The 130,502-nt window shown below is 40.3% G+C and overlaps 1 protein-coding gene across 1 annotated transcript; it reads right to left on the bottom strand.

Moving 5' to 3' along the window:
• Positions 1 to 22,370: 22,370 nt before the first annotated feature.
• LOC122546471 (potassium channel subfamily K member 3) lies at positions 22,371 to 117,109 on the bottom strand. The gene is made up of 2 exons (XM_043685176.2): positions 116,776 to 117,109; positions 22,371 to 30,963 (listed from the first exon to the last, which is right to left on the bottom strand). Exons 1-2 carry the CDS (start codon positions 117,056 to 117,058, stop codon positions 30,119 to 30,121), a joined length of 1,128 nt encoding a protein of 375 aa, XP_043541111.1. The 5' UTR covers positions 117,059 to 117,109; the 3' UTR covers positions 22,371 to 30,118.
• Between the last annotated feature and the right edge of the window lie 13,393 nt (positions 117,110 to 130,502).

Below are 130,502 nucleotides of genomic sequence, written 5' to 3' on the forward strand. Positions count from 1 at the left end.
CCAACTTTCCTCATTCCTGAAGAAGGGCTAATGCCCGAAACGTCGATTCTCCTGTTCCCTAGATGCTGCCTGACCTGCTGCGCTTTTCCAGCAACACATTTTCAGCTCTGATCTCCAGCATCTGCAGACCTCACTTTCTCCACTATCATTAAAAGGCCATTTGCACACAGATACAGTCACTGTCAGTCCTAGGCTGTTCTGAATGCTTCCTGATATTTGCCCTGGACATGGCAAAGGAAAAAATGGCTTTTCATTCAGGACCCTGGATGTCCTAACGGATAAAGTGATACAGATGTGGGATAAAGTGATACAGAGTACTGACCCCAGTACTGGTATAAAACCAGACCATGCCAGCCTGATTGAGGTTGCCATTCAGGTTAGTGTAGTCTTAATCATCTAGAGGAATGCAGTTTAATTTGCTCACGGCTGGTGGTATGACAGGAAGCTGCAATATTAATGAGCTGAGATGTGCAGTCATTAAGGTCATTAACAAGCAATAATCCCACTTGAAAGGGAACTTGCCTCTGCATAGTGACAATCTTGGTTTGAGGCCCAGAATCTAGCTAAGATATCCAGCGAGCTTTTGCCAATGTTGAGGTAGGCCTCACTTGATTTCTGTGCAATTCTGTCACATAGCTCACCATCGGCCACATCATTCAGACCCTGTCAAGATTCTACTCCTTGTGTGCAATTAATTTGCAGAGATTGGTGAAAATAACAAACTGCTAATGTATAAGAACAGCTGTGTGCATAGTTGCTAAGTTTGGTAACTCATAAATCAAATGAAAATGTGTTTTTTGTATGATAAGATGTATGTTTCAGATAGAATGCAATACTGTACTCATGTGTCTCCTGACTTGTACCAGGTGACTATTACTATGTAGCACAAAGTTAAAAATCACACAACACCAGATTATAGTCCAACAGGTTTAATTGGAAGCATACTAGCTTTCGGAGCGACGCTCCTTCATCGGGTGATAGTGGAGGGCTCGATCACCTGATGAAGGAACGTCACTCCGAAAGCTAGTATGCTTCCAATTAAACCTGTTGGACTATAATCTGGTGTTGTGTGATTTTTAACTTTGTACACCCCAATCCAACACCGGCATCTCCAAATTATGTAGCACAAACACCAGGTATCCTTTTTGCAACCAATTGAAAAAAAGACACAGTACAAACCAGACCTTTGTACTTTGAGTTTGTGACATTTATGGTGCCCATGTAATATTGCTAGTTAGGATTTCCAGGATATTGATCTGAATTATATTGCAACAGTAACAAAAACTGTAATTATGTAGGTATTTTCAAGTAAGAAGTAATTCTATGATATAACATTTAAATTGCGGATCATTTGTACTTTTTAATATCTCTGCATTTCCCTGGCCTTTCATTCATTTTGTTGTCTTCTAATCTTAGTGAAATGCTTGTCTACATATCAGGCCTCAGTTCTGATAAATTTTACACATTCAAATTGTCATAACCTGTCTTCTTTCTTAAAGGTGCTGACTGATTTGCTGTGCAAATCCCACATTTCATATTTTAGTTTCAGGATTACAGTAGTTATATCTTATTCCTTTCCATTTTGCATTCCTCTAAGTTGATGTTGAAACTTTTATATGTCAATAAAATTATAATGCAACTCCCACTGAAGAGGGAATATGTGACAGCTGAGGAATGTTATTATAACTGCTACATGACTGAGAACCGCAACTGATCTATTTCATACTCAATGTGTTGGTTCTGTATAAATCAAAAATAGACAGTGTGTCATATTTTGGGTGCATTGGTGATATAGTTCATTTTTGTCTCATGATGTGACTTGCTGTCCTTTCTTCCCTTGTAAAGATTGCAACACTATTTTCCATTCTTTTGCTATGAAATCGTCCTTCCCTCTCTTCTAGTTTCTCCTCTCAGTATGAAATTACTTTCTAATGACATGCATTTTCACTCCTTTGCTCCCACTTGACTCTGGAGGTTAACATATTGGATGTACCCTGCTCCATTTTGGCGCTATGCTTTCAATTCAAACATTTACAATTTTACTCCACATTTTTGCACTTCTACAAGAATTCTCATCCTCAATCTATGCCATATTCACTGAAAGAGGAAGCATCAGGTGAACTAAGCAGAGATGGCTGGGCAGGTGATGTGCTGTTGCTGTATGATGTGGGAGCTGGCTGATCCCATTGTGAATGGCAGTGACCACATCTGCAGCAAGTGTTGGTTGCTGGAAGAACTCCGGATCAGAATTGATGATCTGGAATCTGAGCTTCAAACACTGTGGCACATCTGGGAGGGGGAGAGTTACCTGGACATTTTGTTTCAGGAGGCAGTCACACCTGGGAGATTAAATAATTCACATTCAGTTAGTGATCAGGGACATCAGAATGTGACTGTAAGTGAGGCAGGTAGGGGGAACCTGAGTTCAGGAGTGCAGGAGCCTCAACCTTGTCCAACAGGTATGAGATTCTTGCTCCCTGTACGGATGAGGAAAAGGGCTCTGGACAGGATGAGCCAGCTGACCACGGCACCATGGTGCAGAAGGCCATTCAAGAGGGGGGAGCAAAAAGACAAGTAGTTGTTATAGGGGATTCTATCATTAGGGGGACAGATAGTATCCTTTGCAAGCCAGATCGGGAGTCTTGCATGGTGTGTTGCCTACCCGGTGCCAGGGTGCGGGACATCTCTGACCGGCTTGAAATGATATTGGAGCGGGAGGGGAGGATCCAGTTGTTGTGGTCCACGTTGGGACTAACAGCATAGGCAAAGCTAGGTTGGAGGACCTGTTTGGGGATTATCAAGCATTATGAAGGAAATTGAAGTACAGGTCCTCATGGGTCATAATCTCCGGATTACTGCCCGAGCCACGTGCCAATTGGCATAGGGATAAGAAAATTAGGGAAGTAAACACGTGGCTAAGGGATTGGTGTGGGAAAGAGGGATTCCACTTCATGGGGCATTGGCATCAGTTTTGGAACCGGGGGGATCTGTACCGTTGGGACGGTCTCCACCTGAACCGATCAGGTACCAATGTTCTAGCGAAGAGGATAAATAGGGTGGTCAATAGGACTTTAAACTTCTGAGTTGGGGGGAAGGGAAAGTGAAAGCGACAGGGAGTATGGAGTTAAATGGAAAGATAACCAACAGGATAGCATATGTGCAGGCGGATTTAAACTTGAGACAGACTGGGAATGCAGCAAAAAGGAAGGATAACTTAGGACATCTTATGACTTCCAATATCTCTAATGATAAGAAAGTTAGCATTAAGGCACTTTACCTGAATGCTCGTAGCATTCGTAACAAAGCAGATGAACTAATGGCACAGATCATCGTGAATGATTATGGTGTGGTAGGCATCACAGAGACGTGGTTACAGGGGGGTCAGGACTGGCAGTTAAACATCCAAGGATTTTCAACTTATCGAAAAGACAGGGAGGTGGGCAGAGGGGGTGGGGTTGCCTTGTTAATTAAGAACAAAATTAAGTCTATGGCACTGAATGACATAGCGTCGGATGATGTGGAGTCTGTGTGGGTGGAATTGAGGAATCACAAAGGCAAAAAAACCATAATGGGAGTTATGTACAGACCTCCTAACAGTGGTCAGCACCAGGGGCGCAACATGTACCGGGAAATAGAGAAGGCATGTCAGAAAGGCAAGGTCACAGTGATCATGGGAGACTTCAATATGCAGGTGGACTGGGTAAATAATGTTGCCAGTGGATCCAAAGAAAGGGAATTCATGGAATGCTTACAGGATGGCTTTTTGGAACAGCTTGTCATGGAGCCCACAAGGGAGTAGGTTATTCTGGACCTAGTGCTATGTAATGAACCAGACTTTATAAAAAATCTTAAAGTAAGGGAACACTTAGGAAGCAGCGATCATAATATGGTAGAGTTCAGTCTGCAGTTTGAAAGAGAGAAGGCAAAATCGGATGTAATGGTGTTACAGTTAAATAAAGGTAATTACAACGACATGAGAGAGGAACTGACGAAAATAGACTGGAAGCAGAGCCCAGCAGGGAAGACAGTAGAGCAAAAATGGCAGGAGTTTGTGGGTATAATTGAGGACACTGTACAGAGGTTCATCCCCAAGAAAAGAAAGATTATCCGGGGAGGGATTAGACAGCCATGGCTGACAAAGGAAGTCAGGAAATGTATTAAAGAAAAAGAGAGATCCTATAAAGTGGCCAAAAGCAGTGGGAAATCAGAAGACTGGGAAGGCTACAAAAACAAACAGAGGATAACAAAGAGAGAAATAAGGAAGGAGAGGATCAAATATGAAGGTAGGCTAGCCAGTAATATTAAAAATGACAGTAAAAGTTTATTTCAATACATAAGAAACAAACGACAGGCAAAAGTAGACATTGGGCCACTTCAAACTGATGCTGGAAGCCCAGTGATGGGAGATAAGGAAATAGCAGGAGAACTTAATACGTACTTTGCATCAGTCTTCACAGTGGAAGACGTGAGTAATATCCCAACAATTAAAGGGAGTCAGGGGACTGAGTTGAGTATGGTTGCCATTACAAAAGAGAAAGTGCTAGAAAAGCTAAAAGGTCTTAAAATTGATAAATCTCCTGGCCCCGATGGGCTACATCCTAGAGTTCTGAGGGAGGTGGCTGAGGAAATAGTGGAGGCGTTGGTTGAGATCTTTCAAAAGTCACTGGAGTCAGGGAAAGTCCCGGATGATTGGAAGATCGCTGTTGTAACCCCCTTGTTCAAGAAAAGATCAAGACAAAAGATGGAAAATTATAGGCCAATTAGCCTAACCTCGGTTGTTGGTAAAATTCTAGAATCCATCATTAAAGATGAGGTTTCTAAATTCTTGGAAGAGCAGAGTCGGATTAGAACAAGTCAACATGGATTTAGTAAGGGGAGGTCGTGCCTGACAAACGTGTTGGAATTCTTTGAAGAGGTGACAAGTAGGTTAGACCAGGGAAACCCAGTGGATGACGTCTATCTAGACTTCCAAAAGGCCTTTGATAAGGTGCCACACGGGAGGTTGCTGAGCAGGGTGAGGGCCCATGGTGTTCGAGGTAAGCTACTGGCATGGATTGAGGATTGGCTGTCTGACAGAAGGCAGAGAGTTGGGATAAAAGGTTCTTTTTCGGAATGGCAGCCGGTGACAAGCGGTGTCCCGCATGGTTCAGTGTTGGGGCCGCAACTGTTCACGTTATATATTAATAATCTGGATGAAGGGACTGGGGGCATTCTAGCGAAGTTTGCTGATGATACGAAGTTAGGTGGACAGGCAGATAGTACTGAGGAAGTGGGGAGGCTGCAGAAAGATCTAGACAGTTTTGGAGAGTGGTCCAGGAAATGGCTGATGGAATTCAATGTGAGCAAAGACGAGGTCTTGCACTTTGGAAAAAACAATACAAGCATGGACTACTTTCTAAACGGTGAGAAAATTCGTAAAGCCAAAGTACAAAGGGATCTGGGAGTGCTAGTCGAGGATTCTCTAAAGGTAAACATGCAGGTTGAGTCCGTGATTAAGAAAGCGAATGCAATGTTGTCATTTATCTCAAGAGGGTTGGAATATAAAAGCACCGTTGTGCTACTGAGACTTTATAAAGCTCTGGTTAGGCCCCATTTGGAGTACTGTGTCCAGTTTTGGTCCCCACACCTCAGGAAGGACATACTGGCACTGGAGCATGGATGATTCACACGGATGATCCCTGGAATGGTAGGTCTAACATACGAGGAACGGCTGAGGATCCTGGGATTGTATTCATTGAGTTTAGAAGATTAAGGGGATATCTAATAGAAACTTACAAGATAATACATGGTTTGGAGAGGGTGGACGCTAGGAAATTGTTTCCATTAGGCGAGGAGACTAGGACCCGTGGACACAGCCTTAGAATTAGAGGGGGTAAATTCAGAACAGAAATGCGGAGACAGAGAGTGGTAGGCCTGTGGAATTCATTGCCGCAGAGTGCAGTGGAGGCCGGGACGCTAAATGTCTTCAAGGCAGAGATTGATAAATTTTTGATGTCACAAGGAATTAAGGCCTACGGGGAGAATGCGGGTAAGTGGAGTTGAAATGCCCATCAGACATGATTGAATGGCGGAGTGGACTCGATGGGCCGAATGGCCTTACTTCCACTCCTATGTCTTATGGTCTTATGGAATGTAGTGCACTAAGGTGCTATCTCTCGGATGCTAGTTCTGCCCTGAATGCGAATTATCAGTATGTATGTTGAGAGGGCATTGGTAAGTCTACCAGCATTTTAGAATTTCTGTTGCAGCAAAATTGAATTTACCCTGGAAAGGCTGTGAAAACTAAAACAAATGTAGCAATATAAATGTCAGGAAGTCAAAATAAAAGTTAACATCATTTGTTAAAATAAGTCCATCAAATTAACACATTAACATGGGTCTTTTGAACAAGTTAATAAACTTGATTTTTTTAAAGTGCAACCATAAATCTTGCAACCCACCATTATATAAAACAACTAAAATGTAGATTCAAGATCAAAAAGACTACGAGCAGAAGTAGACCATTCAGCCCATTGAGTGTGCTCCACCATTCAATAAGATCGTGGCTGATTTGATAATCCTTAACTCCACTTTCCTGCCTTTTCCCCATAACCCTTGATTATGTTACTGATTAAAACTCTGACTATCTCATTCTTGAGTGTACTTCATGAGCACTTGCAACAATTCTCTGCAATAAAGAATTCCACAGGTTCAGTACCCTCCGAGAGAAACTGCACAATATGCAAGCTCTAGTCTGGCGAGTGCTATGTATAGTTTTAGCAAACTTCTCTACTACTGTTTCCATTCCCTTTGAAACAAACATTCCATTTGTTTTTCCAATTGCCTGCTGAATTTGAATGCTAGATTTTTGTGATTCATGGTCGTGGTTTGCCAAATCCCTCTGAAAAATAGCTTTTCGCCGTCTTTTTTTAATTTATATAATATTCAGCTCCTCTATTCATCCTGCTAAACTGCATAATGTCACATTTCCTCACATTATATTCCATCTGCCCAGATTTTGCCTACTCACTTAACCTGTCTACATCCCTCTGCAGACTCTTTGTATCATCCTCACTACTTGTCTTCCCACCTATTTTTGTATGATCCACTAACTTGCCATATTATTCCCAGAAATATGTATAGCAATTCTGATGCTTTCAGATGCACCCACCAGATTGCTTCTATTATGAGAATGCCCATTATCCTCAGTTTTCTGCTGTCAATTAATACAATACTGTGTACTCTTTCCCAGGTTACTCCAAAGTTACATTGATCCTCAGTCATGTGCTTCCAAACAACGTAAGGAAAGAAGAAAGTTATAAAACAGGTACTGTTACTCAAAATGAATATGCTGACAGAAAACATCACAACTCATAGCAAATCTTAAGGTGAATTTAAAGATAGAAATCTCACTGTTAGTTACCTAGCTTAAGTAAAGCTCATCACCATTTACCCTACTCACAAAGGTGAAAACTGCCTCCTTTATATCCGCACCTTAACAACTCCATCAGTGCAGGGCCAAGAATGACCACTAAAGCCATTCAATGTATTCAGTCCAAAGAATCCTTTCCTTATCACCAGAAAGCAGATGTAAGAGTCTTGAACATCAAACTTTCATGAAAGACAATAGCTTACAGGCCCTGAAAATAACTTTGCATAGAACCAAGTACATTTAAAGCTGTATTTTAGCAGCTCTTCTATTAAGATAAAAACTAAGCTTTAAAAATCCAAATAAGGTGTACAGACCCTAAACTCATTTTTAAAAGTTACTGCCTCAGGCTTATGCACCATCAGCAATGAAAAGAACTATTGAATACAACTAGCTTCAAGTCTCAAAACAGATGAAAATACTCACTTAACAATACTGGGTTTCTCAAAAGTCTTTGACAAAGTTCCTCAAAGAGAGTTCTCCTCCAACTTTATAGAATGCTTGAGACATTATTAAGGAGATTTACTTATCAGAAGAGGACAAACAGTATGGTATGAATCATCCACTCCGAGAGATGTTCTCTCTGAATTGCCACAAAAGACTTTATTGCGGCCTTTTTTCAAAAAACAACCTTCTTCACAAAAAAGAATATGCTGTGACTACTTTCAAATTACAATATCGTTCATGCATCAGGGAAAAACTCAAGGGACATAGTGATGTAGTGGTAATATCATTGGGACTGGTAATCCACAGACACAAGTTAATGCTCTGAATAAATAGGTTCAAATCTCACCAACGTAGCTGGTGAAAATTGAAGATAATTAATATTTAAAAGTAATGGAATTGCAATTTAGACTCAGTAATGGTGACCAAGAAACTATGAAGGATTGTTGCAAATTCAATCTGGAACAATAATATCCTTTAGGGAAGGAAATCTGTCGTTCCCCACTTAATTTAAGCTACTTATGACTCTAGACTCTAGGTTGACTGTTAACAGCCCTCTCAAATCACTTAGCAATCCATTCAGTTCAAGGGTAGTTAAGGATGGACAAGAAATGTTGGCTTTGTGATGCCAACATTCCGTGAAAGAATGCCCACTCTCAGATCATCTTCTGGAATTTCAGAAATGGCAAGACAAAAGAAGATAGTCTTTAATGTCAAAAATTGGTGTGTCATGTGCAATACAAATAAAAAAGATCCACCAAAAGATAAACTTTAAGTTTTATAATTAAATTCCAGGACAAGTAAATACATAACCTGGTCATTCATCTTAAAACAGTCTTCAGTGGCGATTCCACATTCAGCAGATTTCTTCCAAAACAAATTGGGTTCTCAGATTTCTATGTGTAATGGGAATCAGTATGGCAAAGGAGGGAGAAAATAGACTGACCATGTCCAAATAATTATGGACTGGATTCGTGAAAATTGATTGATACAAGCTATCTCCTGTCTTCTGTCAATAACATTACATGGTCAGGCCACCCACATGAATTACAGAGATGATTTGATTAGATTAAATTAGATTCTCTACAGTGTGGAAACAGGCTATTTGGCCCAACAAGTCCATACCGACCCTCCAAAGGGTAATCCTCCCAGACCCATTTCCCTCTGATTAATGCACCTAATACTATGGGTAATTTAGCGTGGCCACTTCCCCTAACCTGTACATCTTTGGATTGTGGGAGAAAACCAGAACATCCAGAGGAAACGCACGCAGACATGGGCCAAACATGCAAACTCCACACAGACAGTCACCTGAGGTTGGAATTGAACCCAGATCCCTAGTTCTGTGAGGCAGCGATGTTAACCACTGAGCCACCATGCCACCCATTTGTTTACAAGACAGAGTATCACCAATTTTTCCAAGTATAATCCCAAAACTTCATGATGAGCACCGTGGCTACAGTAAGGAGGCAGATCCCAAATCTACCCTAGCTGGAGCAGCAATCAAACTCCATGCTGAATCAAGCCTGAAAAAGAGTGTTTGAAGATCAAGATCTCAAACAAAAGATCAAGGTGATGATTTACTGGGCAGTAGTGATCTCTGTGCTTCAGAGGTTCAGACAACCTACAAAAGGTATCTCATAGCACCTGAGAAGTACTAACAGTGATGTTTTTTTCAAGATTGCCCAAATCCGTGACAAGAATGGTGATCCAAGAGCAGCACTCTCTCCCAAGCCAGCCTGCAATTGTGAGGCAAGCTTTGAAATTAATTTCTCATGCCATGATCTGAAACTTAATTTGCTAATCAGATCAGGTGTCTTTTCCCCAACAACTTCCAATACTTTCTTTCTCATTTTCTTTCTTTGAAAACAGCTCAGGTAGCCCTTTTTAGACAACAATAACTCATTGGATACATCCTACTACCACACAGTCCAATTTAAGTTACAAGGAGCAAGTTTAAGTCAATGTCCAGTATTCTCCTCAAAAATGGAAAATTGGGTGAAGGTCTCTGGAATATTAAGAGGGTGCATCAACAAAAATTCCTCAAATGTTGAATGCAGTTCCTCTCACACCTTTGTCTGAAAAGGGACCAAAAACAGCCAAGGGTAAAACAAAGAAGAGAGATTAATTTAACTAAATAAAATTTTGCTAAAGGTAGTCTCATTCTGAACTAGTTGACAACTCTAAAAGATTTTATTCCAATTTTACTCTGATTTAGCTTTGGTGAGCATAATGAATAAAACTATTTTGAAGCATATTTGCTGCAGCAAGGACAGTCAATGGGTCAGAATTTCAGTGAGATTTTCCAAAACAATGGAGAAGCAATTGGTTTAAGTCCTATTTCATCTGGAGTTCTGATGATCTCTTGCAAGAAATTTGGGAGAAATCCTAATGGAAAGTTCAGGTGAATTGTACACAGGAATTAGAAGAAGAAACTGCAAATGCTGGGAAACTGAAAATGTACAGCATGACATGAAAATAGCCTGATAACGCAGCCATTAGTTACATAATGCTTCTGAAGGTTGAATGATTAGAGCTATTTAAACAAGGTAGAGAAAAATAAACAAGCATACAGGAGCATGAACGATATTGCTATGTAACATTAGCCATAAAGTGCAAGTGGCGATGTACCTTCATGCAACTGTTCAAAAAAAGGCACTAAGGTGGAAAGAGATTACCCATACTAATAAATTAGTTGTTTCTCAAAGGGTACAAATGATTTTAAAAAAGCACTTCACTGATCAATTAATAACATAAACCTATTGTGCTGGGAAAGCTCTATCCCTAAAAGGGATTCATTCTCGAGAATAATAAAAATAGGAAATGCGAGAAATACTCAGCAGGGATGGGAGCATCTGCAGAGAGAATTAGGTCCAGTGGGCCTTTCCTGCTGGCTGTCAACACGGTAAGAAAACACGTCAGAAATGTTGACAACTAGAAAAATGTTGACATTAAAACAGAAAGATTTCAGGCAAAAAAAAGTATGCAGTCAAGTAGTGAGCAAATATTTTGACCAAGTCAAGCAAGGTAATAAGATACAGGGGCAGAGCACATTCATAAAACTTTTATTTTTCGGAAAAGTAATGCACTTTGCCAATAAGAATTCAGCCAAAATAAATTTATTTCCCAAGTCTATATTTTTCAGTAAAATGCCTAAAATAAACTCATCAGCTGCTTATCTGTAGCTATGATGTTCATGACTATTATTATTGATTGATTGATTTATTGTTGTCACATATACTGTCAGTGAAAAGTGTTGTTTTGTGTGCTTATACAGGCAGACCATACAATGCAAAGTGCATCAGGGCAGCAGAACAGAGATCAGTGTATAGTGTTACAGTCGCAGAGAAGGTGCAGAGAGCGAGAGATCAGAATTAACATTTGAGAGGTCAGTTCAAGAGTCTGATAACAGCAGGGAAGAAGCTGTTCTGAATCTATTCGTACATGTATTCAAACATCATTATCTTTTACCCGACGAAAGAAAGTAGAACAGAGTATAGCTGGGAATAGATATTATTATTATTATTTTTATTTAGAAACTTAGGTTTTAAAGTGGAAGAGCCCTATATAATTTGAAGTTCCATTTGTGTTTCCATATTGAGTATGTTAAGAAGGGAAGACGTTGTTGTAGTTTCATTTTTGATTTATGCTGTGTGCCGTGCCAGGGTGGCTGGATTTTAGTGAAACCTGAATTATCTTGAGGATTTACAACCTTCATGTTGGTCTTGTGTGTAGTTCAGTATATTGAAAAAACAAATATGTTACACATTTAAAACAAAAACTGCTGTTTCCTCTGACAGTTTAGTATTATCAAAATATATACCATTCAGAAGGTCAGGTAATATGTTCCTGTTCAGTCAGAGATGAAGACCAGTACTAGTTTATCAGCCACCAAAGCAGTCAGGGTTAGCAAAAAAGTACTGAGTTACTTGAAAGAAAATCCAGCAATTCAGTAAATCAGTGTCAATTGATATTAGACAGTGAAGGCAGACATGCTAAGCTTGTACAAAGATTGCAGGAAGCTGAGTGTAAAGACAACCCACTTGTTAGCTCTGAACGTGTTTAGAAATCAGTAAGAATAAATCACTAGAAATAATTACAGCTGTGCCAACCAAACAAGTAACTTTAAAATGGAAACAAGTAGGTACCTCATTGAGGTTTGAACACCTGAAAGGTTGTTATTGATTGTAAAAGGGTTGACTCTTTAGTTTATATTATAGTAAGACTGTTTCAAACAATTCTTGCATAGTGTAATATAGTTAGTGTTTTGTCTTGTTATATGCAATAAAAGCTTGTGTTCTTCTGTTGAAAGTGTATTGTTGACAGTCTCTTGTGAATATGTTCAATAATTGGCCATCTCAGTAAACAAATAGCAGAAACAAATCTTTTAGTCTATCAAGCCAGGTTTCACTTTGGGTTCTGACTTGTCCAGCAATACCATCAACTGGGATCATAATATATAACCTTGCCACACCGCCACCTCATTAATTATTGAAGTACCAAACAGCTTATATAAATAAATGAACCAATTACTGAGGAGACTCCTGAGGAACCAGAATGACCTCACCAAACTCTTGACCATTTTTAATTATGTAGTCCCAGAAAATTGCTTATCGTCCCTCATGAGCTTATCACTTATCAATTTGAGAAAGCAACAAGTATCTTATTTATTTTTTCTGGATGAAGGAGTCAATCTATCTATTAGTAGTCAATATACATCTCCCATTATCTGGGCTCACATGGTCTGTGCAGTAGGATGGCCAAGAGACCAGAGAAAGTTGTTTTACCACAACTTCATCATACTTTAAATGCTTGCTGTTATCATCAGGATGCTATTGGACTGCGCCAACCTTGTTGCTTCCATCTTGTTAGGAGGAGAAAGATTGGAACTAGAAGTGCTTAGAACATTCTGGAGTTTTAAGAAGCAAGGGGCGCGAGAATTAATCGCGACATCAAAGGCAAGTCATGAGTTTATTGGCCGGCGCGTATTTTTGTCTAGGGATTAAGGTGAAAAAACTAGGAAAGAGAAAATATTAAAAATATTGGGTGAAGTTAGACCATAAGATACAGGAACAGAATTGGAAATTCGGCCTATCAAGTCTGCTCCACCATCCAATCATGGCTGATAGATTTTTCAACCCTCTCGTCCAACCTCTCCCTAGAACCTTTGGTCCCTTTAGTAATCAGTAAAACTTTGCTTCCCTATATTTAGATGATGTTAAGTGAGGGGAGGTGAGTAGTTGGTGAATCTAACCTTTTATTTTTAGATTTATTACTACTGACAGAGTGTATCAATACAAGGATTTGTAAAATTCATTCATGCTATCTAGCCATCACTCGTTTGGCCACCATTTATTGCCTCCCTCACGTTGCCTTTGAGAAGCCAGTGGTGAGCTGCATCTTGAACTGCTGCAATCCATGTACTGCAGATAGCCCCCTCTACAATATCGTTAGGAAGAGAATTGCAGGATTCTGATCCTGCGACAGTGAAGGAATGGATGTATATTTCCAAGTCAGATCCTGAGTGACTTAGAGGAGAATTCGCAGGTAGTGTTGCTCCTGACAATCTGCTTTCCTTGATGTTTTAGTGGCAGTGATGGTGTATCCGGAAGATGCTGTCTAAGATGCCTTGGTGAATGTTTTCAGTGCATCTTGTATATGGTACACACTGCGGCTACTGAGTGGCGGTGGTGAAGGCAGTGAATGCTTGGAGATATTGAGCCAATCAAGTGGACTGCTTTTCCTGGATGGCATCAAGTCTCTTGAATGTTTTGGAGGTGCACTCATGCAAGGAAGTAGAGAATATTTCCATCACACTCTTGAACTGTGCCTTGAACGTGGTGGACAGGCTTTGGGGAGTTAGGAGATGAATGGCCCACTGCAGGATTCCTCGCCTCTGACTTGATCTTTTAGCCACAGCATTGATATGGCGAATCCAGTTGAGTTTCTAGTCAATGGTAACCCAGGATATTTAAAATGGAGGATTCAATGATAGTTACACTAGTGAATGTCAAGGGGAAATGGTTAGATTCTCTCCTGTTGGAGTTGATTATTGCCTTGAACTTATGTGGTGTTACTTGCCCACTTGTTAGCCCTATTCGCAGCAAAATTATATATATTTGTAAGGTTTCTTGATAGTTTTAAGGTTTATGAATATTTGTAAGATTTATTAGCACAGTTTAAGCTTCTTAATAGTATGTTTTATTAATGTTGGAAGGTTTTATTGACTTAGTAAGGTTTATTTGCAGTAACAATATTTCTTATCCAATAAAGGAATAGTAGGGCTGCTCTGACATCCAAGCTGACCATTCTGTGCTATGTGGGAACTTCATGATATTTCCCTTGTCCTGGATAACAATTAGTGCAGTTAGTATTATCAGTTGCAGCTGATTGAGGTCAAAGTTTCAGAACAACAGCTGGTGTTACTGTAGTGCATGGATTGTATTGTGCAAACCTTGTCTTTTTATTTTAGTGCCTTTCAAAGCTATGGTCTGCCAGGAGAAATTATTTTTTAGAAAGCATGAATTCACCAGGAGAGTTGCATAATTTCACAGCAAGTATTGCGATACCTACTATGAACTGTTTCTCGTGACAGTGGGTTCCTGCAATGTACAGATAATCAGGAGCCAAGGAGCTGTTTACACCCCAGTCCAACACCGGCCTCTCCAAATCATGTTTACAAATGAAGCGATTTGGTTCTCAACTAACTGAGCAGACGCATACACAGAGAGGGATAGATACAGAAGGATGTGCAGTTGTTCTCCACTAAAATGTTGCCTGTTCTCTGCAATAAATAAAACTCAGTTTAAACTTGAAGAAAACCAGTTACCTTTCCTGCAGCAATTGCTGTGATTTCTGACTTTTGAAAAGATAAATCAGAGACATTTCCAAGTGAATCAATCACTCATGCCTCTTTAAAACCAGTGGACGCTTACAGAGAAAGACAATTGACCATCAATTGACTGACCAGCTGAAGACAAGAAAGTTTCTGAGAAGTGAAAATACAAGGAATGTGAGAAGATCTTACATAAAAGGCGGTCTCAAAGCGTTCTATAAATATATAAAGACAAAATGTTTGGTAAATGGATGAATTGTGCCATTATGGACTAAAATAGGGTTTTATTGACAGAATCAAAGGCATAACTGAGGTATTAAATTAACACTTTGTGTTATATCTCACAGATTGCCACTGCTGGTCATAGTTAGCACCTTATCTAATATGGGGATGGGTAAATATTGTTCTGAGGTAGATCGTTGCCACCCATTGTCCTTTCTATTTGCTTTGTTTCAGGCCTTTTAGTGATTAGTGGTAGAGGATATAAAACTATAAGTGGTGTCAAGAAAAGATACTGTTCTTAGATAACAACGTCTATTGCAAGATAGCAATAATTAGAACTATATTTGGTCAGGCATATTTACTAGGACCTTAGGGACCTATTACACATATATCTTCTTTCTCCAAAGGCAAGAGTAGGACTCACATATCTACCCACAGATGATGTTTGATATCAGTGAAATAGGTGGAGCTAATGTAACCTGAATATTAATCCCTTTAGAAACATACCTTTTTACAACACTTTACATGCGTCTTCACCAAGCAGATTTTTTTTTTGTTTTTTTTCATTTATTTGTGGGACACGAACATTGCTGGCTGGGCCAGCACTTATTTGGCCAATGCTAACTGGCCTTGAGAAGATGGTGGTGAGCTGCCCTCTTGAACTGCTGCAGTCCTTGAGGTGTAAGTGCAACCACAATGCTGTTAGGAAAGGTGTTACATGATATATTTTACTCAGAAAGGGTTAAAGAATGGTAATATAGTTCCAAGTCAGAAACATGTGAAGGTTGATGGGGATGTGGTGATGGTTCTGTTCCCATACATCCACTGCCATTATCCTTCTAGATGGTAAAGGTTGCAGATTGGAAGATGCTGTTGGAGGAGCCTGACTGAGTTACTCGAGTGCATCTTGTAGATGGTACAGACTGCTGACACTGCCCTTCAGTGGTGAAGGGAACAATGTTAAGGGTGATGCCAATTAAGCAGGCTTCTATGTCCTGGATAATCAGTCCTTACCTTTCCAAATATCTTTCGATTGTGGGAGGAAACCAGAGCACCTGGGAAAAACCCACGCAGACACAGGGACAATGTACAAACTCCACACAGACAGTCACCCAAGGCTGGAACTGAACCTGGATCCCTGGTGCCGTGAGGTAGCAGTGCTAACCACAGAGTCACTGTGCCACCCTTATTCTTTATTTCAGGAGAAGGCAGCCCATAGCAGGGCAGAAAGAGCCTGTACAAATGGAAGGTCCCTGACACTGGACTCCACACCCCGTATGGAGAGCAAATCCTGACCTTTTTCAGGGACCACTCCAGCAGGGATGCCAAAACATCCATGTCCCACGAATCAAGTAAAAAAGTCAGAGTGAGAACCTGACGACTCCAGTTTGCTGCTTACTCCTCTGGCCCTCCAACATCTTGAAATATGTTCCAGGGAAGTGGCTGTGTATCCAGTAGGAACTCGAGCTCCCTGTCAGCAAAGTGGGATTCTAATTTACCTCTGTCTTGTGTCCAGGGCAAATAAAACAAACCGTAGAGTACAAATGCCAGTGTTCAATCAGATGCATTTCTAGGCTGTTAGGATGGTACAAGGAGCTCCCAGCAGTAGCTAGCACTGTCATCTATGGACTGTGGCAGAATATGATGAGGAGTTGCCATAGGGATGGGGTGCATGAGTAATGAGGTGAGTTTGGGAAGATTGTATGAGAAAACTTGCAAGGGCTTGTAGAGAGAAACCCCCCATGAAACCTGCCAAGAAATGACACTTACTCAACTTCTGGTAAGATTCAGCCTGATATATTACAAAACAAAACAGCAGAAAGAGTGGAAAGGTCCGGTTATAGATAGTGATGGATAAACAATAACTCAAAGGATGGCAACCAAATTGTTAGGGCACATTCCTCAAAGTTAATTGGCATTGATTACGCCTCCAAAATCTGAAAAAAAATCATAGAAAATATCATGTACTTCACATACACATAGGTTGCTCAATTATAACAGATGAAAGATTGAATGAATTGGAACAAAGTAATAAAAAGACATAGGACAAGGTTATTTTTTCCAGAGGGCAACAATCAAAATGTGACACCAAAGAAACATATATGCACAAAGCCAACAATGTACTGAGGAGTGCCAACATTACCATTGCCAAGCAAAACAATTGGAGAGCTGGAAAGAATTTTGTATACATACCGAGGTACCAGAAAGGAACAATCAGACTTATCATCCAGATGTATATTAGCAAAATAAGTACTCAATGATGGGAGATATAAGGCTAAAGCTCAGGGTTTAAGAAAATAAATGTGATCAAGGTTTTCTGACTGCTGAAAAAGCCATCTTGAAGGTTTTCTTATTTATTTTAGCAACATACTCCTGGGAATGTAAGTCAACCAATACAAAAGATGTATGAAAGTTTCAAAGTGAAGTGTAGGCAGTCCCCATGTTATGGATGGATTCCGATCTTGAGTACATTCCTAAGTCAAATGAGGACATTGTATAATATAATATAAAATAGCCATTCATAAGTATGAGAAAACATTTGTATGTTGGATCTTTAAAATGAATATGATTAAGGGATCTCCTCTGTCAGTTCAAGAGTTTGTAAGTCAGATATTTGTAAATTGGGGACTGCCTGTATTTCTGGAAGTGCCTAAGGAAGCAAATGGTATAGAAAACAAGCTATGGAAATGGAAAAAAAATGTGATTATGAGTTGAATCATACAGTGATAGTGTTGTATTTCTGAGTTAGGTCAATCTTGCTGAAAGTATATTGCACTTAGCTTAAAACTGGCCCAGCAGTGTTTCACTAGTATACAGAGAGAAAATGCCATGCAACTTCATGAGGCACATTGACGACTTTTCTGCAGTATTTGAGCAACATGTGATAGATGAAATAAAATACTTTAAAATTGGCAATTAATCTTCAGGGGCTTTAAAATATATTTCTATCCATTCAGGCTATGTGAAATTTGCTGGCTTGGCCGGCATCTATTGCCCATTCCGAATTATTCTTAAGATGGTGGTGAGCTGCCTTCTCATACTCTTGCAGTCCATTTGGTATAGGTATCCCATAATATCATTAAGAAGAGAGAGTTCCAGGATTTTCACCCATGACACTGAAGGAAAAATGAAATATTTCTAAGTCAAGATGTTTCGTGACTTGGAGAGGAGCTTTCAGATGGTGGTGTTCCATGTATCTGATGCTCTTGTGTTTCTAGATGACTGTGGTCTTGAGTTTAGAAGATGCTGTTAAGAAACCTTGACGAATTTCTATAGGATTAAATGTAGAGTCATAGAGTTATACAGCACAGAAACAGATCCTTTGGTCCAACTTGTCTGTGCCAACCAGACATCCCAATCGGACCTCGGCCTATTGCCAGAATTTGGCCCATATTCCTCTAAACCCTTCCTATTTGTGTGACCCATCCAGATGCCTTTTAAATTTTGAAATTATATCCACCTGCACCTCTTCTTTGTCTAGCTTTTTCCATCCACACCTCCTCCATGGAGAAAAGTTGCCCCTCAGGTCATTTTTAAATCTTTCCCCTCTCACTTTAAACTTATGTCCTCTATTTTGGATTCCACCACCCTAAGAAAAAGACCTTGGCTATTCAGGCTATCCATGCTCCTCATGATTTTATAAACCTCTATAAGGTAAAGCCTTAGCCTTCGACACTCCAGGGAAAAGAGCCCCAGCCTATTCAGCATCTCCCCATAATTCAAACCCTCCCGTCCCAACAACATCCTTGTAAATCTTTTCTGCACCCTCTCTTGTTTAACATCATTCTTCTGATAGAGGGGCAACTAGAATTGTAAACAGTATTCCAAAAGGGGTCTCACCAATGTCCTGTACAACCATAACATGACGTCCCAATTCCTATAGTCAATGTTCTGACCAAACATCTTCTTCACCACCCTGTCTCTCTGTGACTCCACTTTCAAGGAACTTTGCACCTGCACCTCTAGGTGTCTTTGTTCGACAACACTTCCTCGGGTCCTACCATTAATTCTATAAGTCCTGCCCTGGCGTGCCTTACCAAAATGTAACATTGTGCATTTATCTTAATTAAACTCCATCTGCCAATCCTTGACTCATTGGCCCATCTGATTAAGGTCCTGTTGTACTCTGAGATAATCTTCACTATCAAGCAGAACAAGTTGGGAATGATTTTGGATCAACAATCTTACTTAGAACAGGTCAATCACATCACAATAAATAGGAACAGTTGCTTACAGAGAGAAGGTCCTGCAACCAATATAGAAAGAAAACAGGAATAAAACAGTTTGATTGGTATTGACACAGATTTGACCCAATACCTTTTATTTTCTATTTCAACTGAATATTATGCTATAGTGGAGGAATTCTGACAGCAAATAAAATATTAAAGAAGTATAAATTTAGGGAAAAGTGCAGCAAGCCTCCAGCCTTGGGTGATCCAGAAGATATTAAGTCAGTCATTTTAGTGATGACTTACATCTAAGTCTTCCAGATGGATATTCTGTTATAACAGGGATTATTATATTCTTTATAGACAAGAATAGAATTATATAGTAAAGAAGAAGCCTTTCAGCCCATCAGGTTTGTACCACCAAAAATATACTGCTACCTATACCAGTCCCATTTGCCCACGGTAGGCACATTGTCATTGTCATAACATTCAAGACTATGTTGGAATAAATGTGGTCCATTGACCTGGGAAGCCAAGTAAATAAAACAGGTAATTAAAAGTACCTTAGCTGCTGAAGCACCGGCACATGTGGAGGCAATAGATATGGGGCTGTCAAATTTTGACACAATGGATAATCTGGGAAAAAATCTCCATTGAATGTTATGTTGATAATCTTTCTCTTTGATGCAGCTTTCGTTCAATAAAGCCTATCACAGAGAAAAGGATGAGAATTGACCTTGCTCATGCAAAGCACATGTTGAAAAGAAATTACATTTCTATAGTAAAATAAGTTGGTCAAGTTACCAATTGTCAGGTTGTTTTATAAAGAGAAATGCATGCCCTAAAAAAAATTAGATGTCCTCAAATAAAGTGTATTGTGTTATGGTGAGAATGTGTAACATTTTATTGAAAGGATATGACTGAGCATTTCTTTCTTCAATCTACATGTAGAAAATGTATTTTAAAGAATAATTGTATTACGATGTGCATCGAGTCATTCAAAAGAGAATTCAATTGTTATGAAAAGGAAGAATATGCAACATTACAAATGGAGATGATGAGGAAAATGCATTTGGTGAGTTGTTCATTGTTAAAACCAATACAGATACAATGGCACAAAAATTTCCTTCTGTGCTGTAACAATTTGTGAAGAGCATTAAATGTAAAAGCCTTTATAATCTGCTATTATCTTCTCATCACTTATCATTAAGCTAAATAATCAATTCTTTATAATTAAATGTGCAGATTTTTCCTGTTTTTTTTGTTCTTTCATTAGACGTGGATTTCACTGAGAAGTCTGACATTTAATGCCATATTCCAATTGCTGTTGAGCTGATCAGCTGACTAGGTTGCTTAGGAGGGTGGTTCAGAGACAACAACTTAACTATGTGTCTGGAGTCACATGCAGGCCAGGCAATAGGCCAGGCCTTCCCTGCCTGGTAAATGGGAGGGTTTGTGGCAGCAGGTAGTTGGCAGCTGCAATATGTAAAACAAAATTATATGATATGAAGGGTATTCAACTGGCATTGTGGCAATCTCATTACAATCAGAGAAACCAAAGAAGAAAGGGAATGGAAAAGCAATTTTCTGCACTGTAGGACCTTTTGCACTTTTAAACCAAATAAAGTTATTTGCTGTTATCTTCTTTTTGTACATTGCAAACATCAATCAAATATGGTGCATAAAACCACCATAAAAGCATTATTGGCAAATATTTATCATTCTTTACAAACACATGATGTGCTGATGTAAATTATATTGAATGCACCATGATATCTGTTGCATGGCATGGCAATGTGAAGGAAATGATCCATAGTTTCTCTTGCCGAAGCAGAATTCATGTTTTCTATTAAAGCTAGTGCCTCTTTTAACAAAGTAAGAGTATTTTAATATGTAAGCCTGATTTTTAAGGAGTATTGTTCTGTAGCGTTCTCTTTGTTCTCAGTTTGCACCTCACTTCAAATATTTATTTCAGTCACCTCCAGCAGGATGTCAGCACCAAACACACCTTTCTCTCCTCACTACTGTCAACAACCTGCAGAGACCTTTCCCTCCAGAAACCTCCACTCCTCCATTACTCCTAACAATTCCTCACTCCCCAGTGCAAAATTCCCATGGAATTGCCGAGGTGTATCACATGTCCATTCACCTCCACTTTCCTCAATGTTCAAGGATCCAAACACACTTTCTATGTGAAGCAGAATTTTGCTTGTATTTTCTTCAATTTTGTCTACTGCACTCGCCGCTCTCAAGTGGTCTCCTTCACAGTGGCGAGGCTAGGCGCAGATTGGGTAACTGCTTTGTGGATCTCCCAGTTGATTGCCATTTCAACAAACCACCTTGCTCTTATGCTAACATTCTGCCCCGGGCCTGCTACGCTACTGCAACAAAGCCATAATGCAAACTCATTTTTCACTTAGGCACTTTATAGCTTCTAGGTATTGTACTGAATTCCACAACTTCAGAAACAGAGTGCACGTTATCTGTTCTCCATTTTTCTTATATTCTTCCTGCTCACACCAAGCCCCATCACCCTCACCCCCACCACCCAACAGTCTTGTCTGGATGCATTAATAATCATTTTCCAGCATTTTGGGGAAGTCCAGAACTAGGTGTCACATTCTAAGACTAAGAGGTAAGCCATTCAAGATTGAAATGAGGAAGAATTTCTTCATTCGGAGAGTTCTGAACTTGTGGAATTCTCTACCATAGAAAGTGTTAGGGCTAGTTCATTAGATATATTCCAGAGGGAACTAGACATGGCTGGTGTGGCGAAAGGGATCAAGGGTGTGGAGAAAAAGCAGGAATGGGATACTGAGATTGCACGATCAGCTGTGATCATATTGAATAGTGGTGCATGATCAAAGTGCCAAATGGCCTACCCCTGCACCTATTTTCTTGTTTCCATGTCTTGTTCACTTTGCTCTCACGTCCCTTTCACACCTTGATTTTCATCTATTTTACATCTCCTTTTTGTCTACACTGCCATTAACAACACTTTTGACTTTTGCATCGAATCTCTGAACCATCTGTTCTTTTCATCCGTCTGCCTCTGTCAAAAGTATAAAAGAAACTATTTTACAGTCCTTTTCGGTTCTGAAGAAGAAACATACTGGACTTGAAACATTAACTCTATTTTTCTCTCCACACATTCTGTCAGCCCTGCTGTATTTCTTCAGCATTCTCTGTGGCTGTTGTTGCCCAGTTATTGTTTAGATGCGTCCAAGTTTCTGTGATGTAGAATTAATAATAGGAGAAATTCAATTCATGAAAGGAGTCATTTGAAAACTGTTGAGCAAATTATTTTTATTAAACTAAGAATTTTATTTACAACAATGTATAGCACAAACCATCTTGGATATATTCAGAAACAGCACACACAAGGTTAGACACTCTAGCATGATCTGCAATGTTATGTACAACATAAAGGGAGACAATACTAAACATGTTTAATTTTCCCAGTACATCATCGAAATATGCTTCATAATAACAAATACTGTCAGAAAACAGATTGCCATTATTAGAAGGTATGAGCACTGGATTGCAAAAGCTCAGTAAACAACAACGAACATGAGCACTGTACACTTCTATACAACCAGAACATATTACAGCACAAAAGATGATCAGTCATCTCATTCATTTATGCTAACACTTTTCTGGGGTATCCCAACATTAAGCCCACTGATGTCTTCCATGCCCACAGCCCTGAGCCTTGCTGTACTTCAAGAAGTGTTGTCATATATGTCATTAATTATTTTACCACTTGCTGTTCATTATTGCTATTGTAATTTAGATGACCCCACACCCAGTTAGAAAGAGAAATACACTTGCATTCAAAATGACAGGTGTGGTTTATTGTGCCTCATTACACACGTTTTCAATCAATCATGCTTTAGGGCATTTTTCGAAACAGTACACAAGTTTAAAAGACCTTTCATGCAAAATTCATGCAAACTGTTCACCAACTGTAGCTCCTTTAGCATGAATTAATGCTTTAAATATGCAGAAGCAACTCACAGTGATGCACTGATAATTTGACATTTGTGAGTTCCTATATTTATATTCAACTATTCAGTAACGAGTTCACTGTACAAGATGATGTATAACTCAATTTGAATATACATTACAAGACATGCTGCTAATCAGCATGCTCTTTTAATAGTTGTGAGGTACCTTGACATTAATCAAAGGTGAGCCAATATTTGACTACAGAGGTACAAGAGAAAGTGGTGAAATGGTCACAAGGCTACCTGTTACACATGACTGTTCTGGCATTCACTTTAAGGGGGCGACAGTGAGGAGCTTCAGTCACTGGCAGCGCAAATCGTAAATTTAGGTCATGAAAATAATCTCATGGATGATGTGGACCCAGATTTGTGCTGTCAGTACTAAGGATTCTGCATTGGCAACTCTTAAATAAATCTCTGAAAATACAAATGTTACTTTATCTGCACATGCTGTTAACTTTAAGGACTTCAAAGACTGCCAAAAGATCAGCCAGTAGATATATTATTTACATTAAAATTGTGATGAACCAGTTAAACAGCAATAACTTTATTTTTAGCAGATATTGAACACTTACTTGTAAAGAGGCACTATTCTTCCCCAAACTCAGTTCCCCCTTCCTCCCTTCTATTCTTTCTGTTCATATATTCTTTTCCTCTTGATGTAGTATCTTTGTTGTCTGAGATTTGCTACACTTGGCTTATGCCATGATATCACAACACAGTAAGGTAAAGGTGCAGATCCCCCAGAACCATGTCAGCCAAAAGGGGGATTGAACCCACATTGTTGATGTTATTCTGCATCACACTTCAGCAATCTTAGCTCACTGATCCCTAACCTAATATTCAGAGTCTTAAAACTCAACATTATCACTACTGATGAATATACCTTGCCTTCTCTTTTACTATTATCAACCTTGGTTTCCTGATAAAAGTAAGATAATTCAAGGATACCAAACTCTAAGGCTGGAAAATTATAAATGTGTAAAAGAAACATATGTGTGCATGTACTGTATAACTTGTAGAAAAGGCAATTGGAGAGATAGTTAGATGTAATTGATTCTGAATAAGTCAATTTTCAAAGATCAGGCAGATATTTAATGTCTTTAAATGATTAACTTCTAGAAAAAACACTTTGCACCATTTCTCATGTCTGCTGCCCTAGTCATATATTGTGAACCTGGATTCTATAATTGCTTTATTTTTTCTCAAAAATACACTATGTTCCCTGCAGCTTTAACTGTTCATTTTTTTTTAATCAACACCAGTTTATAAATTCATATATTTACATTTGAAACTAAACTTTGCCATTTTCTCTTAAATTCTTAGTCTTACATTTTCTGACTTTTCAAACATATTATAAATCTTTTCAGCTCAGCACAATCGAAAACTTAATGTTTAACATATGTTTTAGTTGTTTAAATTTGATGTAAACAATTAAGTAAATAAAATGATCATTTTCTTAAACCAAACAAACACAAATAAATAGACACAGTAGATAGAAAACTACACTGATGATCACTTGATTTGTAATTAGATTTTAAAATTAACATATTATGAGTGCATTATTCAAGTGTAAACTTGAATCATTTAAAATTTTCATTTTATGTACACCAGAAATTTACAGTATGTGCCTAACAGTTTACTTGGAATGTAGTGTATGTATTTGTAACAAATTGTCCCTATTCAAGACAGTTGAGGCCTTCGGTGACAAGACTGCAAGTGTTGTTCCCAGACAGCTGCAAGATGGTTTATTTCTTAATCTTGCACTGAGTGTGGTGTACAAGGTGCCATATATGGTTATATGAGGAAAGATTTTTTCAGCATTAAAGAAAGGAATGCTTTGGTGAAGATTACATAACATAACACCTAACACAGGAAAGTAATAATCCACGTGCAATGTCCTCAGACAGCACTGGTTTTCTACCTGTACTTTATGATAACTATTCATAAGCATTAAACATGAAATGAAAATTGATGAAATGTGCAATTTATAGCAATTTTGAAAGATGAAAAATACATGCGTTCTCATACCTTGATTATTTGACTTTCGAGAGCATAATGTACCAAAATATTCTGGACTTAGAATCCCTTCAGTGTGGAAACAGGCCTTTCAGCCAACAAGTCCACAACGACCCTCCGAAGATTCTCCCACCCAAACCCATTACTCTATATTTACCCCTGACTAATGCACCTAACCTACACATCCCTGAAAACTATAGGCAATTTAGCATGATCAATTCACCTAACCTGCACATCTTTGGATTGTGGGAGGAAGCCCATGTAGACACAGGGAGAATATGCAAACTCCACACAGACAGTCACCCAAGGCTGGAATCAAATCCAAGTCCCTGGAGCTGTGAGGCATCAATGCTAACCACTGAGCCACCGTGCTGCCCTAACTTGGAACATTTTTTTTGTTCCCTGGCCATAAAGCAGGTACATGTTCCAACTGATTCACAGTTTTAATAAATGTTTAGTGGATCTGAAAACCCTGCTACAAGAAATGCATTAAAGAAATGCACCAAAAAAGAAATGCAATCCCACAGAATAAGATACTTATAATTTGACTTTGCAAGATAAGTCATGCAACAACAGTTGCAATTCAGTGCAAGCGGCAGACTGTCAGATGAAAACTATTTTTTCTGATTTAAATTCAAGAGATTAAGAACAAGACCTGTTTAAGGATGCAGGATGTACATGACTGTGATCCCAAATACGTTTAGGTCAATCACTGCTCATGCAGCTAAAAACTTCAAATCAACAAAGGATATCTTACTTATACAATGCATTCAATGTCTGGCTTTTAGTTTACATGCATATGTACAAAATACTGTTCCTCCTGATTTATATTTGTGAAACAGGGCATTGTGACGTATTGATTCTACCATTGAGTTGGTCCTCAAAATCTAGAAAATAGGTATGCAACACTGCAAGTCCCAGTGAGTACCAGAGACAGAAAGTTAAGAAATCATAAAAACATAAATGCTTTTATAATCTGCCACTGAGACAAAATCATACACTGTAACTTGGGAATGCCTCAAGAATATTTAAATCCACATTTTTGTGGTAGGAAGAGTAAGACTTTGCATTTTCTTGATGAGGCAAGTGTACAAATAAAGCTTGGATTGGAGAGAATATTGGTTTTGATTTTGACCTCAGGGCATGAAAGCAGTTTTCCAAAATATTTGGCATGTACAACACCATTGTGTGCACGTTTGTGCCAGCATTCATCTATAAGTATGAAGCAGTACCAATGATATTTAGGTGGGCTTTATGTATTCATTCCAAGATTGGACAAAGTCAGGACAGCATTGGCCTTGACAGTGGGATGAAAAGCCAGGTACAACCTTGACTTGGCCGTATGGGGAAGGCCAACTGTATTTTCTGGGCAGAAGTGGGTACTGCAGATGCTGGAGATTAGAGTCAAGATTAGAGTGGTGCTGGAAAAACACCCGATGAAGGGCTTTTGCCTGAAATGTCGATTTTCCTGCTCCTCGGATGCCAACTGTATTTTCTGTCCATCTAATAGCAAATTAGCTGGCATCAGGGCTTCTGTCATTTTAAGAGGTGAAACCCTGCCTTTAAGAGCTGCCGGACAATTGGGGGTTCTAGCAGAACCACCACAACTGAGAGGCTCTATCCTCATCAAGCCTTGGGGAAAGCTGCCAGATTTCGCCATGCAGTCTCCCAATGTGGTGGGGGACCCACTTGTCATTGGTGGAATGCAGGCAAAGGCATTGGCTGCACAAGTGACACAGTTTACCTCTGGTCGAGAAGGCCAGCCTTCACCTTCCTTACTGTTAGTAAATGCCCTGTCAGTGGGAAGACAACAGACACACCAACCTTGCCTTCTCTTCTGATTCTAACCCTGCTCTCCCCCATGTCCCACCCTGCTCCTACAAACTCCATGAAACAATCCCCAAATCCACAAAGATGTGCCATTTTTAAAAGTCTAGCCATTTACTATTGCAACCATCTGCAAATGCCACACTGAGAAGGCCAGTGTATTGTTTTCTCTTTTTTTTTAATGTGTATGTTAAACCTGATGAAACATTAAGTTTATTAATACTAAATGACTTGTTTATTACTAAATATTAGTGCGCTTGTTTCAATTTGCAAAGTAGTTGTTTAATTTCTTGATATTTGTAGAACATTTTTAGATTTATGCAAAGAAATAAGTTTAAAAAATGCTGGAAATGCACAAATACATTACAATCTGTATGTGATAGGAAAAGGCGGGCCAGAGTTCCAAAATTACAAAAATACCTAAATGATCTCATTTAACATGCAATTTCTGGACTTTTCATGCAAATAAACATATTGACCACACAAATAACTACCAAATAACCTAAATGCCGCCTAACAATAAATCAAGTCAACTAAAAGGGAAATTAGCACTGACTAACACTGACAGGGTCTCAATGCATTATCATCTATTTTTAGAGGCATTGTGGTAGAACTCAACCTTGAATGATCATGTACAATGGGATAACAGTGAGTCGGCAGGCCATTTTACATCTCTCTAACTTTAGTTTCTGCAAATTAAAGTTAAAATAGTCTACCAGCTCATGACCACCTACTTTACACTATTGTACAAAGTTTAGGTGAACTCCATTGATATTAGAAATCTTTATAGATAGTATAGAATAACAAACATAGAATAAAAAAATCTGTATCATTTGGAGGTCATGATTCTGTTAGCATAAATTACTGCATCTTAAAATTAAAATAGGTAATTTTTTAATTATTAAGTTTGCATTTTAAAGTTAACTATTACCAGCCTTTGACATTGAAGTCATTCCTATGGTTAGATTATAACTCTAACTGTTACCAAATGGGAAAAAATAATGAAGTAAGAAAATTATCAACCAGAAATTCTTCACTCTTCCTCAACATTTTGCAACCATATATTCCAATTTCCAGGCCAATTATATGCCATTATTAACTTTCAGAAAGCAGTGTATGCCCCCAGTGAGTTAGTCATGTTTACATGACCAAAAATAGTTGAACTAAATGAAGCTTTTCTTTTGCAGTGTCTGTGCTGCAGGGAGCTTCTTGGTTTATGAAGTTCAGATGTTCTGTCAGCAGCGTGAGGTTGGGAAATGACCCTTAATATTTTAAGACATGTAGCAACATACATGAGGCATCAACTGCCAAAGATCAGGTAAGATGGCATGGTGCAATTTCACAAATACCTTTATCTCAATATTCCAAAGTTTCAGTAATGAAAAAAAGATGAAAACTGATATAAAATGAGAAAATGCTGGTAATATATGGCAGATCTATCCATCTCTAAAATGCACTGGAAACAACATTAATCAGTCTTTTCTCTTTTGAACATCTGAGTATTTCCAGAAATTTCTGCTTTTAGTTTTCAAAGTCTTATTTTATCCCTACTGAGCAACAGCACATAGGGACTACGTATATATATATATAAAATATATATATATATCTTCAGATTGCAATATTATTTGACCCTGTGAATATCAACTGTTACAATATTATAATGACTGTATTTACAAATTATATTGGCAACAAGTATTCAGAAATGAGCACCATGGGTATTGAAATATTAGTCCCCCATTGTGTAACAAGGATGAATAATCAAACAAGTTAATCTAATCTGTAGTGGAAAATTATTGGGCAGAAAAACTAAGGAAAGTGGTATTCTTGACAAACTGGGGAAGCATTCAATCATGTTCAGGAAAAAAAAGAGAAGTCATTTTGATTGGAGTTGGACTGAACCAGTCAGCAATGAGTTATTATTTCATCTAATAATTTAAATGGTTAATACAATCTAATGGCAATTTACTAAGCTCAACCTTTGTTATATGAGGAAATTTGCAAAATGCTGTTGATTATATCACCTTGCTTCCTAAATTCACCTGCTCAATATTGTGCATTGAACGTGTAGCACATTGTAAAAACATAAAAAACATTATTCACTGAATTACTATTCCTATCAGCTATTCCAGCACTTTGATAGTTTCAATTCTTTTTTCCTCACTCTTTTCCCTCTTTCTTTCATGAACGTTTTGGCTACTTGATGTATGAAACAGGTTGTCATTATCTCTTTTCAGTGACCATTTTTCATCTTAAAGTCTTGACACGATGTCTCTGCCCTCTCAATGGAGAGGCTGGACTGCGCAGAGTGGCTGCTGAATCCTGGTTGAAAATTGGATCAGTGGAGGTGTTACTGCAGCCCAAGTATGTGGGCCTCTCTGCTGGTTAGTGCCATATTGCTCTTTATGAGGTACAGCAAATGATGCGCAAAATGCTGGTGCATTTCATATTGGGAGTTAAAATGGATCTTGTAAAATGCATAGCGCACTCTGCCATATTAGGAGTTAATTGGGAAAACATATGCTAAATGGTCAGATTTTCTGAGATATTAGGAATTAACTCTGTTTCAAATCAGTTACTCTCACACTGACTTTTGCCTTAAGTTCCTGACTCCTGCCACTTCTTGATTTCCAGGATTTATTCCAAGTTCCCACTCTCTGGTATTAAAAGTAAATATTTTGACACCAGCTTTGGCTTTGACAGATTTGAATATCCTGAACTGCATAACAACACTACTCATTTTCTGTGAGCAGTATTACCATTAAATAACATTACAAGCAATTTGAGACCTTTAAACCTGTTTACTATGGGTGATTCATTGAATCAGGGTATTTAATAAATACAGTTGACTCAGTGTCAAATCTTTATCCCAGGTGGTATTTAATTAGGACAAGGTGCAGTTTTCTAGGTCCATTTCCAGAGACAGGTGTTCTTTTAAAACAAAGTTTCCATCCTGTGTTTGCACATTATACAGCTTGTTTGCAGTTTTTTTTGTCAAACTTATGAGTTTTAATCTCAAAGCAAACGCCATAACTGATATGTTTTCATGCCACTTTTTTTTTGAATAAACATCTAGTGATTTTCACCAGGTGAGATATGAAACAAAATGGATGTGGATCGATCGACTTCCTAACTTCTAGACACTGTTAATTTTATACACAACGTCCATTAATTTCTGAATGAATCCTTATTACACAGAACTTCTTCTTTTCATTAGCCCTCTGACAGCAGACAAGCTGTGCAGTCCTGTAGACACGGAGCTAATCGTAGATCTGTGCAAATTACACACACAACCATTTGAAAAATTTTCAGGAAGCCTATTGGGAGATGCATCACTCTGTTCAATGCAAGTGTTGGATGTGGATATATCTCTGGGGATGATCATAGGAATTGAATAATGCAACTTTTCACGACTCTTATACCAGAGACATGAACACATGGAGTGAAAATGAAGAACCTCTGCATACATGTTGCGGAAGTTGCCAGAAGTTTCTGTTGTACGGATGGTACTTTGTCCATTTCTTATTAGCAAGGCTTTCTGCTCTGCATCTCGTTTTTCATCTTCTGCATTCATCGTCATGAACCTCAGAACTACCAGGTTGAGGAATGCTCCAATTACTGTGAGGCCTGTCAAAATGTAGACAAAGCTAAACGCCACATAGTGAGGGTTCTTTTGAAGAGCATCGTGCTTCTGTAGAGCCACATAATCCCCAAAACCGATGGTAGTGAGTGTGATGAAGCAATAGTAATAAGCATGGAAAAATGTCCAATCCTCATAATATGAGAATGCGGCAGCCCCAATACACAGGGTGCTAATGCAGGAGAAAAAGCCAATGATGACCATGTTTGCCATGGAGACTTCTGTTCGTTTCATCCTCAGGCACTTCTTGATTCTATGTAAGAGGTACTTGACAAATGTATTGATTCGCTCTCCCATGCTTTGAAACATGACCAGGGTGAGTGGGATCCCAAGCAGAGCATAAAACATACAGAAAATTTTCCCTCCATCAGTGCTGGGAGCAGCATGGCCATACCCTGCCAAAGAAAAATGTACATCATCATTCATTTGGTCTATGTGGGACACAATATCAATAAAGCACGTTTTATTAGAGTAATCAGGAAACATTGCATTAAAGAATCCAATTGCATGGCTGCTGCAAACCAGTCTTTTCAATAATATTAGATCAGATATATTTTCTCTAAAAATATCATTGAAAAATTTGGTGAATGTAATGCAGGGAGAACCCATTTTATTTACATGTCACATTCCTGCTAGCAGACAAAACAACTGACAGATTGAATAGATGCTAACTGCTACAGTTGGGAAGAGAAAAATACAGTGAACACTGGAGGTCTGGAAAAACCTCAGAAAATGCTGGAAATGCTCAGCAGGTCAACAGCATCTGAGGAGTCAGAAACAGAGTTAATGTATCAGGTCAATAACCTTTTATCAGAACTGTGAGTCCTTGAGATGAGAGGCTTTTTAAGCAAGACAGAGAAATAGGTGGAGGAAGAGGAATGAAGAAAGGGAATTCCTGTAAAAGGATGGAAGGCAGGCAAGGCTAATTGACAAAAGGAATGATAGTGCAAGGAAAAAGATACAGTAAAAAGACAAGTTAAAATAAACAAAAGTGGTGTAATTAAAAAGGTGTAAATGAGAAAAGCAGAATTCATACCAATAGCTGCCATCTAAAATAAGTGGACAGACAGTGAACTGATAAGACTGGAAAAAGCATCATTGAAAGATGCAGTGCTTTTTCTGGAATTTGAATTGAACATCATTGTAACATTGCAGCAGCCAAGGACAGGAAGATCAGACTGAAGTGGAGGAAAGAACTAAAATCGCAGGTAACCAAATGCTCAAGAATACAACTGTGGAATGAATGGAGATGTTCTGCAAAGCATTTGCAAAAGATATCTTCTATCCCCTACAGTCTCCCCTACAGTCTCCCCCACAATATGAGCAGTAAAGGCATGTTGATTGAAATACAAGCAAATCTCGATTCAAAAGGAAAAGGATTTGGGATTTGGCATGTGAAGGAAGGAGAGATGATCGGATTGAATCTGGTGGGGTGTTGGCTGGGACATAGATGTCTGGTTTGGGTGTTGGGGGCTGGTTCAAAGTCTGAGAGATGTAGTGGTCTTGGGTGAGGTGTAGTTAAGGTGAGGGGCAAGATAAGATTGGGGTATGGTGAATCGCACATTGCTGAATGTGGGAACATCACATACGGGGAAGCTTTCAAAACATTCCTCTTTATTCACCAAGACCAAAATCAAACAGAAATGAAATAAGCAGAGGCTGCATTTGTCTTCAGGAATAGAAATGATCTGCTTGCAAAATGCCTGCCAATATTTTTACAAGTAATGAATGATCTCATCTACAGGAATCAGGTGTCAATTAAACTCTGTCTGGCTCATAGCACTGAATGCTATTGCACTTTCTCATATTCCAGATGACATTTGCCCTTCTCAATGTCCTCATCTTCCTCCTCAGAACACTGCACCTCCTCTTCCAGCTCATCAGTCTCTATCAAGTAGGGAGAAAATTCTGCCCTATGATCTCAATACCCCACTCAGGATCATGCCCAACAATGGCTTGTAGCAGTGACAGCAGGAGGGTACCTCATCAGCATACAGCCTATTCTGAGAGATGGTAATGCCCAAGCAAGGATGCTTTTTTCAGTCGGTTCTTGGTGAGTGCATGTTGCTGGCAAGACCTGCATTTATTACCCATCCTAAATTACTCTTGACCCCAGGTAGTGGTCAGTCACCTCATGAATCTCGAGAGTCCATTTGGTATAGATATAGGATTTAGAGTAGGAATTCTAGGATTTTGCCTGAATTAAAATAAAAGTACAGCTGTATGGTTCCAAGTCAGGACGGTGTTTGGCTTGGAGAGAAGTTTGCAGGCTGGGGAGTTCTCATGCCGCTGGTGATCTTGCCCTGCATGGTAGCTCAGTTTGCCAGTTTTAATGGTGCCTTCAAAGGAGATTACTGCATTGCATGTTATAAATGGTAAACACTACTGCTACAGAGTGCTTGTGGTGAATGGAATTGATGTTTAAGATAATGGATGGTGCGCTGATCAAACGGATGATCCCGAAAATATTTTAAACAAATGATTTCGAAGATTGTTTATCATAGAACATAGAACAGTACAACACAGGAATTGGACCGTTCAGCCTACCATGTCTGTGCTGACCATTATGTTATTCTATACTAATCCCATCTGCCAGCACATTGCACATATCCCTCTAATCCCTGCCTGTTCATGTGTCCGTCTAAATGCCTCTTAAATATTGCTATTGTATCTGCTTCTCCACCTCCCCCAGCAGTACATTCCAGGTACCTATCACCCTCTGTGGAAGAAACTGCCTCACACATCTCCTTTAAAATTTTGAGGAGAAAGTGAGGTCTGCAGATGCTGGACATCAGAGCTGAAAATGTGTTGTTGGAATAACGCAGCAGGTCAGGCAGCATCCAGGGAACAGGAGAATCGATGTTTCGGGCATAAGCCCTTCTTCAGGAATTTCCCCTTCTGACCTTAAACTTATACCCCTACTATTTGACATTTCCACCCTGGGGAAAAGACTCAGACTCATGCCTCTCGTAATTTTATGTACTTTCATGAGGTTGCCTCTCAGTCTCCAACACTCTAATTAAAACAATTCCAATTTGTTCAACTTATGGCCACCGTGCCATAAGTTGGGCGGCACGGTGGCACAGTGGTTAGCACTGCTGCCTCACAGCGCCTGAGACCCGGGTTCAATTCCCGCCTCAGGCGACTGACTGTGTGGAGTTTGCACGTTCTCCCCGTGTCTGCGTGGGTTTCCTCCGGGTGCTCCGGTTTCCTCCCACAGTCCAAAAGATGTGCAGGGTCAGGTAAATTGGCCATGCTAAATTGCCCGTAGTGTTAGGTAAGGGGTAAATGTAGGGGTATGGGTGGGTTGCACTTCGGCGGGTCGGTGTGGACTTGTTGGGCCGAAGGGCCTGTTTCCACACTGTAATGTAATCTAATCTAATCCATTTAACTTATAATTATCCTTATAATTAATACACTCCAGTCCTGGTAAACCACTTTGCACCCTCTCCAATGCCTCTGCACCCTTCCTATAGTGCAGTGACCACAACTGTATGCAATACTCCAAATATGACCTAAGTAACGTTTTATACAGCTCCAACATATCGTTAATACTCAATGCCCCAACCACTGAAGGCAAACGTTTGCACCCAGCCTTTACCACCTTATCCACTTGTGTTACCATTTTCAGGGAGCTACGAACTTGCACACCAAGATCTGTCTGTTTCTTAATGCTCCTAAGGATCCTGCTGTTTACTGTATACACTAAATTAAAACCCAATTATGTTATTTAGGAAGATGTAAAAGATTGCATAGTAATATTTAAAAAGAGTGGGGATTTGTACCACTGACCAACCTTTTTTCCTTACCCAGTGTTATTAAAGAAAGAACTCACATTCATCTCATATGCTGCTTCTATTGTGCAAACATGTAACTGCAGGTCATAGGCTGCGAGATACTTTGGGCCAAACTAATGGACAATGTGAAAAGTGTCGTATAGATTCAAGTTCATTTGTTCTCTTGCCTGTGACAATTTATTGCATATAAATATTCAGATGTAGCAGAAACCATCAACGGGATCTTGATCAGATGGGCCAATGGGCTGAGGAGTGGCAGATGGAGTTTAATTTAGATAAATGTGAGGTGCTGCATTTTGGGAAAGTAAATCAGAGCAGGACTTATACACTTAATGGGTAAAGTCGTAGGGAGTGTTGCTGAACAAAGAGAGTCTGGAGTGCAGGTTCATAGCTCTTTTAAAGGAGAGTCGCGGGTAGATAGGATAGTGAAGAAGGCGTTTGGTATGCTTTCCTTTATTGGTCAGAGTATTGAGTACAGGAGTTGGGAGATCACATTGTGGTTGCACAGGACATTGGTTAGACCACTTTTGGAATACTGTGTGCAATTCTTATCGGAAGGATGTCGTGAAACTTGAAAGGGTTCAGAAAACATTTACAAGGATGTTGCCATGATTGGAGGATTTGAGCTATAGGAAAAGGCTGAATAGGCTGGGGCCGTTTTCCTTGTAGTGTCAGAGGCTGAGGGATGACCTTATAGAGTTTATAAAATTATGAAGGCACGAATAGGATATGATTTGGAGATGTCGGTGTTGGACTGGAGTGTACAAAGTTAAAAATCACACAACACCAGGTTATAGTGCAACAGGTTTAACTGGAAGCACTAGCTTTCAGAGCGACACTCCTTCATCAGGTGATTGTGGAGGGCTCGATCGTAACACAGAATTTATAGCAAAAATTTGCAGTGTGATGTAACTGAAATTATACGTTGAAAAATTGATTGTCTGTTAAGCCTTTCATCTGTTAGAATACAGTGATAGTTTCACTTCTTTCATGTGTAAATCACAAAACCCTTTTTTTTAAAGTTGCATTCTTGGGTTAGCTGTTAACAATGGTGATAGCTAGACAATATGTTGAAGGTGTTAGCCCCCTGTGTTCTCTGTCTATGACCTGATGTTTAGATTGATTCTAATCTAAAAAGTGAGATAACAGAGTTTTACATAAATTCATGAAGTTTTTGAGCTCAGAGTTCTATATGAATGTATGCAGTTTTTGAGCAAAGTGCAATGTAACTCTGCAAGTACAAATTCACCACACAAAATATATGTGTGCATGTGGGTCTTTGTCTGTGTGTGTGTCTATCTGGGGTGGGGGTTGTGAGTGTGAGAAAGTGTGTGTGCAATGAGTGCAGAGTGTCTTAAGTCTGTGAGGGGGGGCATGTGTGAGTGTGGGAGTGTGTGAGTCTCTAAGGGTGTGTGTGGGTGTCTGTGTGCACGTCTGTGTGTACATGTGTCTGTGTGTATGTGAGTGTGTGTGTGTGTAGGAATATCTGTGTGTGTGTGTGTGTGTGTAGTGCAATGGTGATTATCTGTAATGTGACATGAACCCAAGGTCCTGGTTGAGGCCCTCCCTATGGGTACCGAACTTAACTATCAGCCTCTGCTCGGTCACTTTCCTCTGCTGCCTGTCCCGAAGTCCACCTTGGAGGATGGTCACCCGAAGGTCCGAGGCTGAATGTCCTGGACCACTGAAGTGTTCCCCAACTGGGAGGGAACCCTCCTGTCTGTTGATTGTTGTGCGGTGCCCATTAATCCGTTGTCATAGCCTTGATGAATGGATGAATGGGCACCGCACAACAATCAACAGACAGGAGGGTTCCCTCCCAGTTGGGGAACACTTCAGTGGTCCAGGACATTCAGCCTCAGACCTTCGGGTGACCATCCTCCAAGGTGGACTTCGGGACAGGCAGCAGAGAAAAGTGGCCGAGCAGAGGCTGATAGCTAAGTTCGGTACCCATAGGGAGGGCCTCAACCGGGACCTTGGGTTCATGTCACATTACAGGTGATCACCATTGCACTACACACACACACAGATATTCCTACACACACACTCTCTCACATACACACAGACACAGGTACACATAGACGCGCACACAGACACCCACACACACCCTTAGAGACACACACACTCCCACACTCACACATGCACCCCCTCACAGACTTAATACACTCTGCATTCACTACACACACACATACACACACTTTCTCACACTCACAACCCCCACCCCAGACAGACACACACACACAGACAGACAAAGACCCACATGCACACATATATTTTGTGTGGTGAATTTGTACTTACAGAGTTACATTGCACTTTGCTCAACAACTGCATACATTCATGTAGAACTCTGAGCTCAAAAACTGCATGAATTTATGTAAAACTCTGTTATCTCACTTTTTAGATTAGAATCAATCTAAACATCAGGTCATAGAACAGAGAACACAGGGGGCTAACACCTTCAACATATTGTCTAGCTATCACCATTGTTAACAGCTAACCCGAGAATGCAACTTTAAAAAAAGGGCTTTGTGATTTACACATGAAAGAAGTGAAACTATCACTGTATTCTAACAGATGATTCTAGTAATGGAGAGGGATAAGTGTGCACTGTATGGCAAGAGTTATAGCTGGGGGCAGGGAAATTATGATGTGGTGAGGCACGACTTAGGATGCGTGGCTTGGAAAAGTAGGCTTCAAGGCAAGGACGCAATTGATATATGGAGCTTGTTCAAGGAGCAACTATTGAGTGTCCTTGATAAGTATGTACCTGTCAGGCAGGGAGGAAAGGGTCGTGTGAGGGAGCCGTGGTGTAATAAGGAATTGGAATCCCTTGTTAAATGGAAGAGGGCAGCCTATGTAAAGATGAGGCGTGAAGGTTAATTGGGGCGATTGAGAGTTATAAGGTAGCCAGGAAGGATCTGAAGAGAGAGCTAAGAGCAGCAAGGAGGGGACATGAAAAGTCCTTAGTTGGTAGGATTAGGGAAAACCCAAAGGTTTTCTATAGGTATGTCAGGAATAAAAGAATGACTAGGGTAGGAATAGGTCCAGTCAAGGATAGTAGTGGGAAGTTGCGTGTGGAGGCTGAAGAGATTGGGGAGACACTGAATGAATACTTTTCGTCAGTATTCACTCAGGAACAGGATATTGTTGCCGATGTGAATACTGAGTCACAATTAATTAGAATGGACAGCTTTGAGGTATGTAGGGAAGAGGTGTTGGAAATTCTGGAAAGGGTGAAAATAGATAAGTCCCCTGGGCCTAATTTATCCTAGGATTCTCTGGGAAGCAAGGGAGGAGATTGCAGAGCCATTGGCCTTGATTTTTATGTCCTCGTTGTCTACAGGAATAGTGCCAGAAAACTGGAGGATAGCAAATATGGTTCCCTTGTTCAAGAAGGGGAGTAGGGATAACCCTAGTAACTATAGGCTGGGGAGTCTCACTTCTGTTGTGGGCAAAGTCTTAGAGAGAATTATAAGGGATAGGATTTATGAACATCTGGAGAGGAATAATGTGATCAAGGAGAGTCAGCATGGTTTTGTGAAGGGCAGGTCATGCCTCACAAACCTTATTGAATTCTTTGAGACGGTGACTAAGGAGGTGGATGAGGGTAAAGCGGTAGATGTGGTGTATTTGGATTTTAGTAAGGTGTTTGATAAGGTTCCCCATGGTAGGCTACTGCAAAAAATACGGAGGTATGGCATTGAGGGTGAGTTGGAGGTTGGATTAGGAATTGGCTGGCTGGAAGAAGATAAAGGGTAGTAGTTGATGGTAAAGGTTCATCTTGGAGTGCAGTTACTAGCGGTGTTCCGCAAGGATCTGTTTTGGGACCATTGCTGTTTGTCATTTTTATAAATGACCTGGAATAGGGGCTAGAAGGTTGGGTGAGCAAGTTTGCAGATGATACGAAAGTTGGTGGAGTTGTTGACAGTGAGGAAGGATGTGTCAGGTTACAGCGGGATATAGATAAGCTGCAGAGCTGGGCAGAAAGGTGGCAAATGGAGTTCAATGTAGGTAAGTGTGAGGTGATTCACTTTGGTAAGAGTAATAAAAGGATGGGGTACTGGGCTAATGGTCGGATACTTGGTAGTGTGGATGAGCAGAGGGATCTTGGTGTCCATGTACACAGACCTCTGAAAGTTGCCACCCAGATAAATAGTGCAGTGAAGAAGGCATATGACGTATTGGCTTTTATTGGTAGAGGAATTGAGTTCCGGAGTCCTGAGGTCATGTTGCAGTTGTATAAGACTGTGGTGCGGCCGCATCTGGAGTATTGTGTGCAGTTTTGGTCGCCATACTATAGGAAGGATGTGGAGGCACTGGAACGGGTGCAGAGGAGGTTTACCAGGATGTTGCCTGGTATGGTAGGAATATCGTATGAGGAAAGGCTGAGGCACTTGGAGAAAAGAAGGCTTAGGGGTGACTTGATAGAGGTGTACAAGATGATTAGGGGTTTAGATAGGGTTGACCATGAGAACCTTTTTCCACGTATGGAGTCAGCTATTACGAGGGGGCATAGCTTTAAATTAAGGGGTGGTAGGTATAGGACAGATGTTAGGGGTAGATTCTTTACTCAGCGAGTCGTGAGTTCATGGAATCTCCTGCCAGTAGCAGTGGTGGACTCTCCCTCTTTATGGGCATTTAAACGGGCATTGGATAGGCATATGGAGGATAGTGGGCTAGTGTAGGTTAGGTGGGCTTGGATCGGTGCAACATCGAGGGCCAAAGGGCCTGTACTGCGTGGTTTTCTTCTATGTTCTATGTTCTATGTAAGGCTTAACAGACAATCAATTTTTCAATGTATAATTTCAGTTACACCACACTGCAAATTTTTGTATAAATTCTGTGTTACGATTGAGCCCTCCACAATCACCTGATGAAGGAGCGTCGCTCCGAAAGCTAGTGTGCTTCCAATTAAACCTGTTTGACTATAACCTGGTGTCGTGTGATTTTTAATGAATAGGATAAATAGACAAGGTCTTTTCCCTGGGGTGGGGAATCCAGAACTAGAGGGCATAGGTTTAGGGTGAGAAAGGAAAGATATAAAAGAGACCTAAGGGGCAACTGTTTCACACAGAGGATGGTATGTGTATGGAATGAGCTGCCAGAGGAAGTGATGGAAGCTGGTATAATTGCAACATTTAAGAGGCATCTGGGTGGGTATGTTAATAGGAAGGGATTGGAGGGATGTGGGCCAACTGCTGGCAAGTGGGACTAGATTAGGTTGGGATATGGTCGGCATGGGTGAGTTGGACTGAAGGGTCCATTTCCATGCTGTACATCTCTATGACTCTGACTCTATTGCCCATAAAATGTGGAGTATGAAAAACACAGCAGGTCAGACAGCATCGGAGGAGCAGGAGAGTGATGTTTCAGGTCAGGACCCTTCATCAAGACTGGGGAGGGGGAAGGGAGTTCAGAAATAAATTGGGGGGGGGTTGTAGGTAGGTGAGATGGTGATAGATGTGTGGAGGGAATTACTTATGAAAAGAAACAGTTTGCTTGGAGTTACTTCAAAAGCTTCTATGCTCTGAGCCAGAATTCTTTGAGATGACTGCTTGCATTGCAGTTATTTCCATCTATAAACTGTTGTAATGCCATCAAAATAAGTAAAACAATATTAAGTTATAAAATTATAGGGAAATAAACTAATAATCATTATTTGAGTAAAAACCCAGCTGTGGGCAATAATGTTCATTCCATAGGCAAGGAAGGACAGATAACACATGAGTTTTGAAATATATACTTACATCCACAATTCTACAATTAATAGCAATTTGCACAATTTGTACAAGTTATTTTATAAAGCAACATCATGAATGTCTAAGTTATATTACAAACAGATTGTGCCTTAATTCTCTTAAGTAGATATGGCAAATTTCTGCCTATCCATCTCAGCAAATGAGTGGTCGCTAACTTGAGAACTTGTATAATGAACACAATAAATTACATTTATTTGGAAACCCTGGATGGAGAGTGTATGGGTAATGAGTCACAGGGAAAAAATAAAATGATCACTTCACAGCTCAAAATGAATATAAGAAGAAGAAAGTCATTTCTAACATTTGTGTTGCTTTATTTCCATACTGTGACCAAACACAGCTTTTCTCAGATACAATTAAACCTATTTATCCAATAATGGATAAATAGTTTTTGACGTATAATGTATTGTGCACCAATATTCACAGCTCTCTCTTGTCTACTTGAATGATTTAAAAGTTGTATTTTAAAGCTGCAGTTTCAGGGAAAATATAGTTAGGCCAGGATACACAATAATAACCAAAGGGCAGCAATTGTGAAGGACAGTCAACTTAAGCCCATTGATACTGATGCAGGCAGTTTGTAATTGTTTTGCTACCTATTCATTTAAATAATGGCAGCATGATGACCATACCAAACACAGAGGTAAACAGCCACACCCTTGAGGATAGGTCACAAAATTATGGAAGACTAGCAACAGTTTAGGTTAGCCTGCACTGCTTAAAACCGACCTGCATTTCTTGAAGGGAGATGCATTTTGTCTGGAGCAGTGCTGAAAATAATTTTGAAAGTGGGTTTGACTCAGACTAGACATAAAGATGGCAAGAAAACAGATATCCAGATTTTCCAAAATTGAATTTGAGACCTGGTACAGGGGACAAAGAAAAGGAGATGCATACGTCATCCAAACAGGATGCCCAAATAGATATTACAAAGACACTGGGTCTAGTTAGTGCAAGGAGACCAAGGTCAAAGACCTGAATGTGACATCAATGACCTCATGGGTTTGAGTTTTTCAAAAGATGAGAGTAGGAGGCTAGCCAGAAGCACATTTGAACAATTGAATGTGGAGACGACAAAGATATGGATGTGGATGATTTCAGCAACAAATGGCCTGAGATGGGTAAGAAACAATCTATGTAATAGTGGTTGCAATAGGTGATCTTTATGGAAAAGATATGGGCTTACAAACTCAGCTGAGAACCAAATAGGATGCAACTGAACTCATTTAACCTGAACAGAGTGAGTGGTGAAGGTAAAGGGTAGTGACATTGTTTCCCCACTTCTGAAGAAGGGTCAAAAGAACTGTGAATGCTGTAAATCAGAAACATAAACAGAAATTGCTGGAAAGTCTCAGCAGCTCTGGCAGTATCTGCGTTAACTCTAATTTCTCTCCACAGATGCTGCCAGACCTGCTGAACGTCTCCAGCAATTTCTGTTTTTGTTTCTGAAGAAAGGTCATTGGACTCAAAACATTAATACCGCTTTCTCTCTACAGCTGCCATCGGACCTGCTGCACTTCTTCAGCAATTGCTGTTTTTGTTTCCGATTTCCAGCATCTGCAGTTCTTTATTTTATTTTGGTTTTCCCAGTTTTCACTGGGAGGAAATTGCAACTTGTGGGGTAGTTTGTTAGCATAGGAAATATGGCCAGATCAAAACAGCTATGGAGAAACAGTGTTAGATAACACTGGAGTAAATCAGGGACCCTGACAGCCATTACTTTGGATAATGTTGCCAACGAATAGCATGTAAATGAGCAATAGAAAGAGTCAAGTTTTGATCATTAGGAGATTGCAGACATAATAGTGTTGGGGCAGCAAACATGCTGTTTCTGCAGTTGTACATTTTATAACTGGATTGGAACCAAGCAAGGACATTATCATTAAGTTGGACAGCAGTGGAGTTGTATTAATTGAGGATGGGTTGTCAACTGTATCAAAAAGCTACAGAGCGACTGAGAAGGAGGGAATGCAGAGATTAAACCAATTTTGCTATTTTAAGTTTTACACAGCTATATAAAATTGATTCAATTACTTTGTGCCCTGTAGCCATGCCTAGAGCTTACCCATGGTTCATTCTCACATGGATCTTAAAGACAGAAACTTTTGTGTTCATGGCTTAATTTGAACCAAAGCCAAGTTTTTTTAAAAAATAAACAGACTTTAAAGATTTATTTTGAACCTTCACACAGGATTTCTTTCAAATGTGTGTGATTGTGTACAATTATGACACATTTATGCAAAAGCGACCTCTTTGTGTCCATTAGCCTGGAACCTAATAATTTATTACTAAAACATCACGGCAATTGGCCATGCATGTGATGAAAGGAACAGGCTGAGTTCAGCAGTGTCATGCTGACCATTTACATGACAACATTCTATTAATTGGGAGGCAATAATAAGTAACAATATATTTTCATGTATAATGTAATATATTGCAATTTATATTGCATTTAAATGCAATATGCCTTTCTATAGTATATAGATATAATTGTACTAATGATAAATATGGTAATTATGCATCCAAAAGAAACTAATATTGTAATTGTTATTGTAAGGAAATATATACATCTATATTATGCTGAAATTGTACTTTTAGATACTCATGAATTGATTTTTGTATAAAATGCTGAGAGAAATCAGGATTGAGGAATGGATGATTTTCATTTTACACCCATAGCAACCTCAAGTCCATCCAAGACAGGTTACACCAGCTTTACAGGAATAGAGGTCTAAATATTTTTAAGAGCAGGAACTAAGTCATTAGATTAACCTCCTGATACTTCTATTTCCTTGTCAAAAGATAAATTTAATTGTATTTTGAACCCATTATCTTTGACTATTTGAACAGCATTCTAGGATAACTGTTTTCGCAACTCACATAGATGCAGTTGTTTTCTATTGGTAAGGAAGGTTTTATTATCTGCCTTTCTGTTGATGTCCATGCTTCCTCATAAATTTCTGATTTTTATCTTGAGCTTGTGTATTATTTAAAGCAGTTACATGCACAAAAGAGACTGGTTTCTAGTTTGACAATTAAGACTTTTAATGACATCTCAAAAAGCTGATAGCATTGTGAAAAGTTGCTGGCTACTGCGTTGACAGTGTTGATTTAATCCCAAAGAAAGCAATTAAGGACTAACTCCAGGATCAGAGTCTCTGAATGTGGAGACCTCACTTCAGTAGGTGCATTCAGGAATTGGTAGACCCTATAGTTGTGATCTTCTTTTCATTAACTTTAACAAATGGGAAATCACAGAGCAGCTGTGATGTGCCCGACATGAGTGACACTTCCTGCTGCAAGCACTGAATCACAGAATCATCCCTTTAATTTTAAGGACTGCTGGAGAGTAAACCTTTTCGCTTGATTTGGAAGACCATGTTTTGAGTTTGATTACATTACAGTGTGGAAACAGGCCCTTCGGCCCAACAAGTCCACACCGACCCGCCGAAGCGCAACCCACCCATGCCCCTACACCTAACATTACGGGCAATTTTAGCATGGCCAATTCACCTGACCCTGCACATTTTTTGGACTGTGGGAGGAAACCGGAGCACCCGGAGAAAACCCACACAGACATGGGGAGAACGTGTAAACTCCACACAGTCAGTCGCCTGAGGCGGGAATTGAACCCGGGTCTCTGGCGCTGTGAGGCAGCAGTGCTAACCACTGTGCCACCGTGCCGCCCACGGTGGCACAGTGATAAAATTGACATTTTATCAAATGTACAATCTTTAATATTACCAGCAATTTTGTTAGGATACATACATCTATACGAAAATGCTCATTCATGCTTCCAGATTTAAATGATTTCAACTAACTTTAAAAATAAAAATGCTACAGGAATTCAGCAGGTCTTGTCAGCATTTGTGGAGAGAGAAAGAAAACAGAAGTAATCTGTGGAGAGAAATCAGAGTTAACGCAGATACAGTTCTTTTGACCCTTCTTCAGAAGTGGGGAAACAATGTCACTACCCTTTGCCTTCACTACTCACTCTGTTCAAATTAAATGAGTTCAATTGCATCCTATTTGGTTCTCAGCTGAGTTTGTAAGCCCAAATCTTTTCCATAACGATCATCTATTGCAACCACTATTACATAGGTTGTTTCTTACCCATCTCAGGCCATTTGTTGCTGAAGTCATCCACATCCATATCTTTGTCGTCTCCATATTCAATTGTACAAATGTGCTTCTGGCTAGCCTCCTACTCTCATCTTTTGAAAAACTCAAACCCATCCAAAACTCTGCTGTAACCCATCTCAACCTAAATTTCATTCAAATGTCAAACATTTGCCCATTCAACTACTTTAGCTTTCTGACCCCAATAAGTCAATTTAAATTCTGATCCTTATTTTCACACTCTTTCATGATCTTGCACCCCCTGCCTAACACCATCACTCTAACATTTTCTAGCCATTTTCCATTCCTGCAACAATGATGCCTTGCACAACCCTATGCCTTACATTCCACTAGTGGCAGCCATGACTTCAATCTGCTAAGCTCTAAATCTCTCTGTGCTCTCTCTCTCTCTCACTTTTTCTCTCTCTCCCTGCTTTCATCTCTTCCCTTGACTTTCCTTAAAAACTATCCTTCCAGAAAAGATTGTAGTAATTTCTCATGATATCCCTTTAGTTCAAGATCAATTTTTAACAGATGATGTTTCTGAGAAATACCATGGGATATTTCTCCTCATACTACATCGGTCCAATCTGTTGCTGCTGTTGGTTGTTGCTAAATAATGGTAAAAGTAGGCAAATAAAGAAACCAGTGTCATTAATTACAATTTGACAACTTGATAAGTATAATATTTTTGGCTTGAGAATGTTATTAGTTTCTCTATGAGTTTAAGGAGAGAGTGTGCATCATGAATACATATGCTGCCATTCCCTACTCAAGTATTACATTATTCACAGATTAGATGGCTGATGGTGAGTATAAGGCAGCAGTAATTCAATCAGTTCATTTCCCTGATGTCATAAATAGATGGTAGGTGTCTTCAGATAATCCAAACAACACTGAAAGAAGAAATTGATCTTATTGCTTTCTACAGGCTACTTGCTATGTTATCTTTACGTGATGTATTTTTAAAATGATTGGGCACTCTTTGATTTACTATACTTTGGACCATTATTCAGTTTCCAAGGAAATTAAGATGTTGGAGTTCTTTTAGACCTGATGTTGTTGGCTCAGAGTATAATGACAGTGTGCAATTGAGGCAATAGTAATGTGCTTTTTCTGAAATAATATTAACCACCAAGTCATAAGGAAACACAGAAAAGTGAGAAAGGTTGCATATGAATAACATAAACAGCAAAGTTTCTGTGCAGTCGATACATTTAGGTGTGTGGGGTACCAATCAAGGTCACTTTGCCATTTAGAAACATTGAAAATAGGAGCAGGAGAAGCCAGTTACCCATTGAGTCTGATTCACCATTCAATATGTCTGATCTTCTGAACTGTCTTATTTATGGTTTTTCTTTAATTCTATAATTTTTTAACACACCACAATGCTGGATTCATGTCACTTACAAAAAGGTTAGCAAATCAAGACATGTAAACTTTCTCCCTGTGGACCAGCACCATACTGATATCGTCACTTTCGATACATAAGGAAACTCTTCCTGCAAGAGGCCTATCAGAAACATGGTGGTCCAGTGGAGATCCTGTGTTCTTTCATCCTGCTAGGATTCGTTTTTCCACCAGGTTACCTCTACCTGACTTGTAAACAAAGATAACTATTGGTTGGCTCAGTTGAGATATCCAAGTGACCATTCGATGATTACTTCCATAGAATGTAAGGTCTAGGAGGATGGGAACTGACAAAGCCCTTGAAATACATAAGAAAAGTAGGAAAGAACTTAAACAAGGAAGTAGAAGGGCTACTTATAAAGGATAAAAAGGGGTAATGAAAAGTCATTAGCAACCAGGATTAAGGAAAATCCCAAGGCTATTCACACACGTGTAAAGAGCAAGAGAATAGCCAGGAAAAGGGTTGGCCGACTCATGGGCAAAGGAAATAATCTAAGTGTGGAGCCAGAAGAGGGAGGTGAGGCCCTAAATGAATACTTTGTGTCAGTGTTGACCAAAGAAAAGGAATCAGTGGAGGATAATCTCAGGGAAGGGAATGTCGAATGTCTAACCCAAATTGCTATTAAAAAGGAAGAGATGTTGTACCTCTTAAAGGGTATTAAGGTAGATACGTCCCTGTTTCCTGATGGGATCTTTCCCAGATTATTGAGGAATGCAAGAGAACAAGTTGCCGGAGACTTGACAGACATCTTTGTATACTCTTTAGCTACAGATGAGGTCCCAGGATGAGAGAATAGTCAATGATATCCCATTGTCTAAGAAGGGTAGAAGAGATAGTCCAGGAAATTTCAGGCCTGTGAGCCTCACATCAATAGTAGGGAAATTATTGGAAAAGATTCTCAGGGACAAGATCTACAAGATCTTAGGAAGCAAATGGACTTATTAGTGATAGACAGCATGGTTTTGTATGGGAGAGACTGTGTCTCACTAATTTTATCAAGTTTTTGAGAAGGTGATGAAGTTGATTGATGAGGGAAAAGTGGTTGGTGCTGTCTACATGGACTTCAGTAAAGCCTTTGACAAGATCCCTCATGGCAGACTGGTATAAAAGGTGAAGTTACATGGTACTGGGGTAAACTGGCAAGATGGATACAGAACTGGCTTCATTCTAGGAGACAGATGGTAGCAGTGGAAGGATGCTTTTTGGAATGGAGGGTTGTGATTAGTGGTGTCCACAAGGATCAGTGCTGGGACCTTTGCTGTTCATGGTCTATATAAATGATTTGGAGGAAAACATAACTGGTTTAATTAGTAAGTTTGCAGATGATACAAAGATTGGTGGAGTTGCAGATAATGAGGAGGATTGTCAGAGGATACAGCAGGATATAGATCATAGAGTAATGGAGATGTACAGCATGGAAACAGACCCTTCGGTCCAACCCATCCATGCCAACCAGATATCCCAACCCAATCTAGTCCCACCTGCCAGCATCCGGCCCATATCCCTCCAAACCCTTCCTATTCATATACCCATCCAAATGCCTCTTAAATGTTGCAATTGTACCAGCAGGTAGATGGAGTTTAATTCAGACAAATGTGAGGTGATACATTTTGGAAGGTGAAGTACAGATGGAAATTATAGAGTGAATGGCAGAACCCTTAGGAGTGTTGATATGCATAGGGGTATGTGTGCAGGTCCACAGATCACTGAAGGTGGTAGCACAGGTAGATAAGGTAGTAAAAAAGACCTATGGCATGCTTGCCTTCATTGGAAGGGGCATTGATTATAAGGATAGACAAGTTACGCTGCAGTTTCATAAAACTTTAGTTCAGCCACACTTGGAATATTGCATACAGTTGTGGTGACCACACTACCAGAAGGATGTAGATGCTTTGGAGAGGAAACAGAAGAGGTTTACTAGGATGTTGCCTGGTATGGGGCATTTTAGCTGTGAAGAAAGGTTGGATAGACTGAGTTTGTTTTCACTGGATGCAGGAGGTTACGTGGTGACGTGATTGAAGTTTATAAGATTGGGAATGGCATCGATAAAGTGTAAAGTATGAGGTTTTTTTCCCATGGTGGAGGGATCATTTACTAGGGGACACAGGTTCAAGGTGTTGGGGGAGTAAATTTAAAAGAGATGTGTGAGGCAAGTTTTTTACTCAAAGGGTGGTGAGTGTCTGGAATGAGCTGCCAGAGGAAGTGGTGGAAGCAGACACAATAACAGTATGCAAATAACACCTGGACAAATACATGTATGAGAAAGGAATAGAAGGATATAGATCCTGCAAATGAAGACAGTTCTACTATGGAAGGGCAAAACTTGTTGGTGCTGGCTTGGAGGGTTGAAGGGCCTGTTCCTGTGCTGTATTAATCTTTGCTCTTTGTTCTAACTAATGTGCATGGCTATGGAAAAAATGCAGGAGAATGGCACAAAGTCATAATGCTCTTTCTGGAAGCAGATGCAGACACAATGGACCAAATAGTTTCCTTAGCACCATATCATTTTCATGATCAGACTTCTATCTGAGCAGGGAAAATAAAAATTTATGGCCTATTTGCATTTTACAAAATGAGAATTATGCAAAAAATGCTTTTAAAATTTCCTTCTGGCATCCATGATGTCACAGAACATTATCGCAAATAAAATAGGAAAAGCTAATGTACCCATCACAAAGGGAGAATATTTGTTTATACTAGGAATTAAATCCATATTTCAACAACAGTGTTCTTGTTGATTTCCTCAGAGAAAGTTATTAATCATGCTTTAACTAATGTTTCCTGATCAACATCTACAGATAGATAATCAATTATTTACAGTATTTTCTTCATTAGAGTAGGATATTTCAGCTAAATAATACAATTAATTTGTGGCCAAGAGGTTGGCTGAAATATGGTTGTGGCTCAATGACAGCAGTCTTACCTCTGTACTGAATAACTGTGGGTTCAAGACCTCTTCAAGTGTAGACTGATATTCCAATACAATATTGAGGGAGCTCTACTCTGTTGGAGATGCTTGGCTGAGGTTTTGCAACTGGGCCAGAAAAGTTTCCATTGTGGCCTGGCACAGTTTAAAGAATCACAGAGTAGTTATGATTTGGAAAGAGGCCATTCGGCCCATTGTGTCTCCAAGGTTCTCTGAGTATTCTGCCTTATTGCCATTCTCTCAGCTTTTCCTCGTAACTCTACATATTGGATGATTATTGAAATGGAAACAATCCCCTCTTCAATGCCTCCACCATGCTTTCAGCAGTAAACCACAGACCCTAATCACTTGCTATGACTAAAAAGTGTTTTTCTCATATCACGTTTACTTCTTTTGCTAAACATTTTAAGCCTGTCCCCTCTGGTTCTTGATTCTCTCACAAGGGCAACAGTTTCACCCTATCGACTCTGTTCAGACCCCACAGGATTTTGAAAAGTTGTCTTAGATCTCCTCTTAGCTTCCTACAGGGAAAATAATCCCAATGTTTCCAAGTTACCCTCACAACTGGCATTAACAGATCCCAAATTTTGCAATTTTCACTTGGGAAATGATTACAGACAAAACTGGGTTTGCTAACACTGGAAAGAAATGCTAGGCAGGCACAGGGAAAGTTTCTCTGGGACTTGGTCCCACTTGTAAGAGAACTAGTTAAGTTCCCTAGCCCTCACTCCAGTACCTCGCTCACCTGTGGTGAAGTGGTGAGTGAGCAATGAGGTTTTGGGGTCCTTTAAATGATGGAGGAGAAAGTGAGGACTGCAGATGCTGGAGATCAGAGCTGAAAATGTGTTGCTGGAAAAGCGCAGCAAGTCAGGCAGCATCCAAGGAACAGGAGAATCGACGTTTTGGGCATAAGCCCTTCCTGAAGAAGGGCTTATGCCTGAAACGTCGATTCTCCTGTTCCTTGGATGCTGCCTGACCTGCTGTGCTTTTCCAGCAACACATTTTTAGCTCATTTAAATGATGCTCAGGACTGGGCTGCTATGAAGAGCTGTCTAACCAGACCACCTCCACACCCACACTGCTGACATACTCCATTAAAACTCACAAAAGACACTGAACTAATCCTATGTGAAAAGACAAAAATCTGTGCAAAGCTACATGTGGGTCAAATATGTATTTCAGAAAAACTGCATAGGTAATGTTTTCCTGAACCCACAGAAAAGTCTGGGCCCTGTAGGCATCATCCTGGTGAACTTATTTTGCATTCCATCAACAGCAATACTGCCCTCCTAAATTACAGTATAAAGAAGTATTTACAGTACTCCAATACTCCAATTTCAGGGAGCTTCTACCCCCTCATTTTTGAGTCTCTTGGATACAAAAGCATTTAGTTCATTTCTGAAAAAAATATTTTCTGTACCTATTTAACACTTTTTATTGGCATTGAACATGTAATCAGCTACAGTGTTGTCAAGCTAGCATCCATTTAAAGGACCTGGCTAAAAAATACCAAACTGCTAGCAAGTCTAATCTGAATCCTGTAGGTTCTACACAGAGTGCTGCAGCTGAATGTGAGGAGAAGAGACAGATCAATGAGCAAAAGGTTGTGCCAAACATGGGTAATATCAGCACTCTTTGAAGATCAGCAAGAGAATTGCTAACCAAACCCCACTCAATAGAAAAAGTCTGTAAGTTCTCCCTTTCTCTGCTGTTTTGACAACAGTAGTTAACCATCGATACATATATTGATTATTATGTCTCATGGTGTGATGTGGCATTTAATCAGTGATCAATTCCAACTGGATATAATAAGTAAATCATTTGCTAACCTGTGTGGTGTAGAATAAAGTGTTTTGAATCAACCTGTTCAAACATGTCATGAGTCATTTCTGGTGCAAGTGGGACTTGAATCCAGACCTTACAGCTCAGAGACAGGATCGCTACTACTGTGCTCCTCATGTGAGTGTTATATAATTGCTTCAAATGGACAAAAAATGCGCTTTCTGGATCACAACCATCCAATTTTCCTATTACTGTATTTAAGCTCACAACACCACATTACCACCTGATGCAAAATGTTTGTAATGTTGATTCTCATTTATCCCCCACCAGCTTTGGGAATGGACTATAAAATAATATCGTATCAAAATGAAAAGTCAGCAATAGGGAAAGATCGTCCGAATCAGTTGCAGCAGTGTGTACTAGGTATAAGATGCATTGCTGAAATTCACCAAAGATTCCAAACAGGACCTTCCAAACCCATGACCACTTCCAACTAGAAGGACAAGGATACTTGAGAACACCATCACCTGTAAGTTCTCATCCAAGTCACTCACCATCCTACTTGGAAATATATCTTCGTTCTTTCACTGTCAGTGTCTCAACATCCTGGAATTCCCTCCCTAACAACATTGTGGTTCTACCTACAGCACATGTACTGCAGCGGTTCAAGAAACCAGCTCACCACCACCTTCTCAAGGGCAATTGGGAATGGGCAATAAATACTGGCCAGCCAATGATGCCCATGTTTCATGACTGAATATAAAAAAAAAATCATATAATTACAGTCATACAACGCAGAAGAGACCCTATAGCTCACTGAGTTTGCACTGACCTATCTGCACTATTCACACTTTACAGCAATTGCCCCATAGCCTTGCATATTCTGACATTACATGTGTTCATCCAAGTACTTTTTTAAAATTCTGAGGTTTCCTTCCTCTACTTCCCTCCCAAGCAGTGCATTCCAGATACCCACTACCCTTGGGGTGAACAAGAAACTTGTTCTCAAATCCCCTCCAAACCTCCTAACCTTCACTTTAAAATTATGCCCCCTTGTATTTGATCCTTCACCTGAATAGCTACTTCCTATTCATCCTATCCACGTCCCTCAGAATCTCATACATTTATGCCAGGTCCCCTCAGCATTTTCTGCTCTGAAGAAAACAACCCAAGTGTATCCCATCTGTCTTCATGGCTAAAATGCTGCAACCCAGACCACATTCTGATGAATCTCCTTTGCATACTTCCAGTGCAATTATACCCTTCCTATAGTGTAGTGACTAGAAGTGCACACCGTACTCCAGTTGTGGCCTAACCAAGGTTTGTACAGCTCCAACATAACCTCCCTACACTTAAACTCTGTGCCTTGACTGGTAAAGCTAAGGATTCTATATGCCTTCTTACACACCCATTAGCCTGTCCTGCCACATTCATGAATGGTGGGCAAGCACTCAAAGATCCTTCTGTTCCTCTGAGCTTCCTAGTGTCCTGTCATTCATTGAGTACACCCTTCTCCTGTTGCTTCTTCCAAAGTGCATCACCTCACAATTTCTAAGGGTTAAATTCCATCTGCCAACAACCTGTCCATCTGGTTAATCTGGCTATATTTTCCTGTAACTTAAAATCTTCTTCCTCATTATTAAGCACCCAAGTGAGTTTGGTAGCCTAGAATTTTAATTGTAACTTGCCCATTTTACAAATATTTACAAAGATTTGTAGATGATGGATGGTGTATGCTTGTTGATTCCACAACAATAATATTCCAATGAAGGAAGGTCACTGGGCTCAAAATGTTAACTCTGTTTTATCTTCACAGAAGCTGCTGGACTTGCTGAATTTCTCCAACAAATCCTGTTTTTGTTTGTTTTAAATCTCCAGAATCTGCAGCTGTTTGTTTTATTGGATGAGGTCATTGAGTAAAAATCCTTGGTGCCAAGCCCATACCTGGAATGAGGACTTTCCAATATTTAGGAAATCTGGCCCAGATGGAAAAATGCTCAAACTCACTTACAAAAGCCTCTGGCTTTGGTGAATTTTACAATGATAGTCTTATCTCTATGCTCTCCTTCGCACCGTTTTGTATAGATTGGATTCCCTACAGTGTGGAAACAAGCCCTTCAGCCCAACCAGTCCACGCCGACCCTCTAAGAGCAACCCACCCAGACCAGTTTCCCCTCTGACTAATGCACCTAACACAATGGGCAATTTAGCATGGCCAATTCACCTGCCCTGCAAATCTTTGGATTGTGGGGGGAAACCAGAGCACCCAGAGGGAACCCACGGGGGAACGTGCAAACTCCACACAGATAGTCACCCAAGGCTGGAATTGAACCTGGGACCCTGGTGCTGTGAGGCCACAGTGCTAACCACTGAGCCACCGTGCTGCCCCAGTGTAGGATACTAGGATACTAGTTTATTAAAGCTAGTTAATTACACAATGCTTGCTCTCCTGTCAAATGGAAACTTGTGGATTAACTTCAAAGCACCTTTTCTTTGAAAGTAAAATAGCGAATATAAAACAGGAACAATGCTCATTTGTCAGCCAAAGGCCCTCCATCGCTGTTCGGCAATTTCTTTGCAGGGTCAGCAGTTATAGATATAGAGTTTGGCTGTCATCTACCAAAAGCCATTGCTCAAAATGTTTCTTTTCCTTTTAAAAGTGCAGTCATCCTGGGGACTGCTTTCTGATGGTGACAGCTTCCTGGATAACAATGATTAACATAGAGATATTTCTGTGCTCAGATACCACTCGAACATTAATTCAGTGGAATCCTTTTCCTTGCCAATAGTTAGGTGTGGAGTTCTGATGCCCATATGGGAATCCACTGCAACATGTTTCAGTTACACGAGTGTGGCAACCAATGAAAGTTCTGCGTAATGCCCGTGTGATGGCTCCTTTCAGGAGGAAACTGATGACAGTATTGCCCCTTGCAAACATTTACATTGCTGTGCACAACAGATTGCCTGATGAGGCGCAAGAACATGAGGTGGCTCAGAAGGAACCAATTGTAAGAAGGCTCCACACTGTGATAATGTTCACTGCTAGGAGAAGATCTGTCCCTGTTCCAATGCTTTTCTGAAGGTCATCCTGCAGCAGATGGTCATGCAGGGGATAAATACTAACACAGACTGATATGGCCAAATGGCCTGTTTCTTTGCTGCGATTCATGCATAATTCCATGCAAAAACAAAACTGTGTTAGCCTTTCTTGTGAAGCTGAGAGACTGAAGTTAGATTTACTCTGACCCACTCAGACATTTACAATTCTATAAGCACAGATTCTGAAGTAGTAGTAGAATATATATTAAAGTCCTTAGGAGTAATTCTGATTTCAGGTGATAGTGTAACACAGATGGCATCAATTCAGCTGTGTGTTAGATATTCCTGTTCAAGAGGGCTCTTGTGGTGCTGTGATAGTATCCCTATCTTTGAGCCAAGAGGCCTGGGTTCAAGTCTCACTTGTTCCAGAGGAGTGTAACAACATCTTTGAACAGGTTGTTTAGAGAGTAGTTATAATTCTGTTCATTGACTTCAATGGAAATAAAAGTTAGAATCTGGTATGATCTGTAACAGGTGAATGAATTATTATCATCTAAACTCAAAATGATGTGTCATTGCAGCTACATTTGTAACTGCTCACAAATTCCCTGTCCTCATATGAAGTACTCAGCAAACACAGAAGGCACTTTGAGTAGAAAGAGCTAAGTGTGGACAGCAATTCACAATAATGAAGAGTTACTGTTCAAGACTGCAATGACACGTTGTGCAATCTAATGAGTCTGGTACGTACTGGTAATATGACCTCCTTGTTCATGCCATATTTGCCTTTTAAGAAATTACGCACAATGTGAATCACAATCCTAGTTTTCTAAACCCTGTCCACTGCTTAAGTCTTCGTTTCACTCATATTGCCTTGAAAAATGTTTTCTATACTTTAGAAATTTGATTCCAAAATACAAGAAGCACAGGTGTGGGCAGAATGTGTGCGCTCCACCATGGTGGGATTCATGACAGAAAGACACTTAGTCATAGAGTCATAGAGATGTACAACATGGAAACAGACCCTTTGGTTCAACTCGTCCATGCCAACCAGATATCCTAAATAAATCTAGCCCCCTTTGCCAGCATTTGGCTCATATCTCTCTAAATCCTTCCTATTCATATACCCATTTTGATGCCTTTTAAATGTCATAATTATACCATCTCCACCACTTCATCTAGAAGCTCATTTCAACACACACCATCCTCTGCATGAAAACGTTGTCCCTTAGGCCCCTTTTAAATCATTCCCCTCTCACCTTAAACCTATGCCCTTTAGATTTGGATTCCCCTACCCTCAGGAAAAGACCTTGGCTATTCCCCCTATCCATACCCCTCAAACTCTGACGCTGCAGGGAAAATAGCCACAGCCAATTCAGCCTCTCCCTGCAGCTCAAATGCTTAATTAGATGGGAGGAAAGATGAGGTCTTCCTGTCCATTATCAATTGCATTCCTTGAGTAGGTCATAAACGCCTATTCAACCATCTCATCTTTCCATGATTAGTATCAACTGAAATGTGAGTGAATGTGGGGAGCATGTAAAACAAATTCAATTAGCGTTGCTGTGGGTTTCCAGATGAAGCATTCTTTGTTCAAAGACAATCAGAGCCTGTTCAAGAGATGACCCCTGACTTGCTATCCTCTAACTCCAACCCCTTGGTGCAACGATGTGTGCCTGGGTCCCAATGACATTGCTAGGCCTTGTCTTTGAATGCCACACTGGAGCAGTAGCAGCAGATGCTGCCTCTCCAGCAGCACTGCAGTAAGATAGAAGAAACTGCCACCGTCTGATTTACCAACTGCCCTCAGCAGGTGGGACTTCTTTACCTGTGGTCCTTGATCTCAGCAGAAAGTCCACCACTGGTCTGTCAAATGCCTAACAAGAACAAGTATAGGGCTCTTGTAGGATCTCTGGTCTATGCAAGGTTCTGCGCATTGCTTCTTGCAACAAATTCTTGCTGAAATCCTTTTAGGTTATGTTGGATAGCTTGCATTATTAAATACCACTGAGTTAATGGTGTGTTTGTTAATACTTCACAACTAAATCTAATATGCTTAAATATTTCTGACTACATATTAGAACTTTAGCAAATAAGTAATTCTTAGAAGAATAAAATATCTACTCAAAGATTAAAATAGAACAGATTACTCAAATGAAGTGCTTTTCTCGCTGAGTGAAAACTTCTTTCTGCTGCGTGATACTTATCATCTCCCTAAATGAAGCATTGTCTTTGATGTGCAGTGATAAACAGTAATAAAATGGAGCGGAACAGCAAAGCATTCTGTGGTGACTTCACTATTGATGAATACTTTCCAAATTTGTGTTGCTAAGACACTGAAGTCAGTTACTCTAATTACTCTCATCTTGCAGCTGGCCAGAAATGTATAATTTCTGACTCCAGGGTAATCTGAAACTTTAGTTGAAACCTGAGCACTTTCTCTGAGAGCTGTCTGCTTTAACTGCTTTTGGTGTGATTTCTGAATTCCCACTTTAATTACTGAGGATTCAATCCAACAATGATTCATTAATCTGTACTGGTATTGATGTTAAAATTAAAAAAAGTTAGGTTGCACTTAGCCATTTTTAGCCCAAGTGTTAGGGCTTGCCAGTATGAAAATATCAACATTCAGAACTTAATTTTAATCTTTAACTCTGGGGACTTACATTCATACCACAGTTTAAGTTGCTAGTCTTGGATGATCAAAATTTGACATGTTTTTTTTCCCGAGCACCACATTATTCACATATTGGCATGCAATCCCAGGTTTAATTTAAACAGATGTGATAAGAGACCCTATAAATTAGTCCAGCCTGGGGCATTAAATGTTGCAATTGCTCACTGTCCTGACAACTCTGTTTATGTACATAGAAGACTGGAAGATAGTTGCAACATCACAGATGCTTGTCACAGTTTGCAATGCACAGCAGTCTCTGTGATAGAAGCACAGCTTTCAATTTGAAGAGAAAGAGTGATGGAATAATAGGAATTTACAGCACAGAAGGAGAGCATTGTTTGTGTCAGCTCTTGCCAGAACAATTCAAAACCATTTCCATTGCTTCACTCTTCACACAGGGCTGCATCTTTCTCTGTTTCAAATATTTACCCCCCTTTCTCTGTGTCTAATTTGAAATGATACGGTAGAGTATTTTGCTTTTGTAGGTGGTGAGCTTGGATGAGGAAAGGGCATGTAATCAGACAGATTGTGGCCAATCTGAACCCTGCCACCTTCTAACCTCCACCAGAATTATGTCCTGGACAGGAAGACCAAGTGTCGACCTTCTCACCTTTCTGTCAACTGAGATACTTCAGTGATCAATTAATGACCAGCTAAGGGCTTCATCGGAACACCATGAGATAAATACAGCTGCAGGTGGGCCGATCACCATGGAGTATGTACAAAAATTGAAACAGTGCTGGCCACTTATTGCCCCAGGGTAGTCCGGAGGGGACCCATAATTGAAATCAATTGGAGCCTTGTCAAGGCATTATTTAGTAGGACATGGGGAGCCTGATGAGTACCCCCCTTCCCTTATTTCAAAATCCCCTGCTGCCTTCACCCCATGACGTCCACCCTGCAGAACCCCACCATCTACATTACCTGTCTGTGTCCTGAGTCCTCCATGATGCTGTGGCTCCAGTCTGTCCTTCCAGCAGCCTTCACACCCTCCACAATGGCCCTACTGTGTGCAAGAGGTGCCATTCTCTGATTGGCCAGTGATTCTTGCTAGGCTGGGCTTCTGTGGTCTTCACTCCAGAGGAAGGCCTGCCAGGGTCCTCACTAGTTCCTGCTTAAGCTGTGGATTAGTGGGCTTTTCGAAAAAAGAGGCAGAATGTGTGTCTCTCAGGCTTTTTAGTCAGTAGCTGAGACTCCCAATGCCTCATAGATACATTCATAAGCTTCTGCTCATGGATAATACTAAGCTGAAGAGTCAAACTCTTGCAAGAGTTTGAATCTGCTTACTTGCTTCAAACATGTATTACTTATAAACAATAAATACTCATATCAGTCTGCACTCCAAAGTTAGATTCCTACTGAAATTGAACTCTACACTGTTGTATTTACAGCATAGATTCCAGACTAAGCAGACCAGTACTTTTAAAACACGTTAAATAACATCAAAACTTGGACATGGGTCCATACAGTCAGTGAGTTAGTTTTGTGGGTACGATGTACACTGACATTGAGCACAGAATCCAGATTGTATTCATAATCGATAATATCATTGCCTTGTTAATAGTTAGCATTGTCAATAAATTTCAGGATATCTGATTCACTGTTTGTGGTATACATCTCAGAGGCTAACAGATAGAAACTGATAAACTGCATCAAACAATTCTAACTTTTAACACTCCACTTCCCAAAATTCAACCAAAATTAAATTTACTATATAATGTATCTATCTATGTGGTGAACAGAAAAGCACGGATTCATAAAACTGTACAGAAGAGGAAAACATTCAGCTTATAGACTCCCTACCAGCTATTCAAAGAGCCGTCCAGTTATTCTAACACTCTCAATCTTCCCCATATCCCCACAATTTGTTTCACCTTCAAATATTAACCCAGCTGTTTGCTGGTGGCTCCATTGAATATGTATCCAACACATTATCAGCTGTACATTCCAAATTTTAACCATTTGTTGCATAAAAACCTTTCTGATCAAATTGCCTTTCCTACTTTTGTCACAAACCTTAAATCTGTACCCTTTAGTTATCAGCTTATCAGTCATTAATAATAATTTCTCTTCACACTATCTCAATCCCCCATTATTTTAAACACCTTCCTCAAATCCCTTCTTTGCCTCTTCTGCTCTTAGCAGAACAATCCAAGCTTCCTTAGTCAATCATAGATAGCGAGAAAAAAACTGCAGATGTTGGAATCTGAAGTAGACAACCAGGAGGCTGGAAGAGCACAGCAAGCCAGGCAGCATCAGGAGGTGCAGAAGTCTGACTGATTAGTCCTTCCTCTCTGAAACTACGGCAGTGAATTTCTTCTGTCTGTTTCTAAAACATTCACTTTCTTTTTAAAGTTCCATGCCCATAATGGATGCAACTCCAATGATTCACAAATCCAGAAATGATGGTGTTCATGCAGATTTTTATTATCAATTAACGACAGTGAAACAATCCATACCCACATGCAGCAAGATATGGACAGCATTCAGTCCTGAGCCATTCATTGACATTAACATTCACACCACACAAGTATTAGGAAATGAAATCAGAGAGAATCTAGCCATCTCCCTTTGAAGTTCAAGGACATTATTATAAATGAATCATTAGCATCAATTTCTTGAGGGTTGCCATTGACCACCAACCTAACTGAGCGAACCATATAAATTCTGTGGATAGGAGCAGGTCAGAGATTGAGTATGCTGCAAAGACCTACTGTGTAAGAATCTTTGATTCGGGAACAGTACAGCAATGAAAATTTTGAAGTTCTTTAAGATGTCTCCAGAATCTGTAGTTGTTTTTAAAAAATGGAAATGGATTACAAGTGTTTGCATCAATTGAAAAGGGATACATTATATTTCTCTTGGGTAATAACACATCCTGATTCCATGAAACCTCTCAGGGTCAACTACAAGAAAATTAAAATCAGAAGCCATGTGGCCCACAGGTGCAAAGGAGGGCTACAAGTAGAAATGGTAGATGGTGATGGTGATGGTGCAGATGCAGGAACAAAGAAAAAACAGCCAGAGAGAGAATGAGAAATGACCACATTCAAGACACAAGGTAAATAAAGTGGAAATTTCATAATTTATTCATTTAGGGCTTTTTTGGTAAAGTTTGTTTTACTGGCTTACAGGTCGCCCACACGGATTCTAACAAGTGATTTTGCAAAGCCTGTTCACCATTTTCAAGGAAATTGTTAAGATTCTATTCAATATCCCTGTTTCTCTGGATGAATGCAGCTCAACATGTTCCACACTATACAGGGCAAAGCAACCCATTTGATCAGCATTCCATCCATTACCTTCAACATTCATACAAATACATATAATAAAAGCGGAATTAGACCAATCAGTCCCATGAGCCTCCTCCACCATTCAATAATATCATGGCTGATGCATTTGTGTTTTGCATTCACATGGCCAGCTTTTCCTGATAACCTTTGGTTCTCCTGCCTAATAAGAATCTGTCTACCTCCACCTTAAAAATGGTCAATGACCTGGTTTCCACCATCTTCTGAGGCAAAGAGTTCCAAATTGCACAACCCTCTGAAAGAAAACAATTTAAATTTTGGTCAAACTTTAAACCATTGCCCCCCAAAAAACTTCCTCTAAGCCTTTTCCGATGTGTTCACATCCTTCCTTAAACAAGGAGACCAAAGCTACAGGCAATATTCAAGATGTGGTCTCACCAACACCCTGTATAACTGAAGCACAACATCCTTACTTTATTGTTCAATCTTCACTTAATATATTAATGGCATCTAATTAGCTTTCTTTAATTATGTATTGTACTAGAATACAAACTCTTTGTGACTCTTGTACAAGAGCATCTAAATCCCTCAGTATCTTTGATTTTCACTGTGGTTGTCTGTTTTAGCAATACTCAGCTTCATCACTCTTCCTGCCAAAATGAACAACTTCACATGTTCCCACATTATACCACACCTGCCAATTTTTTGCCCACTCATTCAACCTATCTATATCCATCTGCAAAATCCTTGTCTTCTTCACAACATAATTTCTACCTAAATGGAAATTGCTGGAGAAACTCAACAGATCTAGCTGGCAGCATCCATAGAGAAAACAGAGTTAGTGTTTGAGTACTTCTTCATGGGTGGCACGCTGGCTCAGCGGATAGCACTGCTGCCTCTCAGCGCCAGGGACATGGGTTTGATTCTAGTCTCGGGTGACTATCTGTGTGGAGTTTGCACATTCTCCCCATGTCTGCGTGGGATTCCTCCAGGTGCTCCAGTTTCCTCCCACAGTCCAAAAATGTGCAGGTTAACTGAATTGGCCAAGTTAAATTGCCCATAGTGTTGCATTAGTCAGGGGTAAATGTAGAGTAATAGGGTAGGAGAATGGGTCTGGGTAGGTTATTCTTTGGAGGGTCAGTGTGGACTTGTTGGGTCAAAGGGCCTGTTTCCACACTGTAGGGATTCTATGATTTCTATTTCTCTTTGATTTCCAACATTCACAGTTGTTTGTTTCATAATTTATACCTATCTTTGTTTCATCTGAAAATTTAGATACCAGGCCTTTGCTACCTCATTTAAGTCATTGATGTAAATTGTAAAAAGCTGAGGACCCAGCACATACCCCTGTGGAACCTCACTCATCATATCCTGCCAATCAGGCAAGGTAACTTAAATAAATGTGCTGCATTTTGGAAAAGCGAATCAGAGCAGGACATATACACTTAATGGTAAGGTCCGAGGGAATGTTGCTGAATAAAGAGATCTTGGAGTGCAGGTTCATAGTTCCTTGAAAGTAGAATCGCAGATAGATAGGATAGTGAAGAAGGCGTTTGGTATGCTTCCCTTTAATGGTCAGAGTATTGCGTATAGGGTTTGGGAGGTCATGTTGCAGCTATACAGTTAGGCCACTTTTGGAGTATTGAGTGCAATTCTGGTCTCCTTCCTATCAGAAGGATGTTGTGAAACTTGAAAGAGTTCAGAAAAGATTTACAAGAATGTTAACATGGTTGGAGGATTTGAGCAAAGGGAAGCTGAGGGGTGACCTTATAGAGGTTTAAAATCATAAGGGGCATGAATAGGATAAACAGACAAAATCTTTTCCCCGGGGTGGGAGGGTCCAGAATTAGATAGCATAGATTTAGGGTGAGAGGGGAACGATATAAAAGGGGCAATTCTTTCATGCAGAGGGTGGTGCGTGTATGGAATGAGCTGCCAGAGGAAATGGTGGAAGCTGGTATAATTGCAGCATTTAAAAGGCATCCGGATGAGTATATGAAGAGGAGGGGTTTAGAGGGATGTGGACCAAGCAAATGGGACTAGATTAGGTTAGGATATCTGGTCGGCATGGACGAATTGGACTGAAGGTCTATTTCACTGCTGTACATCTCTATGACGCTATAACTCTATGACCTAATTATGCATACTCTCAGTTGTCTGCCAGCCAACCAAGGTTCTAATAATGCTAGCATCTTACCCCTTACATTATAAGCTTCTATTTTTGACAATAATCTTTAAATTGGCACTTTACCAAATGCCCTCTGGGCATGCAAGCACAGTACATTTACAGGCCCCCCCTTTATTCACAGTACATTATTCATTTACGTAATTCTAGTAAGTTGATTAAACATGATTTCCCTTTCTCAAAACCATGCTGATTCTTCCCAATTATCTAAACTCCTCTAAATTCCCAGCTATGTCTTGCTTAATGATAATTCTGACACCTTCCCCATGAAGATATCAAGATAGCTAGGCTGTTTTCTGCTTCCTTCCCTTCTTGAACAATAGGGATATATTTGCAATTTCCAGTTTGATGGAACCTTTCCTGAAAGGAGGAGATTTTGGGAAAAAAATTAGTGCTGACACATCTATCACCTTTTCAACCACCTCTTTAAGATACCAGCTTGAATTTCATATGTACCTAGAGACTTGTCAGCCTGTGGTTACACCACTTGTGATTGTAATTTCAGGTCCTCTATCAAATCCAGCTCACAATTTACAGCTATTATTCAAATTTTTATATGATCTCTACAGTGAAAACAGAAGCAAAATACTTGTTCATTTCAGCTTCTATTTCCTTATTAGCCACTATTAACATTTTATGGTAGCCGCTTCTTAGATGTGCCTTTATTCTGAGGCCATTAATTAATCCTGTCGCATTACACAATGCAAAGTCTAATATAACATGTTTGTCTGATTGGTAGGATGTGATGAGTGGAGTTTAGATTAGATTAGATTAGATTACGTTACAGTGTGGAAACAGGCCCTTCGGCCCAACAAGTCCACACCGACCCGCCGAAGCGCAACCCACCCATACCCTTACATTTACCCCTTACCTAACACTACGGGCAATTTAGCATGGCCAATTCACCTTACCTGCACATCTTTGGACTGTGGGAGGAAACCGGAGCACCCGGAGGAAACCCACGCAGACACGGGGAGAATGTGCAAACTCCACACAGTCAGTCGCCTGAGGCGGGAATTGAACCCGGGTCTCTGGCGCTGTGAGGCAGCAGTGCTAACCACTGTGCCACCGTGCCGCCCTGGGGTTCCACAGGGGTTTGTGCCAGCTCCTCAGCTTTTTACAATTTACATCAATGACTTAGATGGGGGTAGCAAAAGCCTGGTAGCTAAATTTTCAGATGAAACAAAGATAAGTGGAAGCTATGAAACAAAGGACTACGGATGCTGGAAATCTGAAACAAACAGCATGTGTTGCTCTAAGAAATTATCTCAAAAGCATTCTATGAAGTCCTCATCCAGGTACAACTGCCAATTTTTTTTTTAAGCTTATGTGACTATTAAAGATACCCTGAGTATTATCAAAGTACACAAACTTTTTTCTATATACTTTGTCCTCAACCTTTGGGGGCAGATGGGTGTGTGTGATTTCTTTCCCCTACTGCTCTTATCTCCACTCAAACCAATTTGACTTCCTGATCCACGGTCATTTCTAACCATTGTTATTAATTTTGTAAGATGTAAACATGCCATCCTTTATTAACAATGCTACCCCTCCACCAATGCCTAGCTTCCTATGCTTCTCGAATACATTTATACTTTCTTATATGCTCTCCTGCCATCCTATTCCCTTATTTCCCCTATTATTGGTTTCTTGTCTTAGTTTGAGTAAAGATTTTATTATGATACATCATTCAATATTTGATCCCTCAGTTCCCACTATTTATGTTAAACCCTTCTACTTCATTAGTTATGTGGTTCATAAGAACACTGGTCCTGGCATGGCTCTGATGTGGTCCATTGGAATGATAGAGACCTTACTTTCTCCAGTCATGGTGCCAGTGTCCTCCAAACTGTTTTGTATTTCTTCCACATTGGCTTTTCAACTATGTGTGCATTTATCTAATTTTATGCAACCTTTGACAATTTTCACACAGCTTGTGTAATAATTCAGAGGTTATAAATTTTGAGTGTTTGTGTTTTAGTTTTCTGCTTAGTTCTTCATAATCTTGACACAGAACCTCTATCCTCCTAGTTGTGCTTGCATGGACCACAACAATCATCCATACAATACAATCTTCTACAATCACTAGATTCCCTTTTGCTTCCTCCCTTTACCATGGTCAGTTTGCCCATCTGCCATACAGCCTCACTCTACTTCCAAAAAAACTGAAAGAAGCTCAAACCTATATTATAATTGCAGAGCTCAAATGATTGAACGCCTACCTTCTGGGTCCCATCATATGCCTCACTCACAGTCATACTCTCCTGGCCTTGACCACTGCCTAAGTCATTAGACTCAATCCTTTGATTGCCATCTGGGTCATAGAGTCCAGGTGATTTACCTCTCCTTGATACATTACAGTGTCTGGAGCTCAATGTTCAGGTCATGAACTCTGTGTTGAAGCTGCTCAAATAACAAACACCTACTGCAGACATGTTTGTTCTTGATAACAATTGTATTTCTTGGAGAGGCAGTGATATTCCCAGAAATGAAGAAAAGTAATTAGAGAAGTAATTGAGCTTAATATCACTCATGTCTCCTTTATTTATTGTCACGTCATTTCATAATTGCAAATTGGATGATGAAACTGGTATGTCTGGGTTGCAAATATTGAAGCCACAACATAAGGCTTCACAGCTTGTTAATGCACACCCAGACAGTAATTAACTTAAATGTGTGTCTGATTCTATCTTTTTGGAATTTGAAAACAAATTTCCACTATCCATGGATATTCTGATGCTTTAAAGAATTAAGTTTTGAACACCTGAGAAACTTCAATGATAATTACATATGGACAATAAAATCTGAAATTTATCAGTGGCTGGTTCATTAAACAGTACTCTCATCTACAGATCTAAGAGTTGGTTTGGACTCCATTATAAGTATTTGTTATTGACGGGGATTGAAGTGAAATACTGTGGGAATCTACATTGTTAGTGGTACACACTTACAAATGAGATAGTTAGCAAAGTACAGGGAAACAGAAATGTCCTACTGCACCACTCAGAGAAAGGAAAGGATGGTACCTGGCTGACATTCTTCTCTCAAGTAGTCATTCCAACAGAGGATTATTTTGACATGCATCTCATTTGTTATCAGTGTGAAAATCGGTTCCTATGTTCGCATACAGAATAGTTTATCTAAAATGAATCCATACCTGTAAAATTATATGGAACATTGGAAGGATACAAAGCAATGTAGTTCATTTTGCTTTTTTATTTCGACATTGCACAGAAAGTTAATACATGTCCCAATTAAATTCTAAACTCTGCCTTGCAAAGCAGATGGTATTAAGAAAAAAATCCAATGAAGGATTGTGTTCAGCTTCTCAAATAAATAAAGCAATTGTGTGATATATAACTTTCTTAAATCAATGCCTCTGGCTATATTAATGTTATTTATTTCATATATGTTTTTGTGGTATATGTGATTGTTCACCAAGGAAAACTTATGCACAGTGCATACTGCATACATTTTTAATGAGCTTTTTGTATATTTCCCAGCTTATCAAAATCCGTCTTTAATGTTGACTTCAAGTATAATTATTTAGTTGTAAGTCACATTGAATTGAGTTTCAAAAGCTCTTCCTTTACCTAAACAGTTACATGTGGTTCTGAAAAACTTTGAAATAACTGATAAACCTTTAATCTACACAGAATTATTTTACATAAACCAAAATATCTTTTTTGATCCTCATATATTTGATCCTAATACCGGGACAATACATTCTAAAGCAATCACCAGAGAAAAGCTGTAAGTATCAAAAGACAAACTATAAGCTCTGTTTATTGAATACTTTTTGGAGTGGGATCTAAACAAATGAAGATTGGAAGTCAGTTGTAAAAAAGGATTAATAGTTTTTAAATCAGGCAAATTAAATATAACGGACAAGTTTCAGTGAAGTTGTTTTGATTGGTTAACTTATTTCCTTCCTGCATGGTTTCTGAGCTGCAGATTAGGAAAACTTAATTTACTACATAATCTGCAAGGGCAATGAAGAGGGAATTGAATTGTATTAAAACCAGGCTTGCATAGTTTTAACTATTGCGGCAAAGAAAACATCTTAATAGTAGAACAAAGATATCTAAAATTAAGCCCACAGACCAAGTGAGGGCCAAGAATCCTCATTATTTGGCACACGGATCTCCAGTATTTAACCTCCTGTTCATTTTATTTGGTTGGAATTTGGTGGGATCAACAATTTGGAAAGTTTTATTTTCAGCATATTTTTTCATAGAACTTTAGAAGTAACAGCATAGAACACAGCCAATCACCATATCATAACTATGCTTCTACCTAACGATTAATTTGAAGTGATGACGCCCCAGCTATTTATCCTGAAAACCCTTACATACCAACAATTCATAAATTTCCCATTGGGACCCTCCACTCAACAGACATGATGTAGCTCAGATTCCTGAAAAGGAAGGAATGCCATTATACTTCCAGACCTGGGTAACTCACAAGGACTCTGTAGACTGCAAGACTCATCTACCTTCCTTATAATGGGGAAAGATGTGAACAGATCACACATCATGTCAAAAATGCTGAAGTTGTGTTCTGCACCATCAACATCAGGACATTTCTGGTGTTTCTGGAGAACAATGGCCCCAAAGTGAATCCCTAACGAGATGGAGTGTATCATTGCTCCCTGTTTGTTTTTTGGGCTGTTCTAGGATCTTCAGAGATTTCTTGATCACAGGAATCCCTGTGTAAACCCAACTGAAAGAGCTGAATTTCCACTATGAGGTGAGGAACCCAACGCTGGCTGAATTTTGGGATCCTGACCTCACACGTGAGCTGCATACAGTTCAGTGTAAGTGGTGTAATTAGTAGAAGGCATCAAATTTGAGATTCTGAGCACCTCCATGAGCCAGGATTTATCTTCCTGGCTCCAGCAGCAGTAGCGATGGCAGCCATTTTGGGGCTTGCTGCTGCTTAGCCAATCAAAACAGGAAACTCCTCAGATATCCAAGGAAATAGAGCAAGACAAAAAGTGGCCTGGGCAAGAAGATTAGGAGCAGCACTAATCAATACTAGTTGGTCCTACAGATTAAGGAGGAACCCCACTGTCATTTATTTGGGACCCCGCGTCAAATCCAACAGCTGTGTACTAATATGCTCAAAACTTCGGTCTCACCAGAAAAACACATGCAAATTTAATTCCCAACTAGGCAGATCCCTTTGGCAGTTCCAGAAGGAGTTTGGAGGTCCATTAATTGGTGTGACCATGTTTTCCACTCTTTCACACTCCTATAAATTCTTCTAAAGGCATCAGGATCTTGAGGTTATCTTCAGAGCTATGCTTTTTAATTCCCACAAATACCAGGGTGAGATAGCATAGCACTTTGAAAAATGTGCTGCAGATTGGCTTGAAAATCCACCAATTTGGATGTTGAATGGTCAGACAGAAATAAATCGAAGTGATTGTTTGGAAATTAATCTTTCATCCTTATTGTGAGATTGTGAAACTAGGCGTAAATTTGCAAAGTTACCGACAAAATAATTCCAGGTGTGTTTACCCAAGAATATAGCACTAAATAGTTTCAAATATTAAAACGAATAAAATATTACCATTAATCATCTTCTAAATTACCTTATAAACTATTACCTTCTCTCCCCTTTGCCTTGCTTAATTGTCCATTCACTTAGGCACCATCTCGCTCCTTCAAAACTGTCAGCAAAATTATGCTCACCAAAAAGCCCACATTTCCTATCGTGAACATAAGATGTTGTGAAATTTGAAAGGGTTCAGAAGTGATTTACAAGGATGCTGCCAGGGTTGGAGGATTTGAGCTATGGGAAGAGGTTGAATAGGCCGGACTGTTTTCCCTGGAGCGTCGGAGGCTGAAGGGTGACCTTATAGGGTTTACAAAATCATGAGGGGCATAGATAGGATAAATAGACAAAGTCTTTTCCCTAGGGTGGCAGAGTCCAGAACTAGAGGGCATAGGTTTAGGGTGAGAGGGGAATGATATTAAATAGACCTAAGGGGCAACGTTTTCATGCAAAAGGTGATACATGTATGGAATGAGCAGCCAGAGGAAGTGGTGGAGGCTGGTACAATTGCAACATTTAAAAGACATCTGGATGGGTATATGAATAGGAAAGGTTTGGAGGGGTATGGGCCGTGTGCTGGCACGTGGGACTAGATTGGGTTGGGATATCTGGTCGGCATGGATGAGTTGAACCGAAGGGTCTGTTTCTCTGCTATACATCTTTATGAGTCTATGACTATTTGATTCATCCATCTTCTCAATTATCACACAGTAAAAATGTGGCACACAACCTCTGCTGTCTTCTGACACCTTCACAGCATTCAACCCATTTAACAACTGTTCCTTATTTTCCAGTTTCTTTCCTTCTTCCATTCTTTTCCCTCATTCCAATAGTGATGAGTGCCCCTCTCTGGAATGTTGGTGCCACTCTCTGGAATGCCATCATTCCCATACAATTCTCTCCCATTCTTCTCTCTCTACATTTCAAAGCTTTCTTCACAACTTCTTTCAAAAAATCTTGTGGTTTGCCGTCATTACTTCTAGTCATAGAGCCTTATAACAAGAAGGAAAAATAATCTGCCATTAGTCTGTAGCAGGTCACCAAAAGTGCTATTGAATTTAGTCTCACTTTCAAGCATTGCCTTCCAAATTAGTCGTCTTCATTCCCTGATTCACTTGGTCTTCATTCCCATTTAAGTTTTACTCTGTAAAGAGCACTTTGATATTTTCCTACAAAAAAAGGTACATGTGCAAGAATCAGTGGGAAGATGAGGAGGGATCTATTTTTATGCAACAAGTTATCCTGATCTGATCGCTTTGAAAGAAAAGTCAATACTAATATTGGATGTACTTTATTTAAAAAGGAAAATTGATCAAAGTTACAAGGCAATGGGACAAATTGGAGAATCTTTTAAAGAAAGTGTTGAGAAGCCTCATACTGTGCTGTGAGATGATATTGCCATGTGAATGCAGGTTTGTGTTAATATACATAACAATTACTCTTTGCAAACTCCTGGTCGAATGCATAGGACCAGAGATCCATTTGCTTGTATGCATGATGAGACCAGTGGGTATTTTTATAGCAAATGAAGAAATGACACAATGAGAAGGATTAAAAAAATGAAAAGAGGAAATTTCCTTCTTTGCTGTTCTTGCATTAAAAATTATTTAGTTTAAACCATGGTTTGTAATTATCAAATAGACAAAGTACAAAACCCACTAGAAAAGCTTAGTAGGTCATTAGAAACCTTTTAAATTTTGTTTGAATTAATTTTTAATTCAGTCTGTAACTTAACTTGAGTGAAGTGGTTTAATGTGTTTTTAATTACACATTATTAAAATTTAATGTAAGTCCAGAATGTAGCTTTGAAACAATGCCCGAAGATGTTCTGCAGAGGTCTGAGCCCACCTAATGCAGTCAGGAGTCTCAGGAATGTATTCAAATTGGGGTCCTATTATGTCACTAGGATCCTAAAAGCATTTTAACCTCAATTTAAACAGGCAACAATTACAGCTTTTCTATCAGATCAAAGTAGTTGATAGCTGTCAAGAAGAAATGGAAGGGTCAAAATAAGCCAAAAGTTTTCATTGTGTGGAGAGGAGTTTTTGTTGACAAGGGGAGAACAAGCAGAATTTAAAAAGGCAACAATCGAATCTGCTGTCAGAGGTCAAGACATCAACTCCTCTGAGTAATTGTCTTTTGATAACCATGCCGGGTAAAATCCTCCTCACCATTCACTCATCACAACAGCACTCAGCACAGAATTTGCAGAAAGACCGAAACTTGGTGTGTAACTGACATTCACTAATTTTCTCCTAATTGAGTTAAAATGTTTTCAAATCAATCTGCTGTTATTGTACACCTCTGCAGCAAGTGGGACTTGAATCCAGGCCTTCTAGTAAAGAAGTAGGACACTACACCTGCACAACAAAACCCAGCTTTTTGCTCTTTGACAGTTGGGTCAACTGCTCTTTGACAGTTGTGGGTGGCACAGTGGTTAGCACTGCTGCCTTATAGTGCTAGTAGACCCGGGTTCAATTCCCGCCTCAGGCGACTGACTGTGTGAGTTTGCACATTCTCCCTTTGTCTGTGTGGGTTTCCTCCCACAGTCCAAAAAATGTGCAGGTTAGGTGAATTGGTCACGTTAAATTGCTCATAGTGTTAGGTGCAGGGGTAAATGTAGGGGAAATGGGTCTGGGTGGGTGTGCTTAGGAGGGTCGGTGTGGACTTGTTGGGCCGAAGGGCCTGTTTCCACACTGTAAGTATTCTAATCTAATGTACAGAACAACAATTTCCACCTGAACAAGACTGAATACATCCTTTGATTGTTTTACAAAATAGTTTTGAACAGGTTTGTCCTCCTATTTCTCTTCTACCACCTAAGATTCTGAAACATCATATAGAGACATGACACCAATTTCTACATGTAGACTGCAATAAGCACCATCTATCTCATTGCTATCTCTTATTATGGGACCCCAACCCTCTGCCACCTTATTGCATGTCTGTTTGACATCCTGTCACTAATGATACTTCCTCAAATGATGCATTGAGATGACCAAAAACCAGTGTCTTTGACTCTAGCCATGAACACCATTTGTTCAACATGGAATTCAAGCTAAAACAAAACCAAAGAACTGCAAATACTGGAAATCAAAAAAAAAATCAGAAATTGCTGGAAAACGGCAGCCAGTCTGGCAGAAACTGTGGAAAGACTGCAGAGTTAATGTTTTGGATCTAATGGTCTTCTTCAAACAGTCCACTTCAGAAGAAGGGTCATTGGACCCAAAATATTAAGTCTAACAGATGCTGCAAGATCTGCTGAGCTTTTCCAGCAATTTAGGATTTTGTTACTGAATCCAAGATGCTCCTCACTGCCTTGAAATCTCTGCATTCCAACTGAACCTGAGTTAAGACTCTGTACATCTGATGTAAGGCACACCACTAGCTCATTTTGCTACTTGGGTCAAGGCTGGCTGGTCTGTTGGTGTCTGAGATGGTCAGCAGGGAAATGCATTGCCCTCCTCTGTCCATCAGCACCACCAGATCCCGAAATCAAGGAGCTAGGTTGCCTTTCCTCTGCAATATAGTCAGAAATGAACGTCACAGCTTGGGAGGTGGTTCCCAGCTTGCAGATGAAGTGGTGTGCAGCTAGATTTAAATATGGTAACAGGTTTTTAAGCTGGAATGTCTTGTATTTTCACCTTTCTGGGCCTGCAGTTAATCAGAAATTGCATCCAATAACTCAGTTGCATAAGTAATAAGGTGAAAAACAGAAAATTATATGAGAAAACTTCTCTTGGCCAATAGCAAACTAAATACCATGGAATTCACTTGCCAACACACTTTAACTGCAAACAGGAAAGTTTATCCCTTTGCCTATGCCTTCCAAGATTCTAAGTTCTGGAATTTCCTCTAGAAACTTCTCTATCTCCTTATCTTTCTTTCTTCTTTAATGATTCCATGAAATCTACTTTCCTGATTTCCCTCTTCTGGCCATATCTGGCCAATTCTTGCTTCTGTGAAGTAACTTGGCATGTCTTATGATGTAAAAGTGGCTATAAAAAAAACAAGTTGTTGTGTAGTGACTATTCCAATGCTTTCCTAGCTTTCATCTTCTACTCTGCATAAACTTGAGTCCATTTGAACTTCACCTACCTTATATTAATGGGCACCATTGAATCATCACCCATGTACTCACTGATTTATGTTGGCTCCCTGTCCAGTAATTTCTTGTGTTATGAAAATGTGCTAAAATCATATTTAAATTCTAACTTAATTGGCTGTTTTCATACGTTGGAAGTTTTAGAAGACAGTTTTTCATTGAAACCTAAGATGGTCAAAACTAATTTGCATCACTATGTAGCCTTATAACAACTTCTTGAATGGAAATGGAGACCTTTACAGAAACAGTGACCTCCTGCAAGTGTGATCCAATTCCTTCCTATCTCATTAAATTGGAGGATTGATCATTTATGGAGTTAACGGTTGGATCATTAAAATTAATCACTTCAATTATTTCAATGACTAAGAGAAACTGATCAATTTCCTTTTAGAATGTGCAACAGAGATAGAAAGAGGTCATATGATATAACCTTTTGTGTGAATGCTTGAATTTAGATTTGGGCAGAGATCAAACAAGCTGCTTGTTCTCTTTCACTCTCTGAAACCACTGTCAGTCAAAGCCTTGAGCCCAGTTTGTGGCTTGATTCCCAGCCAGAAAAAGAACATTTTAAAAGAAGATTTCAACACAACAGTGATTCCAGGAGAAGCCAATATTGCAAAGCAACTCCTTCAATGAGTACAATAAATCCAGACAACTAGTGATATTTTTTCTCCTTTTTAACTACTTTTATCTGCATTCTTAACTTGGCCAAGTTTAAGCATCCAATACTCTGTAAATTGCCATTATTTTTTGCATGCTTGGCGAGAGTGTATGTTTCCAGTCATTAGTGGCAAGTAGTGACATACTTGTAATATTTATTTTTTTACCCAAATGGGTTTCCACAATAAATTAACTGTTTACATGTTTATTTGAAAAATACTTTACTGTCTTAATTCATATTAGACTGCAAGGGGGTCAGGTAGCTTAGTTGGCTGGATGACTTTTTTTTATTTCAAAAATATACTTTATATGCATACAAAATCCAAAGATGTGCAAGTCAGGTAGATTGGCCATGCTAAATTGCCCATAGCCTTAAGTGCATTAGTCAGTGGGAAATAGGTCTGGGTGTGGACTTGTTGCGCCAAATGGCCTGTTTCCATACTGTGAGGAATCTAATCTAATAATCACTGAAGTAGTTCAGTGCTGTTCAGTAGCATATGAAGAAACAAACAAACATTGGAATTTAACTCTAGCCAACAAACAACCTAAAGGCATTTCTTACGTGCACAAGTCTATATTTGAGGCATTGGGAGGGTCCGAAAACTGAGTGGACTCCCATGCCCAACTGCAGCTGTTGTTTGACCACATGACAGCTCTGGAGCTGTAGATGGACTCACTGTGGAGCATCCACGATGCTGAGGAGGTCGTGGATAGCACGTTTAGTGAACTGGTCACACTGCAGGTTAGGATTGCTGAGGGAGACAGTGAATGGGTGACCAAAAGACAGAAAAAGAGTAGGAAGGCAGTGCAGGTTTCCCCTGCGGTCATCCCCCTCCAAAACAGGTATACCGTTTTGGATACTGTTGGGGGAGATGGCTCACCAGGGGAGGGCAGCAGTTGTCAAGATCATGGCACCGTTGCGGGCACTGCTGTTCAGAAGGGCGGGAAAAAGACTCGGAGGGCCATAGTCATAGGGAATTCTATTGTAAGGGGAATAGATGGGCGGTTCTGTGGCCGAAAACGAGACTGCTGGATGGTATTTTGTCTCCCAGGTGCTCGGGTCAGGGATGCCACTGATCATTTGCAGAGCATTCTAAAAGGGGAGGGTGAACAGCTAGTTGTCTTGGTGCATATAGGCACCAATGATATAAGTAGAAAGTGAGATGAGATCCTGAAAGAAGAATTCAGGGAGCTAAAAGAGAAGTTAAAGGGGAGTACCTCAAAGGTAGTGATCTCGGGATTACTACCAGTGCCACGTGCTAGCCAGTGTAGAAATGAAAAAATAGGCAGGATGAATACGTGGCTTGAGAGATGGTGTGGGAGGGAGGGGCTCAGATTTGTTGGACGTTGGGACTGGTTTTGGGGAAGGTGGGACTATTATAAAAGGGACGGTCTACATCTGAACCAGACTGGAACCAATGTCCTTGGGGGAGTTTTTACTACTGCTGTTGGGGAGGTTTTAAACTAATGTGGCAGGGGACTGAGAACATTAGTAGGCAGCGAGATGGAGACTGGAGACTGTAAGAATTATGAAGATAACGTTAATAAAGGGAAGAATAGGCAGAGAGCAGGTGAGCGCAAAAGAACTGGTGGCCTGAAAAGCATCTACTTTACTGCAAGGAGTATAGTGTGTAAGGCTGATGAAATTAGGTCTTGGATTGGTGCCTGGGAGTATGACATTATTGCCATCACAGAGACTTGGTTGGAGGAAGGACATGATGATTGGCAACTAAATGTTCCAGGATATAGACCCTTCAGAAAGGACAGGGAGGGAAGTAAAAGAGGGAGTGGAGTTGCATTGCTGGTCAGGGACGATATCACGGCTGTGCTAAAGGAGGCCACTATCGCGGTCTTGGGTAGTGAGGCATTATGGGTGGAACTGAGAAATAACAAGGGTGCAGTTACATTGTTGGGGCTGTATTATAACCTCCCAACAGTGAGCGTGAGGTAGAAGAACAAATAGATTATGAATAGATGTAGAGGCAATAGGGTAGTAGTGATGGGAGATTTTAATTTTCCCAACATTGACTGGGGTACACTTAGCGTCAGAGGTCTGGATGGAGTAGAATTTGTACAATGCGTCCACGAGAGTTTTCTCGAGCAGTATATCAATAATCCAATGAGGGAAGGGGCCATATTGGACCTGGTACTGGGGAACAAGCCAGGACAAGTGGTAGAAGTTGCAGTAGGGGATTTCTTTGGGAACAATGACCACAATTCTGTAAGTTTTAGAATACTCGTAGATAAAAAAAGAGAGTGGTCCTAAGGGAAGAGTATTAAACTGGGCCAAGGCCAATTATATCAAAATTAGGCAGAAGCTGGGAAATGTGGATTGGACAGAGCTATTTGAAGGGAAGTCCACATTTGAGATGTGGGAGGCTTTCAAAGATAGGTTAACGGTAGTGCAGGATAGGCATGTCCTGTTGAAGGCAAAGGATAGGAAGGGCAAGATTCATGAACCATGGATGACAGGAGAAATTGTACGACTAGCCTAGAGGAAAAGGGAAACGTACATAAGGCCTAGGCAGCTAAGAACAGAATGGGCCCTGGAGGAATATCAGAAGAGTAGGACAAGTTTGATTAGTCTGGATCATGTTGGCATAAGTAGGGAAGATGTGTTGGGTAGGCTAGAGGTTATTAAGGTGGACAAATCCCCAGGACCGGATGGGATCTATCCCAGGTTGCTGAGGGAGGTGAGAGAGGAAATAGCTGGGGCCCTGACAGATATCTTTGTGGCATCCTTAAATAAAGGTGAGGTGCCAGAGGACTGGAAGGTAGCTCATGTTGTCCCACTGTACAAGAAGGGTAGTAGGGATATTCTGGGTAACTACAGACCAGTGAGCCTGACATCGGTGGTGGGGATGTTGCTAGAGAGAGTACTGAGGGATAGGATCTATTTATATTTAGAAAAAAATGAGCTTATCAGTGACAGTGTGGGGGAGATCGTGCCTTACCAAGTTAATAGAGTTCTTCGAGGAAGTGACCAAGTTGTAAGATGAAGGAAGGGCTGTTGATGTCATATACATGGACTTTAGTAAGGCGTTTGATAAGGTTCCCCATGGTAGCCTAATGGAGAAAGTGAAGTCACATGATGTGCAGGGTGTTCTAGCTAGGTAGATAAAGAACTGGTTGAGCAACAGGAGACAGAGAGTATGTAGTTGAAGGGAGTTTTTCGAAATGGAGAAAGGTGACCAGTGGTGTTCCACAGGGGTCAGTATTGGGGCCACTGTTGTTTGTAATATACATAAATGGTCTAGAAGAGGGCACTGTTGGTATGATCAACAAGTTTGCAGATGACACAAAGATTGGTGGAGTAGCAAAAAGCATAAGGGACTGTCAGAGAATACAGGAGGATATAGATAGACTGGAGAGTTGGGCGGAAAAGTGGCAGATGGCTTTCAATCCAGACAAATGTGAGGTGATGCATTTAGGCAAGTCTAACTCTAGAGGGAATTATACAATGAATGGAAGAGCCTTGAGAAAAGTTGATGGGCAGAGAGATCTGGGAGTGCAGGTCCATTGTATCCTGAAGGTTGCTGCACAGGTGGATAGAGTGGTCAAGAAGGCATATAGTATGTTTGCCTTCATTGGATGGGGTATTGAGTATAAGAGCTGGCAAATCATGTTAGAATTGTACAAGACATTGGTTCGACTGCATTTAGAATACAGTGTACGGTTCTGGTCGCCACATTACCAAAAGGATGTGGACGCTTTGGAGAGGGTGAAGAGAAGGTTTACGAGGATGTTGCCTGGTATGGAAGGTGCTAGCTATGAAGAGAGGTTGAGTAGGTTAGTTTTATTTTCACCAGAAAAAAGGAGATTGAGGGGGGACCTGATTGAGGTTTACAAAATCATGAAGGGTATAGACAGGATGGACAGAGACAAGCTTTTTCCCAGGGTGAAGGATTCAATAACAAGAGGTCATGCTTTCAAGGTGAGAGGTAGAAAGTTTAAGGGGGATACAGGTGGCAAGTACTTCACACAGAGGGTGGTGGGCGTTTGGAATGTGTTGCCAGCAGAGTTAATAGAGGCAGGCACGGTAGATTCATTTAAGATGCGTCTGGACAGATGCATGAGTAGGTGGGGAGCAGAGGGAAACAAATGCTTAGAAATTGGCCGACGGGTTTAGACAGTACATTTGGATCGGCTCAGGCTTGGAGGGCTGAATGGCCTCTTCCTGAGCTGTAAATGTTTTTTGTTCTTGTTCTTTAACTTTCATAGAACATAGAACATAGAAGAATACAGCGCAGTACAGGCCCTTGGGCCCTCGATGTTGCGCCGATCCAAGCCCACCTAAACTACACTAACCCACTATCCTCCATATACCTATCCAATGCCCTCTTAAATGCCCATAAAGAGGGAGAGTCCACCACTGTTACTGGCAGGGCATTCCATGAACTAACGACTCGCTGAGTGAAGAACCTACCCCTAACATCTGTCCTATATCTACCCCCCCTTAATTTAAAGCTATGCCCCCTTGTAATACCCGACTCAATACGCGGGAAAAGGTTCATACTGTCGACCCTATCTAACCCCCTAATCATCTTGTACACCTCAATCAAGTCACCCCTAAACCTTCTTTTCTCTAGTGAAAACAGCCCCAAGTGCCTCAGTCTTTCCTCATACGATTTTCCTTCCATACCAGGCAACATCCTGGTAAACCTCCTCTGCACCCGTTCCAATGCCTCCACATCCTTCCTATAGTATGGCGACCAAAACTGCACACAATATTCCAGATGCGGCCGTACCAGAGTCTTATACAACTGCATCATGACCTCAGGACTCCGGAACTCAATTCCTCTACCAATAAAAGCCAGTACGCCATATGCCTTCCTCACCGCACTATTTACCTGGGTGGCAACTTTCAGAGATCTGTGTACATGGACACCAAGATCCCTCTGCTCATCCACACTACCAAGTATCCGACCATTAGCCCAGTACCCCATCTTTTTGTTATTCTTCCCAAAGTGAATCACCTCGCACTTAGCTACATTGAATTCCATCTGCCACCTTTCTGCCCAGCTCTGCAGCTTCTCTATATCCTGCTGTAACCTGCCACATGCTTCCTCACTGTCAACAACTCGTCCGACTTTCGTATCATCCGCAAACTTGCTCACCCAACCTTCTAATCCCTCTTCCAGGTCATTTATAAAAATGACAAACAGCAATGGTCCCAAAACAGATCCTTGCGGAACACCGCTAGTGACGGCACTCCATGAAGAAACTTTGCCATCAACTACTACCCTCTGTCTTCTTCCATCCAGCCAATTCCTAATCCAAACCTCCAACTCACCCTCAATGCCATATCTCCGTATTTTCTGCAGTAGCCTACCATGGGGAACCTTATCAAACGCCTTACTAAAATCCATATATACCACATCTACCGCTTTCCCCTCATCAACCTCCTTCGTCACCTTTTCAAAGAATTCAATAAGGTTTGTGAGGCACGACCTGCCCTTCACAAAACCATGCTGACTATCCTTGATCACATTATTCCTATCCAGATGTGCATAAATCCTATCCCTTACAATTCTCTCTAAGACTTTGCCCACAACAGAAGTGAGACTCACCGGCCTATAGTTATTAGGGCTATCCCTACTCCCCTTTTTGAACAAGGGAACCACATTTGCTATCCTCCAGTCTTCTGGGACTACTCCTGTAGACAAAGAGGACATAAAAATCAAGGCCAATGGCTCTGCAATCTCCTCCCTTGCTTCCCAGAGAATCCTAGGATAAATGCCATCAGGCCCAGGGGACTTATCTATTTTCACCTTTTCCAGGATTTCCAACACCTCTTCTCTACATACCTCAAAGCCATCCATTCTACTTATTTGTGCCTCAGTATTCTCATCGACAACAATGCCCTGTTCCTGAGTAAATACTGAAGAAAAGTATTCATTCAGTGTCTCCCCAATCTCTTCCGCCTCCACACGCAACTTCCCCCTACTATCCTTGACTGGACCTATTCCTACCCTAGTCATTCTTTTATTCCTAACATACCTATAGAAAGCCTTAGGGTTTTCCCTAATCCTATCTACTAAGGACCTTTCATGTCCCCTCCTTGCTGCTTTTAGCTCTCTTTTCAGGTCCTTCCTGGCTACCCTATAACTCTCAATCGCCCCAATTGAACCTTCACGTCTCATCTTGAGGTAGGCCGCCCTCTTCCATTTAACAAGGGATTCCAATTCCTTATTAAACCACGGCTCCCTCGCACGACCCTTTCCTTCCTGCCTGACAGGTACATAATTATCAAGGACACTCAATAGTTGCCCCTTGAACAAGTTCCACATATCATTTACACTCTTGCCTTGGAGTCTACTTTTCCAAGCCACACATCCTAAGTCATGCCTCACCGCATCATAATTTCCCTTACCCCAGCTATAATTCTTGCCCTGTAGTACACACTTATCCCTCTCCATCACGAGTGTAAAAATCACCGAATTATGGTCACTATCCCCAAAGTGCTCACCTACCTCTAATTCTAACACCTGGCCTGGTTCGTTACCCAGAACCAAATCCAGTATGGCCTCACCTCTTGTTGGCCTGTCTACATATTGTGTCAGGAAACTCTCCTGCACACATTGAACAAACACTGACCCATCTAACGAACTTGAGCTATAGCTTTCCCAATCAATATCAGGAAAGTTAAAGTCCCCCATAACAACCACCCTATTACTGTCACTCATCTCCTGAATCACCTTCCCAATCCTTTCTTCAATGATTCTAGGACTATTAGGAGGCCTGTAAAAGACTCCTAACAGGGTGACCTCACCTTTCCTATTCCTAACCTCAGCCCAAACTACCTCAGATGGCAAGTCCTCATCCATCGTCCTTTCCACCGCTGTAATACTATCTTTGACAAGCAATGCCACACCTCCCCCTCTTTTACCCCCACCTCTGACCCTACTAAAACATTTAAATCCCGGAACCTGCAACAGCCAATCCTGTCCCTGTTCTAGCCATGTCTCCGTAATAGCCACAACATCGAAGTCCCAGGTACCAACCAACGCTGCAAGTTCACCTACCTTATTTCGTATACTTCTTGCATTGAAGTATACACACTTCAAGCCACTTCCCTGTTTACAGGCACCCTCCTTGGAAATTGATCCCATGTTCCTCACCTCCCTACACTCCAGGCCCTGCACCCTGAAGCTACAATCTGGGTTCCCATGCCCCTGCCGAGTTAGTTTAAACCCCCCCCAAGAGCACTAGCAAACCTCCCCCCAAGGATACTGGTTCCCCTCAGGTTCAGGTGTAGACCATCCTGTTTATAGAGGTCCCACCGTCCCCAGAAAGAACCCCAGTTATCCAAAAACTGGAACCCCTCCCTCCTGCACCATCCCTGAAGCCACGCATTTAATTGTTCTCTCTCCCTATTCCTCGAATCTCTATCACGTGGCACGGGTAACAAACCAGAGACAACAACTCTGTTTGTTCTAACTCCAAGCTTCCAACCTAGCTCCCTGAAAGCCTGTCTAACATCCTCAGCACTCCTCCTACCTATGTCGTTGGTGCCAATGTGGACCACGACTTCGGGTTGCTCCCCCTCCCCCTCCAGGACCCGGAAAACACGATCAGAGACATCACGTACCCTTGCACCTGGGAGGCAACATACCAAACGTGAGTCTCTCTCGTTCCCACAAAACCGCCTATCTGTGCCACGAACTATCGAGTCCCCAATTACTACTGCTCTGCTCTTCTTCACCCTTCCCTTCTGAGTAACGGGGACAGGCTCCGTGCCAGAGACCTGAGCCCCGTTACTTACCCCTGGTAAGTCATCCCCCCCACAAGTATCCAAAACGGTATACTTGTTCTTGAGGGGAATGGCCGCAGGAGGTCCCTGCACTGGCTGCTTCCTCCCAGTCCCCCTCACTGTAACCCATCTATCTGCCATCTTGGGAGTTACTACTTCCCTATAACTCTGATCTATGACCCCCTCTGCCTCCCGAATGATCCGAAGTTCATCCAACTCCAGCTCCAGTTCCCTAACACGGTCTTGGAGGAGCTGGAGATGGGTGCACTTCCTGCAAGTGTAATCGGCAGGGACGTCGATGGCATCCCTCACCTCATACATGTTGCAGGAGGAACATTGCACTGCCTTCACTGCCATCCCTCTAAAGCTAACTGTTTAAACAAAAACTGTGTCTAAATAATACAAGCAAAATTCAGCACTTACCTGCTTGCCACAACAGATGTTATTATTAGGTTAGAGGAGGAGGGCGGGTGGGAGGCACTACCTGTGTAGTGCCTCGGGTTCCTCTCCTTCACGCTTTTGAAGGGGGAAAAAACTAACCCAGCTAAGCTTACACTAACTGCTTCCGGGTCTCGGCTGCCCCTCTGCTTGCCGTCACTTCCTCTGCTGCTCCCGCTCTTTCTGTGAAGGAGAGAGAAAACAAAACACCGATGCCCGCTACAGGTAAGTAATTTTGAAAAAAACTCTTACCTTAGCTGTAGTCTCCCGGGTTCACCTCAACTCGGCCGCTGCTCCTACTCAAATGACCGTTGGTGGTGAAACAGTGAGTAAGACCTCAGACAGTTAGCGCAAGCTTTAGTACCTCAGTACATAGTCTTAGGCCCTGGAATATGCCCGTCCACAACATTTGGTTAGGGTCAACTCCTTGTTCTGGGAGACCAACAAATTTTGGGCAGACCAAAGAGTACCTTTTGCTGAGTTGATGGTCTTCCAGGCACAGTCAATGTTTGTCTCAGGGAACACACTGTATGGCAAAGAATCCTGCATTACAGAGCTGCTTGGAATGAACCTCAACAAAAATCACTGCATCTTTCTCGAGACTTTCTTTGCAAAGGCACATTCCAACAGGAGATATGTGACAGTATCAACTTTCCCCTTCATCAAGGATAGCGCGAGGTGGTGCTGAAAGTTTGGGCACACACGAAGAATCTCACAGGTAGTGCCCTTCTCACCAGCAGCCAAGCGATGTCTTGATGCTTGTTGGAAAGGCCTGGTGTGGAGGGATTCTGTCAAATGACTTTGACAGTCTGCTCAGGTAACAACCTGACAGGATCCACCCTTGCTTTTTCCTGCAAGGTCTCGAGTATGCTACCTCTGACCACTTCCTGATGGGCTTGTGGTCAAAGGTGCTTTTCTTTGTAAATTTCTCCACAAAGGACAGGTGATGCAGTACAGTCCAATTACTTGGAGTGTTCCACGGCAAAGGGGCCAGTCCCATCCTTCGCAATACTGGGGACAGATAGAACCTCAATGCATTGTGACACTTGGTGTTTGCAAAGCAAGGGTCTATGTACAGATTAATGCAGCCACACACAAAGGTGGCCATCAGGATGAGGATGAGGTACATTCTGCTCCCCCATTCAGAATTTGTACATGATGTCCCTGCAGACATGGTCCATCTTAGACGTCCAGGTGAAGTGGAAGATGGCTTGGGAGACTACAGAGGCGCAGGTTCGGGGAATGGGCCAGACCTGTGTCATGTGCAATAACAGAGAGAATGCCTCATACCTGATGGCCAGGTTTTTACCTGCATTGGATCGGGAGCAGTTCTTCCAAAATCCCAGTTTCTGCCTCACTTTGGCAATGTGCTCCTCCCAGTTTCTTCCACATTCCCTGGCTTCTCCAAACATATTCCTAGCCTGTCCTGACGGTGAAGGGGATAAAGGATCAGCAGCCATTTCCCAAAGAAATTGGCCTCACTCTTGCCTTGATTTATCTTGGATTCTGAGACCAGTTTGCACTGGTCAGAGGTGCTCATAAGTCTGTGCACTGATAGCGAATCCAAACAGAAAACAGCGACATCCTCCATCTACAGGGAGGCTTTGACCTGTAGACCTCTCCTGCCTGGAATAGTCACCTCTCTTAGGCTGGCATCATTCCTGATGGACTGGATTTTCTTATTTCAAAAATAAATTTACTTCATAAAAGTATTTTATATACATATATAGTGATTAAAGCAATTTGGTTCTGTGCAGTAGCATATGAAGAAATAAACAAAAATCAGAGATTGACTCTCTCCAGCAAACAAAGTAAAGGCATTTCCTTTTATAACAAAGTTATCTTTTGATTAGATTACTTACAGTGTGGAAACAAGTCCACATCAACCCACCAGAGCACAACCCACCCAGACCCATTCCCCTAACACTACGGGTAATTTAGCATGGTCAATTCTCCTAACCTGCACATTTTTAGACTGTGAGAGGAAACCCACATAGACACGGGGAGAATGTGCAAACTCCACACAGTCGGTCACCTGAGGCAGGAATTGAACCTGGATCTCTGGCACTGTGAGGCAGCAGTGCTAACCACTGTGCCACCCACATTTATTTGATGCACCAGGAAGGTCTAATAACTGAATGGACCCTCATTTACCTTTGGCAGAAACATCTTCCTGAGACTGGTGCAGAGTGACACCAACAGTATGGGTTCAATTCTCACACTAACTGAGATTACTATGTAAGGCTCTCCTCAACCTCTCCTCTCATCAGAGATATAGTGCCCTTCAAGTTAAACTGCCACCAGTTGTCTCTCTAATGAGAGAGCAGCACTATGGTCTGCTAGGACTGTGGCAGCTTTGCCTTTTTATCTATTAGACTACACACAGTCAAGTGCATACAGAATTGATTAGCCATTATTCTTTTAAAATTCAAAAACCTGCTGCATTCAAATGAGAAGCTGGAAGAGGGGAAAATCAGTCCCGACCTCCTCACCTGGCCATAACACTTAATTTTAAAATTTTTACCTTCAGGTTCAACCTCATATTTGGCCTCACTCATCCATACACTTACATTTTCCACCCACACTACAACCTTCACAAAACTGTGTGCTTCTCCAACTCTGGCCTTTATCTATTACTGTACATTTTGCCCCATGAATGGTGACCAATGCATTGAATTGCCTGACCTCAAAGCTCTTCTATTCTGTTGTTAAATTTATTTTCCCTTTTAAGCTACTCTTTTAATATTCATCTCTTTTAACAAGCTTTTAAACTATTCCATGTGGATCCTGATAGCATTATAATATTCAGGTGTTAGTCTTAATAGGACTACAAAGAGAAACCATTTTACATAAGATGATAAGATATAGAGACAGAAGGAGCCATCCAGCTCATTGAGTATGCTCCTATATTCAATAAGATCATGGCTTGACTGAAATCCCTTTGCCACTTTCCAGATTTTTCCCCAAAACCCTTGATTTCCGTACTGATTAAAAGCGGTTCACAATAATCCAGTTGGGGTCTGACTAATGCCTTGTATATTTTGATTAAAATCGCCCTACTTTTATATTACAATCTCTTTGAAATAAAAGCCAAAATTCCATTTGTTGTCCTTGTTATCCGCTGAACTTGGATGTTAGCATTTTGCGATTCATGCACCAGGAATCCTTGATCCCTCTGTTCCGTAGCTTTTTATAGTGTTTTTCCATTGAAATAATGTTCAACTCCTCTATTCTTCCTGCCAAAGTGCTTAGCCTCACTTTCTCCACATTGTATTCCATTTCTAAGTCTTTGCCCAATCACTTAACCTGTTATTCCTCTGTAGACTCTTTGTGTGATCCTGATCACTTGTCTCCCCACTTATTTTTGTGTAATTCCCAACTGGTTTATAATACATTTTCCTGTTCCAAGTCATTCTCATATATTGTACAAAATTGTGTACCCTATGGTGCAAAATAGTTGAAGTTTGCCATCTTAAAAATGCTCTCCTTATACCAACTCTGTCTTGAATCGGTTGGCCAATTCTCTATCCATGCTAATATACTACCTGCAACACCATGCAAACTCATCTTATTAACTAGCCTAATGTGTGCTAACTTCTCAAACACGTTATGAAAATTCAAATATGCTACATTAACTGTTTCCTTATAATTTGTCCTGCTTGTTAACTCCACAAACAGTTCTAGTAATTTTGTCAGGCATGTTTTCCCCTTCGTGAAACAATGGCAATTCTGCTTCATCATGTTATGTACTTATAAATGCTCTGCTATTACAGTCTTATAATAGACTCTGACGTTTTCCCAGTTGCAGACTACTAGTCATCTGTTTTCTATCTTCGCTTGCTAAATAAAGATGTTACACTGGTAGTTTCCAATCTTCTGGGGCGTATCCAGAATCTAGGGATTCCTGGAAGATCACTATCAGCGCAACCACAATCTCTGTAGCTTTTTCTTTTAATCTCCCATCAAATTCAGGGGGCTTAACAGTCTTTAGCCCATTATATTCCCGAATACCTTGTGTCGAGTGATATTTATTGTATGTGTTTCCACTCCAACCTTTGTCCCTTGATAATTTAGTAATTTTGGAATGCTAATAGTGTCTTCTACTTGACAATTGATGCAAAATACTTACTCTGCCATTTCCTGGTTTGCCATTATTTATTCCCCAGCCTCATTCTCTAAGGGACCTATGTTCACTTTGACTTCTCGCCTCCTTTTTATATATTTAAAGAAGTACTTGCTGTCCATCTTGACATTACTTGGAAGTTTACCCTCAAAGCTTACCTTCTTTATTGTTTTTTGGTTGCATTTTGTTAGTTTTCAAAACTTTCATAATTCGATGGTTTCCCACTAATATTTGCCATATTGTACATATTTTTCTTTCATTTGATGCTATCCTTAACTTCCCTGATTAACCTCAGTTGGTTTATCCCCTTCCTAGAATCATTCTTCCTTAGTGGGATATATTTTTGCTGGAGCCACAGACATTTGCTTAAATATCTACCATTGTTCCTCAACTGTCTAGCTGCCAAACTCCTTTCCCAGTCTACTTCCTTCAGCTCTGCTCTCATTCTTTTGTAGTAGTCCTCATTTAAATTTAGCACAGTTGTTTTCAACTCCAGTTCCTCCCTCTTAAACTGATGCAAAATTCAACCATGCTCTCGTCACTATTTCTGAGGGGATCTTTTATTCTGACATAATTTATTAAACTTGCCTTGAGGAATTTAAATAGAATAATCCCTTGTTTCATCCACAACATAATGTTCTAGGAAATACACTTTGAATTCTCCCTCATAACTACCTTGGCCAATCTGACTATGCCAACCTACACAAAAATTAAAGTCACCCCTGACTAATTCACAGCCTGTGTTTCATGTCATTATTGGCTTCAGATTTATTCTCTGTTTCTGCAAATAACTACTGTAGGGTGCCTATAGATGACTCCTAACAAGTGCCTTTTCCCTTTTAATTTCTTACTTCCATCCACATGGATTGTCCATCTTCTGATTCAAGATCATTTCTTGCTATTGTACTTTTTCCATCCCATGCCAACAATGTTACTCTCACCCTTTCCTTTTATACTGTCCGAGGTCCAAATTGACTTGTGACCATTCTCAGAACTAAATAGCATTCACAATTGTAATATCTAAGCATTACAGTTCTAAGTTCAAACTGAATCTATATCAGAGTGATGGGCAAATAAAAATGACATCTAATTCCTCCTTCAGTCTTTCAGATTGAGATTTGTCAAGCCATCAATCAAGGCTCTCACCTGGACTTGCTTCCATGGCAAATAATTTTCTACTCAGCTCGGGTCTTTGTTCTTGGAACAGAAGGAATTTTTGTATTGCAGATGTACCTATCTCTAGAACACATCTTAACAACGTCACACCATTGATCTGAAGATAGAAGAATGGATAAAATATTTACATTTATGTAGCATGTTTCATGATCTCAGTCAATCTCAAAGCCAGTGAAATTACTATTGTAATGAGTGAAATGTGGTAGCCAGTTTGCAAAAAGGAAACTCCAATGATATCAATGTAATAATGACTAACTACCCCGCTTGTTATTGAAATTAATTGAGACATAGAGATTGCCGGGATAGAGTCATAGAGTCAGAGAGATGTACAGCATGGAAACAGACCCTTCGGTCCAACCCGTCCATGCTGATCAGATATCCCAACCCAATCTAGTCTCACCTGCCACCACCTGGCCCATATCCCTCCAAATCCTTCCTATTCAGATACCCATCCAGATGCCTTTTAAATATTGCAATTGTACTAGCCTCTATCACTTTCTCCAGCAGCTCATTCTATACATACACCACCCTCTGCATGAAAATGTTGCCCCTTATATTGCTCTTTTATAACTTTCTCCTCTCACCCTAAATCAATGCCCTCTAGTTCTGGACACCCCCACCCCAGGCAAAAGACTTTGTCCATTTATACTATCCATGCACCTCATGATGTTATAAACCTCTCTAAGGTCACCCCTCAGCCTCCGACGCTCCAGGGAAAACAGTCCTTGCCTATTCAACCTCTCCCTACAGCTCAAATCCTCCAACCCTGACAACATCCTTGTAAATCTTTTCTGAACCCTTTCAAGTTTCACAACATCCTTCCGATAGGAAGGAGACCAGAATTGCATACAATATTCTAATAGTGGCCTAACCAATATCCTGTACAGCCACAACATGACCTCCCAACATCTGTACTCAATAATCTGACCAATAAAGGAAAGGACACCAAACACCTTCTTCACTATCCTATCTACCTGTGACTCCACTTTCAAGGAGCTATGAACCTGCACTTCAAGGTCTCTTTGTTCAGCAACACTCCCTAGGACCTTAGCATTAAATGTATAAGTCCTACTTAGATTTGCTTTCCCAAAATGCAGCACCTCACACTTATCTAAATTAAACTCCATCTGCTACTTCTCAGCCCATTGGCTCATCTGATCAAGATCACGCTGTAATCCGAGTAACCTTCTTCACTGTCCACCACATCTCCAATTTTGGTGTGATCTGAAAACTTACTAACTATACCTCTTATGCTCACATCCAAATCATTTATATAAATAATGAAAAGTAGTGGACACAGCACCGATGCTTGTTTGCACACCACTGGTCTCAGGTCTCTAATCTGAAAAACCCTCCACTCCCACCTTCTGTTTTCTACCTTTGAGTCAGTCCTGTATCCAAATGGCTAGTTCTCCCTGTATTCCATGAGACCCAACTTTGCTAATCAGTCCCCCGTGCGGTACCTTGTTGAATGCCTTACTGAAATTCACATAGACCACTTCCTCTTCTGTAATATGGAAATTTTTCAAGATGTCATCATCTATTTCCCTACAGTCTACAGCTTCCATGTCCTTTTCCACAGTAAACACTGATACAAAATACTCGTTTACTATCTCCCCCATCTCCTGCGGCTCCACACAAAGGTCACATTGCTGATCTCTCAGGGGCCCTATTTCCTCTCTCTAGTTACCTTTTTGGCCTTAATATTTTTGTAAAAACCCTTTGGATTCTCCTTACCCCTATTTGCTAAAGCTATCTCATGTGCCCTTTTGGCCCTCCTGATTACCCTCTTAAATATAGTCCTGTTGCCTTAATACTCTTCTAAGGATTCACTTGATACATGTTGTCTATATCTGACATACGCTTCCTTCTTTTTCTTAACCAAACTCTCAATTTCTTTAGTCATCCAACATTCTCTATGTTATCAGCCTTTCCTTTGACCCTAACAAGAATATACTGTCTCTGCACTCCCATTATCTCAATTCTGAAGGTTTCCCATTTTCCAGCCGTCCCTTTACCTCCGAACATCTGCCCCAATCAGCTTTTGAAAGATGTTGCCTAATACCGTCAAAATTGGCCTTTCTCCAATGTAGAACTTCAACTTTTAGATCTATGTTTGGAAAGTTAAAATTCCCGATCATAACCACCCTATTATTCTTACAGATAACTGAAACCTCCTTACAAACTTGTTTCTCAATTTCCCTCTGACTATTAGGGGGTCTATAATACAATCCCAATAAAGTGATCATCCTTTTCTTATTTCTCAGTTCCATTCAAATAACTTCCCTGGATGTATTTCCGGGAATACCCTCTCTCAGTACAGCTGTAATGCTATCCCTTATCAAAAATACCACTCCCCCTCCTCTCTTGCCTCCCTTTCTATCCTTCCTGTAGCATTTTAATCCTGGAACGTTAAGCTGCCAGCCCTTTCCATCCCTGAGCCATGTTTCTGTAATTGCTATGATATCCCAGTCCCATGTTCATAACCATACCCTGAATTCATCTGCCTTCCCTATTAGGCCTCTTGCAATGAAATAAATGCAGTTTAATTTATCAGTCCTATCTTGTTCTCTGCTTTGTCCCTGCCTTCCCTGACTGTTTGCCTTGCTCCTGTTCTCAACTGTACCAGTCTCAGAATTATCTCTTTCCTCACTATCTCCCTTAGTCCCCCTCGTGCCCCTCCTTACTAGTTCAAATCCTCCCGAGCAGGTCTTGCAAATCTCCCTGGCAGTATATTAGTCCCCTTCCAATTTAGGTGCAATCTATCTTCTTTGTACAGGTCACTTCTACCCCAGAAGAGATTCCAATGATCCAAAAATGTGAATCCTTCTCCCATACACCAGCTCTTCAGCCATGCATTCCTCTGCTCTATCCTCCTATTCCTATCCTCACTAGCTCGCAGCACCAGGATTAATCCAGATATTACTACTCTTGACAACCTCCTTTTTGAATTCATACCTAACTCTCTGTATTCTCCCTTGAGAATCTCATCCTTCTCTCTTCCTATGTCATCGGTTCCAATGTGTACAATGACCTCCTCCTGGGCCCTCTCCCCCTTGAGAATATTGTGCATCCTCTCTGAGACATCCTTGACCCCAGCACCAGGGAAGCAACACACCATTCTGACTTTTCGCTGCTAGCCACAGAAAAGTCTGTCTGTGCCTCGGTCTAGAAAGTCCCCAAACACAAACGATCTCTTGGAACCCGACATTACCCTCATTGCATTGGATATCAGAGATTATTCCCCTGCTCCCTTTCAAAACATTACCGTAACATTCTTTAACATCCACTTGAAAGAGCAGATGGGGCCACATTTTAAAGTCTCATCCTACAGGTGACATCTCCGACAAATCAACAATCCCACTGGAATACACTGGAATGTCTCTTGAGTGGTATTATAAATCTACATCTTTCAGACTCACTTGGAAGAGTGCTATTAAATAATGCATGGCTGACACCAATAAACTTGTCTATTATGTTCTCTGTGGAAAACCAAGTAAAGTGATCGAAACAATATTGCAATGACTTTTATTTCTTTGAGAGTTAACTATTTGTATATATGCAAATATTAGACCAAAACACTTTCTAGAACTATAATAAGCATCAGTTTGTATTTGTAAACATAAATTACATATTGTGCATTAGAATAATCACATCCGGCTAGGGGAAAATCTCAAAAATATCCATTTAGAATGTATATTATTATGCAAGAGTGAGACTCAAATGCATAGCATAGAGTCTTCTTGCATAGCAAATGCAAGTAAGGGATTAGGAGAACTAAGAGAGGGCATGAAAAATCTTTGGCGGATAGGATCAAGGATAACCCCAAGGCATTTTATGCATATGTGAGAAATATGAGAATGACGAGAACGAGGGTAGGTCCGATCAAGGGCAGTAGTGGGAGATTGTGTATTGAGTCGGAAGAGATAGGAGAGGTCTTGAATGAGTACTTTTCTTCAGTATTTACAAACAAGAGGGACCGTATTGTTGAAGAGGAGAGTGTGAAATGGACTGGTAAGCTAGAAGAGATACTTGTTAGGAAGGAAGATGTGTTGGGAATTTTGAACAACTTGAGGATAGACAAGTCCCCTGGGCCTGACGGGATATATCCTAGGATTATGTGGGAAGCAAGAGAGGAAATTGCAGAGCCGTTGGCAATGATCTTTTTGTCTTCACTGTCAACGGGGGTAGTACCAGGGGACTGGAGAGTGGCGAATGTTGTGCCCCTGTTCAAAAAAGGGAATAGGGATAACCCCGGGAATTACAGGCCAGTTAGTCTTACTTTGGTGGTAGGCAAAGTAATGGAAAGGGTACTGAGGGATAGGATTTATGAGTTTCTGGAAAGACACTGCTTGATTAGGGACAGCCAGCATGGATTTGTGAAGGGTAGGTCTTGCCTTACAAGTCTTATTGAATTCTTTGAGGAGGTGACCAAGCATGTGGATGAGGGTAGATCAGTGGATGTAGTGTACATGGATTTTAGTAAGGCATTTGATAAGGTTCCCCATGGTAGGCTTATGCGGAAAGTCAGGAGGCATGGGATAGAGGGAAATTTGGCCAGTTGGAGAGAAAACTGGCTAACTGGTCGAAGTCAGAGAGTGGTGGTAGATGGTAAATATTCAGCCTGGCGCCCAGTTACAAGTGGAGTTCCGCAGGGATCAGTTCTGGGTCCTCTGCTGTTTGTAATTTTTATTAATGACTTGGAAGAGGGAGTCGAAGGATGGGTCAGTAAATTTGCAGATGATACGAAGATTGGTGGAGTTGTGGATAGTGAGGAGGTCTGTTGTCAGCTGCAAAGAGACTTAGATATGATGTAGAGCTGGGCTGAGGAGTGGCAGATGGAGTTCAACCCTGTCAAGTGTGAGGTTGTCCATTTTGGAAGGACAAATAAGAATGCGGAATACAGGGTTAATGGTAGGGTTCTTGGTAAGGTGCAGGAGCAGAGGGATCTTGGGGTCTACATTCATAGATCTTTGGAAGTTGCCACTCAGATGGATAGAGCTTGTAAGAAGGCCTATGGTGTATTAGCGTTCATTAGCAGAGGGATTGAATTCAAGAGTCGTGAAGTGATGTTGCAGCTGTCCAGGACCTTGGTTAGGCCACATTTGGAGTACTGTGTGCAGTTCTGGTCACCTCACTTTAGGAAAGATGTGGAAGCTTTGGAGAGGGTGCAGAGAAGATTTACCAGGATTGCCTGGAGTGGAGAATAGGTCATACGAGGATAGGTTGAGAGTGCTAGGCTTTTTCTCATTGGAACGGCGAAGGATGAGGGGTGACTTGATAGATGTTTATAAGATGATCAGAGGAATAGATAGAGTAGACAGTCAGAAACTTTTTCCCTGGGTACAACAGAGTGTTACAAGGGGACATAACTTTAAGGTGAAGGGTGGAAAGTATAGGGGGGATGTCAGGGGTAGGTTCTTTACCCAGAGAGTGGTGGGGGCATGGAATGCGCTGCCTGTGGGAGTGGCCGAGTCAGAATCATTGGCGACCTTTAAGCGGCAATTGGATAGGTACATGGATGGGTGCTTAAGCTAGGACAAATGTTCGGCACAACATCGTGGGCCGAAGGGCCTGTTCTGAGCTGTATTGTTCTATGTTCTATGTGCTATATTCAAATGTGTGTAATATATACTGCATACTGCAGCAAGACCTAGACAGCATTCAGGCTTTGGCAGATAAGTGAGAGGAAACATTTGTGCCACACAAACACCAGGCAATGACTATCTCAAACAAGAGAATTCAACCATTGACCCTTGACGTTCACTGGGATTGCCATTGCTGAATCCTTGATCATCAACATCCTAAGAGCTGCCATAGGAACTGAACTGGACCAACTATATAAATACTGTGACTACAAGAGCAGGTCAGAGGCTAGGAATTATGTTGTGTAAATAACTCACCTCTTGACTTCTCATGTCTGAATATGTACAGCTCCAATAAGACTCAAGAAGTTTTAAACATCCAGGAAAAAGCAGTTCATTTTATTGGCACCCATCTACCACCTTCAACATTCATTCCTTCCACCAGCAATGCACAATGGCAGAAGTAAATAGCATCTCTGAGATGCACTGCAACAACTCACCAAAGCTCCTTTGACATGACCTTCTAAACATGCAAGCTCTCCTATGGAGAAGGTCAAGAGCAGATGCATGGGGACACCACTGCCTCCAAGTTCCCCTCCAAGCTGCAGACCCATTCTGACTTGGAATTATCAGCCTTTAACCCCAGCACTATTTTCTTGCCAATACTGATTTCCTTCAATTCCACCCTCTTACTACCATTTCTGCAGGGTTGCCTATGCCCTCTTTTCTGAAGACAGATCCAAAGTGTGCATTAAATTCTTTTGCCATTTCTTTCTTTCCATTATAATTTCCCTGGCTACTGAATGTAAGGCATCCACATTTGTCTTTACTAACCTTTTTCTCTTCACATATTTATAGGTCCTTTTATGGTCAGTTCCACATTCCAAGCAATTTTACTCTTATACGCTATTTTCCTCCTTTGATCAAATATTTTGTCCCCTTCTGCTAATAACAAGATCACCCCAATCCTCAGGCTTGCTACTTTTAGAAGAAATTCCATACATCATCCCTTTAAATCTAACTCTCATTCTAATTTCTTTTGTAAACCATGGTTAAATCACCCTTCCACTTTTATTTTTATGCCAGACAGGAACGAATAATTATTCTAATTCATGTTTCTTCATTCTCCAGATGTGAGCCACTGCCTATTCAATGCCCATCTCTTCAGTAGGTTTCCCTAGGACATCCTGGTCAATGCACTCCTCATACCCTGATATTTCACTTTATTTAGATTCAGGACCCTACTTTCATTATTGACTGCCTCACTCTTAATCTTTTGTGAAGAAATCTATCATGTAATGGTTGCTCTTCTCCAAGGGGCCTCACGTAACACAATTGTTAATTTATCCTTTTTAATATTGTGCAATATCCAGAATAGAAAAGTCTGGCCTTTGGTTGGTTCCTCAGCTATTGATCCAAATGAAATACACACTCCACGAAATCTTCCTCTACATTACTATTGGCTTTTCCATTCTGTATGTAAATTAAAGTCACCAATGATTACAGTTGTACCCTTATTTCATGCATGTCTGATTTCCTTGTTTAATGGTTTAATGCTTTCCCTTTCTTCATCACTATTGTTTGGGACCTATTGACAATTCCTCACAATGTGTTCTGTCCCTTGGTGTTTCTTATTTCCACACATACAGGTTCCACATGATTTCTGATTTAATATCCTTCCTAACTATTGTATTGGTCAATTCTTGTGCTAATAATGCTATCCCACCTCCTATCCCTTTTTGTTGTCCTTTCTAAATAATAAATATCTCATAATGTTTAGTTCTCATCCAAGGTCGCCCAACAATTATGTCTCCATTATCAAAATATTATCATAATTGTTTATGTCTTTTTGTGCTGCTGATTCATCCACCTAATTGTGAATGATCTGCACATTAAGAAACAAAGGTTTTAGACTCTTCTCTTTCCAAAGAGAACAGCTTCTCCACTTGAATCATTTAGCTATAGTTCCTAAATCCTGGAATCACTCTTAGAAATCTTTCCAAAGCTTACAGTCCTTCGAAAAGATGAAGACCAGAACTGGCAGTATTTCACCTGCAAGCTATTGGCTGTTGTACTCTATTTGTGAAGAAAGCCCAGGGTATCACATGATTCAATAGCTGCTTTGCTCACCATTTCTGCCACTGACAAAGATTTGTATGCAAGCACCTCTTTAGGATTGTATTATTTAATGTAAATGGTCTCCCTCAATCTTCCCACAAAATCTATCAACGGACTTCATTGTATTAAATTCCAAGCAGAAAATGTTTTGAAGGCATTTGATAAGGTACCATTTCATCTGTTATTGCAAAAAAATATAAGTTCATGTTGCTGGAGATAACCTTGGCACGGATGGAAGATAGTCCAGCAGTTTCAGCAGAATAAAAGTCAAGTGCGGCAGATGCTCAAGGTCTGAAATGATAACAGAAAGTTCTGGAGAAACTCAGCAGTTCAAAGTTCATGTTTCCAGTCTAATATAATTCTTCTTTGGAACTAAGATTTGGTATAAATGGGTCTTTTTCAGTTTGGCAGGATGTAATAAGAGGTGTGCCAGTGCGCTCTGTGCTGTAATTTGTAGAAATTATTTGGATAAAGGGAATGGAATTATGGTTGCTACATTTGCTGATACACAATGACAAGTAGGATTATTCTTATTCATTCACAGGATGTAGGCAACATTGGCTAGGCCAGCATATTTTGCCCTGAGGGCAGTTAAGAGTATACTACATGGCTATGGGTCTGAAGTCACATGTAATCCAGACTACATAAATTGTCTCACTCTGCTATTTTACATTAAATTCACAAATGGATTTCTCTACTAATGAAATGCGGCCGTCAAGCCTAAAAGACATTTCACTAGCCACATAAAAGGATAATGTGATAACAGATTCAGTGTCAGTGTGATGTCAGGGACATTAGCCACATATCACAATTACTGGTGGACTGTATTAAACAACACTGACTATTTACAGTGGGCAGCATATGTGGAACGCCTCATCTTCCGCCTCGGAACCCTTCAACCCCAGGGCATCAATGTGGACTTCACCAGTTTCCTCAATTCCTACCCACCCACCCCACCTTACCCCAGTTCCAAACTTCCAGCTCAGCACCATCCTCATGACCTGTCCCACCTGTTAATCTTCCTTCTCACCTATCCACTCCACCCTCCTCTCTGACTTATCACCTTTACCCCTTCCTCCATCCACCTATTGCACTCTCAACTACCTTCTCCCCAGCCCCACCACCTCCCATTTATCTCTCCATTCCCGAGGCTTCCAGCCTCATTCCTGATGATAGGCTCCTGCCTGATTTTCCTGCTCCTTGGATGCTGCCTGACCTGCTGTACTTTTCCAGCACCATCTAATCTTGACTCTAATCTCCAGCATCTGCAGTCCTCACTTTCACCTAACATACTGATCCTCCTTAACCAACCTGCGCATGCAAATGAATACAGTATGTTGACCGTTACATTGTGATTCTGCAATTGGAAATCATTTATTAAATAACCGAGCTAAGCTAAGAATTACACCTCACACCAATTTAACATCAGAAGACTCACAGTGAGTTATGTTTGCACATGTTAGAGACTATGTATATTAAGACACAGGACGTTGTTTTCTGGAAGCAAAATAAATTTGCACATACATTGTACATGTCACATGGAAGAAAAGGGGTCAAGGAAAGTATTGATCTTTGCTGCATTTCTGTGACAGCACCCTGACCAATCAGCGTTTCCCTGCCTGGTCTGAGAACTAAGTAAAAACAAGGACTACAGATGCCGGAAACCAGAGTCTAGATTAGAATGGTGCTGGAAAAGCACAGCAGGCCAGGCAGCATCCGAGGAGCTGTTTCGGGCAAAAGCCCTTCACCAGGAATACAGCTCCACTCTAATCTAGACTCTGGTCTGAGAACTAAGATTAACAGTAGGTTAACAGTTCTTGCTGCAATTCCATGCCAATGATAGCTCAGCCAATCAGCACTCTCTTCTCATGCTGTAAAAAGGTTTTATCCCTTTTCCAAATCTGTTTCATGTGTCCTAGACCTGAAGATGAAAGACTTTGACCTCTTGTCTCCTTTCAGCAATCTTTAAGTCCTGCACTACTAAGAAACGAAAAAGAAGCATGTTATTTAAATGATGAGAGAATGAACAACTCTGAGATGCAGAAGGATCTGCATGTCCTTGTGCACAAGTCAGAAAAGATTAGTTTGTAGGTTGAGTAAGTAATTCAAAAAGCTAACAGAATGTTCCCAATTATTGCAAGAAAAATTGAACGCAAAATGAAAGAGGTTATGCTGTGTGAGACATTAAGACTACATTTGAAATACTGTGATGTAAATTCATTGGATATAGTTCAGTGCACAAATATCTGGAATGGACAGTTACTTTCTAAAGAAAGATTGAACAGGATAGGCATGTATCCACTGGAGTTTAGAAGACGAAGAGACAACTTAACTGAAGCAAATAGAATCCCTAGGGGACTTGACAGGGTGAATGTGGAAAGGCTGTTTCTTCTTGTCGGAGTATCTAGACATAGGGGTCAATGTTTTAAAGTAAGATGCCACCCATTTAAGACAGAAATAAGGATAGATTTTCTCAGCGGGTCATGAGTCTTTGAGTATTTTTAAAGCAGAGATAGCTAGAAAGGTTATAAGGAGTCAATAGAAATTTGGAATAATCAAATCAGCCATAACCTTTTGAAATGGTGGAACAAGTCTGAGGGACCGAAATGCTTACTCCTGCTCTTAATTTAATAGTTTGACAGCTATGCATCTGACCACTATTACCATCCTGCAAATTCTACCTTAGCATTTCTGCATTCCAAGTTATGCATCATTTGCAAATTTCAAAATTGTACCTTGCAAACCCAAGCCCAAGTTATTTATGTTAATAAAAAAAAAGGTGACCCTTGCACTGAGTCTTGAAGAACTCCACTGCACAGTTCCCTCAGGTCTGTTTAAAAGCCATTCATCAAAAGTCCCTATTTTCTATCCCCTGGCTAAATTTGCATTCCCATTGCTATCATCCTATTTTTAAACAATGAACTTTAATTTTCAAAACAAGCCTGATATATGGCAACTTCTCAAACATTTTTGGAATTCCACATTCTCAATATCAATAGCATTGGATTAATAATGTATCTGTGAAAGCAGAAACCTGAAGCCAACTCTTCGTTTGCTGTGAAACTCTTTACCCCAGAGTGAGGTGGTTGTTGGGACATTGAGTAAATTTAAGGAGAAGATAGATTTTTAATTAATAGGAGGTTGAAGAGTTATGGAGAGCAGACATGAAAGTATGGAGTTGAGAGTGAAATGAGATTGGCCATGATTGCATTGAATGACAGAGCAGGCTCAAGGGGCTGATTTGCCTCCTCCAGCTCTTAACACCATCTCTAATAGTCTTATGTTCAGGTGATTAGTCTGCCACTTCGTCTGGGACACTTCTCATTAATGTACAGCTGTTTGTATCTTTCCACAAGTGCAAAAGGTAATTTCACAGACATCCCAGCAGTGTAGGTGGTAGCACAGGGACGATGGCCTATCCTGAATCTGTTCAGCAAAGACCACACTCACCGTGGTAGTGCTACAACACAGAGAGAGACAATCAAATCAAATCAGCATTCCTATCTCTGTATTTTCAACAGCGTAAAATTAACCCCTTCCAAGACCCTCAAAATTGACCTCAATGTTTCCTAACCAGACTTTTTGAATAACCAATCTCAGGCTCTGTAAATAATCAATTCTCGACACTGGGATTTTATTTTTAAAAGTTGACTTATCTAATTGTTAAATACACTGTAACTTTAGCATGGCAGAATTAAATGACAAAGTAATCTAATTGATGTTGATGATTTAAACTCAATAACCTTTATTTTCAGCCCTATTCACACAAAAGACAATGTCAAATGGACACAGTTAAGAGATAAAAGAAAAGAAAGTAACAAAACTGACCAGATTACTCAAATGATTTTCATTACGCATTGTTACACAGGCATATATGATTATTTCTTGGTTGATTTTCTGAAGGTGCTAGTCAGGGTTACTTTTTCAGTTCGCTCTGAAGAAGTTTGATGAGTATTTATTACTTAATTAGAACTTCCCTGAAGTTCTAATGGCTAATAATGGGAGGTCAGGCAGAGAGCTTTCAAATCTTCATGCTATTGCCAAACTCCTTCTCTTAGAAGTACAATCCAAAAAGAAAGTTCAAACTCATTAGCCCCTTCCTCTGCTTGACCCTCATGTCATTGCCCAGATTTGCCAGCACCAATTCTCAGGTATTGAGCTCATCAAGGGCCAAACATTTGTTACCCAGTTGGAAATGCTGTTTTTTTTCCCAGTGTCAAAACACCAACTTGAAGTTAACTTTTATACCTGGCCTCACAAATTAACAACAGCTTGTTTGACCTTTTTTTTAAACATGAGTTGCTGCTTAGAGTCCAAAGGTCATCTTCAGCTTGAAGTTCACAGTAGCAAAGTAAAACTGATTAAAAGAATAAAAATAACAAAAAATCAGTGAGGGTTCTAACAGTCAAAGTCTACCATTTAACAGATGGGGTTTCTTGCAAGAAACTTGAGTGACTTCCCTTGTTTCCCATTCCTTGATCTAAATGATGTTTGTTGGTAGATGTGCCTTAGGAAGGTTGCTGCACACAGAGCATTGAAGCATAAGGTGAGCAGTAGGCACGTTGAACGTTCATCATGAAGTGGCAAGAGAGGTGCAGCATTGATAGTTTCAGCCAGCTTCAGGGTTTTTGTCAATCAGCGGATATGTGGGGGAATGATGCGAGTGAGAGCAGAATGCCAGGGAGGGATGTTGAGTACAGAATTCTAGTTATGATTCACATCGTTGCGTTCAAATGACTATCAACAAATTGTATGTGAGTATGTGCATGCGTGTGTATGCGTGTGTGTATTCGCGCGTGCTTGTGTTGTCACTGCACTTCAGACCTCAGCACTTGCCCTTTCATACTCTGCAGCAGAGTAATGCTCACCTGTCTGGCAATACCTTCATGCATCTTCTCTGTTACCTCATCAAAAATTCAATCAAATATGATTGACCCTTAAATTCATGTTGGCTCTCCTTTAACTTTCTTCTGCATTGTTGATTCCTACATCAGATATTAAACTGATCAGCCTGCAATTGCCAGGCTAATTTTCCAGCCTTTATTTGAACGAGTGTGTAACATTTTTAATTCTCTAGTCCTCTAGAGTCTCTCTCTAACAAGGATTCAGAAGCACCTCCACAATTCCTACCATACTTCTATCACCAGTTAAATACATGGCATGTGGATTATATAATTTATGTACTTAAACTACTGCCAGCAGCCCCAGTACTCATTCTTTATCAATTTTTATTTTGTTCAGCATCCTGCAAATCTCATTGTTTATCACAGCATTGGCCAAGTCCTTTCCTTGTTAAATGGCGACGCAAAGTACTTTATTTAATGCCATAGACCATACCTCTTACTTTCACCAATAAATCACACAGCCCTTCCGTGACAACCCTTTTACTGTTAGTGTCCCTATAGAAGATTTATCTTATTGCCAATTATTGTTAAATAGCCTCATTGCACCTCATATTCTTTTTCAGCTTTTCTCTCTACATTTCATTTTCTGTTTATTTTCCCTTGTATTATTGACCTGATATTTGTTCTAAGCTCCCTCTTTCCACTTTCTTTACTCCCTAAGTCTTTTGTCATTGAGGAAGATCTGGTTTTATTTTCCCTCCTTTACTCACTTCTGAGAACATGTTTTATTAAAAAAGTAACTTTCTTAAGGCTGCCCATTGTTTCACAGTATTTATTTCTGCTTATCTTTAAACTTACCAAATTCAGATTCTTATCACTCCTGATTTCACAGAAATTAGCCTTCCTTCAACTAAATATTTTCATTCTAGTTTGCTTTCTTGTCCTAGCAAATCAAACAAGACTATGAATAAAAGCGAAATAGTGGCAATGCCAGAAATCTGAAACAAACATGTAGAATGCTGTTAAAACTCTTGAAGAAGAATCATACCAGACTTGAAAGGTTAATTGTATTTCTCTCTCCACAGATGCTGACAGACCTGCTGAGTTTCTTCAGTGTTCTTTGTGTTTGTTCCAGATTTCCAGCATTGGCAATATTTTGCTTTAATTTACAGCTTTGGATGATTTTGCTTTTATATAATCTAATCTGTTTATAATATTGTTAGAATTAATGAAAAGAACAGTTTTTCACCTATTGCAAGACTTTATAATGATCAAGCTGAGCTAAATGTCTGTATTTGCATTTTATTCCAGAATACTGTCTTTACAACAACATTACAACTTAGGCCTCCGCCTTCTGTGCTCCTCCCATTCTGACACTCTAATTCAGTCTCACCATCTCCTTTGGGATATTTTAGCTGCTGTAGATTTAAATACTTTGTACATAAATTTATTACTGGATAAAAAAACACACATGTCCATACAGCTGACTTTTTTCATTCAAATATATAGCATAATTCTGCTATCATCTTCTGCTAAATCACATCCAGAAGTGTTAAAACCCAATCTTTCAGACATTGTGATAGACTCTTGAGGCTCAGCAGGTTACAAAGGAAGCAATGTGAAAGGCTCAACTGGGATTAAAGCTGGTTGTTTAGCCTGAATACTTATTCCATAGAAGCAAAAGCAAAGCATCATTAATAGCATCACATTTAGTTATCTTCTTAACTCTTTAATGTCTGAACTAATGGAAATCTTATGACCTTAAGAATGGAATACAATTCACATCTGAGATGCTTGATGAGTCTTTGTAAGGTAGAAGTTGGTTTCTACTGCATCTGCTTCCCAGATGAAAAAGGTGGGCAAAAGCAAATTCAGAGACCTCACACTTGAGTCAAGAGGTTTTTCGGGAGTATGGGGCTAACCTATACAGGGCCAGTCCTAATATAACTATTGGTATTACCACATGATTCTTCCCTCCACATCCTTTTCCTGTCAAATCTAACAACTTATTTCCATTTTCAATATTTTACAACGAATAAGAAGGAAATAATTTAAAGAGAAGAAATTAACTAAAAATAATCAAATATTAGAAAGCTGAAAGGGAGAAAGGTATCAATCTTGTGCATAACTTGCACAATATGGTCAACATGGGACTGTATTGTACTGTATTCTGATTGGTCTATGCTGAAAATATGATATCTAGGATCGATCAGCAATGTAGAGCCTGACATACATTTCAGCTTCACAATAACTTTATTAGTTAATGTTTCCAAGGAAAGATGGAAACTGAGTGTGATTCACATCCTTTCCAATTCTCTTGAAATTAAAAACGACAACCATAAAATTCAAAGGACTTCAAAATATGTGGAGTCATCTCATCAATTGTCTTGGCCACCTCCCCATTGAATGAGGCTCCAACTCAGGAACACTAACTCCCAATATTTACTTTGTAGCCATGGAGAGGGAAGGTTATATTAACTTGCCTCAGTGAGACCTGTGGCACATTTTCCCAGTGGAAGCCCCTTTTTGGCCTGCTACGTTATGCAGTTCTGAAGCCGCCAAGACTTGCAAGGTAAATCAGAAGGCGTGGCAGCTCAGCAGTGCCACCAGGTGCAGTGGTCATTGCTAGGACTGCATCTCAAGGAAGAGGACATGGCAGTGCATGCTTTTTTTTTTCATTGCCAGCGTCTATTGCCTATCCATGACTGTCTGGAGTGCAGTTGTTCATTAGTGCATTTTGTTCTGAATTTGAATCAAGTAAGGAAGGCCTATCCTTCCCTAAAGGACACTAATGACCCAGACGACAACTGGCAATAGTTTCACGGTCATCTTTAGGCTCTTAATTCTAGATTTTTATTGAAATCAAATTCCACTATCTGCCTTGGTGGGATGTGAACCCAGACCCCCAGAACATTACCTGAGTTTCTGGATTAATAGTCTAGCAGTAAGTTAAAGAACACCAGGTTCTGTCAGGTAAACCCTGGCAAGTAGGTGAGAGTCACTGTGGTGCCACTGCCAGTGAGTAGCCGCTTCATGGATCAAAGTGATCCCAAAAAGAAGCTGCACTGCTATCCCTCCCTATTTCCCAGAGCTCACAGAGAGGTGACCAAGTTTACATTGTGGTCTCTCCATGTGGCACAACGTTTTCCAATGATAAAATACCAGCAGATGCAGGAAGAATCCCTTAATTGGCCACTTAAATGGAGAAAGTGAGGTCTGCAGATGCTGGAGATCAAAGTTGAAACTTTATTGCTGGAACAGCACAGCAGGTCAGGCAGCATCCAGGGAACAGGAGATTCGACGTTTCGGGCACAGGCCCTTCTTCAGGAATAAATGGCTCAACTGGTCTCTGGACAGGCATGCCACCTGCCTTGTTTCCCATCACTTGGAAATAGCCTGGCAGTGGAAACGCACCGGGCATACCAACTGATGCCTTCTAATGCCACTTTGTCAGCCTTCCCAATTTCTTCCATCCCCATTTTTAAAAGGTGTGAAAAGTTTCAGCACATCTATATTATCAATAAATGCATGCTTAATCTGAAGGTTATGATGCCGTTGATCTGTTTTCGAATACCATGCTGACTAACAATGAAGGAATTACTGAGGCAAACAATGTCCTCCCAATTACTGATCCCAAAGTCTGCTGCAATTTTCCTGCTATCTCTATGTATCAATGTTCAGCATCATACCCAGTTATCCCATGCTAATTGCACTATAACAAGTTTGGACAGATTCTGGGTAATCCAAGATGGAGGACAAGAAACATTTCTGGCTGTAATAGGCTGCTCCTTTTTTGAGGTATTTTAGGTGTTGGAGGTAATTTCCTCAATTTCCAGGAGCAGCAATTACTGTTTTATATACTGTTGCATTGTTTTGGAATTTTGGAGGAAAAAAAAGTCTAAATAATGGCAATTTAAAAGGGAAAGGAACAGACAAAGGCTGCACATGGTGAGGTCAGTGCAGGAGAGAGAGAGAGAGAAAGAAACCTACACTGTTAACTGACAAATTAGTGAACTTGCGCAGTTACTGGCTTTGCTGTTGAATTCATGTATCGCTGGACATCAGAGTGCATCTGGGAAAATTAACAAACAGTGAAATTAACAACTGATCTGGGAGGAACCTGTCTGGGAGAGGTCACAGCACAGATTTAGATAAGGGAATAGTTTTAGGTGTGGCCTTGGGGAGCCTGCAGTAGTGAATAGAGAGGGTTCTTTATGGATTAAATGTTATATTGAGATATGTCTCTTGATTAAACTTAAAAATATAAGCCATAAGTATTAAGTTAACCTGGAGCAGTGTTTTGTAGAGGAATAAGACGGGGCTATTTCCTGGGTCTGCAGATTGGAAGAAGCAAAAATGGCCCTTAGTAGAATGATATACTCTTCTTGTCGGATGTGGAAGTTTCGGGAGAGTGTACGTGTGACTGAAGATTATATCTGCAATAAATGCCATTGACTCCGAATCTGACCAGATCAAATGAAATGGTTGAAGCGACAGTTAGAGGCAATGGGGCATTTACAAGAGCAAGGATTATAGGAAGGGAGAAAAGTCTCAGATGCAGTCACATAGATGAGTTAACTCAAGGAACAGTAAGAGGGGTAGGCAGGTAGTGCAGGAGTCTTCTGTGGCTATCCCCATTTCAAACAAGTATGCTTTTTTGGAAAATGTAGGGAGTGATGGATTCTCAATGGAATGTAGCACGAACAGCCAAGTTTCTGGTATTGAGACTGCCTCGAAAGTAATGAGAAATATGTTGGGTTCCAAGTGATTGATTGTGTTAGAGGACTGTCTGGTCCAAGGCACAGACAGACGTTTCTGTGGTCAGCAGTGAAAAATCAGAATGGTGTGCTGCTTCCCTGGTGCCAGGGTCAAGGATAGCTCGGAGAGGGTGCAGAATGTTCTCCACGGGGTCTAGCAGGAGGTCATTGTCCACATTGGAACCAATGACATAGGAAGGGAAAAGGTTGAGACTGAAGGGAGAATACAGAGAGTTAGGCAGGAATTTAAAAAGGAGGTCCTCGAGAGTAGTAATATCTGGATTACTCCCAGTGCTATGAGCTAGTGAGGGTAGGAATAGGAGGATAGAGCAGATGAATGCATGGTTGAGGAGCTGGTGTGTGAGAGAAGGATTCACATTTTTGGAATCTGGTACAGACGTGACCTATACAAGAGGGAGGGATTGCACCTAAGTTGGAAGGGGACTAATATACTGGCAGGGAGATTTCCTAGAGCTGCTCGGGAGGATTTAAACTAGTAAGATGTTGGAGAGGGCGGGTATCCAGGGAGATAGTGAGGAAAGAGATCAATCTGAGACTGGTACAGTTGAGAACAAAGATGAGTCAAACAGTCAGGGAAGGCAAGGACAAAGCAGAGAACAAGGTAGGACTGATAAATTAAACTGCATTTATTTCAATGCAAAGGGCCTAACAGCAAAGGCAGATGAACTCAGGGCATGGTTAAGAACATGGGACTGGGATATCATAGCAACTACAGAAACATGGTTCAGGGATGGGCAGGACTGGCAGCTTAATGTTCTAGGATACAAATGCTACAGGAAGGACAGAAATGGAGGCAAGAGAGGAAGGGGTGTGGCATTTTTGATAAGGGATAGCACTACAGCTGTACTGAGGGAAGGTACTCCCAGAAATACATCCAGGGAAGTTATTTGGATGGAACTGAGAAATAAGAAAAGGATGATCACCTCAATGGAATTGTATTATAGACCCACTAATAGTCAGCGGGAAATTGAGAATCAAATTTGTAAGGAGATCTCAGTTATCTGTAAGAATAAGGAGGGTGGTTATGATCGGGGATTTTAGCTTTGCAAACATAGACTGGGACTGCCATAGTGTTACGGGTTTAGATGGAGAGGAATTTGTTAAGCATGTACAAGAAAATTTTCTTATTCAGTATGTGGATGTACCCACTAGAGAATATATAAAACTTGACCTACTCTTGGGAAATAAGGGTTAGCAAATAGGGTTAGGAAAATCCAAAGGGATTTTATAAAAATATTAAGCACAAAGGGTAATTTGGGAGAGAATTCGGCCCCTCAAAGGTCAGCAAGGTGGCCTTTGTGTGGAGCCGCAGGAGATGGGGGAGATACTAAACGAGTATTTTGTATCAGTGCTTACTGTGGAAAAGGACATGGAAGATATAGAATTGTAAGGGAATAGATGGTGACGTCTTGAAAATTGTCCATATTACAGAGGAGGATGTCTTGAAACGCATAAAAGTGGATAAGCCCCCAGGACCTGATCAGGTGTACCCTAGAACTCTGTGGGAGCTAGGGAAGTGAGTGCTGGGGCTCTTGCTGAGATATTTGTATCATTGATAGTCACAGATGAGTTGCCAGAAGACTGGAGGTTGGTTAACGTGGTGCCACTGTTTAAGAAAGGTGGTAAGGAAAAGCCAGGGAACTAAAGGCCAGTGAGCCTGGCATCGGTGGTGGGCAAGTTGTTGGAGGGAATTCTGAGGGACAGGATGTATATGTATTTGGAGAGGCAAGGACTGATTCGGGATAGTCAACATGGATTTGTGCATGGGAAATCATGTCTCATAAACTTGACTGAGATTTTTTAAGAAGTAACAAAGAGGATTGATGAGGGTAGAATGGTAGACATGATCTATATGAACTTCAGAAAGGTGTTTGACAAGGTTCCCCGTGGGAGACTGGTTAGCAAGATTATGTCTCATGGAATACAGGGAGAACTAGCCATTTGGCTACAGAACTGGCTCAAAGGTAGAAGATAGAGGGTGGTGGTGGAGGGTTGTTTTTCAGATTGGAAGCCTGTGACCAGTGGAGTGCCACAAGGATCGGTGCTGGGTTCACTACTTTTTGTCATTTATATAATGATTTGGATGTGAGCTTAAGAGGTACAGTTAGTAAGTTTGCAGATGACACCAAAATTGGAGGTGTAGTGGACAGCGAAGGAGGTTACCTCAGACTACAACAGGATCTTGATCAGATGAGTCAATGGGCTGAGGACTGGCAGATGGAGTTTAATTACGATAAATGTGAGGTGTTGCATTTTGGGAAAGCAAATCATAGCAGGACTTGTACACTTAATGGTAAGGTCCTAGAGAGTGTTGCTGAACAAAAAGCCCTTGGAGTGCAGGATCATGGCTCCTTGAAAGTGGAGTCGCAGGTAGATAGGATAGTGAAGAAGGCATTTGGTATGCTTTCCTTTATTGGTCAGAGTATTGAGTACAGGAGTTGGGAGGTCATGTTGCGGCTGTACAAGCCATTGGTTAGGCTACTTTTGGAATATTGCGTGCAATTCTGGTCACCTTCCTATCGGAAGGATGTTGTGAAACTTGAAAGGTTCAGAAAATATTTACAGGTATGTTGCCAGGGTTGGAAGATTTGAGCTATAGGGAGAGGTTGAATAGTCTGTAGCTGTTTTCCCTGGAGCGTCAGAGGCTGAGGGGTGACCTGATAGATGTTTAGAAAATCATGAGGGGCATGGATAGGGTAAATAGACAAAGTCTTTTCCCTGGGGTTGGTGGGCAAGTCCAGAACTAGAGGGCATAGGTTTAGGGTGAGCGGCAAAAGATATAAAAGAGACCTAAGAGGCAACTTTTTCAGGCGAAGGGTGGTGCGTGTATGGAATTAGCTGCCAGAGGAATTGGTGGAGGCTGGTACAATTGCAACGTCTAAAAGGCACCTGGATGAGTAGTTGAACAGAAAGGGCTTGGAGGGATATGGACTGGGTGTTGGCAGTTGGGTATAGATTGGGTTGGGATATCTGGTCGACATGGACAAGTTGGACCGAAGGGTCTGTTTCTGTGCTGTACATCTCTATGACTCTATGACTCTTTGACTCACTTTGAAACAAGCAGGTTTATGTAAGAGACATTACTGGTGGTGAGGCAACAGTAGCCAAAGTAGAAACAGTGCTCATGGCCATTAGATTCATAGGACCTAGTCTATTAATAGGTGTTAATTAATACAAACTGTTTTCTCTGCTGAATATCACTTCATTGATCTTGTTTGACCTTTTTGTTTTCCCCGTGCATCCATTCACTTCAAAAGAAAATGATCTTTTCACGGATCACAGCAGTTGACCTCTGTTCTAAATACTAAAAATGATGACTAAGGACAGAGGATTCAATAGGCAATGAGAGCAAGGCTAACCTTTGCCAGATGCAACACATACATGAACTGGATTCATAAAGGACACGTTAAGCTAAATTTAATTGTTCTGTTCACTGCCACATCACTTCTGTGTTTTTGAACATTTATCCAATCATTCATATACTTACATTTCACTCAGCTGTCCAACTACCGATGGTAATCATTCTGTATTTCTTATACCGAGACATTCCTTCACTAGACTGCATTATCAAACTGTGCAACAAACATTTGTGATAAGTATTCTTTAAGGAACATTACCATTGAAGTTATGTTGTGGCCTGATAGTATCCTGGTAAAAAATTTGTGCTCCAGAACTAGTTGCGCCTGTAGCCAAGCTGTTGCACTGCAGGTACAACACTGTCATCTACTTGACAATGTGGAAAATTGTCCAGCTCTGTCCTGTCCACAAAAAGCTAATTACCAGCTTACCCTCAATCATTATCCAAGAGGCAGAGGATCAATCGAACGTGCTACCAAGTGGCACGTGCTCAGCAACATTCCTGCTTATGCTCAAAACATCGACTCTCCTGCTCCTCGGATGCTGCCTGACTGACTGTGTTTTTCCAGCACCACACTTTTTGACTCTGATCTCCAGCATCTGCAGTCCTCACTTTTTCCCTCAGCAAGAATGTTCTCAAAGGTGCTCAGTTTGGGTTCTGCCAGGGTTAGTCAGGTCCTGATCTTATCACAGCCTTGGTTCTAACATGGACAAAACAGCTGAATTTCAGAGGGGAGCTAAGAATGACATGATCGTGATTTCAAAGTCATAATCGAGTGTGGCATCAAACAGCCCTCGCAAAACAGAAGTCAAAAGGAAGCAGGGTAAAGACTCTCCACAGACTGGAGCCATATCTGGCACAAACAAAGGTTGTGGTAGAGGTTAGTCATATAAGTTCCAGGACATCTCTGCAGGAGTTCTGCAGGACAGTGTCTTAAGTCCAATTATCTCTGGCTATTTCAACAATGATATTCCTATCATCATAAGGTCAGAAGTGGGGATGTTTGCTGATGATTACACAATATTCAGCACCATTTGTGAAACCTTAGATGTTGAAGTAGTCCAAGTTTAAACACACAGAGGCCTGGACAGTATCTAGAGTTGGGCAGATCAGTGGCATGCAACATTCAAGCCACACAAGAACCTCCTCAAGAAAGAATCTAACTACTCCCCCTTGACATGCAATGACTTAACCAAGACTGAATCCCTCACTAGATAAGACTTGTCCTAATCACTGACAGTGAGTTGTGAATCTGTTTATCCACTGAGAAAGCAGAACAAACAATTCCAAACACAACTTGGCAGCTCTGAGAAATAGCCTCATCTTCTCACTGTTCAGTGCAGATAACTACCAGGCTGCAGTTATGAATAATCTTCAATTTGTTTTTGTGGAAGCCTGTGCTATACATCAGGCTGGACCTGCCAAGCACAACAAGGTCTGTTGTATTGCAATATTAAATCCAACATGTGGTGAAGATGCATTTAATGGCAGCTTCTAAACTGTCCTGTCATCTGCTACCAATTGCGGGACCCTGACTAAACTGCCTATAGGTATACCTGATGAAGGGGCAGCAATCGGAAAGCTAGTGATTCCAAATAAACCTGTTGGACTATAACCTGGTGTTGTGTGATTTTTAACTTTGTACACCCCAGTCCAACACCGACACCTCCAAATCATAAATATACCTGTTACTCTTTATGCATCTTTTGCTGAAACAGTGGACATTGAAATCTGTGTCCTGAGATTCAAGAGGTTGAATGGTCTATCAACAGGAAGCTGCTTATTGGTATTTCTCCATTTCCCCATTTACCATCTCTCCACCTTACTTCTGCATTTGTACATGTAGTCCCTTCAAGTTACAAGGATGGATGTATTGCCCCAGTCAAACTGGTGACCCTCTTCATTGTGTGTATGAATATTAATGATGGTTGGTCATGTCTTTTGGTGGCTAGTTGGTGTTCATGTATTCTGGTGGCTAGTTTCCTGCCAGTTTATCCAATGTAATGTTTGTTGCAATCCTTGCAGGGTATTTTGTATATGACATTCGTTCTGCTGGTTGTTGGTATGGGGTCCTTTAAATTCATCAGGAGCTGGTTCAGTGTGATGGTAGGCTTGTGGGTTACCATGATGCCTAGGGGCCGAAGTAGTCTGGTCATCGTCTCTGAGATGTGTTTAATGTATGACAAGGTGGCTAAACTGTCTGGACGTGTTTTGTCTTCTTGTTTAGGTTTGTTGTGTAGGAATTGGCGAACTACTCTTATCAGGTACCCGTTGTTCCTGAATACGTTGTATCAATGTTTTTCCTCGGCTTCCTGTTGTTTCTGGGTTCTGCAGTGTGTTGTGCCTCATTTAAATAATGTCCTGATTCAGCTCCATTTCTGGATGTTGGGATGATTGCTCCTGTAGTTGAGTATCTGTGTGTGACCTTCCTGTAGACGCTGGTCTGCAGCTCTCCATTGGCTTTTTGTTCTATTGGATGTCGAGGAAGGGGAGTCTGTTGGTGTTCTCTTCCTCTTTGGTAGTTTCTCCCAGTAAGAATGTTATTTATGTGTTTGTGGATTTCTTTTAATTTGTTGTGTTTCATCACATCGGTGTCATCCACATAGCGGACCCAAAGCTTGGGCTGTTCATTCTAACCTCTGATAAATGCTCCTGCTGAGAGTCCTAATATTGATGATCCCATAGGCGTCCCCATTGATTTGTTTGTAGATCTTGTTGTTGAAGGTGAAGTGGGTTGTGAGGCACAGGTCTACTAGTTCGAGGATGCTGTCCTTGCTGATGGAGTTGGTGCTGTCAGGTATTTGTGTTCTTGATTCATTTAGTAGTGAGGCCAGTGTTCCTTTGGTTAGAGCGATGTTTATTGATGTGAATCAGCCATTTCGCAGAAAACCATGAGCATGTCATCCTCTACCTTGATGTCTTTGATGATGTTAAGGAATTCCTAGGTGGAGTGGATGGACTAGCTTGAGACTTTTACTGGGTGTTTCAGTTTGCATTGTAGTTCTTTTGCTAGTCTGTACGTCGGTGTACCGGGAAGTGAGACTATAAGTCTGAGGGGGCCCCTGGTATGTATACCTTTGGTAATCCATAGAAAGCTGTGTTGGATCCTTTAGGTGTCGTTCTTTGGAGGTCTGTCTAGTTAATTTCACCTGTCTTGTGAACTTTCCTCAGGGTTTGCTGTAATAAATGTTTTCTAGCTGTGGAATTGGGTCCATCGTCATCTGTTAGTGGGTCTTGGTATCTGAGTAATGTGTTTGCTTTTACATTTATTGTGTCCTGTTCAGGATGACGGTCGTGCACCCTTTGTCTGTCCTGTACAGAAGAAATCCAGTAGGCCATCAGACAGACAGTAGCACGAACACTAAGCAGAAAGAACGAAGGGAACACCTTCAACACACTGGAAAAGAAAGCCCTGGAAGAACTTCAAAATGACAGAAATATCGTAATCCTACCAGCAGACAAAGGGCGCATGCTGTCATCCTGAACAGAACGCAATACATTGATGCAACAAATTAGTAGAAACCCACAAACACATAAACAACATCCTTACAGGTATAAACTTCACGAAAGAGGAAGAGAACAACAACCCACCCACCTTCCTAGACATTACAGTAGAACAAAGAGCCAATGGGGAGCTGCAGACTAGCATCTACAGGAAAGCTACACACAGATATTCAACTACAGAAGCAATCATCCCAACATCCACAAACGGAGCTGCATCAAGACATTATTTAAACAAGCCACAAAACACTGCAGAATCCAGGACTTATGAGAAGGTGAGGAAAAACACTGATACAATGAATTCAGGAACAATGGGTACCTGATAAGCACAGTCCGCTGATTCCTTCTCAACAAACCTAAACAAGAAGACAAAACACGCCCAGAGACTCTAGCCACCCTGCCATACATTAAACACAACTCCAAGATGACAACCAGACTACTGTAGCCCCTAAGCAGCATGGTAGCCCACATTCTCACACTAAAACATCTCCTGATGAATTTAAAGGACCCCATACCAACAACCAGCAGGACGAACATCACTTACAAAATACCCTGCAATGTCTGTAACAACCATTACATTGGATGGACAGCAGGGAACTAGCCACCAGAATACATGAGCACCAACTAGCCACCAAAAGACATGCCCAACTATCATTAGTATCCATACACACAGACGAAGAGGGTCACCAGTTCTGCTAGGATGATACATCATCCTGGGACAGGCTAAACAAAGACACACACAGGAATTCCTAGAGGCCTGGCATTCAAACTGGAACTGCATTAACAAATATATCGATTTGGACCCCATTTACCAACCTCTCAGAAAAAGAACCGGAAGTGATATCACCCACAACAACAGACCAAGACACATAAATAGGAAGAGGGACAGAACACCTGGGCTTCATCGGAGGCTCACTGATGATGTTACCTAGCATGGTTATGAAACGTCTGTGAACAAATCTACCAGCTCAGCGAGCAAATGTACACTCTATTAATACACTGCAATGAGTGTTTTTTTTTTTAAAAATAAGAACTGTGAATTAGAATTTTCCTAATCAGCATGTAGTTGGCAACACTCTCCCTATTTTACCATCTCACAATATCATTGCCTTACACAGATCAACATTTCCAAGTCATTCTTTCAATGCAGGTGAACAACTGAAAGCTTGGAATCCTCTTCAGTGGCATTTTTCTACCTGGTGCTATGTGCAGTTTTCTCTTTTAACCAGAAAAGTAAAGCTAGTTTCTAACTGCATGGACACCAGCTGGTTAGCTAAATAATAACAAGACTACTAGTAGATTGCCTGTAGAAACAATATGAATGTTGTCCCCCTAAGAAAGGACAGCAGGTTCCTGCTTCCACAGTGTGATTACCACATTCATGGCTTGCAACCTGTTTAAAGAAAGATTGTTGGATTGTTTTACAGACAGCATGCCCCTTTGAGTGTTAAAACCCACAGCCATGCTTGTAGCAAGGCATGGTAGCAAGAATGCAATTTACAACCTCAGTCTGTGCTTCCACTGTAGTACTAGGTTATTGAGGGGTTTCCACATTACTTTACCTATTCTGAATTGAAAATTGTGACAGGGATCATTAGACACTGCATCACGATTGAGTCTGCACATGCAGCCGAAGGAGTTGACCACCAATTTCCATGATAGCCCCCACCACAATACGGCTAGAGTTCTCTGACCTCCTTAATTGTGACAAGAAAGTGTCACCCTAAATATTAACAATTTCTCATTCTAGAAATGGTGCCAGAATTGCTGAGTATTTCCAGTATGTTCTCTGCTTCTGAATTGCTCATATGCTGTATTGCCACAGACTAGTTAAGTTTCTGGTCAATGTTAACCTCCAGGATTGTGATAGTAATTTAATTGGGATGTTGAAAGTGATTAAATGATATGTTAATTTGATACAATGAACACATAAAAATAATTTCTTCGGTGAATATTTATAATAACCTTACATTTTGAGCTGAGCTTTTCAGGTATGTTTTCAGGAAGCCTTTCTTCTTGCAAATGGCAGTGAAGATTTTCAGTCAAGTTCAATTGAAAATTTCAAAACTGAGATGATAGATTTTTGTTAGCTTTTTGTATTAAAGGATATAGAACCCAGATTGAGTTAAGCCATGGATCAGCCATGATATAATTGAATGGCAGACGGGCAAAAGGATGTATGGTCTACTCGTGCTATTATGTTCTTATGCATTTAACTGAGATAAAGCACAAGCTTTATATTGTTAACATAAATGGCATAATAATCAGTATATATTTTTCTTAGTGACAACATAAATTCCCCTACATTCCTTGGTTATAAAAACAACAAAATTCAACTTCTTTCGCTCTAAGCATAGTTGATAAGATGGAGGATTTTCTTATCTGGATTAATCCTTCAACTGATCCATACAGTAAAAGCTTTTATTTGCTATCTGCAAGAAAAGACACATTCTGTGACTGAGAGAAAGAAAAACTACCCCTCTGTGAATTGCTCTCCCTTAAATCTCTGAGATGCAAACACAGCCCATCAAACTGTCAATACAAATTATTACCTTGAGGTGAGAGCCTACCTTTTGATGAGACTTCAAAATGTCTGCCTTGGTAAGCTTCCTGCTGTGTGAATGGTTAAGAACAATGACCTGGACATCAGATGTCACAAGAGTAATCTACTCCTAATAGCACAAACTGTTTGAAATTATAGGTAACAACCCTCCCTCTGAAGAACTAATTAACACTTCAAATCAATATTGCAACCAAGCTGGATTCAAGCTGCTGTCTTGCTATGCAGACAAGCTGTGCATTGATTGAATAGGCCATTTTGGTTCTGTCTGATATATTCTGTGTGCGGAAGTATACTGACCAACATGGGTTCAATCAAATAGTAAATAAATTTTGAGAAATCTTGCTATTTAGAAAAAATGATGAGCTCTGTCTATTGGTCTATTCCCTCTGTCACTTGCTTTATGGCATTGCGTTAGTTTCCATGTGTACAATAAAAACTATAACTCCCAACTCTACTTCAGAACCATTTTTCTCAATCCTTCCACTCTCTATACTATCAGATTGTTTGCATCTAACACTGGCAGATCAGAAAATTCTTCTAAATAAATATTGAGATGAAAACCTCAAATCCCTAGCTGCCAATCCCACTACTGTACTCTCTCTAGCAACTTATGAAGCTGAACAAGAGTGTTCAGAACATTGGTTTAATATTTGACTCAGACATGAACTTCTAACAGTGAAGCTCACGGAGACTACCTATTCTTGCCTCTATAACTTCACCTGACTCCATTCTCATCCTCAACTCATCAGCTTCCAAAAGCCTCATCTATCCCTTTGAATCATAGAATCATAGAATCCCCAAAGTGTAGAAACAAGGCCATTTGGCTCAACAAGTCCACACTGACCCCCTGAAGAATATCCCACCCAAACCCATTCCCCTACTCTATTATTTTACATTTCCCCTGACCAGTCCACCTAACCTACACATCCCTGAACACCATGGGCAATTTCGCACAACCAATTCACCTAACTTGTACATCTTTGGACTTGTTATCTCTCAACTTGACTATTCCAATTTACCTCTGCCTGGTCTCCCGCATTCTACCCTTAATAATTTTGCAATCAATATTCTTCTGCCTATCTCTGAACTCACTCCAAATCCCAATTGTCTATCATCTCTGATTCCCAGATAAGCAATAATTCAATTTGTCATCCTTATTCTCAAACCTTCCATACCTCTTTCCTCACTCTCTGTAATCTCTTACCTTCCACAAACCTCCAGATCATGTATAGTTTTCTTATTCCAGCATCATGAGAATTCCAAATGATAATTCTTCCATTGAGCCTTCAGTTATCAAAGCCTCAATGTCTGGGATTACTTCCCAGAATCTCTGTGTCACTTGTCATTATTAATTTGCTAAAATGTTCCTTAATGTCTATCTCTTTGACTGAATGTTTGGTCATCTACACTAAGTTAGGTCTGTGACACAGTTTGATTTATTATATTCCTGTGACATATCTTGGAATGTTTTACTAGCCTACAGCAATATGTAAACAGATTTTTGCATAAGGACAATAGCAGATACACAAAATTATTTCAAATAAACTGCCAGTCGTGCAACAGACACTCCTTCCACCTAACTCAACACCACCTACCACTACTTCCCAGTCCCTGTACCCATCCCCTGCTCCTAGTGGCCTTCTCTGTCTCAGTTTTCAGTAGTTTGGTCTTTATTTTCTGGCATTTAGAGGCATGAGCGAGAATTTAATTGAATCTTGCACGATTCTGAAGAGTGGACATTAGAGCTGTTTCTTCCAACTTCAGAATCTAGAACACGGAGGCAACAGTCTCAGAACAAAGAGCCAATACTTTGGAACTAGGATGAAAAGAAATGCCTTCACTCTCAGGATTGGATTGTTTGGAATTCTCTTTCAGAGCATTGTGGATTTTCTATCATTGAAAAGTCAGGACTGAGGTAGATAGATTTCGATCTCTTTAAAAACCAGTAGGAGGTGGAATTGGGATAGACAGTTAGCTAAAATTGCATTCAAGGCCAGAGCATGCTTGAGCTATATTGTCTATTCTTTCTCCAATTACTTAGGTTTTTATCAGACTATCAGGCTATTCCACTTGAGAGGCTGCAGCTTTCCTGACCTTGCACAGCCAGCAAACTGCATTGGGGCATGGATCTGGTGCACTCCAGCTGATTGGCAACATTTGTATGAGAATCAAACCTCAAAATAAGTTAAACTGAAAGAACTGTGGATGCTGTAAATCAGAAACAAAAATGGAAATTGCGTGAGAAGCTCAGCAGATCTGGCAGCATCTGTAGAAAGAAATCAGAGTTACTGTTTTGGGTCGAGTGACCCTTCCTCAGAACCATTAATGCAATTTAAATGTGTGCATAGTTATGTGCAGTTGCTTTGAGGCATTTGTGTCCATTTCAGATGAAAGTTACTAATTGCCCCCATACCTTCACTGTTGATTAATTACATGATTGGATTTCACAGTTATAGTGAAAAAGTAATCTTATAACTTTTTCCACATTTCATTCATGATGTCTACGGAGAAATATTCGAATAAGAGCAGGCACATCTAAATAAAACAGTTCAGAGTGACAGTAACTGCATAATAAAGCAGTTAAAAATAGTCCATCTGATCACTTATAACAGATAGGAGCACTCTAAACACATAGCCAATTTTTTAGAAAGCTGACAGCTTTCCAATTTAACATGACACATACTTGGATTAAGCAGCCGCTAAAATGGGCAGAGCTTCTGAAAATATTGCAGAGAAACACCACATGCAAACTGAACCTGCACCTAATCTAATATCCCCATAAATATGGATCATCATTAATAACAACAGCAGCAACAAATCACATTTCATATAAGAGCATGTCAAGGCAGTTAACAAGTAGGCATTACAATGTATGTCAGAGTGTGTAGCACTGAAAATGCACAGCGGTCAGGCAGCATCCGAGGAGCAAGAGAGTCAATGTTTTGGGCATAAGCTCTTCATCATTCCTAATGAAGGGCTTATGCCTGAAACATGGACTCTCCTGCTTCTCCAATGCTGCCTGACCAGTTGTGCTTTTCCAGCACTATACTCTTTGAGTCTGATCTCCAGCATCTGAATTCCTCATTTTCTCCTAATTTATTACAATCCAGGAAGGGAAAGTTGTGAAAAGGAGGGGTGGAAAAAAGGTTGCTTGAAGAAATAGATTTGCAGATTTTTTTTAAAGTTTGATAAAGTAGTGGAAAGGTTTAGGGTAACAGTTTTAGGAACTAAGACCAAGCTCCTCAAAAGCTGAGCACAATGTGGAATTGGAAGATAGCACTGAAGCAAATTGCAAAGACCAACATAAATTTACAACAGAAAAAAGGGACCATTCAGAGAAACAGATCTGTGCTAATGTGTCTGGTCTACACAAACTTTCTCCCATCCTACTTAACTCCAACCCTATCAGCAAAGCCTAACTGCATACGTCTGTTCCAATTACCTATCGTTTTATGATTATAGTCTAAAAGAGCTGTTCATTCTTCCTCATATTCATTCAGTTTCTCGCTTAATGCTGTTCACCTCACCACTCTCTGGACCATGGCGTTACTCCCGTATTCCTCAATGGATCAATTATTGAGCATCTTATAATATTGATTAACGGTAGTCTGGGAGTCCTACAGAAGTGGAAACACCTACACTTTACATGCTCCTGCTAAATTTAAAGACCTTTATTAAATCAGCCCTCTGGCTTCCTTTTCTGAGAGAAAGCATCTCCAACTTGTTCAAGCTTTCCTGACAGTTCTAGTGTTTCAGTTCTGCGTAGTTCTCGTAAATCTATTTTTGTTTACATTTTCCGGAGTCCCCACGTCTTTTTGCAAGTATAGAGAACAATATGGAGAGCGTGGTCGGACAAAGGTGTCATATGAGTTTAACATAACTTCTCTGCTTTTCAAATCTATTCTTCTGGAACTCATCTCCAGTGCTTTCTCTGAATTTTCTTTTTTAGCCTGCGTTAACCCGCAGTGCCACTTTTATTGATATGCGAATCCCCATTTCCTAGCTGCCTTTGTCCCTGTACTCTATTGGAATGCAGTTGTACAAATTCGCTCGTGTTAATCACGGTACATCGTGTAAACGGCTGAGTATCTTTTACGGAACGCTAAGCTTATTACACAGGAAAGCCTTTGTTAATACGAACAAAATATTTCTCCACTGATCTTCATGACTTCCCTTCCCCTGGAAGAAAGCAGTTGTCTACATTAACATTCCCAGGTTTGGCGGCGATTATTATTTATGAAGAGAATCCCGCCGCGGTTTACAGCAGGTAAAATGAGTTCGATATGAGAACTTCCTAAATATCGGTGGGACAAAAGCAGTTCGTCGGGACAATCGGAGCTCGCCGTGTAACTTCCAAAACAAAGACCCTTTCTGTCGGAGATGCCCCTGAAACATCCTTATAGAGGACTGGGAATATTTTCGCTCGTGAAATTGCGTAACATGTTTCAATGTTTGAAACTTTACTTCAATCGCTATGTTTTTCACAAACTACCGGAGACGGCAAATAGACTGAACTAATAAAAAACGACATATTGCAATGGGCGACAGACATTAACTTTTGAATGAAAAGGGGGCAAGATGTAAAATAATAAATTAGGTTTTTTCCTCATTACTGATGAATTATATAAATGCAGTCAAGTGCAGATCTGTAATAGAGGGCGGGCAATTGGGCGGGGGGGGGGGGGGGGGGAACTACTTACCGATAGTTGTGATCACAGTAATGGCGAAATAAAAGGATCCAGCGAATTTCCACTGGACCCCAGCTTTGTGCGGTTTGAGTCTCAGGACAACGAGCTCGAGTTCCTCGTATTTCTTCTCGCTCAGGTTGTATTTATTCATGAGCTCGAATCTTCTCTCCTCCAGGTTCTTCTTCTCCGAGGTCTCCTGCTTGGACTCCAGCGCGTCGAAGACGGCAGCTCCGACGAGCAGGTAGGTGAAGGTGCACACAATGAGGGCGAGGGTCCTCACGTTCTGGCGCTTCATGGCGCCGCTCCGGGAGCCGCTGGACTCATGATGTACAGGGAGAAGTCTTGAGATCGCGGCGGAGCGACAACCCACACCCTCGGAAGCTGGGAGCTGTCTTTCAGCACCGCCGAGGCAGGTCGCCACGCCTACCCGCCGTTCCTGGCCATATTAGGGGAAGGGGGAAGGAGGAGGTGTGGAGGGAGACGGAGCTGACTCACACCAGGGCAATTGCAGAAAGCAAAAGCACACGTACCTCCGTCCTGGGAAATATAGATGTATTGAGGGGAAATTGATGTGTTACAATGGCAGCTGTTAGCTGTTGTAAAGCCCATTGAGTGCCTCTGCCTATCCCCCACAGAGTGGCTCTTGAATATGAAGACGCACACAATGCTGCATGGGTTTGAAAGAGAACAGAAAATACACGCGAACTGTCTCGGTGATGGGTTAAGCGGATGTTATATTCGAAATCCGAGAAGTGCACGTAATTGACCAATAAATACTGATGTCAATCATTAGTCAGAGGTAATAAAATATGCATCGGTATAATAATTGTTTCCAGTCGCACTTCCACGCATCTGTGAAAGTAGTGGGCTGGGGTCTCTAATGTGCACTGCACGCTTCCAGCTATCCTTCAGCACCACTTCGTCAGTGCATGTTAAACCAGAGCTTTGTTGGCTCTGTGTCTCTGTCTGCTTCTCTCTGTGTGAATATTGCTTAGCGTTGGGTATTTTTAACCTTTAGTCAACTAAGAATAGAAAACAGAAGATAATAAACTGCGCCGTGGGCTTTTCATATCTAATGCGAGTGCCCCACCAGGCGTTATTCGCTATTGATGTATGCTTGGTGCTAGTTTGATGAATGGGGTAAGATATTTATTCCCTTATACGTGAATTGGCAGAGGATTAAATAACAGCTGTTGTTTAAAATTACTGGTCGGTTATTTTGAGTTGTATTAACTATAGAAATTTTAAAGTCGCATACATAATTTGTAAAGATCTCTCCAGCATTTTAGAGAATATGTATTGTTCTGTGTTTGAGGGGGAGGAGCGGTGCTGGGGTTGGGGGGGGGGGGGGGGGAGAGGTTGGGCTGGCAGTTGGTGGCTTGTGTTTTGCACAATCTGTTAATTTTACAGCGTGCCAGAGGCTTTGTTTGCTTGGTCTTTATGTTTCCTCCTCGACTGTCATTCACGTTCATGCATCTTTCTTTAGCTGGGTTCGGACTTTCCTTACCTTCAACCCATCTACACCACCCCCGCCCCCCAACACACACCTGCGTTTTTGTGTAATCTTTTTTGGACATTTGTCTAATTCGGAAATTCGTTCACTTGTATTAATCTGTACAGGTTTTTCATTTATAACATGCAAATACAAACTGAACCAATTGCTAAAATCATTTCCCAAAATACTGTGTACAAATGCAACACACATTATGGCAATGTCATTTTAAAGAATATTCCCTACCCTCACTTCCATTCAAATCAATTTTCTCAGTATCTGCTTTAGCCTATTTTTTAAAGTTCTGGGCATGTCAGGGAGTACGTGTTGCAGAACTATCGTGTTAGGAAGTTTGCTGCAGAAGACCTTAATTGATAAAAAGAAAGCTTTGATTGATGCATCCTGTGAAATTGTAAATACATACTTCAGTACATTTATGATGTTACACAGAATTCAAATTGGTGATACTCATTGCAATATTACCGTCATCCTTAAAAAAGCCAGGGCTCTTTACTCCAAATTATGTGCAAGAACAAACGCATTGCTCATAGGATATTTGCTCGGGAAATTTCAAAAACAAGAGTCTTTGTGTTGTCATCTGCCTGTGCCACCTTTGAGCTTTCCTGCCGGAAGCAGCAGGATGGTGAAATACGTCTGTCCTGAATGGGGTTTGGTCCAGAGAAAAGGTGCTAATGTCAGATAAATATGTTGCATCAATACATTTTTCATCAGATACAATTGTTTACTAAGTTGGCCAGATGACTGGTTTGAAATGCAGGGTGATGCGGACAACATAGGTTGAACCCCCTCCCCTTCAGCTGAGGGAACCACGAAGGATTCTCCTTCTTAACCTCTTCCCACTCCTGAGGCATGGTGACCCTCAGGTTAAACCACCACCAGACATCTCTCTCTCTAATAAGAGAGCAGGACTATGGCGATGTTACTTTTCTGTGTCAGACTTACTGATTCACTCTCATTTTAATAACTCATTTTAATTGCAATTTCAACCTCAACAAATTTTACCTCATATGCTACAAATGACATTGAAAATCTAAAAAAGAGCGAAGTAGAACTTAAACAGACCAGACAAAATCAATTCAGCAGCAACCATCCAATTCCTTTAGCTATAAAACTGAGAAATAAAATGACCGGTAAACAGGTAGGAACATGTTTTGTCAGCACAGTTTAGCCTGTGTCTTGAATTTAAGTTTGTGGTCTATCCTAAACCATTACACACGTTTCCCAGGCCACAACAATCCATTTCCTGTGTACACTAAATTCTTTCAGCCCATCAAAAATTTTAGTTTTGATTTGGAAATCAGAAGAAAGGTAGAGGTTATATTGGATTTGGGCTTTAGTCCAAGAATGACTTTTAATTGGGAAAGTTTTGGGTGTCAACTTTCCCTTTACATTACCTGTAGTATGCAACCAGTGTTAAATGTGCTGCTAAATGATGGCTTACCTGAAAAGTGGCAAGGAAGTCATAAACGTTTAGCATGATGCATACCTTGCATTGTTTTAAGGCAGTATGCAATCCCTAAATCTGACGTGCATTTTCATAGAATCAGAGAATCCCTACATTGTGGAACAGGCCATTTGGCCTATTGAGTCCACACTGACCCTCTGAAGACCATCCTACACAGACCCACCCCCCTACCCTATTCCTGTTAACCCTGCATTTCCCAGCCTACACATCTCCTGAGCTGAAAATGTGTTGCTGGAACAGTGCAGCAGGTCAGGCAGGAAGGGCTTATGCCCGAAACGTCGATTCTCCTGTTCCCTGGATGCTGCCTGACCTGCTGCGCTGTTCCAGCAACACATTTTCAGCTCTGATCTCCAGCATCTGCAGACCTCACTTTCTCCCCTACAAATCTCCTGAACACTATAAGCAATTTAGCATGGAAAATCCACCCAACATGCACATCTTTGGACAGTGAGAGGAGACTGGAGCACCTGAAAGCAATCCAAGTAGACACAGGTAAAATGTACAAACTCCACACAGACAGTTACCTGAGGGTGGAATCGAACCCGGGTCCCTGGTGCTGTGAAGGACTGACCTAGTGGCTGGAGCAAATAGGGTGGACTGGACTTCAGGGGTTAAACTATAAGGACAGATTATACAAAGTAGGCCTGTTTTCACTAGAATTTAGGAGATCTGATTGAAGACTTCAAAATATTAACAAGATATTGACAAGATATTGACACGAAAAAGACAAACTATTTCCACTGGTTGAAGATTCTAGAAGTGGAGGACATAGTCTAAAAATTACAATCAGACCTTTCAGGAGAGATGATAAGAAGCACTTCTATACACAAAAGGTTAAAGTTTAGGAGCCCTCTTCCACAAATGGCAATTTATGTTAGATCAGTTGTTAATTTTAAATCTGAGTTAGATAAACATTTGTAAGCAAAGATACTTATTGGTATGGCCCAAAGGCAAGTATATGGAATTGGACATCTCATTGAGTAATAGAACAGGCTTGAGGGGTTGAAAGGCCTCTACCTGTCCCTGTGCTCCTGTGCTCCTATGGTGCAGTGGCATTGTTACTGGACTAATAATCCTGAGCTGGAAATGTGTTGCTGGCAAAGCGCAGCAGGTCAGGCAGCATCCAGGGAACAGGAGAATCGACGTTTCGGGCATAAGCCCTTCTTCAGGCTTATGCCCGAAACGTCGATTCTCCTGTTCCCTGGATGCTGCCTGACCTGCTGCGCTTTTCCAGCAACACATTTCCAGCTCTGATCTGCAGCATCTGCAGACCTCACTTTCTCCACTAATAATCCTGAGACTAGGTAATGCTCTAGGTAACATCTGCCACTCCTCAGCCCATTGGCCCATCTGATCGAGTCCTGTTGTACTCTAAGGTAACCTTCTTCACTGTCCACTACACCTCCAATTTTTGTGTCACCTGCAAACTTACTAACTATACCTCCTATGTTCACATCAAAATCATTTATATAAATGATGAAAAGTAGTGAACCCAGCACTGATCCTTGTGGCACTCCACTGGTCACAGGCCTCCATTCTGAAAAGCAACCTTCCACCATCACCCTCTGTCATCTACCTTCGAGCCAGTCCTGTATCCAAATGGCTAGTTCTCCCTGTATTCCATGAGATGTAATGTTGCTAACCAGCCTACCACGAAGAACCTTGTTGAACGCCTTACTGAAGTCCATATAGATCATGTCTACCACTCTGTCTTCATCAATCCTCTTTGTTAATTCTTCAAAAATTGCAATCAAGTTTGTGAGATGTGATTTCCCATGCACAAAGCCATGTTGACTATCGCTAATCAGTCCTTGCCTTTCCAAATACATGTACATCTTTTCACTCAGAATTCTTTCCAACAACTTGCCGACCACTGACGCCAGCCTCACCGGTCTATAGTTCCCTGGCTTGTCCTTACCAACTTTCTTAAATAGTGGCACCATGTTAGCCAACCTCCAGGCTTCTGGCAACTCACCTGTGACTATCAATGATACAAATATCTCAGCAAGGGGCCCAGCAATCATTTCCCTAGCTTCCCACAGAGTTCTAGAGTACAGCTGATCAGGTCCTGGGGATTTGTCCACTTTTATGCATTTTAAGACATCCAGCACTTCCTCCTCGGTAATATGGACATCTTTCAAAATGTCACCATCTATTTTTTGAATTCCCCCATAGTGAATTTGAATTTTAAAAAAAGTTTGGAATTAAAAATCTAGCAATGATTGTGGAACCATTGTCATTTGTTGTAAGAACACATGCGGTTCACTGATGTCTTTTAGGGAACAAAATCTGCCAGTATGGTGGTTCAGTGGTTAGCACTGCTGCCTCACAGCACCAGGGTCCCAGGTTTGATTCCAGCCTCGGGCAACTGTCTGTATGGAGTTTACACATTTTCCCTGTGTCTGTGTGGGTTTCCTCCCACAATCCAAAAGATGTGCAGGTTAGGTAAATTGGCCATGCTAAATTGCCCATAGTGTTAGGTGCATTAGTCAGAGGGAAATGGGTCTGGGTTAGTGTGGACTGGTTGGGCCAAAGGGCCTGTTTCCACACTGTAGGAAATCTAATCTAACCCTAGTCTACATGTGATTCCAGACCCACAGCAAAGTGATTGACTCTGAAACTGCCTAGCAGGCCACTCATTTGCATCAAGCTTTTAAAAAGTCTTTAAAAAAGGGAAGTAAACCTGATGGGCCACTTGATACCAATATGCATTGAAAGTGACAACAGTAACCTCAGCCCTGGCCACCCAGTGAACTCCTCTTTCCTAACATCTGGAGTTGGTTGCAAAGGTTGGGGAAGCTGTCTCACTGTCATACTCATGAAGTTGTTTCTTAGCAACAACCTCCCAGATAATATTTCACCATCCATGGGAATATCCTGTCCAACCAGCAGAATATACCTAGTAGAGCTGGCAGCCTCTACACAGTCAAGAGAGAATTTTCCTGGGAGTCTTCAACTTTGACTGATGACCCCTTGAAGTCTCATCTCACCTGGTCAAACATGGGAAAGGAAACATCCTGATGATGAGACTGCACCTCCCCCACCCTCCCCTCTGTCCCTTCAACCACTCACACACCTCTTGACTGATAAATCAGTACTCCAAATGCTGAATGTCTTAGAAGAAGCATTTTTTAACTCCCTGCCCTTTTTTATATATAAAAGCCAACATTTCATTTGCCTTCCTTATTCGTCACTGAACTTGCACATTGTTTTTTTTGTGATTCATGATTCAATAGAATTCTGTGTTGTAGATTTCTGGTCTTTTTCCATTTAAATAATATTCACCTCCTCTATTCTTCCTTCCATAGCAACACATTTTCCCATATTATATTCCATTTGCAAAGCTTTGACTCTTGTATTAACCTGGTTATATCCTTGTGAAACTCTTTGTGTTATCCTCCCACTTGTTTTCTCACATATTATTGTGTCATTGTACATTCATATTCCTCATCCAAGTCATCTATATATAATGTCAATAATTGTGGATCCAGCACTGATCCCTGTGGCACATCGTTAGTTACAGGTTGCACCCCCACCCTGTCTCAATTTTCTCATATCAGCCAATACTCTTACCATGCTGATATATTACCTCTAAAATATGATCTATTTTCTTATTAAGTAGCATAACATATGATATTTTATCAAAAGCTTCTTGGAGGTCAAACTATATTACATCCATGCTTCTCATGTATCTATGCTGCTTGTAACTTTCTCAAAGAATTCTACTAAATTTGTCAGGCATGATTTCCTTTTTTGAAACCATGCTGATGCTGCTTGATCATATTTCATATTTCTAAATGCTCTGCTATCACATCCTTTACAACAGATTCTAACATTTTCTCAATAATAGATATTAAGTGAGCTGGACTATAGTCACCTGTTTTGTCTCCTTTCCTTTTTAATTGAAAGTGTCACATTATACTCACAAATCCAACTCCAAAATATATCACTGTTTGTTCACTGTTGTTTGGTCAAAATTCTAGAACACCAATCCTAACAACACTGTGGGTTGAACCTACACCAAATGGAGTTCAAGAAAGTAGGGCAGCTGGAAATGGACAAAAATTGCTGTTCCTCAGTAAAATATCTCATGAATGAATCTAAAGAATAATAACTGAAGAATAATTTTCAATCAGGAAAACACAGAAAGTTGCTGAAACAGGGAAGAAACCATGTTCTAGTGTTCTCCTATGAGGCACTGGAGGCCCTGTTGCAGAAGTTGGACAAGAGGAGAGCAGTCCTGTATACATAAGGGACCACGAGCCTTTCCAAATCACATCATAAAGGCAGCGAGAACAAATGGCTATCATAGTCAAAGTTGACATCGTAGCCCACATGGGTCTGGATGCAGTGCTGCAAGAAAATCAATTACTTCATACAAATGGACAAGGCAGTGAATGTACCTTCAAATGCTAATTGTTATAATGAACCACTAAACTAAGAAATTGCTAAATTTACTAACATCTCTTCATTCTTCTACAAACAGTCTTTATTTCTGAACCTTATCTATGAATTGCATTTTAAATTCATATCTCAATTCTCACTCTTTTAGCTTTAAGCCACACACCTACATCTCACATTTTGTACACACTATCAGCTATTCAACCATGTCAGGTGCATTATCCAAAAACATTGGCACACATTCACTGACATAGCTCCCTCTTTCTTGCAAGATAAGTTGTCCGATGACCACCAAAGTGGCAAGGAGCACTACAGTCGCAAACCTTAATCTTGATGGAGGAGACAGTGCTCACCAACATTGGAGTTTTAGCATGCATTTCTTTCTTACCCATATCCAGCATCACAAGACCTCCCCTCACAGCAATCCAATCCATATACTAAAGAGTTAGAACAAGGCCATGCAGTGACCTTTTGAACATGCTCACCATTCAATAACATGATGGCTGAAGGCTTATGTACATCTCTTGAAATAGAACTGCTGGGAGTATCTTTTTTGCTGATGAATGCATGTTCAGCCTGTGAAGTTAAGAAGGGGTGGACAGTTTGATCTTCGAGCTCCAAATGGTATGGCTGGCCCTAAATCAGTGTTACACAGTGACTGACATCATGAATCATCCACACTGCCTAATTCCCAGATCAAGAAATCATCAAGTGTGTACACACATAATGCAGCTGCCATTTTGGACTTAAAATGACATCAATTGCACCAATAATCCAAAAGTTACAGGGTTAAATTTTGCAATACTTAATTTCCATTATGCTGCTAATTCTTGTCTTGCAAACTGTCAGATTTTACCAAAAATGAAATCAAGAACCCATTGGCAAGTGGGAAGCACTACAGTAACTGCAGTCATTTAGAAGGAAGACCAGTATCTGCACTAAAACACAACTAAGGTTAGGCAGGAAATGTGAGCTTGGCAGCATATCTCACATTCTGAGAAAAAAATTCACGGTTGTCCATCCCAAACCAAACACAGTTCATACTTCCAGAGAGATTCTAAACACCTTGACATCCCCATTTACCAGCCCATCCTCCAGTGCTGTTTAATCAATGCTGGCTTTTAAAAAGAAATGAACACGCAGATAAAGGAGCAGATGATGAAAGTGGGCAGCAGTTTATGGTTTTCAAAATTCACAAGCCACATAATTTCATCACTAAACAATGCCAAATTTTGGAACTATTAGATAAAACAAAATGAAATTTGACTCATTTGACCACTGTGAATCCTAGTTAAGACATTATATGTGATCTTGTCAGCATTTCCCCATGATCTACAGTTGGACATAAAAACAGAGTGGACTTTTTGGCAAATTCTGTTTAAAAAGCTACTTTGAACTCTAAAAGCATTCACTCAATAAAGTTAATATTCATTTTCATAATTAAGCATCACAGAGTAATATATAATGTGGAGTGAAGAAGCTTGTCTATCAACTCAGAACTTTTAATGAGGGCAAAAGGCTAGCCTGTCATCATGTAGAAACAAGATAGTTGCATTCTGACACTTGTGCCAATATTGGTTTTCAAATGATAGATCTTAAGTTGATTAAGTGAGATTGTTGAAAAAGAATAGGATTGAAATATTGAAAATAACTAGGATTAAGCAGATTGAATTAAGACAACCCTGTGTTGAGATAAAAATTGTAGGAACTTAAGCTTTACATACTACTGTTCGGCAACAAAATTTCAGGACAAAGGTATATGAATTTGTAAGGCATGTTAAAGAACAAAGTGCTGGACCTGGCTATCTGCTATCGACACGGTCCTTCTCAGTATTGTGGCATCACTCCTTCCATATTCTCAATCTTCCATTTATAATTAATTCTTTCTGTCACTTACTATCCATATAGCTCTTCACTTTTCTAACTCCACACCTTTCTGTATCCATTTCTTGTGTAAACACTTACCCAAGCCAGTTGCAATTGAACTCTTAAGCTTTCAATTTCCTTGTCTTTGATCATTCATTCACCATAATACTGATGCAAATTTTGACTTGATCACCTAGACCCTCATTTCCAGCTTCAATGCCTTTTCTCCTATCAAGTCACTAATTCTATCTAATCTTGGTCATTCACCCCATTGTGACCATAATCTTTGCTCATATAAAGTGGAGAAACACAGACTTGAGCCATGAAGAGTTAATTTTAGAAGTACCACAGAATGCATATAAACAACATTGCTCATATTTGGCAGACTAACTTTATAAGGTTTCCATAAGAATCAAAATATATTTTTCTATTGCTTGCTCCTTTTCAACTAAATGCTTAACTATCCTTTTTTATCTATTCACAGGATGTGGGCATCTCTGGCTAGGCCAGCATTTATTGACCATCTCTCATTGCCCAAAGGGCAGTTAAGAGTCAACCCATTGCTGTGGTTCTGCACTCACATGTAGGTCAGACCAGGAAAAGATGACAGATTTCCTTCCCTAAAGGGCATTCATGAAATAGATGGGTTTTTTTATTCCAAGAATCAACAATGGATTCATGGTCACCATTACACTCTTACTTTTGGATTCTTCATTGAATTAAAATTCCACCATCTGCCATGGCAGGTCCCCAGAACATTAGCTGAGTTTCTGGATTAATAGTCCAGCAAAAATACCACTCTCTCATTGCATCCCTCCATTGCCTCACTTGAAGTAACACATAATAACTTGGCTGGAACATACATGAAAAGTTGTATTATTTTCTGCTGTGTACTCTATTTTTAGTTGTATTAAATAATTTCCAAAATTAAAACATTTCAAATTATCATTGGCTTGAATGCTCTATATTTCAGTGCATTGCTAATAATATGCTGGAAGGAGCAATTTATTTAGGGAATGGCATTTTTGTTCAAGTTTCAATCTTGATGACATGAGTAAAATGACAGGAAAACTATTAACAATTAACAGAAATAAGCAAATGATATAAATCTTGAGTGAAAATGCTTTAGAAATATTGTTTGCAATCAGCTATCAAATATTAATTTTCATGATATTTTCTGTATGTTTATGTTATGGCTTGGTAATTGTTGGTCTGAGATCTTTTTTTGAATTTTAAAATTTAATATGTTGCATATTTTCAATTAGAAAGGAATGTTAATTTTGGAATCTATCTTATGTGAATCACGTGTAACTTGTATAATTAATCATAACATTATCTCTTACTACACAATATGATGCATATCAAGTTTCATAGACTGTTTCTCAGTTGTGGGAAGTATACTTTCTAGTTAACATAATTTAGATGATCAATTTATGTCTAATTAGCAGAAACCAGAATTACACAATATGAGTTTTTGTCACTTTGAAGATGTTTTTCATACTAGTATCTCTATAATTTTTCAATGTTCATCACTAAATCCCTTCATGTCAATCATGCCATCTAATCAATCTCTAGTTTGCTTAAACAAAAATTTGAGCATTCCTTACCACAAAGTGTAAAACTTAAGTTCAACAATCAGTCTCAGAACTTTTGGGAATTTTTATCCCATGTGTTGGTCCTGATAAGAATAATCTTGTTGATGTTGAATTCCTTGAAGGTATTTTTGGGGCATTGTGTCAAATTCATTATTGCACAATAGATCGGAATAAATTGTTCTACATCTCAAAAAAGCATTCAACCAAACCTTTCTCCATCATCAATCTGTAAAACCTTGGATCGACAACTTATAACAACACAGATGTGCATTTATGTAGCAGCCTTTAACATATTGGAATGCTTTAATTTTCTTTATAAGGTTGTGGTCAAACAAAATTTGATATCAAGCCACATACAGAGGAATGAAGACAGCTCACCAAAAATCTGTACAAAGAGGTAAGCAATACAGAACATATTAAATTAAGAAATAGAATTTTTGAGGTGGAAAGGTTTAGCCAAATTGTTCAAAAGGTTTGAGCATATTCAAGTACATTTGTTACAACATATAAAATTAATGGTGTGTTGTTTTGTATCTATGAGAGGTTTTTGTCCATATTTCTGACTTTCTTTCATGTGGCCTTTCATGCAGTGCCTCCATATAGTTTGTCTTCAATTCTTTTATAATCAGAATTTTCTGAGTGATGGAAATATTTTCAAGAAGTCTAGGTCACATATTTCACTGCTCAATGTTAAAAAATATCTGAATGAGAATCCTGCCCTCTTGCCCACCTCACAGTGTAAACACTATCCACAGACCTTATGTTTGCTCCCCTAAATGGCAGCAGGTGATTTTTTTTGAAGGTTAGAACAACGGTAAAATTGAAAACTTTTGTCAATAATTTAAGTAATGTGATCTGAGTTTATTTATTTGTACCACAATGCAAATGATTTAAAAATTAGGTAGATTGAAAAGAAATTGTACAAAACATAGGTGCTTTGTTTGAAAGGTGCTCGGGAGATGACCTATGGTGTTTCAATTCAAATACAAACATTTATTTTTTTAAATTCTTGTAAGTTTAGTTGGTAATTTTTTGGAATTAATATATTAATATCTGAGGTTTTTTTTGCACTGTTTTTAAGTATTTCTCAGTCAAGTGACTTCCTTCTGTGTAATAATCATTTTGTGATTCAGGAGCGTAACTGAGTGAGTTAACTGAGATTATCATAGTTAATATTATCCTGGTTAATAATGAGGAAACTTGTGTCTAGTTCACGGCACATTTCAAGGGAGTCCATTTTTCTATTTGTTGTTTCTCATTGTTAAAAGTATGATGTTTAGGATTATATTTTATGTAATTTTATAACTGCTTAATATGTCAGCATGGAAGCAGACAATGCAATGGAGATGGAAGTAGGTGTTCTTTAGTATGGAGATGACATGGGTTAGAAATTCAGGTCAGTATCAAACTGAATGCCAAGACTGGAAATAGTCTGGTTCAGCATTTGACAGCACTTGGAGAGGGAGTGGAGTCTATAGCAAAGGAGCAGAGTTTGGTTAAGTGATGAGTATGATAGTTTTGATTTTCCCAGTTAAAACAGATACAAGATTTAATGTTGAATAAACAGCATAGTGGCAAAGGTAGGGGAGGAATCATAAGAGGTGGTAGAACTGGGCCTCAACATAGATATCCCAGATGTTTTCAAATAACATTTAAAAGATAGATAGGAATTACGTTGGAGCAATGCAGAAATACTTGGCAGTAAATAGCTGCCTGAGTTAGGACCTGACAGGTCCAAAGTTGTTTCCACGACTTCTACCCTATTCCAATTAACTGAAGCCTCAGCTGTGCCAATATTGACGTTAGTATTTTTGCATTATATTCGAATTGGCTGACCCTTGAAACACAACAGTAGGGTCAATTGTGAAATGAGACACCTACTTGGTAATGTTTATGGTGGAGAAGTAAGATTGCAGGTTTTCAAGTTCAATTTCATACACATAAAATGCGATCCTGGCATTGTTGGATTCTGTATTTACAAAGAAAGGAACAATGCTAATGAAATGTGTTTCCAAAGTGTGAGTTCCTATTAAAGGGCTTAATTTGTTTTACCTGCAAATAAACATATATTCAAATTCAAAAATAGTTACATATTCAATAACGAATTGAATAAGTATATACTAAATATCATGTTAACTTTTGTTGCATACAATGAACAAATATCTACATTTTATATGCAGGGAAATAGGTTTGTGTACAAAATGCAAATATAACCCATTTTATTTAAACAACATTTCTTGGAACTGAGTCAGTATGGTTTGTGCAAACATTGATGGCCAAGCTCAAGATGGTTACCATGTCACAGATTCTTCACATCATTTATACGTAAATGGTTTTCACATGTCTGGTCTACATTTGTTTAATGTACCAGTTAGTGTCGTTGCATATGGAAAATGTTCAGCAAAGTAAATGAGAGTTTCCTATTGTAATTAAAAGGCACCAGATGGCATAAAAGAACAAACAAACAAAATGTTGCTGTTTGACATGCAATATCTCAGCACTGATTAATATCCTTTGCTTCAATGAAATCAAATTTGCCTTCATAAACCCTTCTATGGTGAAAAGTTCTGGTAATAATTATATGGTCTATGGTATAATAATTTACGTAACTCACGGTAGGACTTAATATTTGAATAAAAGTAACTTGATATGACATATTATATGTCTCAGGCAGTAACTATAAACTTTTTTTTAGTGCCTATTTTAAGTGCTGTTCATGGTTACTCCTCTTTCCCAAATATCATAACGTGGAATTTAAAAACAATTAAAAATCAAATGTCTTTATTTTTCGATGTGGTTTCTAACATATTTCAATTGGATTATTTTTATAAATAGTCCCAAAAACATTAGAATGCTTTACCTCACTTATATATTGGAAGCCAGATCCCAGCCTACACTA

This window comes from Chiloscyllium plagiosum, unplaced genomic scaffold (genome assembly GCF_037043375.1).
Source record: "Chiloscyllium plagiosum isolate Xiang-an unplaced genomic scaffold, Cpla_swu_hap1 HiC_scaffold_3, whole genome shotgun sequence".
In the NCBI taxonomy this organism is placed as follows: domain Eukaryota; kingdom Metazoa; phylum Chordata; class Chondrichthyes; order Orectolobiformes; family Hemiscylliidae; genus Chiloscyllium; species Chiloscyllium plagiosum.

Excerpts from the sequence above, each read along its gene's own strand:
- LOC122546471 (XM_043685176.2), bottom strand. The coding sequence starts at position 117,058 with ATGAAGCGCCAGAACGTGAGGACCCTCGCCCTCATTGTGTGCACCTTC. Across the intron at positions 30,964-116,775 it reads TACTGTGATCACAACTATCG|GGTATGGCCATGCTGCTCCC; the intron begins GTAAGTAGTTCC and ends TTTCTTTGGCAG.